At 44.0% G+C, this 107,619-nt stretch overlaps 4 protein-coding genes, 2 long non-coding RNA genes, 7 other non-coding genes and 2 pseudogenes across 17 annotated transcripts; 8 read left to right on the top strand and 7 right to left on the bottom strand.

Annotated features, from left to right (window-relative positions):
• Window positions 1-2,048: 2,048 nt before the first annotated feature.
• On the top strand, window positions 2,049-3,722 carry LOC143442561 (T-cell-specific guanine nucleotide triphosphate-binding protein 2-like). Its single transcript, XM_076935270.1, has one exon. It carries the CDS (start codon window positions 2,049-2,051, stop codon window positions 3,720-3,722), a length of 1,674 nt encoding a protein of 557 aa, XP_076791385.1.
• Window positions 3,723-17,881: 14,159 nt separating this feature from the next.
• Window positions 17,882-28,067, bottom strand: LOC143442818 (uncharacterized). The gene is made up of 2 exons (XR_013111318.1): window positions 27,425-28,067; window positions 17,882-18,953 (listed from the first exon to the last, which is right to left on the bottom strand). It is a non-coding gene; the product is annotated as an uncharacterized LOC143442818 (long non-coding RNA).
• On the top strand, window positions 22,049-22,525 carry LOC117709865 (small nuclear ribonucleoprotein G pseudogene; annotated as a pseudogene).
• On the top strand, window positions 26,926-36,117 carry LOC143442817 (T-cell-specific guanine nucleotide triphosphate-binding protein 2-like). Its single transcript, XM_076936990.1, is given in 3 exon segments — window positions 26,926-27,378; window positions 34,704-35,985; window positions 35,988-36,117. Coding segments are annotated over 2 exon segments (1,389 nt in total). The 5' UTR covers window positions 26,926-27,378; window positions 34,704-34,725; the 3' UTR covers window position 36,117.
• A 4,298-nt stretch (window positions 36,118-40,415) lies between these two features.
• Window positions 40,416-45,841, top strand: LOC143442816 (T-cell-specific guanine nucleotide triphosphate-binding protein 2-like; annotated as a pseudogene).
• A 1,239-nt stretch (window positions 45,842-47,080) lies between these two features.
• Window positions 47,081-60,308, bottom strand: LOC143442819 (uncharacterized). The gene is made up of 5 exons (XR_013111319.1): window positions 60,211-60,308; window positions 57,845-58,036; window positions 50,774-50,843; window positions 49,912-50,364; window positions 47,081-48,593 (listed from the first exon to the last, which is right to left on the bottom strand). It is a non-coding gene; the product is annotated as an uncharacterized LOC143442819 (long non-coding RNA).
• A 3,282-nt stretch (window positions 60,309-63,590) lies between these two features.
• Window positions 63,591-70,405, top strand: LOC117712022 (immunity-related GTPase family M protein 1). 3 transcript variants are annotated; one of them, XM_034508016.2, is made up of 4 exons: window positions 63,591-63,949; window positions 65,380-65,810; window positions 66,797-67,022; window positions 68,867-70,405. In XM_034508016.2, the coding sequence occupies exons 3-4, from the start codon at window positions 66,996-66,998 to the stop codon at window positions 70,073-70,075; spliced, it is 1,236 nt and encodes a 411-aa protein (XP_034363907.1). In that variant the 5' UTR covers window positions 63,591-63,949; window positions 65,380-65,810; window positions 66,797-66,995; the 3' UTR covers window positions 70,076-70,405. The 3 variants fall into 3 exon arrangements, with proteins under 3 accessions (XP_034363907.1, XP_034363906.1, XP_034363908.1); XM_034508015.2 differs by lacking the exon at window positions 65,380-65,810; XM_034508017.2 differs by lacking the exons at window positions 65,380-65,810; window positions 66,797-67,022 and having other exon boundaries at window positions 63,595-63,949.
• Window positions 70,406-77,099: 6,694 nt separating this feature from the next.
• Trnal-aag (transfer RNA leucine (anticodon AAG)) lies at window positions 77,100-77,181 on the top strand. The gene has a single exon. It is a non-coding gene; the product is annotated as a tRNA-Leu (tRNA).
• A 287-nt stretch (window positions 77,182-77,468) lies between these two features.
• Trnav-aac (transfer RNA valine (anticodon AAC)) lies at window positions 77,469-77,541 on the bottom strand. The gene has a single exon. It is a non-coding gene; the product is annotated as a tRNA-Val (tRNA).
• A 287-nt stretch (window positions 77,542-77,828) lies between these two features.
• Trnap-ugg (transfer RNA proline (anticodon UGG)) lies at window positions 77,829-77,900 on the bottom strand. Its single transcript has one exon. It is a non-coding gene; the product is annotated as a tRNA-Pro (tRNA).
• Window positions 77,901-80,428: 2,528 nt separating this feature from the next.
• Trnat-ugu (transfer RNA threonine (anticodon UGU)) lies at window positions 80,429-80,501 on the bottom strand. The gene has a single exon. It is a non-coding gene; the product is annotated as a tRNA-Thr (tRNA).
• Window positions 80,502-83,017: 2,516 nt separating this feature from the next.
• Trim7 (tripartite motif containing 7) lies at window positions 83,018-97,593 on the bottom strand. Of its 3 annotated transcripts, XR_013111320.1 has the most exons (8): window positions 96,777-97,593; window positions 95,963-96,058; window positions 90,138-90,368; window positions 88,357-88,379; window positions 87,757-87,872; window positions 87,288-87,323; window positions 85,899-86,117; window positions 84,479-84,608 (listed from the first exon to the last, which is right to left on the bottom strand). XR_013111320.1 is itself a non-coding variant. In XM_034506313.2 (7 exons), the coding sequence occupies exons 1-7, from the start codon at window positions 97,293-97,295 to the stop codon at window positions 84,097-84,099; spliced, it is 1,533 nt and encodes a 510-aa protein (XP_034362204.1). In that variant the 5' UTR covers window positions 97,296-97,592; the 3' UTR covers window positions 83,018-84,096. The 3 variants fall into 3 exon arrangements, 2 of the variants coding, with proteins under 2 accessions (XP_034362204.1, XP_076793106.1); XM_034506313.2 differs by lacking the exon at window positions 85,899-86,117 and having other exon boundaries at window positions 83,018-84,608; window positions 96,777-97,592; XM_076936991.1 differs by lacking the exons at window positions 85,899-86,117; window positions 87,288-87,323 and having other exon boundaries at window positions 83,018-84,608; window positions 96,777-97,592.
• Window positions 97,594-99,910: 2,317 nt separating this feature from the next.
• On the top strand, window positions 99,911-99,982 carry Trnaa-ugc (transfer RNA alanine (anticodon UGC)). The gene has a single exon. It is a non-coding gene; the product is annotated as a tRNA-Ala (tRNA).
• Window positions 99,983-100,461: 479 nt separating this feature from the next.
• On the top strand, window positions 100,462-100,534 carry Trnak-cuu (transfer RNA lysine (anticodon CUU)). Its single transcript has one exon. It is a non-coding gene; the product is annotated as a tRNA-Lys (tRNA).
• Window positions 100,535-106,771: 6,237 nt separating this feature from the next.
• Window positions 106,772-106,844, bottom strand: Trnav-aac (transfer RNA valine (anticodon AAC)). The gene has a single exon. It is a non-coding gene; the product is annotated as a tRNA-Val (tRNA).
• Between the last annotated feature and the right edge of the window lie 775 nt (window positions 106,845-107,619).

Consider the following 107,619-nt stretch of genomic DNA (forward strand, 5'->3'; position numbering starts at 1 on the left):
GGATTTCTTTCTAAATCTTACATTTGTGAATTTCTCATGCAAATCTTATGTTTTCATTTTAATTTCACTCATCAGTATTTTCTTGGATCTTATTGAGGTTTATTATATTTCATTACATTTTTAGTGCAAGTACAAAATGGTGAGTATCACTATGGCATTTTGATACATGTGTGTCATTATACACTGTCATTCATTCTGATCTGTTCTCATTCTGTCATTTACCTACTGCCCTCTGCCATGCTCCCCCATATCTACTGAGTTCCCATTTATCCTCAAGAGTCCCTACTTCATGTTCTTGTCACATATTCTGTTGTTCATCAGATACATTTCCTCCTTCGACATTTCTCGAATCTCATCTGACTGAGATTTTTTCATTATTTATGAAGTATTTGACAGGAAGTTAATCTACTACAATTTCTTTAAAATCTTTTAAATATGCATTCATACATTTATTTTTATGTATATAAGTCTTCATATACACTCAAAACAGAGAATCACATCTCATTACAGATGGTTGTGAGCCACCATATGATTGCTGGGAATTGAACTCTGGTCCTCTGGAAGATCAGCCAGTCCTCTCAACTGCTGAGCCATCACTTCAGCTGTCTCCCAAATCCTTTATTAGAAACTTATGATCCTTTGTGCTCATTGTTGCCTTAGCTATTTAAATAGTTACAGTGTTCTGTGTAGCAATTTGTTCTACTCAATGGAAATATCTACCATTTATATAGGATGTCTTTATTAAGAAAATTCTCCAGAGAAATGTGTCTTAGGAGGTTGGGTTTTAATGTAATATTAGGTTGGTTTGCATCTGGCCATCATACTGTAGATGCCCTATCACTGTTCTACTGGCATCTATTAATTTTTATCTCAGTCTATTCTATGTCAGAATTGTTGAGAACCATTGTATTAGATACTCACAAAAGACTGGGACTCGCATACACTGCAAGCAAATGTGACAAAACATGTAGGGTATAAACAATGCATTGTAAGTGAATTTAAGTTCATTTCTGTAGCTACAATTACAAGTAGTTCCTAAATATTGCTTCTACTAGTAAATCAATTCTTGGCATCCCAGCACCAGAGAGGCAGAAATGGGTACAATTCAGGAACACATACTATGTGTGCTGCATGCACACATGCATGCAGCATCCCATAGGAATTCTCAAGTAATTACCCTGGGAGTTGTGATATTCTAATATATTATGGCTACTGGCAGCAGGATATATAATGATGACTGGCTGACTCAAGAATAGAATTCTGTGTATCTGAAACTTCTATATTGAAATCTTCAAAAACACTTTATTAACACCAGAGAATCAGATTTAAGTGAAGCCAATCTCTCAGGTCTCCCTGCATTTGCCGCATTCCAACTCTAATTCCAAAGTCCTCTGTGTGCCTGAAACACCAAAAGAGAAGGATATGGTTGTGATTTATACCCCTGATCCAAAAGTTCTGATATTTTTAGTATCAGTAAGGATAAACTTTCTTGTCATAATATGACTACATATAGTTACATCCAACTTCCTACAAAGGACATAATTTCAATCTTTTTTAAGCCTAAAAAGAAGTCAATTACACAGATATAGTAATGTATCGAACCCTATGGTGGACATGTCAAGAATCTTTTCTACACCCCATCTCATGCCCCTTCACCTTAAATTCACAGACTACACAGGAGAAACTAGAATGGCTGTGCTAAGGGACCAGAGGTCATGAGGCCTAGGAAGCAATGCCTTAAGCACTCAAAAAAAGACAGGGAGCCTTTCCATGAGATATGTTGTTTGAGGTTTTCATATATTGATCTATGCCCTTAAGGATTTTACAACCTATGGGTATTAATTGTAATAGAGGTAAACAGAATGAAAAGACAACTTAAAATAAGAAGTAAGCACTGGTGTAGGAAACCATATGGAATAAGTTGGTCATCAATGGGAAAACAAATAGGAGGGAAACCACAGAAGGTAAAGCCTGATTGAGGTCACATGACATGCAGAGCAGAGATGGAGCCAGCAGCCAGGAGCAGAAAGAAAGATTTTCTGCTTCTGATGGGATCAGCAGCTGAGGTCCCTCTGTACCATAAGAACAAACTCCTAGGTCTTACCTCCTGTGCTAATGATTACAGTATCTCTCTTTTCTTCTCCATTCAGCATCCTCGACTGCACACAGATACATGGACTCAATCCTCTAGCTGCCAGTCTCCTCTAACTGCTCAAATTTTGGCTTTCACCTTTGAAAACTTTTTTAAGAACTTCAAGAAGGAAAGCAAACTCCTCTCTGAGGAAACCATCACTTTGATTGAATCCCATCTGGAGGATAAGAACCTTCAGGGGGCACTGTCTGAAATTAGTCATGCTCTCAGAAACATTGACAAAGCACCACTGAACATTGCTGTGACTGGAGAAACAGGAACTGGAAAATCCAGCTTTATCAATGCCCTGAGGGGAGTGAGGGATGAAGAAGAAGGGGCAGCCTCCACTGGGGTGGTAGAGACAACCATGAAGAGAACTCCATACCCACACCCAAAGCTTCCCAATGTGACAATATGGGACCTGCCTGGCATTGGCACCACTAACTTCAAACCACAAAACTACCTAACAGAAATGAAGTTTGGTGAGTATGACTTCTTCATTATAGTCTCGGCTACACGCTTCAAAGAACTTGATGCACATCTGGCCAAAGCCATTGAAAAGATGAACACAAAGTTCTACTTTGTCCGAACCAAGATAGATCAAGATGTCAGTAATGAACAGAGAAGTAAACCAAAGTCTTTCAATAGAGACAGTGTCTTAAAGAAAATTAGAGATGACTGTTCAGAGAACCTTCAGAAGGTTCTCTCCAGTCAGCCTCCAGTCTTCCTAGTCTCTAACTGTGATGTGTCTGACTTTGACTTCCCAAAGCTGGAAACCACCCTACTGAGCGAGCTCCCAGCCCACAAGCGCCACATCTTCATGATGTCCTTGCACAGTGTTACTGAGACTGCCATTGACCGGAAGAGGGATTTTCTCAGACAGAAGATCTGGCTGGAGGCCCTGAAGGCTGGAGTACTGGCCACCATTCCACTTGGGGGCTTCATCAGAGATGAAATACAGAAGTTGGAGGAGACCTTGAATCTCTACAGGTCTTACTTTGGGCTGGATGAAGCCTCACTGGTAAATATTGCCAAGGATTTTCACATGTCTGTGAGTGAAATCAAGGCAGAACTTAAGTGTCTCCATTTGTTAACAAAGGACAAAGACATGTCCTTCAAAGAAAAACTGTTGAAATATATTGAATCTATTTCCTGTGTTACTGGAGGACCACTTGCCTCAGGCCTTTACTTTAGAAAGACTTACTATTGGAAAAGTCTTTTTATTGTTACTGTGGCAAGTGATGCCAAGTCTCTCCTTAATAAGGAACAGTTTTTATCACGGAAGCGAAGATCGTGCATGCCTATCATTGAAGACCCCCATACTCGGGAGACCCTTCCTCAAGCCTCCGGAATCGCGACCACCCAAAGATCACAAGAAACCATACCTGGATGCAATCAGCAGAGGTTTATTAGGGAAAGAGCTGGCAGCCATCGGTCTGACCAGGTACTCGCGCTGGAGTCAAGGTCCGACCCCCTCGGCCAGTCCTTGGAGGGTTTTAAAGGGAAAAACCACAAACCAGGGGAGTGGGATGGGGTTGTTAAAGATACAAAACATGAAAACAGTGGAACAATTCAGAGGTATTCACTCTAAATGATTAGTGTCATGTGGAAATCGCCCTGCATTCTTCTCAAAAATGTGGTTTTTACCATGCCATTGTGCCCTATCCGGCCATTTCAGATTGCTATCTTTACTTTTTCCGGCTATAGGGCTAGGGCCCCACCTAGGTGGTAGCATCTTTATCTGTAATCAGGAATGCCTTCCTGCCTTGGGCGAGGCTTGAGGAATGTAATCCAGCAAGTGTCCTTCACCTGGAATGTGAAGGCCTGAAATCTTATTTTCAGTTCTGTAAGGCAAAAAATCTACACATATTTCATAAAATGGCCTTTCTAATTTTTCACTCTACATTCCTCACTTTTTCCGATTTGGCTATGTTTTTAATCATAAAAACTCAATTATTAATAAGTCTATTCTCACCCCACTTTTTCCGATTAGGATCTTTAGAAAAGTTTAAACTCCAGTGTCATCATAATTACCATTTTCTTGACCCAAAGTCTTATATTGGTGGCGCAACACAAAAAGCTGAACAGCATTTATCCTTTCTCTAACAAAAGTTACTAATCTATTTTAAATGTAGGGGCCTATGGTTAAGAGCAAAAGTAAAATCACAAGGGGTCCAGCAAGGGAGGATTGAACCAACTCTCGAATCAACGTTGCTGTGCCTCTCTATCTTGTCTCTGGTCTAACTTTTTTCTGAATTTACTCTCTGGTCACTCTTGAATGGTCTACATAATAGTAACATTTTTTCTTAGAGCAGCACACAGACTTTCTCCTTTAAGAAACAGCAAGTCTAGTAACAACTTAACTTTGTTACTGACTGTTCTAGGGCTCTCAAATCCACATCAGTGGCAGCTCTCAGCTGATGAAAGTAATGAGGTGTCTGTATCAATGTAGTTACACCTGTCTCTATACCTATGGCCACTCCTAGTCACAATGTAACAGCTAGAGTCAAGGAAAATAGGCTGTCTGCAGAATCATCTAGGGTGTATCTCAAACTCAGTTCAAGAGTACCTGCAGGATCTAGCTGGACAAGTACACAATAATCTTTGTTTTTATCAAAGATAGCAGTGGAAACACATGGTGTTAACCCGGAGCTGTAAGTCTACCATTTATCAATTTTAGGCACTAGGTATCTGTTAGCAGGGGTTCTTGGGCTCTATTCTATTGACTAGGGGTTTCAAAACATTTCCTTTTCTTTGTAGCACACTTTCAAAGTTGTCTTCTGACTTTTCCACATTTTGTGGCACATAGCTGTCTACATATATATAAAACCACATATATAATAAAGAGAAATTGCAAAAGGAACAAATCTATATAACTCTAGATTCACATTTCAACTTCAATCTTGTAATCACAAGCTGTCATTTAACCTTGGGTGTACACACACTAAGTCCCACTCTCCAAGGCAGCATTTTCCCTGTGCCTCTGGGGTGGTCTCAGGAGTCAAGGCCTGCTGCTTCTTTAGCCTTGTAGAATAGCAGAAGACCTGGAGCCAAAGAGTAGGGGGTTGTTCAGGCATCTGGATCTTCTCCAGTTGACATCAGTCACCGGTGGTGATGGTGAACTTCAAGGAGGTCGGATGGTCCACAGCACCAGGAACAGTCTTTTAGTAGCCTGAAAAATCATTTCTCACACAAAATGGGCATTCTGGGTATGGAGCAAGAACAAGGGACACTCTAGCCAGCGCCAGTTCCCAAGGGTAGTTTAATTTTAGGGTCCTGTATATTCTCTCTACCTGTCCTGAGCTTCGGAGACAATATAAACAGTGGATCTTCAACTCCTGACTTACCTTAAAACTGCTCTTTGATCTAATTACCGAGGACACTTGAAACCTCGGGAAGGTCCCTATTCTAGGCTGTTTTCTCCTAGATATTTCTTATCTACTCTAAGTCTTATTATTTCTCTGGCTTAGAACCTAAGGTCCCTTATACGCTTTAAGTCTCTTAGCTGCTTGGTTGCACTCATATCTTAAGAGTCCATCTGTGTATTTAGCCTGGTAAATCCTTTGCTTTCTGGGGAGTATAGTTCTCCCTTCTTGTGTGCGCCATTGTCTATTTTAGGCCCCAAACCTGGAAGGGCTCCTGTATCAAGCCACTTGATCTGTCCGGTTATTGCCTCAGGCTGGAGTCTCCTCCCTTTTTGGTATCCTGGGCAACAAATATTTACAGCTTCCGGTTTCATCAGGGTTTCCTCTCTTGGCATATAGCCTTGCAGGCATGGACTGTGGCAAAAGCATACCTGTTGTCCATGCAGATGTTGGCTTTCTTGTCAGCCCCAAGTTCCAAGGTTGTTCTCTGCACCGATGATCTCAGGGGTGGGGAGTCAGTCCAGATGACATTTGTGTCCACCACAGTAGTGCTGGCTTGCCTCTGACCAGCATGGAGAAAACTGCTCCCGTCTGTAAAGCACGTTACCTCGGCTCCCGGATGGAGTCAGTAGGAGGAGCCTTTCCTCTACCCGTGAGTTCTTGTCAGTTAGTTGCAACCTGTCTGGATCCCAATCCTGGGGAGTAAGTCTCAACCCGACAGAGGGTAGGAACAGTCTAGGATGACCATAAATGAATGGGATACCCAGCCCATCTCTTAGTCCACCATTTTCGGGTAGTCCATAAATATATTTTGGCCCATTGGCCTGGAGGAGGACCCTGTCTATCTCTTCACTCAGAGCTAATATCTTCACCATCTGGGATGTTTTTCAAGGCCTGGGATTTCTTGGCCGTGGCTTCTATTTGTTAGGCCCCTCTTGGACCCTGAAGCTGGCTCCTTTACTTTCGATGCACACACTGGTCTTTTTCAAAGAGTTTTATCTCTCTTTGATTGGAGTCCCTTTTTTCTGCTTTCTGTAAATTCTTTCCTGTCACCTTTCTCTTTCTTCACCTCTCTCTAGTCTCCTCTATTCCTCTCTATTCCTGTGGACTCACAGCAACTGATCTCTATTCTTCTTCTCTACTCTTTTCTTCTAGACTTACACTAAACCTTCTCTATTCCTCTTCTCTATTCCTTTCTTTTAAATCTTCTCTCACTTGCTATTACCATCAATCATTTTAATATGTAGTATACTTCCTAAATCTTTCAATGACTTATCTTGTAGTCTCTGTAGCCTCTGGAGCCTTGTCTACACTGACAGAATGTCTCTATGAGCTAGTCTAGAAAGGCTGTGGCTAACTTATCTGATCTCTGCTTAACCTCATGTGTCCTGATCAAACTTAGTGGGGTCTCATATAATCTTCTCTCTCAAGACCTATCAGCGGAATCTGGCGTGGGCCTCTGGGTGTCCCTTACCTTCTGTCACATGGAGGTCTCAGTCAAATCTGCTCCAAATTGACCTGCTGCTGACCACGGCCTGATCAATTGACGGGGTCCCCAATCTGAAGACCAGAACCTGCAAAGGTCTTGTGAAAGCAAAGCTTTTACCTTATTTATTGCTTTGAACTCTGTGTAGACTGATGCATTTGTGAGGCTGCATGACTGCTGTTCACATCACACTAGAAACCACAACCTAATTCAGTCTGTAAACCTTGTCCACAGGTGTAATGTGAGCTCACCTCTGAAGCTCTAAGAAAGAAACCAAATCAGAATGAATAGCCTTATCTGTAGCATTTCACAGCAAGGATTATTAAGATGTTGAAGGTTCATACAGCTATTAACAATTTTTAAAAGGCAACTTGAGTTACATTTGACACTTATTTGAATTTAACTTTTAACAAAATAGAAACTTTGGTCATACTTCTATAAAAACCTTTTAAAGAGTTATTTCTGATTACAACAAGAACAATAAAGTAAACATTTTTATGTCTAACGTAAGAGCACAAGTCTTCACCACTTCTTTAATTTTATCTTGTCAGAACTCTCATCTTTGAACCAAATCTTAATGAAAATCTCATACAAATCATGAAATTGTCTCAAACAGTAATGGCTAAAAAATTTATCAAAACTGAAGGAGATATATATATATATATATATATATTCCTGACTCATATATATATATTTCTGACTCATATATATATATTTCTGACTCAGGGCAGCCTATAACTTTTAAGCTGTAATTTTAGAAAAAAGCACTCCTTTACTTATAAAACTGGGAAAAATCATTATCAACTTCCTTATTACAGAAGCTAAAAAACTGCTGGCCCCCTTTTTTTTTCTACTTTCTGCTGGTGCCCTTCTCCTAGCCACAGAGCAGGGCGAATTATCAGTTTTTCTTGTGTAAATCAAGACTGCCTCACAAGTAAGTTTTAAACTAAATTAAGTAAGCAGTTTTAACCAGTTCTTGTCTCTCTTTTTTTTTAAAAAAATAATTGACTCTCAGGTGAACAATCTTGCTGCGGCTGTTTGTCTAGCTGTCCTGGCTCCACTGCCAGGTTTTTTTCTTTTTTCTTTTATCACCTGGGTTCTCATCTATCTTCATAGGCGGCAGGTGGAAAACTGCCATTTGTTGCACTAGTGACCTCAAGGTACCCAGTACAGCCAGAAATACCAAACTAGGTAGCTGTTGCACGCTGTTGCTGTGCTGGGGAACCACGAGTTGTAGCCCGCCAAGTGCGGGCTGGGTGAAGGCACCCTCCATGTGCTGTTACCTGAAGCATACCCTACATGCGGTAGGCGGGCTGTAGGAGCACGAACCGAGGTAGCTGCCCCTTATTAAAGGACCTGCCCGCCTTTCTGCAATTGTATTCTTGTACCGGCGGCTTCATTTCTCTCTCTGCCGGCAATCATGTTACCTATTTTTAACTCAAGATGTTTAACACAGTAGATTAACAGCTAACACACAGATGATTTGCCAAGAAAAGACACACACATATAAAAAAACAACACAAATAACTCACCCCTCTCACGTGTAGTACATAAAACACAGCTCACCCCTGCCACGGGTGGCACAAATAACACTTAACTACATTTGGTCACGACCCCAGATGGAGAAGGATTCCACGTCTTCTCCCAAGTAGGAGCGCTCAGTCTCTTGAAACCTGACAGTCAGATCCCCTGACCTTCTGGAAGGCCTCTCGCCTTCCAAGTAAGACTCCAATAACCAGACAACGCGGTCAGTCTTCACAGATTCAGATTTAACAGATTCAGACAACTTGGTCAGCCTATGCTGGACCAAGTCTAACAGATTTCTAACATACCAGCAATGAACAACCCAAAAATAGACACACTGCCATGAGAGCACAACTACCACGGTGGCCATTTCTGACCTTTTCTCTCTAGTTTTCATTGTTAACACACAAAAAGACTAACAAAAAAACCCGTCTCAATCGCCAGTGCCAGCCAAGAGGGATTCCACATCCTCTCCGGCACCTAGATGCAAACCTGTGCCAGCCTAGAGGGATTCCACGTCCTCCCCGGCACCTAGATGAACCCCCAAACGTCTCTGGGGGTGCAGCAGCTAGTGACTCTCCAGCACGTCTGCTAATCACTCATTTGTCTCCTCCCGAAACAAAAATGGTTTACTGCCCCTCACGAGACAGAAACAGCTGCTAGTCCAAACCGAAGTGCACTTTTCAGAAACCAAATAATTCAGACAGACGGGCACAAACAACTTAGAAACCAAATAACTTAAACAAACCTAGACAAAACAGCACACGATTTAGGCAACCCTAGCACACGAGAAATCAGACGATTTAGGCAAACCCGCACATGAAAAACCAGAAATCAGTACATGAAAAACCAGGCAATTTATACAAAAGGTCACACAACAACCAGACAGAAAAAACCGCGGTGTCCCTTTACCTCCCAGCGTGGTTCTTGGATTAAGGTGGTCGCATATCCTGGACGAGCCCCCAAATGAAGACCCCCATACTCGGGAGACCCTTCCTCAAGCCTCCGGAATCGCGACCACCCAAAGATCACAAGAAACCATACCTGGATGCAATCAGCAGAGGTTTATTAGGGAAAGAGCTGGCAGCCAGCGGTCTGACCAGGTACTCGCGCTGGAGTCAAGGTCCGACCCCCTCGGCCAGTCCTTGGAGGGTTTTAAAGGGAAAAACCACAAACCAGGGGAGTGGGATGGGGTTGTTAAAGATACAAAACATGAAAACAGTGGAACAATTCAGAGGTATTCACTCTAAATGATTAGTGTCATGTGGAAATCGCCCTGCATTCTTCTCAAAAATGTGGTTTTTACCATGCCATTGTGCCCTATCCGGCCATTTCAGATTGCTATCTTTACTTTTTCCGGCTATAGGGCTAGGGCCCCACCTAGGTGGTAGCATCTTTATCTGTAATCAGGAATGCCTTCCTGCCTTGGGCGAGGCTTGAGGAATGTAATCCAGCAAGTGTCCTTCACCTGGAATGTGAAGGCCTGAAATCTTATTTTCAGTTCTGTAAGGCAAAAAATCTACACATATTTCATAAAATGGCCTTTCTAATTTTTCACTCTACATCATAAATTCTTGAAAACATGAATAGAGCTGTGAGGTACTAACCTTTGGACTGGCTTCTGGCACTGACTTAAAGCTACTTTTAAGCAGCAAACATTTTCTGGAAAAGACCAAAGAATCCATGCCTTTCAGAGACAGAATATCACTGAAATGAGTGGAAAAAGAAGCTTCCACATTATAAGGACTGTCTTCCATTAAATCGTCATTATGAGAATATATGGTTGTATACATATGAAATGCAATATCTTTTTCTAATTAACCTTGGATCATTTGTCCCACGGAGATTCTTTAAGCAGTGCTACACTCTCCTAAGATGAAGAAGTTAGACTGTGTAACCATTTGTGCTTTTCTATGTCTGCCTCAGTTCCAGAATAATGACACAGAGGTTCATTTTTTATGCATTAATGCCTATACCTTAGCTAAGCTTGTTCTTCAACTAAGTTATAACTAAGTTAACCTGTTTATACTGTTCTCTGTCTGAGACGAGGCTGGTTGCCTCTTCTAAGTTTCATACACTCAACTTCCTCCATAACTTGGTGGAGATCTCTTCAGCCTGACTTTCCCAGAGTTGTTTCTTTCTCTCTCTCTGTCTCTCTCTCTCTTTCTGTCTCTCTCTCTTTCTGTCTCTCTGTCTCTCTCTGTCTCTCTCTGTCTCTCTCTCTCTCTCTCTCTCTCTCTCTCTTTCTCTCTCTCTCCAAGTTCTCCCACCTGTTTTCTCGTTTTCTCATGCCTTTCTGTGGGCCATTCAGCTTTTTGTTGACACATGATTTTTTGACATAGTGCAAGAGAGATTATTGCTACAATCCTGTACTGAATTTCTTTTAGGGTTCAGGAAGTACAGGGACTGGATCCCAGCACACATCTCCACATGAGGTGGTGTCTCCTTACACATGGTAGCCACACAGCAGATGGAATGATCACCATTTTCCATGCACCCTGAAGGAAGGGCTGGATAATGGATGGGAAAGTAGCCACACCTGGAGTTCCATGCAGACACAGATATTTTATTCTATATCCTTCAGCAGTCAACAAAATGAGTTTGGAACTTGGGTTGTACTTAACATGGGCTCTAATTAAACTGTCATTTCTTGTGGTATGGTAAAGGCTCAACAACATCTTAAAATCTAGCCTCCTGCTGAACACCAGGTGATAACACAACAGCCTATGGTCACTCCCTCAACCTCATTCTCCTTTCTCTTCCTCTTTCTTCTCTTGATATTTCTCCTGCTTTTCTTCTTCTTCATCCTCATTCTTCTCTCCTCTTCTGTCTTTACTTCTCCTCCTGCTTCTGTCTTTCATTTGCCCACTCAGTTATGAGACTTGCAAACACAGAATCTAGAGAGAACCCTTGCAGCCTGGAAAAATTTGGAAGACTTGGTATTTCACCTTCTGTCCACACAGCAAGAATTCCCTCTTCTCTCTTCCCTAAGGAATGACAGGGGTTTTGTTGTTGTTGTTGCTGGGTTTTGTTGTTATTATTGTGTTGGGTTTCTTTTATCTCTAAGAAATTCAATTGGTAAAACAGGGGCATTTGCAGTAGAAGAGGTCATCTGACATATTCAAAGCCTCCTGCTGTAGAGAGATTCTCTTATGCAATGCATAAAAACATCACCTGTTAATAAAATGCTGTTGGTCTAAGATCATAAGGCAAGAAGTAATAAACTAGAGTTTGAGTAAAAAATAACGGAATTCTGGGAGAAAGAGAGCAACTGGAAGATTTTTGTCATAACACTGAGGAAGACAAATGCATGAAACTGGGCATAGGTAATTAGCTACATGGCAGGACTGATAACAGAATAAGTGGGAAAATTAAGTTATGAGCTAGCTGAGGAACAATCCTAAGATTTTGGCCTAAGCATTTATTCATATTTAGTTAAGTCTCAGTCATTATTTCTAAAAATAAACAGGCCAGGTGGGAAAGCTTACATTTTCATTTGGCCCACTGAATGTCTGGCAAGAACTCCTTGAATAGCCACTCCACCCACCATGGTACAACAAGGCCAGCTGCAGGGAAGAAGGGAAGACCTCCAGAGAGGCTGTTTGAATGTAGCACTTTTAATAAGCCCTGGCTGTGTAGAAAAAACAGCTCTTTAACTGTAGCCTCAGTGCATAAAGCTGGACTCAGCTTCCTATCCAAGCAAGAGGCTCCCTCCCTAAAAGGGCATGCAAGGAAGGCTTGTGAGTTAACCCAGCTTGTGGAGCTGCTCTCCCAGGACAAAAGCCTACCTGAGAGGGCTCATGTTAGCCAGACACCTGTGACCTGATGACCCAACACCTGTGGGACTAACAACTTCCCTAAGTTGGAGAATGGTCTAGATCCAGTAAGGCAACTTCCAGTTACTTGTAGAAAGCAGAAACACCTATTCTCTGAGAGAGGAAAGACAAGCACAGGCTAGTATCAGTACAGGGAGAAGCTAGACAGATGGAGAGCAGGATTTCTGATTTCTGATAAGGAAAAAAAAAAAAAAAAAAAAAAAAAAAAAAAAAAAAAAAAAAAAAAAAAAAACCTGTTTCAAGTTTCCCCTAATAAGTAGAGCAGGGGCTTCTATTCTCGGCCATTGGATCCCTACCTTCCCTCTAAGTCCAGTGCCTGGTTGGGCTTTGGGAGGGGAAATTTGTAAGGGTGGGATGGGAAAGAGAAGAGGGAAGGTGTGGGAGAGGATGTAAATTGAATAAAACATAAATGCATTACAATGTTTGTAGTTACACTTTAGGGATTAAGGAGAGAGATTGAATGTAAAACATCATAAATAGGTGATATAAATAGTTTGAGTTTGAATAAATGAAGTCTGAAAAGAGAGAATTTTAAAAATGAAACAAAGAAGCCTTATGCAAATAGAAAAAGAATCTAGATAAAATTAAATACAGAAAAAGATATTAACTTTAGAAAATGTTAAGAGCAATACTAAAAGCAATTCCCCCAGAGAAAAGAATGTAGAGAAAATTAAATACAAAAATTAAGTTTAGAAACCCTTCAGAGAGAAATAAATGAATACACATAGAAGAAAACGTCTCCCAAATTAAGGGAAAATGTTTCTAGAGAAATGAGAGAGAAAACATGAGATTGAGTCTGAAAAAGAGAGAGAGAGAGAGAAAGAGAAATACAATAGAATCTTTTTTAAATGAAGATAGGAAAAATAAAGATGCTGAAGTCTCCAGAGAAAGGAGAGACAAAGAAAAATTCGCCCATGAAAAAAAAGAAAAATGCGGCAGAGTCTTCAAAAGAAAGGAACAAGAGAGAAAAGTAAAATAGGATCTTCAGGAAAAGGAAAGAGAAATACAGAAAAAATGAAGTCTCCAAAGGAAGGGGAAAATTAGAGAGATTTTTTTTTTTTTAATTCCATGATAAGAATGGAATGTTCTACAGAAGAGAACATTGTGGTCCCCATATAGTTTTGCTTTGACTGTCAACAAAAAAAAAAAAAAAACAAAACAAAACCTTATATATTCAATAAAAACTATAATTTTATATATGCTCTTTAACAACCATCAAAATAAAATACACTTAGATATAAAAAAAAGACTAAAAGATTACAAGCCATAGAACAGAGGTTGGAGGATTCTAATAATCAAAATAAAGAATCTTCAAAAGAATTCAATCTGGAACCTACAATAACAACACAAAAGTAGTTCCAGATAAAAAAAACTCCACAAAAGCTTAAAGATTAAAATGGCAACCAACCAATAGGGATACAGTATTCTGAATTAAGCATCCTTATTCTATGTAATGATGCTACCCCAGAATAATGTCAAACAGTAGCATAATATCTGTTCCAATTTATAGAATTTAAAAATCTAAAATATGGACATATGTTGATAGACCATACTATTGATAAATAATCAGATTTTCAATGGATTTCTTCTGAAAAGGATGATTCTGAGATCATAAATTTATTAGAAATGAATGTTGGGGACCTCGCTGACAAATGTTGGAACCCGCACTACCAAACGCTTGGGGGCCAAAATGTTAGAGCCCGAACTGCTACAAGCTTGGGGGCTAAATTGTCCTGGCTCATACTGCTGCTCTGGATGGACTTGAAGAATGGAGACCAGACAGTGTATAATTCAGTCCCATTTATTTTCATGTCTCTCTCTCCTCCAGTCTGTCTTCTTCTTTCTTTCCAAGTCCCAAGTTACTTTCTTCTGTCTGCCTCTCACTTTTTATAAGTCTCACTTCTTAAGTCATGCCTTTAAGTCATGCCTTTAAGTCTTATCTTTAAGTCACACCTTTAAGTCTCACACATTCAAGGGGAAATCCTGGGTATATAAAACAAGATGTTGCCAGGCAGTGGTGACACATGCCTTTAATTCCAGCACTTGGGAGGCAGAGGCAGGTGGATTTCTGAGTTGGAGGCCAGCCTGGTCTACAGAGTGAGTTCCAGGACAGCCAGGCTACACAGAGAAACCCTGTCTTGAAAAACCAAAAAAATAAAATAAAATAAAATAAAATAAAATAAAATAAAATAAAACAAGATGTTATCAGAGTGTGCTCAGCTGTTGTAGGCTGTTGAAAACAAGTCTCTTGTCAGGGTATATGGCTCTAGATGGCTACAAGGATGATAGCCACCTTCTGTCGGCTCCCCACAGATGAAGGCATTCTTCGAGATTCCATTACAGATTGAAGGTGAAAATGCTTCAACAAAAGTATCCATTAGAATAGTGTGAGGAATGATAGCTTTCAAGTGGTCATGGGTTTTTAAATCTTGTTGGGCAGTGTTGATCCGTGTGTGTGTGTGTGTGTGTGTGTATGTGTATGTGTGTGTGTGTGTGTGTGTGTGTGTGTCGTGGCTCAGTCAGCTGAAACGGGGCTTCGAGTGGCAGAAGCACGAGCAGGAAGCAGGAAATTTGACTGAGCTCCTCTCACACTGTGCTGGGTGGGTGCTTCGGGGCCCTACCCAGGTGTTGGGGAGAACTCAGTCTGAAGGTTCCACAAGGGGGGACAGAGCTCTAGAGTAGACCCAGAGACTGGTGTCTCCATTTGGGGCCCCCAGACTCCGTTGGGGGGCCTCGGATGAACAGAGACTGTGGGCGTGCAGGCCCGAGACCAGCCCACAGCCAAGAGAAATGAGAAAGGAGAGGGAAGCCCTGGACTGCACCCCACAGAAAAGGGGTTGGCTACTCACTTGACTGAAGCTGCTCAGCTAGCTTGCTTAAAGAAGTGGGCCTCCACGGCTGGAACGCAGAGAGGTCCTCAGGTAATTGCAATGGCTGTGGCTACAGCAGCTCATTAAAGGCCCTCTCCATATTTCCCTACAGCAGCCCCCAGAAGACATGTGGAAGTCCATGATTTTTACAGGCTTTATTTCCATGACAAATGGTAGTTGAATCTGGATGCATGCCTCCCCCCCCCCCCCCTTAGGTCAGGGCTGACCTGACTTAAATAGGGAGAGAGGAGGGAAGGTAAGGAATATGTAATTGGCCACGCCCTCTGGCCTTCAGGTATCTCATTAATATGGAAACCTCTTGAGGCTGAGACCTGTAGTCATGCCCTCTACCTGTGGAGGGGCTGGTAGGAGTGTTGCCCTACATGACTAAATGGCAAAAATCAAATGGAGGTCTATGCCATGTGTCAGGAGCCTGGATTCTGGGAGCAAGGCAGAATAGATGCCTGCCCCTCACAGGCATGGACACCTGTTAGGTCTCAGTGCTATTTCCAGCCAGTGCTTCTACCAAAACCAAGCCATCCTATCACAGTCTCATAATTTTCTCTCTTTTGTTTTATAAAAGGGGGGTGTAACTGTGTCATCTATAGTGAAAATTTTGGATGAGGAAGTCAAAAGAAAACATTGGGCAGGCTGGAGGGGTAGCACAATTAAATCACAGGGTAAGGGGAGTTGAGGGTGGAGGTTGGGAAGGCAAGGGATCGTTGAACCAATTAAATACAGGTTGGACAGCTTGAGGGTAATAACATCTGATTAATCTAGATAGACATTATGTTTTCCTTACTAACATATAACTTGTAGCTATTTGACTTTGTCAAGAAAGTACATCTGTAACTAGAAGGTCTGGATCTGTCTGTAGGACTCAGTGTGCATCTCTGGGTTTTGGCATGTGTCTCTGGAGTCTTCAGTCAGATGATGTCTGGAAGAAGGCAGCTTGGTATCCCAGGCAGGTTTCCAGGAGATGGCATTGTCTCCACCAGACTTGTGGGAGCACCTATAGGATAATTACAACAGGGAAACAGGACATCTGGCAGGGGATTCTGCAAAGGGTGGGTAGCCTACATATTAAGCTACTCTAGAGCAAGCACATTGTGGTCTGTCGTTAAGATCCTAGAAAAGCAAAGGTATGTGAGGAAATTTGGTCTTAGAAGATACCTTTGACTCTGTTTGGATGGCTGAGGAAGAAAACATGTTATTATGTATCTGGGATAGGCAGCAACAGTTTGTCTGTAAAAGGAAACTAGTTGTTAATTAAGGACTAAAAAATGGTGATCAGCATAGTTGATTTGACCTTTGGAAATAGATTAGATGACTTTTGAAACTTAAAGAAATCTCAAAAGGTTGAAAAAAATGTTGGACAAATAATATGAATGTTAGGAGGAAAGGAAACGTTTAAACAAAAAGTGAAAAAAATTTCTGTTGAAAAGCACGAACATTGTTGCAGGTATTTCTGTTAGGAGAAAAAAACATTTAAATAAAAAACAAAAAAAATTCAGTTGAAAAGCACAAACATTGTTGTAGGTATTCCTGTTGGGGAGAAAAGGCATTAAAAACTTGAGTTAAATGTCTCAGGTATGCTTCTTTGTTGTCTTGGCAGGTTTAGAAGCAGTGAGGGAGGGGCCACCTTTTATGTGGTGTCTGGGTGCTCTAGCAGAGTATTCCCCATTTGTTTTTCTTAGAAATCCTAAATGTAGAGAAGAATCAAAAAGGCCAACCTTGAAGAAAAGTTCAAAGCAAGAAACATAGGGGCTTGATAGGAGAGTCAGAGTCAGAAAAAGTGAGATTCTGTGTAAAAGACTGAGCCATGGGAGAGAGATCCGTGGAAGCTGGATTGAAGCCGGCAACTCTTGGGAGAAGCTGGCAGATGGACCACAGTTTCTCCAAGCTTGCTAAACTAAGTGGCTGTAATTGGCCACAAATGACAGAGGGGGAGGGGAGAAGCCTACACTAGCAGTGTGAAAGACTGACCCCCTGGGGGAGAAACTCCAGGAACTAGAGTTTGGAGCCAGTGTTCCTGAGAGAGGGAGACAACAATCTCAGCCTCCAGAAGGAGTCCCTTACTGTAGAACAGTGGGATGGGAAGACTGGAGGCTAGGGAGCCACTGCCATCTTGCCCTTGAGCTGGAGAACATGTGGAGGAGAGGGAGAGACAGAGAGGGAAAAAAAAAAGAGTTAAAGCAGAGAAGCTGACCAGGAACACATGGAGAGAGAAAGAGAGGGGAGGGGAGACAGAGAGAGGCCTGCCTTGTCTTGTGAACTAGGCTGGACTTACTCACGGTTCCATGGAGAGGTTCCCACACACACCACCACCCCCAATGGGTGCCAGTGGGGGAGGGGTTCATTTGGAGCTATGTCCACATCCTCTACCACCTGCAAGGAAAGATAGCTCGAACGTGGGCATGGGTTCTTGAATCTTGTTGAGGGGTGTTGACCCCCACATGTCTGCCACAGCTCAGTTGGAGATTCCTTTACAGACTGAAAGTAAAAATACTTCACCAAATGCATCCATTAGAATACAATAATTTTTTAGACATTATGACATAAAACATGTCCCAAGCATAACTTAAAATCCCACAAGACAAACAATTATAGAGAGATCTGACAAGACTTTCAAGAAAATGCTCATAGAACAAAAGGGAAAATATAAGATCTACAAATACAGATTGAATAATACTTTATTGACTTTAAATGTTTAAATGTCAATGAGACAGATAAAACAGCTCTGAAAATACACTGGATTTTGGAAGGGACTTGTAGGCTTAGATTTTTTAAAACCTATTTTAATAAAGGTCCCTAAATGCTTCACCCTTCCTTATAGCCCGCTGAACAAAGTAGGGGAGGAAGTTGGTTAATAGGACAAGGAAGTGGTGAAACTGTTTAGAAGTAGTTCTTTGAGGTGATTCCAATCTTCATTGTCAGCAGTTGAGTCCACTAGCAAAACACCAACATGAATCAGCAGCGGCAATCTAGTCCATGATCAGTAGTAATGGCTGGATCCAGAAGAAACCATGAGGCTCCCACACCTACACTGTGTCCTGAAGATGAATGTGAGCATGTGGAGAAATGTGCCTTCCCACACTCCTAAAATACACACCCCGACTCTGTGTAGGAAACACTCACTGCCCAACGTTAGCTCATGTAGGCCGCCGAACCGACTCAGCAGGCCAAGGTGGCACACCAGCTGATCCAAGATGGCACCTGCCTCGGCCTCTGGTAATAACTACCAGTGCACTGCGCATGCACAACTCAGTTTGGCTCCAACCCCTCCCGAACGGGGTATGCTAATAAGGTACCACATTCTGACCAATCACCCCCTCCCGGGCGGGGTATGCTAATGTGGTATGCTAATGAGGTACTGCAATTTTGACCAATCGCGCACCTCCATGCGCTTTTCCCTGCCCAGGGCTAAGGGTATATAAGCAGCCTGTTCTGGGCATTCAAGGTCTCCTCCTGAAAACTAAAAGAGCGTTTCTACAATAAAGGCTGTTGAGAAGGATCCGGTTGTTGTTCGTGTTTTCGTTGCTGGTCGAGCGGGGCGCGACAAGCTCAGACTTTAATCTGGTTCTGTGTGCTTCAGTACTTCACAGAGGAAAGCTGTTGCTGACATCTTGCAGAAAGAAGGTGTCAGCAGATGGCATGGGCTGTGAAGGGAAGCTAGCCAGCCCAAGGTGGCAAACATGGCTCTGACAGGCCTTGCCCTTCTCCTCCATTACCTCTGCCTTTCTAAAAAACAAACAAACAAACAAACAAACAAAACCCATTACATTCCTACAGCTAGCCACCAAGGTCTATCCTGTTTATTTGACCACTTCCTCTTCCTAAGGTCACCTACCAATGCCTAGTTATCAAAGAATTGACATCCAGCAATCACTAACCCCTTTTGGCTCCCCTAATTAAATTAAAATTAAAAAATTAAATTAAATTAAAATGCCCAAATAAAATTAAACACCTCATTCTAACACAGGCTTTACCTGTTTGCCTTTATAAACTGCCATTTGCCTATGAGCCACACGTGCCTCCTCTCTATGCAGAGGTAGACATTTGTGCCCCTCAGGGACAAACAACCTTTCCCCTTCTCCCTTGTCCCCTTCCCCTCCTCCCTCCATCTAGTCTCCTGTGTCTGTCTTTTATTCCCTGCCCTTTGACCCTCTGGGACAAACTAATCTCATTTGTGCTGAGAACTTGGTCTTAGGAGTTCTGAGCCAATGTCCTTTCATTCTGTCCTTGATGAAGTCTGTCTCTGAGGATGGGAGGCCCCTGGTCCTAGTTACAGGTAAGTGCATTACAAGTACACATCACTGACCACTGATAACAATATGCTTCTGCCTCCTCAGACTGTGACATCTTCCTAATACCTCCACCTCCTGACCATGGTTTATTTAGTCCATTGACAAGTTAAAATGGCTGGGGAAGCAAACCCTGTGGGAAAGGGGTGATGTCTCAAGGCTGTCTCTCTGACATTCTGGAGACAAAGTCATCCCTTCCCCCAGCACACACATCCTTTCACATTCTTAGTCTTGTCTAAGCCCTGAACATAACTCCTCCTTGGATCCATTGCAAATCTCATAATACAATTCTAGGAGCTGAAGAACTGGGGTACAGCAGCTGACTTCATCACACCCACAGTACTGAGTCTTGTTTCTGTGCTAACATATCTCTAGACAAGGAGTGGAGAGGAGAGCAGCCACCTTTGCCTCTGAATAGCTACCAGGGAAGCTTATACTTTAGAGCCTTGATGTCACAGTGAGTTGAGATCAGGAAAGAGGGAGTCAGGGTCACACAGGAGAACAGAGTCTGTGAAAAAACCAAATCTGCTCACCTTAGAGCAGGCCACCCCCATTTCGATAAAAAGAACAACAGGGTCTGTTCTTTACTTACAAAGGATATCCTGGGAGAAGATCGTCCTAGGACCCACAATGGTACAAGGCACCATTCATGGTGCATATGTGTGTGTGGGTGTGTTTCCATGTGTGTGTTCCTGTGTATTTGCACAGGGGTCAGTCTGCATGCATGTGTGCTTGTGTGTAACTGATGACCCAATACTTGTAGCTACACACCAGCCTCTACAGTTAACAGTCAGGTATGAAGACCATGAGTTCAGCAGGTTCTTAGGCCATGGAAATGCTGTGGTAAATGACTAATGATCATATCCCTGTGAGGACAAGAGTGTTGAGCACAGGACTGAAAGGACAACTCAGAGACAATCCTCACATACTACAGAACCCAAGAAAGTAAAGGGAGAACCACCTGCCATGTGCATTATGCAATGGTGAAATGTCTTTCCACAGTGAATCCATCATTAACCAGGAAAACCGAAGGCTTACTTTAAACAGGATAGCTTGGAAGAGTTTCAGCTCTGTAGCTACAAACAGCCAGTAACTGTGTGAAGGTCTGTGCTTGCAGCCAACCTCATTGTAAACAATAGGTGACTGCAGACTCTTCCAATTGGCCCAGACACGTTTGGAAAACAAAGTATGAGAAGTGTCACAGAGACCTAAGATCAGCGAGTTTGTAAACATTGGGATGTCTTTTGTGTATGTGTGTGCAATTTGTGTGGGTGTGGAAAGATATATTTGGTCTTTGGTGGCTATAACCTGGAATACATATTAAATATATTGAGTGGCTCTTACTCATTTCACTACACTGTTAAAGGACAGTCACTGTCGGCCCCTTCACATGAGAAACTATGAGCACAAGCCAGGAGACAGCCCAGGTCCAGCTCTGGGTACGGATTACTGCCAGTTGTGCACAGGACTTACTGAGTGGGAGGTGAGCAAACCAAGCCCTGGCCAGGGAGCACTGGCTGCCCCTCCTCCCATCAAGCCTCAAGTCAGGATTGTTCCAGGTTCAGCAAATAAATGCAGCTGCCCAATGAAGTAAGAACAGTCCAGGGCAGGGCATCTGCATGCATGGGTAAGGCTTGGGAACCAATGCTCAGAGCTGAGAGAAAAGGAAAAAGTCAGCTCTGCTGGGGATTTGTGAGCTAGAGATGATGGAAGTCTCAGGGGAGGCCGGAGGTCTAAATGAGAAAATCCAAAGTAAGCACTGACAGTTCTTAAAGATGGAACAGAAATGTCTGAACACACAGACACACACATGCACGCACACACACACAAATACATGTCCAGCCCTCACTCTCTTCTCCAATCTTCCTTCTACACACAGTTCCAGAAATCTTAAAGGTTCACCACATATTGCAATCCAGTTTCTCCTCTGTCTGTCCATTAATTCCTCCAGCCAGCAGTGAGCTCTGCAGAGCCAGGCATAAATCACCCCTCCCACTTCCTGTTTATCCTCCTAAGAGCAGGAAATGGTACAGATCTTTCAAAATCCTGCTTCTGAAAGCCAGGAGAAGCTTAGAGTGGCAAACTGTCACTGCCTTCTACTTAACATGTCACAGTGGAGAATTAGGAAAGATGTGTGTCATTTTAGTGTATCAACCTCAATAATTTATGACATAATGTAAATACTTAACGGATAATTTTACCACAATTGATTGTAAAACAAAGTAAGAAAGAGAAGAAGTGTCCAGAGTCATTGCTCAGTACACAACGTTGTCACAATTACAACTCTGCTAGGTAGAGGATGCTGGGGCCTTAGGCCACCCTCACCCCTTGATAGATGAACTGGGAAAAGTCAGACAAGGGGACCTCAGGGAAAGTGTTTGCATTCTTTCTAAACTCCACCCCCACAGTTACCTGACATCAGCCAGGTTTGCTCCTCCCCACAGTTACCTGGCAACTGCCAGGTAGGCCTGGCCCACGATAAAAGGGGCTTCTTGGACCACTCACTTGTGCTGAGCCCGCTAAGGAGTTGCCATGAGCAAAGCCCACCCTCCGGAACTGAAGAAGTTTATGGACAAGAAGTTATCATTGAAGTTAAATGGTAAGCCGGGCAGTGGTGGCACATGCCTTTAATCCCAGCACTTGGGAGGCAGAGGCAAGTGGATTTCTGAGTTCGAGGCCAGCCTGGTCTACAAAGTGAGTTCCAGGACAGCCAAGGCTACACAGAAAAACCCTGTCTCAAAAAACAAAACAAAACAAAAAAGACGGTGGCAGGCATGTCCAAGGAACACTTCGGGGCTTTGATCCCTTTATGAACCTTGTGATTTATGAGTGTGTGGAAATGGCAACAAGTGGGAAGCAGAACAACATTGGCATGGTGGTCATCCGAGGAAACAGCATCATCATGTTAGAAGCCTTGGAAAGAGTCTAACCAGTGTCCGGCAGTGTGTCCACATCCCTCCCCAAGGACCTGTTTGATTGTGATGTAGAATTAGGTCATGTACATTTTCATATGAAACTTTTTGCTAAATAAACTTTTGTGATACTCAGGAAAAAAAGGGGGGCTACTTGCCCCTCCTCCATCTTTTGCTCTCTCTCCCTCTTGTTCCCTTGGGCTCTTCCCTTCCCCTCTCCACTTCCTCTTTCCATTCCCTTTTCTCCATGTGCTCATGGCAGGCCTCTACTTCTCTGCTCTCTCTCTCTGCCTCTCTCTGCCTCTCTCTGCCTCTACTACCCTCTTAACTCCCTCCTCATGCTCTCAATAAACTCTATTCTATATCCTCCTGAGACTGGTCCCTCGGGGGGGAGGGGGATGCCTCAGCGTGAGCCCAATGACACATCACCTTCCCCCATTCCTCACCACACACCCATAGAACATATTATATCTCTTTATCTTTTTGTAAACACATTAGAAAGTAGAACTGAACAAAAAGCAGCCTGGGTTCTGGGCAACAGAGAAATCTGAAGACATTCCCTAGATATCTGGAAATATGTGGACCATGTTGGTGCAGGACATGACAGGTTTTCAGGAACAGAAGATGGTACAAAGGAAAAGGTTTGCCAGTGAAGTGGCAATGGGCCTGGGACAATGGTATAAATTGTGTCCAAAGACAAGTGAGTGTAAAGGGACAAATTTTATCCTGGGTGGTCACAACACACATGTTTGATCACCTCAGATAGGGAGCCCACCACAGACCAAGGTACAAATACCACCAAAGTCCAACTTGTTGAGCCAGTGGGTTTGATTGGGATTTCTAACAGAAGCAGGAAATACTCAAAGACAGCTGCATCACCAAGGCCCACCCCTACATGAGTGACAGCTAAGGAAAGCTGGGAACCTGGAGCAGCTCAGCAGGTCAGAGAGTGTCTTTACAAGTGGTTCTGGTCTAACCCTCTCCCAGACATCTCGCTGGCTTTCTGCTTCTCACAGGAAGCTGGTCTGGATGCAGAGTCTTCTGTGCAGCTCAGCTTCTCTAGTGTGAGAGGGACTCTCAGCTTTTATTGCTTACCCTGGCAGGGAAGGTTCTAGTTAAAGTAGTCAGTTTCAGTACTTCTGGTTCTGTCTGCCCATGCCTTGGACCTCATTCTGTGTGTGTATGTGTGTGTGTGTGTGTGTGTGTGTGTGTGTGTGTCCTCTGTCTCTGTCTCTGTGTGTGTGTGTGTCTCTCTAGCGCTCTCTCTCTCTCTCCCAACCTTTTCCTCTTTACCACCTTCCTAGTAAGATCCTGCCAGTACAGCTGCCCTGAACCTCTGAGAGCACCATGGGTCATCTTCCCAGTCCCATGCACTGTATTTACTACTGGTCTTGTAAAACCCAAACGGAGGGGACCTCACAACCTCGTGGAGAACTGCAGGTGCACCCCAAATCACTCAGGAGAAACACGGCTTGATGCAACAGCAAGAGGTTTACTCAAAAACTAGCATGCTAGGGCGTCTTTCCTACCCCTACACAGGAGTTAAGGAAATCAACCCCAAGCAACGAGTTCTTACAGCTTATAAAGGAAGAATCTAGTCCAGATTACCTTACATTGGTTTTCAAAACATCAGAAATCCATAGAATTGACATGACAAACATTTCTGTATTAATGTTCATTTTTATTAGAGACCTGTCTGCTCCTGACAGCTTCCTATATTGAATTCTAAGAAGAAATTGAGCATCCTTGGAGTTACTCCAGTTGTGGTGAGACAGCCACTAGGCAAGAATTGCCTCTTTCCTTCTACAGACAAATTACTGTCCAGGAAAGGACACACTTGCAGAATAGTCGACTGATTATATCTGCCTAGACAGAGTAATCAGCCCTTAATAATTCTACAGCACTAAGGTCTGTCAGATGATCCTGGGCCAGAAGTCGGAAGAACAGATGCTCTAACGTTTTGAAGTAGAATGAGTGTCCAGGTATTCAGAGGTCTCTATAAATTGGCTAAGTTTTAGAAGCTATGCTTTGTGCTTCCCACAATTATAGTTAACTCAGTCATTCTGGATTTCTGACGGGGTTGAAAACTTATAGCCTCATAGCCAATCCTGGCTATTTACTTTGAGAGAAAAGATTTGAGTGGATGGTCTTCAGCTGACATTCATCCTAAAGCCAGGTTCAGAACTAAATGTTTTAGTTAGGATAGACAACAGAGGTGCTGGTTAGTCAACAAAAGGATGGACTGGGTATTAGGACTATCTTGTACCTCACTGGTAAAAATTGGCATAATTATGCTGTAATTGTATTTTGAGAGAAAAGTTTCATTTTAATAGGAAGGGTGATATGTAGGAGGAGCTAAGGTGGGAGGAGTACTGAGAGGAAGAGATGGAGTAAGAAGAGGAGAAGAAGGAGAGGAGAAGCTAGGTGATGAAAGAGAGAAAGAGGGGGGAGACAGGGAGGCAGATGTTCATGTATCTCCACCAGTTAAGAGGACAGTGTTATATCTAGGTTGGGTAGTGGGTTACACCTCTGATTGAACAATACCAAACTTATAAAGCCTATGATTAACATTTTTTTAAAAAATGTATAAATGCAAAAAGGAAAAGGGGGCATGGGATAGGGGTTTTCTAAGGGGGTGATGGGGAAAGGGGATGGTATCTGAAGTGTAAATAAAATATCTAATAAAAATAAATAAATAAATAAAGGAAGGAAGGAAGGAAGGAAGGAAGGAAGAATCTACAAACCAGGTGGAGTTAGGGAAGAGGGGGAAGGGAAGTACAGATGTGTTTGATCACAAATGTTTAAGATGGATGGCGAGTCACTTTATAATTGGCTATTTCTGACCAATTACACTATATCTATCATGAGCTCCAGTTCAAAGCAGGTCAGGCTTATCTCAGGCCTATAGCATCTTGACACCATTTGTCACAGTGTTGTTAGTTAGAGCCATCTGTTCGAGTCGTCAGCTAATATCCTGGAACTGAGGCGCCACAGTGTTTGACTAACTGATTTTTTATGTCTCTGCTTTAAGGATAGGGTTCAGGGGGTCAACTTAAATTTTTCTATCTTTCAGTCTCTGATCCCACCCAAAAGTCCTCTCTCTAGTAAAATGACTCCAAGGTAGCATTAAACTGGAAGCCACACTCACCAACCCCACTCCTGACTACACCAGGCACAAACTTCTTAGCCACAGAGTCACCGACTGTAGGGACAGGAGGCTAATCCAGTGCTTTTTTTTTTTTTTTTTTTTTTTTGTGAACTATGGGTCTGTGGTCATTTAGATAGTCACTAGTCTGACTGGAGTTTTGGTTTTAATAAATTAAGGTATTTTATTAGGAAGGAGACTGACCCAGCCCAAACCAGAGAGAATTCTCCAGGTAAGGTTACAGATGTTGTTAGCCAAAGAATTATAGAGGAGAAAAACCACAGTTATTATTTGAGAATCAAATTAAACTGCCGGGCAGTGGTGGCGCACGCCTTTAATCCCAGCACTTGGGAGGCAGAGGCAGGCGGATTTCTGAGTTCGAGGCCAGCCTGGTCTACCGAGTGAGTTCCAGGACAGCCAAGGCTATACAGAGAAACCCTGTCTCAAAAAAAAAAAAAAAAAAAAAGAGAGAATCAAATTAACTCTAATCCTATCTGGGTGTGGGCAAGCCTTGATTCTGTAACGGACCTCCAGCAGGGCCTCAGCCATCCAAGCAAGCAATTCACACAACAGCAGCGCTTGGCAGTCAGCTTGTTTATTTGTGACCTTGTAAGATTATCTGGGAGCAGTGAAGCATTGTTGAACAATTAGCAATTTTTAAAGGTAGCTCAACTGCACCAGGAAATAGTCAATCCCGCCAGCTGACAGTGTACATTCAAAGCAGAAGCAATGTCCTCATGGCTTATACAAGCTAAAAATAATTTTGGTTTTACAAAATCTAGCACAAAAAAACTTAACACATTAATCATAATATGTTCACAGTCACCATGGGTTTTTCTATGAGTGACCAGGGAGAAACATAATCAATTGGTAAAGTAATTACCTTTCAACGAGAAAAGTTATGACTTAGATACACAGAATCCACATAACAGACAGGCATAGTAGAGTGAATTTGTAATTCCAGCACTGAGGAAGGAGGGAAGCAGATCCCTGAAGCTCGCTGTCAGCCACCCGTGCCTAATTGGTAAAGTCCAGGCCAGTGAGAGTGTCTGTCTCAAAATAAGAAGACTGATAATCTGAGAAACAACAGCATCTACACACACATGTCCACTTACACATACAGAGAGAGAGAAAGACAGAGAGAGAAAGAGAGATACAGAGAGAGAGAGTGGAAACAGAGAGACAGAGAGATGAAAGAAAGAATGTCAACAGAATAAGCACAGGGCAGGATTACAGGAAGTGTCTACAATCATTGAACCATGGGCTCACTGAATCTGAAAGTCAGTACTGCCCAGGAATAGATGACATCGTCTGAAAACAGGGTCTTGAGGTAGGGGTGCAAAATGGTCAGTGGAGGGAGGAGCCCTGACACTGGACTAGGCCAGTGTACCCACTAAGCTCTCAGGAAGCCCTGGAGTTGGCCACTTCAGCAGAGCTCCACCTCCCTCTCTGTGGAAGGATGTGAAACCATTTCAGTTGAATATGTAAGCCAGACAGGGAGGTCTCAGAATAGAAACCAAAACCAACCCTCGGTGCAGTCCCTCCCTTCAGGAGCAAGGCAGGTAGGATTCAGATCTAGAAACTACAGAACCAAGAGCAAAGACTGTGTGGACCGAGATCTGGAAGGAAATCTGAAAACATCCTGTTCTTCTCTCCAGACCACCGAGACACCAACACTCGCCATCCCATCTGTTTTCCTGAATGTCCCAGCTCAGAGGAGTCCATAGAGAGCTACCCCAGTGACCTTGCTCCCAGAGAAGAGGTGACATCACAGGAGGGCCACTGGCATCACTACTTGGGAGGAGGTAAGTGAAGGGTTCTAAGTGCAGCTTGAGCAGAAACCCTACTTACTTGTGACATCAGGGGTAGTCTCCTGGGACCAGGGCAGAGGAACCTCCAGTTATGGCTTATTTCACTCAGGGGTTGTTCACAGAGAGGCCCTTCTCTGTCTTCTGCACCACAGAGCAGCACCACCCACCAGCCAGGCAGCAACAAACTCCCTAACACCCACACAACCTGAGTCTGTTGCTTGTCTGATTTTAGCTTGAAGAAAGAGGGCAGCTTGTGTGACCAGATTCTTCAGAGTTGATGCAAGAACCTGTTTCCCATAGAGATTTGTTGTAGCTTTTTGTTGTTATATTTTGTTTTAGTTTTAGTTGAGATTGGATCACACTGTGTGCCTCTCTGGCTGATCTAGAACCTGTAAATCAGGCTGGCCTCAAACTCAAGAAGATCCAGCTACCTCTGCTGCTCTGCCTCCTAGGGCTGAGATTAAAGGCCTACACAACAACACCCAACTATACTGGAACTACTTCATTAACCCCTTAAGGATAAAATCCTATCGAGTTCACCACTGCTATTTCCTCTCTAGAAGGAAACTATTAGAAGCCGTTATCAATGTAACCAGCACTAACAATACCTTGACTGTTTGGCAGGGTTCAGGAACGTTCATAATCATCAAATCGTGGGGAGTAGCCCACTACTGGGGCTAGGATTTCGATTGAATAGTCTTTGGCTTCTGGGAGCAGCTTCATCCACCCACTCAGAATATCTCTGTTCAAACTTTGTTTGGTTTTTTATAAACTTGAAAGGAAGCATATTTCCTTACTGCTTGTTTAACAGCCAGTCCTGTGCCGCAGCTCTCTGGCTGTCCCCTCTGTTCAAACTTCTCAGTTCCCATTATTCCACCGTCCACTTGTATATCCCATATGTGCTACTATCTATCTGCCCCAAAGCTATTTTTTAACCCCTCTTATGGGCCCCCTTCCAGTTTCCTGGCCTCTGCAAACACTCCCTGCTACATAAATGTACATACTTAAAAATGGGAAGCTGAAATCCACATATGAGAGAGAACATCAGGTTTGCCTTTGTGACTGGTGACCTCACTTAACATTTAGTAGCTCTGCCAGTGTGTCTGAATGTTATACACTTCCATTGATATTGTGCATGAATCCAGTTCCATTGTGTCTCTGTGGCACATTCTCATTATCCACTTATCATCTGGGCTGATTGCATTTCCCAGCTATTGTCACTAGAGCAGTGATGAACATGATGTTCCAGGGTCTCTGTGCTAAGATATAGAGTCCTTCAGGGCTACACTCAGGAATGGTGTCACTGATTCCATAATGGCTGTGCTTGCTTACAACCCCACAGCAGCAAATAAGGATTCCTCTTCCCCTTCATCCACACCAGCATCTGTTGCCATGTTCTCTCTTAATGAAAGCCTCTCTGACTCAGGTGAGATAAAATCCCAAAGTAGCTACAATTCACATGTTTTAATGGCTGAGATGCTGAACATGTTTAAAAAATATTTATTGGCCATTTGTGTTTCTTCTGAGAACTCTGTTCAGTTACACACCCGTATTTTGATGGAGCTATTTGTTTTCTTATTGATCTTGGTTTTTGTTTAAAGTTCTATGCATATTTTGAATATTAATCTTCTGTTGAATGAATTACTAACAAGGATTCCCTCCCATCTGGCAATCTGTCTTTTTACTGTTTCCTTTGCTGTACAGAAACTTTTCATTTCCATGAGCCCCTGCTTGTAGTCATGGCCTCATTTCCTGAGCAGCTGGAACCCTACTGGGAAAGCCCCTACCTACCCCTACTTCTTAAAGTGTTTTTCTTCCCAGAGTTTTGAACTCCATTTCTAAAGGAAAGTCCTTTCTCAATAAGATCCTTTGAAAGAAAATTAGAGGAGGTGGAGGAGGAAAGAAAGAAACAAAAAACAAACAAAGGAAGTGGGTGGTTGCAGGCTTGTGGGTTTATATCTGTATTGTCTGCGCTCCCCTGCTTTTTTAACGTGTCTGGGTATCCAACAACACCATGTGCTTTTGTTCCTGTCCTTCTGAAGCAGAGCTTGAAACCAAGTACAGTGATGTCATCAGTATTTTCCCTGCCTCAGGCTTGCTTTGTTTGTCTGAGATCTTTGATGCTTACAACTAAATTTTAAGATTTTCTTTCTAATTCTGTGAATGATGGCATTAGAATACTGATAGGAAATGCACTGAATCTGTAGATTAATTTTTTTAAGCCAGCCATTTTTATGACACGAATTCTGCTAATCCTTTGGCATGAGTAGTTGTTTTTTTTTTTTTCAGTGTCTTCTAATTTTTTTTTAAGCTTTTAAAGCTTTCATTACAGAGGGCTTTTTCCTCCTTGGTTATTCTAATTCCAGGATTGTTATTAGGGAGAAGGTGCTGGATAATAGTGTAAGTGAGATTGATTTCGTTTTTTCTTTAGCATGATTGTCATTGGTATACATGAAGGCAAGCAAGATTTTTATGTTAATTTTGCATTCTGTCAGTTTGCTGAGATGATTCTAAGAGATCTCTGAGGAAGACATTAGGTCCTCTTATGGCGAAACCTTATATTATCTTTGACTCTTACATTTTCTATGTGTATATTATTTTTCCCCCTTGGGTCTTAGTGTTCTAGCTTAGACTTTTAGTACTGAACTGAATAAAGAGTGGATAATACATGGATACCCTTGTCTTCTTCCTGTGATCAGTGCATTTGCTCGGGGATATTCTCATTTGGCACAACATTGGCTATGTTTGCCACATACAGCCTTTATTATGTTGAGATGTATTCTCTCCTTTCCCAATTTCTTCAGGACCTTATCGTGAAGGGTATGTTTGATTTTGTCAAATCCATGGACTCTTAGGAGAATTGTCCCCAGCCTGAGCTTAAGTCCTCCCTCTGAGTGCCTCTTGCACACCGTTTCCTAAAATCTACCTGATTCTCCTGTGGCCAACATGAACTTATAAACCAAGTCTGGCTGAACATTGAATATCTTCCTATTTTCCTATAAGAATACCATCATACACCATCCAGCCATGATGGGGCTTGACCTGCTCTATAGAAGAGTCACATGTTCCCATTTGGGATGCCCAGAACACAGATACAGCTCTGTGTTACTAGAATCAAGAGGAGAAGACAGGAGACCTGTCATCTGCAGATATTCTGAAGACTGTCTCTATCATGAAGATCCATGACTGCTGGCCATCCATCTTATCTTTCTCTCAACTAGGATGATATGGGTAAAATATTCTCATTTCTGCATAGTTTAGGGCAAGGTTCTCCATAGGAACAGAAATGCTAGCAAGAATCTATATGCATTAAAGAATCTATATACATTTAATAGAGTGGCTAACCACCTGTGATCTGGCTAGTCTAACAGTAGACGTCTCCTCTAGGAAAGACAAAGAACCCAGTCCATGAGCCTGAATGTCACAGCTGGCCTTCAGTGTACATGGGAAACCGTAAGAAGTGGGCTCTAATGCCAGCGAAGGAATGCCTCAGCAGCAGAATGGATAAACTTGCCCGAGCAAATGAGAGCAAGCAGACAAAGAGGAAAAATCTCCTTCTTTCATGTCCTTTTCTCTGGGCTGCCAGCAGAAGATGTATTCCAGATTTAGGGTAGATTTTCCAACCTCAAGTGACCCAATGTAGAAAAATGTCTCACAGGTGTGCCTAGCTACTTAGGTTTCAGTTCATTCCAGATGGAGTCAAGTTGAGCACAAAGATGAGACATCACTTGGGGTATATTAAAAGACAAATCAACAACACCTACTTATGTTGGGGTCCAGGAGTTTCCCCATAAACCACACTGCAACAAGTTTTGGTCAGCCAGGGATAGTTTATTGAGAATTTGCCCGAGGATTTATCAGTCAGTGCCACAGACAAGACTTGGGAGCCGACTAACACCATGCCAGATTCACACAGAGCCTTGAAGCCTGTAATCCACAAATCTCTGTGTCAAGTTATTGCCACCAATCTGTATTTAGGTATATGAAACGTCCTAAATATGAATTTATGTATTTAGGATGTTTCATATGTATTTATGTAAGAAGATGTATTTATAACATGCTTATCCTGTCCTCATTGGCTGGCTTATCCAACCTGGCAGGATTGACTTGCCTAGCATTCATGTCCCAACTTGCCAACCAGGGTGTCAGTCACCAATGCACATGGCTGCAAGTAGGATGTCAATTCCCAGGGAGGTCTCGGCTCCAAGCTTATTGTGACTAAGTATATAAAGCAGGTCTAATCGGCCACTGTTAGGATTGGTTTCCAAGAACAATAAATCCTCCAGCATACAGACTGTGGGTGAACACTTAACTCAGGCATGAAAAAGTTCCTAGTAACAGCACAAGACAGTTTCTTTGTAACAGTCATAACAGCATTTGAGAAAGTTTGCTTATAATAGCATAAAATGAATGGCTAGACAGGCAGTAGATACCCAGGCTGAAGCAACTTAGTATTTTTCACTACCTAGTCTTCCAGCAGCTGTATACCATTAGGAAAGATGACACCAAAAGATTTTGGAAGGTGTATGTTTTGTTTTGTTTTTTGTTTTGGTTTTCCAAGACAAGGTTCCCTGTATAACATCCCTGGATGTTCTTGAACTCCCTTTGTAGTCCAGGCTGACCTTGATCTCATCTGCCTGCCTCTGCCTCTGCCTCTGTAGGCCGTGGTCTCGGGGCACACACACATACACTGTTGTAAGACTAGCTTCAGCCTGTGAAAGACAACATGTGGTATTTGTTTTTCTAAGGTCCAGATTATTTTCTCTGAACAACTTCCCGATACACTAATTTTTTTCTGAAAGTGTCATGGTTTCATTTTTCTTTACAACTGAATAGAGCCTTACTGTATATATGTACCACAAGTTCTTTTTCTATTCATTTGTATATAAATATCTGCACTGAACTGATTTCATAGTGACCATCAACACAGCAGCTATAACAGTGGATGTGCTTGCATCTGTGTGGTCTGTTGACTAACAGTCCTTCAGGTTGAAGTGAGTAGTGTACCTGGGACAGTGATCAATTTCTGAAGGAACTGCACCTACTTCTAACAATGAATATGTTTTTCTCTTCAACATTTGTTGTTATTGTTGTTGTTAGTTTCTTGGTAATACCATTCTGATTTAATTGCCCTTTCTCTGACAGTTCAGGATATCAAGTAAATTTTCAAATATGTTTTAGCCATATCATTTAGTCTCTTGATGGCTGTCTCTACAGCTCATTAGCTCACTAACTGACTGAATGATTTAGGTTTTTACTATTTCAACAATTTTTACATTGTTAAAACCTTGCCTCCAGTTCCCACATCACTTCTGTAGTCTCTTCTGCATTACAATAAGCCTTGGAGGTGGTGATTTATGTATCACATTCATGGCTGAGCATTCAAAAGTCACTTCTGCTCAATTCCTTGACCATTATAAGTTAATGTAAAGTTATTCTTACTCGCTATACACAGCCGCTTCTATCACCAAAGTTAACAGCCATACCAATTCATGGATACAAACATACATAAATATGTAGATGCCAAATTGATAAATATATTATGCTTATTACACAAAACAACAGTAGCAGCTTTCCCACTACAGACTACGACCACCACATCCACATGGTCTTCATTGCAAAGCAAAGGGTTTTCTGCACCAAAGAGGGAAAAGACTTTGGTAGATATCAAAGTCACAGGAAACCCAAGAAGGATAGATCAAGAGTCTCCCACATCCTTAAGACTCCTCCTTCTGGAGTAACAAAAATACTCAAGGGAGCAAATATGGAAACAAAACATGGGACAGAAACTGAAGGAGGGGCCATCTGGAGACCATTCCACCTGGTTATCCATCCCATGTACAGTCACCTAAGCTAGACACTGATGTGGATGGCTGGAAGTACATGCTGACAAGAACCTGATATAGCTGTCTCCTTAGAGGTCTGTCAGAGACTGACACATTCAGGGGACAATGCTCACAGCTAACCACTGATATGATCAAGGGTTTCCCAATGGAGAAGTCAGAGAGAAGACTAAAGGAGCAGAAAGGGTTTATGACCCCATGCGGAGAGCAACAATACCAACCAACCAGAGCTCCCCAGGGTCTAAAGCACCAGCCTGGGAGCACATAGGGAGGGACCCATGACTCCAGCTGTATATGTAGGGGAGTGTGGCCTTGTTGGGCATAGGTGGGAGAGGAGATTCTTGGTCCCATGAAGGACAAACACCGAGTGGGGGGAAATGTAAGGGTGGGGAGATGGGAGTGGATGGGTAGGTGAGGGCACAGCTTCATAGAAGCATGAGGAGGGAGTATAGGATAGGAGGTTTCTGGGTGGTGGGGGGAAGTGGGGTTAGGGGATAAAATCTGAAATGTAAATATAATACCCAATAAAAAAAAGAAGAAGCAAAAAAAAAAAAAAAAAAAAAAAAAAGACTACTCCTTCTGACCATGAGATGAGCTCTCCAATTGAATTTACTACCATTCATGTCAGTTATTAAAGTAAAACTCAAAACATAAAAGTCAATGTGCATGTCATAATATGACCTTATTTGGAGAGACTGACAGAGCTTTGAACATGGTTCATTTCTTTTCCAGACAAAATCTTGGTATCATAGCTCAGGCTATGCTCAAACTTCTGATCTGTAGTGGGAGATATTTAAATCTCCAAATCCAAACTTGACCAGTCAATGAAAACACAACTCAGCAATTATGAATATATTCTGTAAGCCTAGATTGGGCAGATACCCCTACACTACTCTGATCCCCAGCTATGAGACCCTTATAACTTGAGGGTTTTCCAGACCCTGCATTTGTCTTTCTACCTCCTGCTTCCCAGTCATCCTCTCCTTCATTGTCTTCCTCTTCCATTGTCTTCCTCCAGTCCTTCCCTGCTCTCTTCCACCAACCTTTATTGCTCCCCTTCCAGCCTTTATTTTACAAATTAAGATTGGCAGAAGGTTCACTAGAATTCACCTATGTAATGACTCACACCTCCTCTGCAGCCCTTCACAGGAAAAAGGAATTATCAAAATACAAAGCCAGGGCTAGCCACAACGTTGATCCATTGCACAACCTCCCTTAATGCTGCTAATACAGGCTTGAATTTGATCTTGAAGAACTAAAAACACTGTAAAGAAGAAAATAATCAAAGGTTAAGGAGTGTGAGTCAAACCAAAATATAAAGCTAAACCCAGGAATAAGTGCTGTTCAGTCCTGTACATTTGATTGAAGGGAAGGAAGTCCCTATTTCTAATGTGGGGCTTATGGTGGACCCTGCTCTCCCATTGGTTGTTCTTGTGGAACTAATTTGTTGACCTTCCTGGTTCTTTCCTCCCTTAGGTACCATCGACATTTCCCAGGGATGGGTCAGACTTCCTCTTCTACACACCCTCCAAAGGAGGATCCTGATTTGACCTCCAGCTTTGACACAAACCTTCAGAATTTCAAGATGAGAACCAAAATCCTGTCTCAGGAATTGATTGCCTTCATTGAATCATCCCTAGAGGAAGGAAACCTTCGAGAAACGGTTTCTGTAATTAGGAATGCTCTGAGTGACATGGAGAAAGCCCCACTAAACATTGCAATGATAGGGGAAACTGGGGCTGGTAAGTCCAGTCTTATCAATGCTCTACAGGGAGTAGGGGCTGATGAAGAAGGTGCAGCTGCTCCCACTGGAGTGGTATGTACAACCACTGAGAGAACACCGTACACATATACAAAGTTTCCCAGTGTGACACTATGGGACCTGCCTGGCATTGGATCTCCTGCCTTCCAACTACAGGATTATCTGAATAAAATCAAGTTTGAGGAGTATGACTTCTTCATTATTGTCTCTTCTGGACGCTTTAAACATAATGATGCAGAGCTTGCCAAAGCCATTGTGCAAATGAAGAGGAGTTTCTATTTTGTTCGAAGCCAAACAGATATTGATCTAATGGTTGTAAGACAGAGTAATCCTAGGAGATTCAATAAAGAGAACACATTAAACAAGATTAGAAATACCGTTTCAAGTATACTTAAGGAGGTTACCAACCAGGAGCCTCCAGTCTTCTTAGTCTCCAACTTTGATGTGTCTGACCTTGACTTCCCAAAGCTGGAAACCACCCTTCTGAGAGAGCTCCCAGCCTACAAACGACACATGTTCATGATCACTTTGTCAATTGTTACGGATTCCACCATAAACCGGAAGAGGGATATGCTGAAACAAAAGATCTTGAAGGAATCCAGAATGCCAAGGGCTACCATACCATTCAGGGGACTGACCCCAAATGACCTAGAGATGTTGGAACAGACTTTGAATGACTATAGATCTTCCTTTGGCCTGGATGAGGCATCACTGGAAAACATCGCTGAGGATTTGAACGTGACACTGGAGGAACTCAAGGCAAACATTAAGTCTCCACATTTGTTCTCAGATGAGCCTGGTACATCCTTAACAGATAAACTATTGAACTATGTTAGACATTCTTCCTTTTCAAAGGTTTTCCACTTGCAAAATTATTTCATTGACACTGTTGCAAGCGATGTTAAAATTATCCTCAGTAAAGAAGAGCTTTTGACAGAGAAGGTGAGCTCATTCTACTCTAAAGCCTCGCTATGTTGGGAGGAATTCCTGGGAAAATTAGTGTTTCTAGAGTTGTTCCAGAAATCACCTTTCTATTTCACTTTGTTGAAATGTTTCAAAGTGACTCTGACAAATTTTGTCATATCCATTTTCTGCACCTGTTGACATGCTGGGGTCTCTCTGGTTGATACTGTTACATGATGCATTCCTAAGGCTTTTTGTTGTAAATCATCTCATTACTGTGGTGTTTACTTGCTTCGTAGTTAAGAAGTATTTCAGTTAGATGGAATGCTACTTGTCAGTTTGCTTTTGATTCCTATGCTTTGTGGACCCCATGTGGGAAAATCTGATGAAGTTGATCATACCCATTTCCCTTTGAGAGCTTCAAGGTTTCCATCTTATATTAAGCTCTTTGGCCCACTCAGGGTTGGTTTACATATAGGGTGAAGTGTGAGAGTCAAGGATTAGTCTTGCTTGATGTCCAGTTTGCCCAGTTCCATTCTTCAAACCATGTGCCCTTTGTGCACTGTGAGTACTGGAAGCCTTGCTGACCCATAACTTGCTGATCCATAACTGTGCAGTCTGTTGGCTGCACAGTTATGGATATATTTCTAGGTTGTTCTTTCTGTCAGAATGTAGGTCTATGGACCTGTCTTCATGCAACTATTGAGCTGTTTTTGTCACCGTGGCTCTGTGCTATGCCTTGAAATCAGGTATTACAGTGAATGCTAGCCTGATGGTTTTGATAAATATTGTTTTGGCTATTTGCAGTCTTCTGTATTCCCATGTGAGTTTTCTGATTACACAGTTCAGTTCTATTCTAAATGGCATTGATATTTTAGTTGAGATTGCACTGAGTCTGTAGATCATTTTGTGGACACATTGACAGCATTAAGGTTTATAAACTATAAACATGGGAAACTTAGCATATTTTGTTATCTTTTTTGAGATTTATTTCATCTCTGCTTTGAAGCATCTCACTTTCTTGGTTATTTATTGAAACTTGATTGCTTCCTTCCTTGCTTGATTTCTACCTTCCTTTCTTCCTACCTTCTTACTCTGCCTTCTTATCTGGTATGTGTGTGTTGTGTCTATTGTAAATGAACTTTTAAGGTTTCTTTAAAATCTTACATGTCTGAATTTCTCAAGCACATCTTATGTTTTCATTTTAATTTCATTCATCAGTGTTTTCTTGGATCTCATTGAGATTTATTCTATTTCATTACATTTTAGATGCACTTATGACACAGTGAGTTTCATTATGGCATTTCTATACATGTATGCCATTATACATTATCATTCATTGTTATCTTCTCTTATTCATTTACCTACTGCCCTTTGCCATGCCTCCCCTTATCTAACTAGTTCCCTTTTACCCTCAAAATTTCCTTCTTCATGTTCTTGTCATACATGCTCTGTTGCTCATCAGATACACTTCCTCCTTCAATGTTTCTTGTCTCTCATGTGATTGAGATTTTTTTTCATTATTTATGAAGTATTTGACAGGAATTTAATCTACTTTAATTTCTTGAGAATCTTTTTTAAAATATTCATTTATACATTTATTTTTATGTATATAAGTCTTCACATATACTCAGAACAGAGAATCAGATCTCATTACAGATGGTTGTGAGCCACCATATAGTTGCTGGAAATTGAACTCTGGATCTCTGGAAGAATAGCCAGTCCTGTCAACTGCTGAGCCATCACTTTAGCTGTCTCTAGAATCCTTTATTAGAGACTTATGATCCTTTGTGCTCATTGTTGCCTTGGCTATTTAAATAGTTACAGTGTTCTGTGTAACAATTTGTGCTTCTCAATGGAAATATCTATCACTCATATAGGAGGTCCTTATTAAGAATGTTCTCCAGAAAAATGTGTCTTAGGAAATTGGGTTGTTACATAATGTTAGGTATATTTCCAGCTTGCTATCACAGTGGAGATGCCATATTGCTACTCTGGTGGCCTCTAGTGAGTTTTATCTCAGTCTATTCCATGTCAGAATTCTTGAGAACCATTCTTTCTGATGGTCACACAAGACTGGGGCTCACATATACTGCAAGCAACTGTGACATAAATAGAAGAATATAAACAATGCATTGTACATGAATTTAAACTCATTTCTGTAGCCACAATCACCAGGAGTTCCTAAATGTTGTTTTTATTTGTAAATCAATGTGGATTGATGTCTACATGTAGGTAAGGGCAATCACAAGATAATGTGAGAGCCTGTGATTGGCAGGGGAAAGGGAAGGCCAGCAGAGATTTTTAAATATGAGAAAAAAGAGGACAGAGAGGAGAAAGAAGGAATATGGAGGAAGAGAAAGAGAATCCAGGTTCCACATGGCTTTAAATAGCCACAGGTAACTCTGAATATCTTATAAGTGATGGATAATTACAGAACAATTTGTCTTATGTAGGTGGGCAATTTATAACAATATCAATTGGCTCTGAGTTCACTGTGTGGGCATTTTGTGGGGTGAGAATTTATTGATATAAATCTGACTTATAAGATACAAGCCTCTAGAGTTTTGATTTTACCAGGTTACTGGGATTTGGGACCACTTACCAAAGAGGGTGGATGGCTGGGAATCTGAGCAGAATCTGCAACAAGGGAACCATGAGATAGGCAGTCACTACAAAGGGATACAGTGGGGTTGCCAGGCTCAAGTAGCCAGTGATAGTGCAGGATGATGCATCTTTGAAATATTTCCTGCAACACCCAAACGTGGCATCCCTGCACAAGAGAGGCAGAGATGGGTAGACCTCTGGAATTCATACCATATACATGTGCACCTGCACACATGAAAGCAGCTTCACATCTGAATTCTCAAATAATTACCCTGGGAGTTTTGATATTTTAATATATTATTGCTAGTGACAGTAAGATCTATAATAATGCCCTCCTTTCTCTTACCTTTATTGGTGACATGGCCTCCAACAAGATTATTTGCTGACTCAAGAATAGAATTCCATATACCTGAAGCTTCTGTATTGAAATCTTCACAGCACATTATTAACACCAGAGTATCAAAGCTAAGTGAAGCCAATCTCTCATGACTTCTTGCATTTACCCTGTTTTCGAACTCTAATTCCAAAAGTCTTGTGTGTCTCTGAAATGCCAAAAGAAAAGGCAATGGTTGTGATTTATACCCCTCATCCCAAAGTTCTGGTATGTTTAGTATCTGGATTGATAAACTTTGATCTACAGTCATAGCTATCATGAAGTCTGGTTTTACACAATTAATGAAATATACATAGTTTTAATGTCCTTCTAAGATTATAATAAAATAGGAGTATTAGACAAAAAGTTGATGTGACCTAAAGTCCAAAATACATAATATATGGACATATATGTAATATGTAGATTCCTAAAGAAAACACATCTGAGCTTTATCTTGCTTCTTTGTCCTTAAGAATTTATGCTTTTTGAAGGAGAACTTTGATGGAAATACTTTTTTATTCAGTTTCCTTAACTTTTGAAAAAGTCATTTTCTTTTATTAGTGGCTTCTTTAACATCTCTTCTCATATTCCTTTCTTCCTTCCTGACTTTCCTCTGTATCCAATTTGGTATTTTCATTTTTATGGGTTGTTTCCTTGAGCTTTGTGGACTGAACAGTAGGAAACACAGACAAACGGGGAATATCTTAGGAAACTGCTTACAATGAGATGTTCCCTTACCTCCCCTGCTGAGAAATAAGAAATAACAATGGATACATACCTTCTTCAAATAAATCTTTTTAACATTTAATTTTGAAGTTTCAAACAAGCACACATTGTATGTTATGAATTCACCCGCGGGTCTTTGGTTCCCCAGACAAATTCTCTTCCACTTTCATGTCATATCTACAACATAACTTATGTATCTATATAGAATCTAAACTCTGTGAATGAGAAAATATATTTGTCTTTCTGAGACTGGCTTTATTGTCTTAATATGACTACCTACAGGTACATCCAATTTCCTACAAAAGACATAATTACAATATTCTTTATGGATAAAAAGATATCGAGTACACATATAGAGTAATGTATCCAACCCTCTGGTGGACATGTCAAGAATATTTTCTGCTCCCCATCTCATGCCCCTTCACCCTAAATTCACAGACTACACAGAAGAAACTAGAGTGGCTATGCTAAGAGACCAGAGGTCATGAGGCCTAGGAAGCAATGACCTAAGCACTCAAAAAAGACAGGAATCCTTTCCATGAGATATGTTGCTTGAGTTTTTCATATCTTGATCTATGCCCTTAAAATTTTTACAGCCTATGGGTATTAATTGTAATGGGAGTAAACACAATGAAAACACACCTTAAAATAAGAAGTAAACAGTGATGTAGGAAACCACATGGAATAAGTTGATCATAAATGAGACAACAAAAGAGGCAGGAAACCACAAAAGGTAAAGCCTGATTGAGGTCACATGACATGCAGAGCAGAAATAGAGCCAGCAGCCCGGAGCAAAAAGGAAGATTTCCTGCTTATAATGGTATCAGCAGCTGAGGTCCCTCTTTAATATAAGAACAAACTCCTAGCCCTTGCCCTGCTGTACTAATAAATACACTGTCTCTCTTTTCTTCCCTTTCAGCAACATCCATGGTACACAGCTACATGCAAGCCTTCCTCTTGCAGCCCCTCTCCTCTAACTACTCAAATTTTGGCATACAGTTTTGAAAATTTTTTTAAGAATTTCAAGAAGGAAAGCAAAATTATCTCTGAAGAAACCATCACTTTGATTGAATCCCATCTGGAGGATAAGAACCTTCAGGGGGCACTGTCTGAAATTAGTCATGCTCTGAGAAACATTGACAATGCCCCACTGAACATTGCTGTGACTGGAGAAACAGGAACTGGAAAATCCAGCTTTATAAATGCCCTGAGGGGAGTGAGGGAAGAAGAAGAAGGAGCAGCCCCCACTGGGGTGGTAGAGACAACCATGAAGAGAACTCCATACCAACACCCAAAGCTTCCCAATGTGACAATATGGGACCTACCTGGCATTGGGTCCACTAACTTCCCACCACAAAACTACATAACAGAAATAAAGTTTGGTGAGTATGACTTCTTCATTATCATTTCCGCTACACGCTTCAAAGAACTTGATGCACATCTGGCCAAAGCCATTGAAAAGATGAACACAAAGTTCTACTTTGTGCGAACCAAGATAGATCAAGATGTCAGTAATGAACAGAGAAGTAAACCAAAGTCTTTCAATAGAGACAGTGTCTTAAAGAAAATTAGAGATGACTGTTCAGAGAACCTTCAGAAGGTTCTCTCCAGTCAGCCTCCAGTCTTCCTAGTCTCTAACTGTGATGTGTCTGACTTTGACTTCCCAAAGCTGGAAACCACCCTACTGAGCGAACTCCCAGCCCACAAGCGCCACATCTTCATGATGTCCTTGCACAGTGTTACTGAGACTGCCATTGACCGGAAGAGGGATTTTCTCAGACAGAAGATCTGGCTGGAGGCCCTGAAGGCTGGAGTACTGGCCACCATTCCACTTGGGGGCTTCATCAGAGATGAAATACAGAAGTTGGAGGAGACCTTGAATCTCTACAGGTCTTACTTTGGGCTGGATGAAGCCTCACTAGAAAATATTGCCAAGGATTTCAATGTGTCTATGAATGAAATCAAGGTACACCTTAAATCTCTCCATTTGTTAACAAAGGACAAAGACATGTCCTTCAAAGAAAAACTGTTGAAATATATTGAATGTATTTCCTATGTTATTGGGGGACCACTTGCCTCAGGCCTTTACTTTAGAAAGACTTACTATTGGAAAAGTCTCTTTATTGATACTGTGGCAAGTGATGCCAAGTCTCTCCTTAATAAGGAACAGTTTTTATCAGAGAAGCCAGGATCCTGCATGTCAGACTTCCCTGAATACTGGGAAACAGGAATGGAGCTATAAGGTACTAACCTTCAGACTGACTTCAGGCACTGACTTAAAGTCTACTTTTAAGCAGCAAACATTTCCTGGGAAAGAACAGAGGATTCATATCTTTCAGAGACAGAATATCACAGTGACAAGTGGAAAAAGAGTCGTCCACACTATAAGAACTCTCTTCCATTAAAGTATCATTATGAGACTATATGGCTGTATACATATCAATTGCAATATCTTTGTCTAATTAATGTTGGATCATTTGTCCCACAGAGATTCCCCAAGCAATGTCACACTCTCCTAAGATGAAGAAGTTAGACTGTGTAACCATTTGTGCTTTTCTATGTCTGCCTCAGTTCCAGAATAATGACACAGAGGTTCATTTATTTATGCATTAATGCCTATACCTTAGCTAAGATTGTTCTCCAACTATCTTATAACTAAATTAATCTGTTTATAGTGTTCTTTGTCTGAGACAAGGCTGGTTGCCTCTTCTCAGTTTCATACATTCAACTTCCTCCACAACTTGGTGGTGAATCTCTTTAGCTTGACCATTTCCCAGAGTTTCTCTCTCTCTCTCTCTCTCTCTCTCTCTCTCTCTCTCTCTCTCTCTCTCTCTCTCTCTCTGACTTGTCCCACTTATTTTCTCCTGCCTTACTGTGGGCCATTCAGCTCTTTGTTGACAGATGATGCTTTGATGTAGTACACATGAAATTATTACTACAATCCTGTCTTGAATTTTTGGGGAGGTTCAGGAAATACAGGGGGCTGGTTCTCAGCACACATCTCCACATGAGGTGGTATCTCCTTAGACATGGTAGCCAGCCAGCAGATGGGATGATGACCATTATCCATGCTCCCTCCAGAAAGAGCTGGGTAATCTATGAATAAGTAAACACACCTGGAGTTCCATGCAGACTCAGACATTTTATTCCATATCCTTCAGCAGTCAACAGGATGAACTTGGGTTGTAGGTAAAATGGACTCTAATTAAATTGTCATTTCTTGTTGTATGGTAAAGGCTCAACAACATCTCATTGGCCCACTCAGTTGTAAGACTTGGCAAACACAGTATCTACAGGGCAGCCTTGCAGCCTGAAAATGTTTGGAAGATTTAATATTACAGCTTTGTCCAAATAGCAAGAATTCTCTTTCCTCTCTTTCCTAGGGTTTGTCAAAAGTTTTGTTGGTTTTTTTTTTTTTTAATTTATCTCTAAGGTCTTCAATTAGTTAGACAGTGACATTTACAGTAGAGGAGGTCATCTGATATATTAAAAGCCTCCTGCTTTAAAATTTAATCTCATCTGAAAATTACTTTGGAGGTTGGAGGAGATGCCTCAGCAGTTAAGAGCACTAACTGTTCTTCTAGAGAAATCTGAGTTCAATTTCCAGTACTGCTATGGCAGCTCACAACTGGCTATAATGTCTGTTTCAGTAGCCTTCAAACCTCACAGAGACATACATGCAGGCAAAACACCATTGCTCATAAAATAAAGATAAATAAATTGTTTTAAGATGAACTTTAAAAATATTACTTTCATAATCACATATCCACTAGTACTTGGTAAATACTTAGACAAGACACTGTGTAAAATTAATTTCCTCAAGCCCCAAAACTATCCTTATCCACTTTATACCAGCGTGTATGTACATATACATCAAATACATACATACAGTTGCATAGTTATCTCTTCAGTTGTACTTATCTGTGAGATACCAGGTGGCTTTACTCAGATAAATAACAAATAGTTATCAAATCTCAAGAGATGGCTTAGCAGTAAGAGCACTGGCTGAAAAAAAAAAAAAAAAAAAAAAAAAGAGCACTGGCTGCTCTTCCAGAGGATCTGTACTCAATTCCCAACAACCACATTACAACTCATAATTTCCTGTAACTCCAGTCCCAAAGGATCCGACACTCTCTCACAGATGTACATGCAGGCAAAATACCAATACACATTAAATAAAAATAAAATATTTTTTTTAAAAATCTGGGGAGTCAGACTTCCATATTCTTTTTTAAGATTTATTTTTTAAAATTTTATTTGTTTGTTTTATATAAGTACAGACACACCAGAAGAGTGGGCATCAAATTCCTCTGCAGATATTTTTGAGCCACTATGTAGTTGCTGGGAATTGAACTCAGGACCTCTGAAAGAGCACCCAGTGCTCTTAACCTCTGAGCCATCTTTCCAGCCTGACTTCCATATTCTTAAGCATATCAAAATTACTGTGATTAACTGATAACAATTGATCAAATTAATGGGTGCATATATACAGTGAACAATTCAGGGTATGTTTGCCATTTCCTATCATTTCCTAGTCTTTGACACATCTGAGCATCTCTGTTTTGCTTATTCATAAAGATCATAATAGGTTACTTTAAACAAAAATCTCTGTGCTTCCCCCAGACAGAGTTATTAAATTAACAGGCTGGCAAGCCAAGAATGGGTAAGATTCATCACAGAGCCTTACCAACCTAAGACAGAAGTGCATTGATTTTGATAATGCATATTCCATGATGGGTAAGGAAGGCATTCTTGTCAGAACAGCCTAAGACAGGCTCAGTCTTGTTGATGAAATTAAAAAGGGAGAGAGGAGGAGAGCCTTTGGGGCTTCTTGGCAAGAATCTAACATGGGCCAAGAACAAAGAAATAAACTGCTTAGCAGGAATATGACACTGGCCAAGGACAAATAAGTAGGCTTCAGGCAGGAATCTAACATTAGGCTAGAACAAAGAAGTAATTTCAGGCAGGTATCTAAATATTAGGCTAGAACACAGAAGTAATTTCAGACAGGAACCTAAATTTTATGCTAGAACCAGGAAGTAGGCTTCAGACATGAAAATGACTTTGAGCTAGGACAGGGAAGTTGGCTCAGATATTTTGGTCATCCTGATAAGACCTTAGAAACAGTGATCACAGGAGTATTCACATAATTGGGTTTATTGCCTTGCTTTTTCTTTGACTGTTTGTGTTTATTGTCTTGCTTGTCCCTTGACTATTTGCATCTATTGTATTGCTAATCCCTCAACCTAGAACTGACCTTAATACTTGCATGTAATTAAATGGTATAAAAGCAAAAAAGAGGAGGTTGGATAGGATAGGGGGTTCTAGGGAGGGAAATGGGGAAAGGGGACAACATCTGAAATGTAAATAAATAACATATCCAATTTTAAAAAAAAAAAAAAGAATCTCTGTGCTGTACTGCAGCACAGTAGAACCTGCTCCTTCCCTTTAACCCTTTTGTGGCCTCTTATCCAAACTCTCTTTGCTTCTTTATTCCCCTTTCTAGCTTCTAGAAATCACTATTCTACACAGGAATCAACCACTAAACATGAGTGGTATTAATAAGTAACCTCTTCTGTTCTAATTCATTATCCTTAATGATGCCATCTACACAGCAGTCTACTCTTGGTGACCATTTACCTACCTGTCTGTCATGTAAAAAACCTCAGGTCTCCATCTCAGCCCAGCCTTTAATCTATTTCTGTGGTTTTCAACACTAATAGTCACAGTGGAAATTACCTACCTGTCTGTCATGTAAAAAACCTCAAGTCTCCATCTCAGCCCAGCCTTTAATCTATTTCTGTGGTTTTCAACACTAATAGTCACAGTGGAAAGCCATTACTACCATGCATGCACCATGGGAGGCTGTCAGCAAAGAAGTCTGTCTCTGAGGATGGGACATGTTCATGGGAAATGTTTCAACACATTGCAAGCATGTGTGTGGTGGCTTATATTGATTTTCAACTTGACAGGACTTAGAGACACCTTGAAGACAAATCTCCAGGCATGTCTGTGAGGAATTATCTTGATTAAGTTAATTAAGATGAAAGACCCACCATAAATGTGGGTGGCACCATCCCCTAGGTTGGATCCCTGGACTGCATAAAATGGGGAAAACAAGCTGAGCACCAGTGGTCATCTCTCCCTGCTCCCCAACTGCAGATGCGATGTGACCAGCTGCCTTCCTGACAAATGTACTGCAGCCTTGAACTGTGAGCCAAAATAAACTCTTTCTGTCTTAAATTGTTTTTCCAGGGTATTTTATCACAGCAGCAGGAAACATATCTAGTATAAGTACCAGCTTGGCAGGATGGTGGTGGCACAAACCTTCAATCCCAGCACTCAGGAGGCAGAGGCAGGTGGATCTCTAAGTTCTTCATAACTAGCCTGGTCTACAGAGCGAGCTCCAGGACAACCAGAGCTACACAAAGAAACCCTGTCTCTAAAAGCCAAGGGGTAAGGGACCAGGGGAATAACTGCCTACTGATCGTCCAATTCAATGTGTGGTGCATTGTAAAATTCTAGACTATTTATGCTGTTTGAACACCTGCGTCAGTACAGATAGTGTGGAGGGGAGGGCAGAGATACCACTGTCCTGTTTCTGATTGTCTAGGGGCACACACTCACCCCTTCTCCCTTGCACTCTGTCAAAGCCGTAGTCAACTCCTGTCTGAACCCTAATCGCAAATTACTCCTTGGTTTCTCTATGGGAGTCAATATATAGTTCTAGAAGGTAAAAAAAAAAAAAAAAAAAAAAAAAAAAATGAATGCAGGTTTCATCTTAACTACAGCTCTGAGTCATGATTTTGGGACAAAGTATCATAAATTACCTCTGAAAGTGACTCAAAGTGTAAAGAGAACAGAGAGGGAGAGGAGAGACCTCCTTTGCCCCTTGGACAGCAGATGACCAAGACAGCCTGCTCCCTCAGAGCCTCATGGGGCCTCTAGCTCTGTGTTTTGGTGAGACAAGCTAGGCATGGGTGAGTTTGAGAGAAACCAAATCCATTTAACTTGGATTGAAGACTTCTCTACTGTCTGAGGGAGACACTGGGACGCTTTCTACAAAGGAAATGAGGAGCTGCTTCATCATTCTTACCCAGCCAAGTATTCAAGACTCTGTGTGTGCCCGCATGTGTTCACATGCATGTATCTGCATTTACATGGGTATGTGAATATCTATGTGCATGCATGGCGTGTATGTGCTTAAGTGTGAGAGATGACCAGAGATTGCAGCCACTCACAAGCCTGTGTCTAACACCCAGGAGTGCATAAGCATAAGTCCTGCCTGCAGTTTCTTGGAACATCAAAATCCTGTAGCAAATGACAAATGATTAAAACTATACAAGGAAATCACAGGTTGGACCCATGGGAGGGGTGGGAAAAGCAACAGGAAGACAGTCCCCATGGACATTCCAGAGCCAGATAACAGAGTGATACCTGAACCAAACATTTTTAATTAATTGATTAATTTATGTATTCATTTTACATTCCAATATCAGACCCCTTCTCCTTCCAGGACCTCCCTCTCCCAGCTTCTCCCCCATTTGCCCTCCTCTTCTCCTCTGAGAAGGGGGAGCACCCTATGTATCTCACACACACAGACACACACAGACACACACACACACAAACATTAGTCACTACAGGACTAAGTGCATCTTTTCCCAGTGAGACCAGACAAAATGGCTCAGTTAGGGGAACTGGATCCACAGGTGTGGGGAAAACAAAAAAATTCACGGGGGGGAGGGTGGGAGTCCGGCGGCGGGCTTCCCACACCAGTGGAGGATCCCGCATTCACGCAGCCACTGGGAGTTGTCGGCTGCAGTTCAAGGTTCCAAAGGCTGGGAACCTGGCGGCAGCAGGCCCAGGAGACACGTGGAGTACGGTTTTCCAAAGCTTTTATTGTTCATGGTGTGGTGAGTGGGTGTAGATGGTGAGCGCTCCCCCCCAAAAGCCAGGCTCCCCTGGCTTTATAGGGAGGGGGAAAAGGGGAGGAAATAACTTAATTAGCTATGCCTCCCAGCCTTTAGATAACTCATTAATATTTTAGTCTCTGGAGGTGGAGACTTGCTAATCACGCCCTCTACCTGTGTGCTATGTGACTGAAGATCATAGGTTAAATGGAGTTACCTCGTCCAAGGCCCAACATCCCACTCTCTTTTCTTTCATAAAAAGAGGGGTGACTCTGTGTCATCTGTAGTCTGCAAGGTTAATGAGAGATGTGGACCACGTGGAGTAGTCTGGAATCCGGGCGCATGGGGAGATAACTGCCGTCCCTGACAGGCAAAGTCCTTTTTAGGTCCCTGGCTACCTCAAACCCAGCGCTCTACCAGGGAGACCAAACCGTCTCTTTATGGCCCAAATCTCACTCCTTTTAGTGAAAATTTTGGATGAGGTAGTCAAAAGAAAACACTATGTAGGCCAGAGGGTGTAGCATAACTAAGTCAAGGGTAATGGGAATTGAGGGTAGGGTTTGGAAGGCAGGGAATCATTGAAACAATTAAACACAGGTTGTACAGCTTGAGGTTAATGACATCTGATTAATCTAAATAGACATTATGTTTTTCTCACTAACATGTAACTTTAGCTATGTGATTTTGACAAAAGAGTTCATCTGCAGCTGGAAGGTCTGGATCTGTCTTCTGTAGTGTGCGTCTCTGGGTTTTGGCGTGCATCTCTGGATCTCAGCATGTCTCAGGGGTCTTCAGTCAGATGAGGTGGCTGGAAGAAGGCAGCTTGGCAGGTTCCAGGAGGTGGGGTTGTCTCTGGATCTCAAAGTGTCTCTGGAGTCTGCAGTCAGATGAGGTGGCTGGGAGAAAGCAGCTTGACATCTCAGACAGGTTCCAGAGGATGGCGTGGACTCTGTTGGATCTGTGGGTATACTGTAGGATAATCACAGCAGGGAAGCAGCATCTCTGGCAGGGAGATGTCTGTAAAGGCTGGATGTTGAGCATTAAGTTGTTTGGGAACAAGCACATCATGGTCTATCGTTAAGATCCTGGAAAGGCAAAAGTGTTTGAGGAAATTTTAGTCTTGGAAGGTATCTTTGAGTCTGTTTTTGGATGGCTGAGGGAGAAAAACAATGTTAATTACGTATCTGGAATTGGCAGCAACAGTTTGTCTGTAAAAGAAATTAGTTGTTAATTAAGACTCAAGAAATGGTGGTCAGCAACATGTTAACTTAACCTGTGGAAGTAAATTAGATGGCTTTTGAACCTTGAAGAAATCATAAAGGTTGAGAAAAAAAATGTTGGACATATATCACGAGTGTTAGAGAGAAAAGGCAGCATTAAAACAAAAAAATAATAAAATTTTTGGTTGAAAAGCACAAGCATTGTTGTTTTAGGTGTTCCTGTTAGGGAGAAAAAGAAATGTTTAAAATTTTTGGTTGAAAAACAGGAACATTTGTTGTTGTAGGTCCTCCTATTGGGGAGAAGGAGCAGTAATGGGGGGCTTAGAAGCAGTGGGGGGAGGGGCCTTGCTCTGCCATGTGGCACCTGGGTGCTCTGGCAGAGAGGTTCTGTATTCCCCCTTTGTTTTTCTTAGAAATCTTAAATGTAGAGAAGAAGAAAACGGCTAACTTTGAAGAAGAGTTTAAAGCAAGAAGCATTGGGGCTTGATAGGAGAGCTAAGAGTCAGAAAGAGTGAGAGTCTGTGTCTATGGGAAAGACACGTGGAGGTTGGATTGGAGCCAGGCAGCTTTTGAGAGAAATTGGTAGGCAGCATGGGGGCAAAGGGTGCAGGCAGGATTTTAGATCCGCTGCTTCAGGCAAGCTGGCTGAGCTAAGTAGCTTTAGCCAGATGCAAATGACTGAGGGGGAGGGAAGCATAGGCTGGCTAAGGAGCACAGGGCTGGGTAGCAAGCAGGGTCTCACCCTGTTGCTTCAGGCAAGCAAGCTAAGCCAAATAGCTGTGGCCTGTTGCATATGATGGGGGATGGGGGAAGACACTACCTGGCAGGCTGTTAGGGACTAGAGTTTGGAGCTGGTGATCTAGAGAGAGAGAGAGAGAGAGAGAGGAGATGGTCTCAGCCGCGAGAAGGAGTCTCTCAACCAAGGAAAACAGTCTTAGAAAAAGGGTTACAGCAGGCACTGTGGCTTGAAGGACAGTTGTTAGTTGTGAAGGAGCCCCCTCTGTGGAGTTGGGGGGATGGGAAGAGTGGGGGGGCTAGGAAGTCGCAGCCATCTTGCCCTTGAGCTGGAGAATATGTGGGGAGAGAGACCTAGTCCTTTTGTATTAGGCAGGAGTTAGACTATAGCTAAGAATCAGAGAGAGAGAAAGAGGGGGTAGGGTGGACAGAGAGAGATGTTACTCACGGTTTTTGTAGGCACCAGCAGGGAGCGCTTGTGGAGCTGGCTCTGCACACATTGTCCACCACCTGTGGGAAACAATGTAGGTCCGTGCATGGGTGCACAAGCCTGGATCTCTGTTGTGTCTCTGGTCTGCGCCCTCCTTTGTCAGGGGTGGGTGTCTCAGGAAGACTGGGTCTACTGCAGAGGAGCAGAGGCTAAGCAGGCGCGCTCACACTGTACCAAAGGAGACTGTGGGGGCACATGGCGACAGGTCCATGCACTGAGATTGGCCTCCATCTGGGGTCTCTCGGGACGACGCCTACAGGATGGAGGCAGGGAATGCGCAGGCACCCACTGAGAGAGAACCAGGAGAGCCCTGGTACCACGCCTTGCAGGAAGTATACTTGTTTAGCAGACGACTCAGCCAGGATGGTTCTTGTAGACACGTGGGTGTTAGTGCCCCACTTTGGGCACCAGCTGTAGGGGAAAAAAAAAAAAAAAAACTCACGGGGAGGTCTGCGGGCAGCAGGGACAAAGTCCCAAGGGCCTGCAGATCCCACATGCACACAACCGGCACAGGCTGGCTGGCGGCTGCCTCGGGGAGGTTCAGAGTTCCAAAGGCTGGGAACACGTGGAGTCCGGTTTTCCAAAGCTTTTATTGTTCATGGTGTGGTGAGTGGGTGTAGATGGCATATGCTCCCCCCCAAAAGCTAGGCTCCCCTGGCTTTATAGGGAGGGGGAAAAGGGGAGGAAATAACTTAATTAGCTATGCCTCCCAGCCTTTAGATAACTCATTAATATTTTAGTCTCTGGAGGTGGAGACTTGCTAATCACAACCTCTACCTGTGTGCTATGTGACTGAAGATCGTAGGTTAAATGGAGTTACCTCGTCCAAGGCCGAACACACAGGCAGGCAACAGATTCAGGAACAGCACCTGCTCCAGTTGTTGGGGGACCTGCATGAAAACCAAACTGTTCATCTGGCACATATGTGCTGGGGGCCTAGGTCCAGTCCACATTTGCTCTTTGGTTGGTGGTTCAGTCTCTGGGAACCCCCAAGGGTCCAGGTTAGTTGACTCTGTTGGTCTTCCTGTGGAGTCCTTATCCTCTTTGGGTTCCTCAATCCTTCCCCTGACTCTTCCACAAGACTTCCCAAGCTCCATTTAATGTTTGACTGTGGGTCGCTGCACCTGTTTTGGTCAGCTGTTGGATGGAGCCTCGCAGAGGACAGTTATGCTAGGATTCTGTCTGCAATCATAATCATTAATAGTGTCATGGACTGGTGCTTGCCCATGAGATGGGTCTCACCCACAGTGCCTGCATGGACTCCAGTGTTTACCAGGTGCATAGCACTTCCCTCAGTCCAGGTCACTGGTTGTCCATTCCCTCTGTCTCTGCTCTATCTTTGTCCCTGCTCATCTTGTAGGCAGGACACATGTTAAGTCGAAGGTTTTGTGGGTGGGTTGCTGTCCTTATCTGTCCATGGAGAGTCTTATCTGGCTACTAAAAGTGGCCACTTCAGGATCCATATCCTCCTTTGCTAGGAGTTTCAGCTAGATTTACCCCAGTAGACACATTCAAGCATCCCCACATCTCAGGTCTCTGTCATGACCTAGAAATGCCTCCTTACCACAAATCTCCATCCTCTCTCCCTGCTCTCCCTACACTTGATCTCCCCCCACCCCTTCCCAACCCCCATTCCCTCTTCCACCCAGTTCCTTCCCTCCATCTACTTCTGATATCTATTTTATGTCCCCTTCTAAGAAAGAGTCAGCCAGCCTCCCTTGGGCTTTCCTTGTTCTTTGGCTTCTTTGTGTCTGTGGATTGTAGCATAATGATCCTGTGCTTTATGGCTAATGTCCACTTATGAGTGAGTACACACCATGTGTGTCCTCTGGGGTCCAGGTTACCTCACTCTGAATAGCTATGTGATTTCTTTTTCACCTTTATGTCTATTTAGTGAATTAATGATTAGATGGAACAATCATACTTTCAAAGCAGAGTATCAGAAATTAGAAGCTCCAGTTCTGTGTGCCTCTTCCCCTCCTCTTCCTCCTCCTTCTTTCCCCTCCTCTCCTCTTCTTCCTATTCTTCCTCTTCCCCCTCTTCATCCTTCTTCTCTCTCTCCTTCTCCTGTTCCTCCATCTCTGGCTCCAGACTTCCTAGAACCTCAGAACTTCACACCTTACCCCTTCCTTTACTGAGAATCATTTGGGGATCTTTCCCTAGGGCCTTACCTAAGCTCTAGCTACTTCTTTAGGGAGAGAGAGGGGAGCACTTCCGGAGGACTGGTGGCATCTAACCACAGTCACTTCTGTAGCAGGTAAGTGAAAGACTTCTGTTACTTTTCTTATCAGTTTCTCTGATAAAGGTGACTTAAAAACAAGGGACTACTTTTGTTTATGGTTTAGAATTGTCTGTCTTAGTCACTGTTCTAGTGCACTGATAAAACACCATAACCAAGGCAACTTGAAAAAGAAAACATTTGAGCCAGGTGGTGCAGGTCTCTAAGTTTGAGATCAGCCCTATTTGTAGAGTGAGTTCCAGCACAGCCAGGTCTATACAGAGAACCCCTGTCTGAGAAGGGGGGATGGAGGGAGAGACAGACAGGAAGGAAGGAAAAAAGGAAGGAAGAGAGGAAGGAAGGAGAAAGGAAAGAAGGAAAGAAGGAGAAAAGAAAACACTTGACATTTGATTAGGGGCTTATATCCACAAGCACAAGACAGGGAGAACTAACCAGAAATGTCATGGGCTTTTGAAACCTCAAAGCCTGCCCCCAGTGACCAGTGATACACCTCTCCAACAAGACCATAACTTCTAAATCTACCCACATATCCCCCCAACTGGAGAGCAAGTTTTTCAAACCTATGAGCCTACGGGAACCATTCTCATTCAAACCACCACATAGCCCATGGCAGCACCAAGGTATAAAAGCAGGAGCATAGGACAGTTGGTCACATTGCATCTGCCACCAGGAAACAGAGAGGAATAAATGGTGAGGCATTCATTCCATTCATGCCCTCAGCCCAGGAAATGATACCACCCACATTCAGGATGGTTCTTCCTACCACCACTAAACTGCCCTAGAAATGCAACCACATATACAACCAGAAGTTTTCTCTATATAACCTAATCCAGTAAAATGACAATTAAGATTAACTATTACAATCCTGTTTGTTGTGTAACATGAACTCCTGGACAGGAGAGCTGGAGAGCTGGTTTATTCCACTCAGGGAGTTCGCAGCAGGGCCTCTGTCTTAGTTTGGATTTGGTTATTGTGAAGAGACACCATGACCAAGGCAACTCTTATAAAGGACATTTAAGTGGGGCTGGATCAGTTTCAGAGGTTCAGTACATTATCATCGTGGCAGGAAGCATGGCAGCGTCTAGGCAAACCTGGTGTTCTAGAAGAAGCTGAATGATCTACATATTGATCCAAAGACAGACAGAAGGAGAACTGCTTCTGCAGGAAGATAGCTCTTTTCTGCACTGGGCAGTTGGGGGAAGTTCCCTGTTGTTTCTTGATTGGGTCAATAAAGACAGCAGAAGCTAATTGCTAGGCGAAGGATAAGGCAGGATTCCCAGGCTGGACAGGAAGAGAAGGGGGCACAGACAAGACTGGTAATTTGGACCAGGATGTGGAGTGGATAGAAGTAGCAGACATGTATCTCTTGGGGACGGATAGTTTGTAGCCTCCACAGGCAACTGTGGAGGCTAAGGAGACTGGGACAAGAAATTCTCCTCCAGGCCATTGAGTAATCTGACTAGTTTTAAAATATAAAGGCTGCCTGGTGTTTTCCATTTGGGATGATTCAGGTAGGTAAGCGAGAGGGCGCAGCTGCAGGGCGGTCATTGGTGGTAGGCAGAGCCAGCCACCAGGGTAGCTGCGGGAACTGAATAGATGGCAGGCAGACGGCTGTTGACCTCAGAGCCTCGCCGGAGTTTAAAAATTATATGCAACAGGGTAGAGCTTGAGCATAAGAGAACTCAAAACCTACCTACACGGTGACACACTTCCTCCAACAAGGCCACACCTATTCCAACAAGGCCACACCTCCTAATAGTGCCATTTCCCATGAGCCAAGCATATTCAAACCACCACAGCCTCCCTCTGCTGATCTTCTTTTTTAAACATGTATTTAGTTCTACTTGTATGTATGAGTGTTTTGCCTGCATGTATGTAAGTGCACCATATGTATGCCTGGTGTGCAGATAGCTTTAGATTCTCTAGGATGGAAGTTAAAGATAGTTGTGCTGGGAATTGAACCTGAATCCTCTGCAAGAGTAACAAGTTCTCTTAACCTCTGTATTAACTCTCCACTCTTGTGATTGTCGGCTGTCCCAAATACCATGCAATTTTTTCTGCTTAACCTCACCCAACACAGTAGTAAGGGACAACACACCTTCCTTTTTTTTTTTTTTTTCGAGACAGGGTTTCTCTGTGTAGTCCTGGCTGTCCTGGAACTCACTCTGTAGACCAGGCTGGCCTCGAACTCAGAAATCTACCTGCCTCTGCCTCCCAAGTGCTGGGATTAAAGGCGTGCGCCACCACCGCCCGGCTTTTCTAGGTCTTCTGATAGGGCTCAAGTTTGAGGAGAAAGGAAGCAGAATGTACACAGTCTTTACTGTAACATGTTGCGCACGCCCTCGAAAAAGGACATGAGAGACAGTATTCGGGTAGTTACTGCAAAACGAGGCTTTACTCTGTATTAGCAAACGTGAAAGACTTGGAAGGACTTGGAAGGACGCGGAAGGGCTGAAAACAGGAAGAGGCCTAGCTTAAATACACCCTAGAGTGACGTATTCACTTCTGATTGGCTGTTCGCTCACCACCCAGTATTACGCCAGTGACTTTGGCTGCCTTTCTGCCTTTGCAGCTGCGCAGATAATTGTTTACTACTGGGAAGACACGAGGGCAGCGCCATCTTGGAATGGCGCACATATAACCACTGACCACGGCTTCCTACAGTAACACCCTTTTTTTCTTTACAGAGTTAAATGTTCAGTGTCAGAACCACCCACAGACAATATCTTGGTTACCATGAAAGTGTTGAGGACTCATGAGCCCCTCCACCTACACCATCCATAGAATAGGAATCTCAGGATGGGACTGAACTATGTATGGCATTGTCTGTTTGACTTAGCTTGAGTATTTTATCTGCATTGAGAATGCCAACTGACATTTGACTTTGTCAAAGGACAAAGTCAGTCCTTTGAGCATTGTGGCAACACAGTGAACGATTTTCTTTCTTTTTCTTTTTTTTTTTTTAAATGTGTGTGTGAGTACACCATTGCTCTCTTCAGACACACCAGAAGAGGGCATCCAATCCCATTACAGATGGTTGTGAGCCACCATGTGGTTGCTGGGAATTGAACTCAGGACCTCTGGAAAAGCAGTCAATGCTCTTAACCACTCAGCCATCTCTCCAGCCCCAGTGGACGCTTTTCAAATTCTCTTTTCACCAACTTCCTAGCACATGCCTTGTGCACTGCTGACATTGTTTTTTTTTTTTATTTTTATTTATTTTTTATTGGATATTTTATTTACATTTCAGATGCCATCCCCTTTCCCCATTTCTCCCTCCCTAGAAAACCCCTATCCCATGCCCCCTTCTCCTTTTTGCTTTTATTCAATTTTTTAAATGTTAATCAAAGGCTTTATAAGTTTGGTAATGCTCAATATCAATCAGAAGTGTAACCTAATACCCAACCTAGATATACCAACTATCTTTGACTGGCGGAGACACGTGAACATCCGCCTCCTTGTTTCTCTTTCTCTCTCTCTCTCTCTCTCTCTCTCTCTCTCTCTCTCTCTTTCTCTCTCTCTCTCTCTGTCTTCCTCTCTCTCTCTCACTTTCTCTCATCACCTAGCTCCTCCTCTCCTTTCCTCCTCTTCCTCTCCTTACTCCTCCCACCTTAGCTCCTCCTACCTATCACCCTTCCTGTTAAAATAAAACTTTTCTCTCAAAATACAATTAGGGCATAACTGTACCAATTTGTGTCAGTAAGATACAAGATAGACCTAATACCCAGTCCATCATTTTGTTGACTAACCAGAACCTTTGTCATCTCTCCTAACTAAAAGACTTAGTTCTGAACCTGGTTTTTTTTCTTGGCTTTAGAATGAGCTGACATTGTTGATCATGAGCTTTCTGGATTAAATAAATCAACACACTAGTTTTAGCTCACTGTTTCCACCTGCTGGACAAATGGGGACTAAAACAAGGAATTTGGTCTATACCAGCGTGTATTCAAATTTTTAAATTCATAACTACCAGGCTAGTTCCTATATTCTAAATTCCTTTGAGTCAAGATCAGCAAGGCATGGCTACATAGAACGACACATAGAAAGTGCTCCAGGGACTCGTAGTCACTATATTACACAAGCTACTAATTTTATTTGGTGAAATATAAATGGGCTTTTGAAAGATTTATTTATTGTTTTTATTTATGTATATGTATGTGTGTATCATATACATGCAAGTGCCTGAGGATTCCAGAGAGCTTTGAATCCCCCAGACCTGGAGTTACGGGGATCTGTAAGTCACTTGATACAGGTGCTAGGAACTAAACCCTGGTTATTTGCAATAGCAGCAAGTGTTCTTAACCATTGAGCCATTTCTCCAGCCCATAAATAGATAGTCTATCTAGAATAGAATATCTTTAATGCAATTCAATGGAACATGGAAGAACAGGCCAGAGTACATGGTTGAGTGGTGAACTCTTTTTTTCCAGGTGTGTTCACATGGATCTTTCCTGTGTGAGATGGATTTCTTGCTGTTGCTATGCCTCGTATGACTGTAATGCTGCCTACAGAATCCTGTCACTTCCACATCCTAGAACACACATCCCCTCCCACTGTCATATATCCCCAGCTATCAGTGTGCAGGCCTCACTGACTCCTTCCTATAAAATCCTCTGTTGTGCCTTAGTATATGGAGCTCTTGATAGGTCTCCCCACTCTTATCTCCTATCTTGAGTTCTAATAGCTTCAAGGAAGGGGTATTCGAGGGTAGATAGGTGCAGCAAACTCATAGACACATGCGCTGTTAAGTGAGTGGTAGTCAGTATTGCTAAAAATGTTATAGGCTACAAGCCTTAGATTTTTCTTCCCTGTTGAGTGAAATTGGTTTAGTTAATTGTTTCTCTTATTTAATTTAGTATCTATATTGGACCCACATTCAAAAAAAAAAAAAAATTGTCCCGGGAAGTTCAAACTATACAGGGTGCCATTTCCGACCCATGTCATTAGAGATAATTCCCCAGAGTCTGTAGCATATCGATGTTGACCTTGTTGGTGCTCAGATATGTTGTATGCCCATTAGTCACTAGAGGTGGGCACAAGCGTTCTTAATTATGGATCACACAGATAAAAATTCAAACACTCAAACCACTAACTCTACTGTTCCTATTGTCTTGTAGAAAATACTAGATGAGGTACTGATCAATTGAGGTATTGACAGTCACTAGGTGGCACTGTGTTGGCTTTAAATAGAAATTACTCAGACACACAGATTTAATCAGAAATGGTGAGGTTTCGTCATAGATTACACCCAGAGGGAAGCAAGCATGATAACCTGTTGAAAGGATGTGAACGGAGTGAAAAATAAATTTCAACCTAGTTTGTACCACATTGACTACCATGTTTAATAACATGAGATAGTGTACCTTTTTTCTAATAAGAAAAGTATGCTCGTGAAAATTTTGACCAGTAGGGGCTAGAGAGATGGTTCTGCAGTTAAGATCAAGTGCTGCTCTTCCAGAAGGCACAAGTTCAGTTCCTAATGCATCAGGCAGCTCACAACTGCCTGTAACTCCAGCTCCAGGGGAATCCACCACCCTCTTCTGGCCTCTGCATACTGCAGTTGCATGTACGTATAGGGGGAATGATGTGAAACACTGCCTTCTGAACACGACGTAGCTTTTGTAGTCAAGAACCCACAGCAGTCATAGCTACCTGCAGGAGATGTGCACCAGACTGGGAGCTTCGACATTCCATCAGGGATAGGAAGACTTATAAGGCCCCAGTCGTCCTCAGGGACTGTTGTGGTAAGATAGTTGCTGGTGGAGGAGAAGTCATGTTCTCAGTGGTGTAAGCACTGGTATGTTGTTCTTGCTCAAATAAGTAGCTTCCGCCTATGCAAACAACCTTTTAAAAATTGGAGTGGATCACATATAAAAAAACATGAAAGTAGGAGCAGGGGCTTACATAAAAGAAGTTTATTGGGAGAGGGAAGGGGATAAGAAAGGAAAATGAAGGAATATGGTTAAAATACATTGTGTGTGTGTGTGTGTGTGTGTGTGTGTGTGTGTGTGTACACATGCATGTGTATGTATGAATATGTATAAATGTGTATTTATGTATGTGTGTGAGAGAATAAATCAACTTAAAATAATTTTTGGATTGGAATTGGAGGATAAAGTGGAGAAGAGGAGGGAAGAGAGGAACAAGGAAGGAATACTGGAGAGACCATTAAAAGACTGGGCCTTTATAACCATCCTTATCTACGAGGCAATATTAGCTCTAGAGGAAATGGAAAAGGAACCACAGTGACACCTACAGGCTACTTAGGGAAAGAAGGGTTTTTTTTCCCATGTGTTCTTTTGTGAAAGTTTTTTGAGACTTCCGTATATGAGTACTCCATTACACCATTTTCTTTTTTTTTTTTTTCATTTACACAATTTTCTTACCTCCCTTCCCCCTTCCAATTTCTCCCACATCCCTCCACTTTCGCTAAAATTCCTCTTCTTTAATTTGTACTGTTATACACACATACCCTAAAAACCCTGCCGAATCCAGTTAGTGTTGCTTGTAGGGATAAGTGTTTAGGGTTGACCACTTTCACTTGGGACTCCATCAGGAGTCTCATCCCTCAGAAGACTGATTCCCACGAGAGAGAAATTTTTTATCTGAAATATTCGAGCCAGGGCAGAGTGAGTACAATGTTAGAAAACCAAAATATTGCATGTGAAAATATCCCACTTTCTATGCCTTCAGAGAATGGAAGGGCAGTTAGTTTGCATATGCAAAATGTTCTGTGAAGGTAGTAAGACATGAAATGACAAAAGCAGAGACATTCACACACACACACACACATACACACACACACACACACACACACACACACACACACGTGATTTGGAAAGAAGACTGCTCCATCAAAATTGAATTATGCCGTGCAGGACTGAGAGAAACCTCCTCCTCCGAGTGAGGTCAGGGTGCTGAGACACCTCACATGTTTTGCAGCACAGACTTTCCATGTCCAGATGCAGGCCACAGCCCAGAGAGGGCAGCTGCAGAAGAGATAAAATGCTTACAGAACCACAGCTGTAAGCTACTTGGTTTCCTTGTATGGGTCAAAGTGCAATTCTAGATACTGAAGAACTGAGGTGTGTCTCCATGATAGCTGGAATCCTACACATGACAGCTCAGGGGGATAAGTCACCTCTGTGGGTACTTTGTTAGAAGAAGAAAGGAAAGGAAGGACTGCGTGCACCCCTATCTCTGTGGAAGCAGAGACCGGGAAAGCCCTTTCTGTCAGAATCCACTCCATGCTGCAGCAGACAGGCTTCTGTGAGTGAGTTGGAGTCACATATAGGAACAAGGTCCAGGAGAAGCCACGTGCTGAGCTTGAAGCTAAGACACCTACAGAAATACTAAGGCTCTTTTTTTAGTCGCAAAGAAAATGGCAGATGATTTCATTATCCTAGCACAGTAGTGAGTACAAGACTCTGTAGGCTCTGTGACCCCAAGCGTGTGAGTACAAGACTCTGTAGGCTCTGTGACCCCAAGCGTGTGTGTGTGTGTGTGTGTGTGTGTGTGTGTAGAAGTATGCACGTCTATCTGTACATGTGCATGCCTCCATATGCTATAGGTGTGAGATCCTGATTGACAGGTCACACTGGTTCTCCAGAGTGAATCATCATGAATCTTTCTGTAAAGTGTAACATGGTGTGGTGACTAATGAACTGAGCCAGGATATCATTGTTGAACAAAGGGGTGGAAAGGAAAGTCTCCACACTTCAGTATCAGAGAAAGTACACAGAGAAATGCCTGTACTGTATTTTTGTAGTTGTTGACTCTTCCCTTTCTTTCTATGGTGAATGAATGATTAACCAGAGTAAGAGCCTACTAATACAGGATCTTGATTAACTCAGATGTTAAGAGTCTGTGCTGGTCTTAATGGTTCATGCCTTTAGTTCCAGCACTCAGGAGGCAAATGCACGTAAACTCTGTAAGTTCAAGGCCAGCCTTGTCTACACTGAGAGTTCTAGGCCAATGAGATTCTATGTGTCTTAGGTATTTAATTAGGGCTGGCTTACATGTTCAGAGGTTCAGTCTATTATCATCAAGGCAGGAAGCATGGCAGCATCCAGGCAGGCATGATTCTGGAGGAGCTGAGAGTTTTACATCTTGTTCTGAAAGCAAACAGGAGAAGACTGGCTTTCAGGCAACTAGGAGTAAGGTCTCTCAAAGCCCATTCCCACAGTGACACACTTCCTCCAACAAGGTCACAACTCCTGATAGTGCCACTCCCTAGGCCAAGCATACTGAAACCATCACACTATGTCAAAAATATTTTTTTAAACAAGCACTTTCTATTCTTGCAAAGGACCCCACGTTCAGGTTCCAGCACCCACGTGGTGCTTACTACAGTTAGGACAGTTAGGGGATCTGGCCTCTTTTGGCCTCTGCAGGCACCAGGCACACACACACACACACACACAATGTGCATATACTCAAAAGCAAAACATTCATATACATAAAATAAAAATAAATTAATCTGTTTTTTAAAAATGTCAGAATCTTGCCAGGTAGTAGTGGTGTACACTGTTAATTCCAACACTTGGGAGTCAGGGGCAGGCAGATCTCTGAGTTTGAGGCCAACTAGGTTTACAGAGTAAGTTCCAGGACAGCCAAGGCTGTACAGAGAGAGGCTATCTCAAACCCCTTACACACACACACACACAAAAAAAAAATTAGAATCCAAACCAGACCTTCTCACACCCATGTTTCTGTCCACCCTTGTGGTTGTATACAGGGAAGCCCAGCCTACCAGAGTCCAAGCTATCAGGGGCTATCAGCAGCATATCCCATATGAGGGTATCAGGGGCTATCAGCAGCATATCCCATATGAGGCTATCAGGGGCTATCAGCAGCATACCCCATATGAGGGTATCAGGGGCTATCAACAGCATATCCCATATGAGGGTATCAGGGGCTATCAGCAGCATATCCCATATGAGGGTATCAGGGGCTATCAGCAGCATATCCCATATGAGGGATACATATTAATTAAATGACATCCTCCTATCATTTCCTATAGTTCCCTAAGGTCACACGTTCCTTCCCCAAAATGTACGACACCCCTTACACTCCTGCCATCCAGGAAGCAGAAGGCCTCATACAGGTGTGTGCTACTAACCATTCAACAGTCATGTGACAGGGGACTTCCCCCTTCCCCTGAACCTATTAAAAGGGACCCTCTACTCTGCCTTGAGGGCCTGAACTTTCCTCAGAGCCTCCACCATACTGTCTTTTTATGATGCTAATAATTCTTCTAGCAATCTTTCCCCAAAAGGACACACACATACACACATACACACATGCACACATGCACACATGCACACATGCACACATGCACACATGCACACATGCACACATACACACATACACACATGCACAGGCACACACACAGTGAAGAAGACTGAATTTGAGATGATTGAACTCCCACATTCCTAGCATAGCAAAGTAATTAAAATGTGTACCTTCTTTTTTTTGTTTATACTGGGGTTTTTTTGTTTTGGTTTGGTTTTTTCTTCCAAAAGTCCCACTACAAAGCCCAAGCTGGCCTGGAACTCACTATTATACCACAAAGTATTCTTCATATCAAGCTCCCCCCACACACACACACACACACACCTCAACTGATAAGATTATGCATGTGTCCCTGTGAGTCAGTTCACACTCACAGCTTCTAACCGGGCAACTGCCTAAACCTAGCCCTCAGCCTTGCCTCCATCAGGGAAGCCTAACCCCAGACTCCCACCCAAAGATTCTCCACAACTAATATTTTTAAGGACAGACAACCTGTGTTCTGATTATCCACTGTACACACGACATCCAGCCATTACAATGTTCTGCCTTGTGGAATCTTTACCTGACACCCAATTATAACAAACCTTGCTGTGCCCGGCCTCAGTTCCTCCTCAGGAGCAAGAGCCTGGGAGGACTGACTCTGAGAGCAAGGAAGACACTGCCCCTGGAGCAACGAAATTTCCTGAGTTGAAATACTGGCTCACTGAGACAGGAAGTTCCAGAAACTCTCTTCCTGACCTTCCTGTACTGTCTTCAGACCTGTTCCTGTTTGTTCTTATCGAAATCACATAAAGAAAGCAGGACATATAGATTGTCGAGTCTCTAAAGACAGAGATCGAAATTAGCCAGAGATTTGCAGCAGCCTGGTTTCTCCTCAGGCTTTGAGGAGAAGCTGAGGGCTTAGAGGGATGAAACGAGAACAATAGATCCTGGCTTTCACTCAAACCCTCCAGTTTATTAAACAACAGGAATGTGGCTGGGCGGTGGTGGCACACGCCTTTAATCCCAGCACTTGGGAGGCAGAGGCAGGCGGATTTCTGAGTTCGAGGCCAGCCTGGTCTACAGAGTGAGTTCCAGGACAGCCAGGGCTACTCAGAGAGACCCTGTCTCGAAAAACCAAAAAAAAAAAAAAAAAAAAAAAAAAAAAAAAAAAAAAAAACCAACAGGAATGTGAAGGCAGCTCACACGTGTTCTTATTCCCAGCAACTCAGTCTTTTCCAGTAAGGAGAAAGAGAAAGCCACCAGCACCAGTAGAGGATCACATTACTGGTCAGTTGGAGGGGTGACAGAGGGCTCCTTGTGACCAGAGGATCGCGTTGCCCAAACCTCTGGGCAATACTGAGCCTGTAATAGGCAGGAGCTGTGTTCCGGCCCCTGGAAAGTGCCTGTGTGAGCAGCCTCATTCCTCATGGCCCAATCTGTCTCCCTCCCGCAGTGAGTGTGGAACAGGCTCAGCTCTGCCCCTCTTTACTGTGCAGTAAGAACTCACCAGTAGGTACTGAAGAGCAGCAAAGAGAATAACAGCCACCCAATGCTCTGAAAGCAACTTGGCTACCTCCCGGATCTAAAGAAAATGAACTATGCTCACCCTCCGCTCAGACCCTCTTCCCACTCAAACACTAGCAAGAACAGGAGCCTGATTCTTCACTCCCTGGTGCTCTGACATTCTCCTTTATAAAGACAGTGAGGTGAGGGTAATCAAGTGAGCCAGTAAGCCGGGAAAACAGTCATACAGAATAAGGTCTCAGTGCAAGCCTCCAAGCACCTGAGGGGCCTGAGTTTGCTGGGTCTTTAAGGTTAACATTGCCCGGGGCCAGCACCTCCAGAGGCAATGTCCATGTAAAACAGTAGCAGGTTCAGACACTGGATGCTCTGATGCTGGGCTGGCTTTTAAGGTCCCTAAACAGACACAACTCCCACTCTAATGGCCCCAACCCCCACTTACACACACACACACACACACACACACACACACACACACACACACCTCAATCCCTCTTCCTGACCCCTGTTGAACTCGGGTCAGCACAGCAGGACCGTGCTCCTATTTAAAGAATAAATAGCCCTCCAGCCTAATCCTGAAAACTAGCCTGTTTCAAGGAATAGAAACCGAAACCAACTCTCAAGTGGAGTCCCCTCCCCTCTGGGCCCTGGCAAGTAGATCTCGGATCCAGAAACTGCAGGGTAAAAAGCAAAGTCTGCTTCAAGACCAGAGGCAGAAAGAAAATCCACGCGATCAGACCTCGGCTTGGTTCAGCTCCTCTCAGAAGGACTCTAGACCTCTGCTTCTTGTCTCTAAACATCCGGGCCTGGATTCTAGTGCTGGATCTCTCCTTAGAGAACTTCTGCCGGCGGACAGCAACGTTTTTGTTTGTTTGTTTGTTTGTTTTTCTAGAAAGGAAGGGGTGACGGTCCAGGAAAGCCACTAACATCGAATCACACATAATAACTCCTCTTGATCAGGTAAGTCTCTTAAATGTAGCTTGGCCACCCCCAATCTTCCTTCCTCATAATATGAAAGGTAAAACCGTGAAAGCAGGTCATGAGACCTAGGGTTCTGGCTTCTTTTGCTCAGGCGGTGGCCACAGCAGAGCCTCTGTCTTCAGTACCAATACTCAGATCTATGTAAACCACCAGCCTGGAGGCAAATGCCTACCTCACCTGCATATTCCTGACCTTGTGCTTTGTGGGTCTTCTCTCTCTCTCTCTCTCTCTCTCTCTCTCTCTCTCTCTCTCTCTCTGTTGTTTTCTTTCTTTCTTTCTTTCTTTCTTTCTTTCTTTCTTTCTTTCTTTCTTTCTTTCTTTCTTTCTTTCTTTCTTATTTTTCAAGACAGGGTTTCTCTGTGTAGCCCTGGCTGTCCTGGAACTCACTTTGTAGACCAGGCTGGCCTCAAACTCAGAAATCCGCCTGCCTCTGCCTCTGCCTCCCAAGTGCTGAGATTAAAGGCGTATGCCACCATTGCCTGCTTGTGGGTCTTCTAATGGTGGCTAAATTTGAAGGAGGACAAAGAAAGAGGACAAAGTGTGCCAACCCATATTCTCTTGGAATCTAAGATAGTACCTCTTCATAGCTCCACACAATAAACGCCCAGGATTAGAATGGACCACAGGCAATATCTAGGACACTTGAAAAAAATTTGGGGGGAGGGGGTGTGTTTCTTATCTGAACCACCCATGGGATAGGAATCTCAGGGTGAGTTTTGAGTATAAGGTATCTTAATGATCTTTTTGTCTGACTCCATTAAAATGTTTTATTTGCATTGGGGAAAGTGGCTCTGTTTAAGGATCCACCTCGTTCACTAATCTGTAAATTTATAGTTAATGAGGTGGGAGCTTTTCAAATACCATCTTCCCAGAGCATGTGGGTTCAGTACTGTCTCCATTCACCATGGGGAAGTTTATCACACCTCCCAAAGATAAATAAGCATCGTGACTTTTCTCTCACTCTTTCCTAATAGTGATCAAACAAGGAATAAATGAGGGTTTTAGCACAAGAATAGCGGTTCACAAAAATCCTTAATTTTTGGTTCACTACTAGTGTAGTCTGGTTTCCATGAGTCTTTCTGAGGGAGATTTATAATAGGTGTGTGATACACAAACTACACATACATACACACACACACACACAAATCCCCTTGTAAATTTGACATCAGGTAAGCCATGAAATTTATTTAGTGCATTATAATAAGCATGTTTTCAAGTTAATTAATTGAAATAGAAAATAGTAAAACTAGGCTCGATGAACTTAGATGGAATAAAGTAGCAGCAGGGGATTGTGTGGTCTCTGCCACCTTTCATGCAGCTATGGGCAAGTGTGCGAGCATGCTCTCCGCTCTGTGTGTCTGTTGGGAGACTCGAAAGATACTCCTCACGGGTCTGATTCTCTTTCCCAGATCAACAGCCACAAGGATCTATATTCTTCTTTGGGGATCTTCAACCCTGTTGAAGAGGAGAGGTGAAATAGGAATATAATCTGGCCATGAGCCCCAAGAAAAGAAAGTAGAAGGCCCTTGTAAATACTGGGTCAGTGTTCTGAGCCACAGTATCCCAAGGCTGTCCACACCAGCATTCCCGTGTGGCTCCTGGAAGACCCTGAAGCTTCACACAGTTATCCATGCCCTTTCCCGATCTGCTTGTAATATATGGACTTCAGCAACCCTCCTGAGAGTTACTGGCTCCTGTGTGCAGCTGTGACCTGCACCATCTCCGACAGGGTCCAGTGCCGGGTGCTCGGGTGTGCAGGCAGATGGAAAGTCTCCATCTCCAGTCACAGTTACATAAATAGTTCTGAGAAAAGCATGATTTGCTCTCATCTTCTACTCTGGTGAGTAAAGCAGACACAGAGCTAGACCCTGGCCAATGACAGGCAAGGAGGAGGGGGGAGAATTGCCTTGAGGACAAGACACTACTCAGTGTCACACAGTTTCTCTCCTCTGTCCCCCATCTCTGCACACCATTACAGAATGTTCTCTCCTCCTGAAGTTTGTGTAGCTTCATTCCCCTGGCTTCCAGCCAGCTTAGCCTCAGACTATACCAGCCCACTCTGATGCCTTTACACCCAGCTTAGAACCCCTGACACTCTGAAGCAGAAAGTATAACCCTGGCTGTTCCATAGCATCTCCAGTCTCACAAAAGAGCTGCTGGAGGAAGACCCTGAATTGTTTCTATATCACAGGCTTGGCGGGCTTTCAGCCTCTATAAAGACATGATATGTGAGGGCAACCTTTCCCATATCGTCCCTCTCACTGAATTCTGGAAATCTTTGCAGTCATTTGATAAAGCATTTTGGTCTATTGATGAGTTTAACTCTAAACCAAGTTCTGTATGGTTGGAGAAGCTGGGGGTATCTCCTTTATCATTGCAATTCAGTTACATGGTGCATATAAAAGAGGACAGAAAAATTGGTCTCCAAAATTATGAAATGTGTGTCCGTATAAAGGGTGACAGTTGGTGACAGTGAGTCGATCGAGGTTCCCAAACAAAACCCCTCAGCATGCATCAAGTCCTCTGTTAAGTAAGATTGTCTTCGCCGTACAGACAAAAACATGGAGTCACGTTGCAGGGATCAACCTTTGACTTTCTTACATACTCTGTGTATAATTCAGGACTGGTTCTTAGACATAGTGTTGTAGTCCTGTAGTCTCAGCACTAAGGAGTCTGAGATAGGAAGATCGTAAGTTTCAGGTTAGCTTGGGCTACAAAGGAAGACCCTGTATAAAAAAAAAAAAAAAAAAAAAAAAAGACTAATTATTCATATGTCTCTATTTCTTTGCCCGAAATCAACAATAATGAATACTACTTATCTAATAGGGTTTGAGGAGTATTAAGTGAGATAAGGCATTCGAAGGAACCAACTCAGATTCACAGACACAGGACCTTCTCGCTGTGTACTTAAAGTCTAAGAGTGGAGGAAGAACCCGAGGAACAGCTTCCTCGGAGACCTTAATAAAACCAGAGAGCCTCACCAGGGAGCTGAAAGGTCCACAGACAGCGTCACACGGATCTTGTCATGAAACCATCACACAAGTCCTGCGAGGTGGGTAACATGACTTTCTGGTGCTTGAGGCAGAGAACGAGTTCCAAGAGTAGGTCCATGTGACAAAGAGCTGAGCTCCTCAAACATGGAATGGCCTCGTGACCACTGTCCTCTGTAGAGGATGAGTACAAGTCCCGAGACCGGAGAGCAAGGTGCTATTGCAGAAAAGGTATAAGTGAAAGGGGTACCCAGGGGGCTGGAGAGATGGCTTAGTAGGTAAGAGCACTGGCTGCTCTTCCAGAGGTCCTGAGTTCAATTCCCAGCAACCACATGGTGGCTCAGAACCATCTGTAGTGGGATCTGATACCCTCTTCTGGTTGTCTGAAGACAGACAGTGTACTCATATACATAACATATTTAAAAAGAAAGGGGTACCCAAGGCTTGACCATCTATGTTCTACAGATATACAAATGGGTATTCTAGGGAAACCTCCTCCCTCAGTGTGAGGACAAAACAAGTCTGCAGATGTTCCACTGGGCACTCCCAATGGGACAGAAAGACTCTATTGGCAAAAGAAAAGGGATTTAATTTTAATATTTATTGGTGTGTGTGTGTGTGTGTGTGTGTGTGTGTGTGTGTACGTACATATGCTCAAGCACACACATGAGGCATGGGTTAGAGGCTAGCTTTCAAGAATCTGTCCTCTCTCCCCCATGTGGGTTCCTGGGGTTGAATTCAGGTCATCAGTTTCAGCAGCAAGTGCCCTTAGCTACTGAGCCATCTCACTAGCCCCGAGTTATAAAATGTTTTTACTTGTATTCAAGCACAAGAAGAAAGATGAAGTTGAAGAGAGGGTACCATAATAATCACTCATGATAGGGGGACTTTTCAAGTCCATCAGTAAGGAGCAGTTTGTGTGTTGTGACCTTATGTAGAATCCACTTGGTTGACCAGGCGGTATTGGTGCATCCCTTTAATCTCAGAAGGCAGAGGCAGTTGGATCTTTGAGTTCAAGGCCAGCCTGGTCTACAGAGTGAGTTCCAGGGCTACACAGAGAAACCCTGTCTTGAAAAATAAGAAAGAAAGAAAAGAAAGAAAGAAAAGAGAGAGAGAGAGAGAGAGAGAGAGAGAGAGAGAGAGAGAGAGAGAGAGAGAGAGAGAGAGAGAGACAGAAGGAGGGAAGGAAGGAAGACCCACTTGGTGATTCCCCAACCCAATTCTCTTCTCAGCCCTGCCCTACTCCCACAAATGCTATAGTTTCATTGCAAGGAATCAGCCAACAAGTAAAATCTACTTTCATACATCAACTTATGCACCCCTAATAACAATAACACTACCAACAGTAATGTACAGAAATGTACAAATAGAAGTACTGACCAAAGAATCAGTGGTAAGCCATTTAGAAATGCTCTTAATTTATTTCTTGAAGCTTGTGGGAGATGAGCATTTACTAGGGGGAAAAAAAAAGTGTTCCCAAATAAAAATATCACTTAAAAGAGGAAAGGACAGAGTGTGTGCTTTTTAGAAAAGAATAATTAAATTATACTTAAGGCTTGCAGGCCCTCCCTCACCAGCATGTGGCTTAGTAAGGAGAGCTGGCTGTTAGTGCTGTCAGTTGTTGATCCTGTCTGCTCATTTAGATTGACATGGGGGCCTGTGTGATCTGTGTAACAACTGCTGTCCTGCTTCTGGAGTAGAGCCCTTCACACAACAGCTGCCCAACCATCCTCAGGAGTGTTCCTCCATGATGTGCAGCTGTTGCCTGAATGATTCTGTTTGTAAACGAAGCATCTTTGCGACTTCTCTGGCTGTATGTCTGAACCCCTGGGGCTGTTCTGTAAAAAGCCTGTCAAATCGTATACCATTCTGTGTCTAACACCCCAAACCTTCTACTCCTATACAGGCTGCTCCACTACTCCCCAAGATGGCAGAGACCCACTATGCTCCACTGAGTGCATCCTTCCCCTTTGTCACATCATACCAAACAGGCTGCAACAGTTTACCTGAGATCAGCAGGAGCACGGAAAGAGCTTTAAGAGAAGGAAAACTACTGGAACTGGTCTATGGAATCAAGGAGACTGTGGCAACATTGTCCCAGACTGCAGTAAGCATCTTTGTGACTGGGGACTCAGGCAATGGCATGTCATCTTTCATCAATGCGCTTCGAATCATTGGCCATGAGGAAGATGCCTCAGCTCCCACTGGGGTGGTGAGGACCACCCAGACACGGGCTGAGTACTCTTCATCCCACTTTCCCAATGTGGTACTGTGGGACCTGCCTGGCTTGGGGGCCACAGCCCAAACCATAGAGGACTACATGGAAGAGATGAATTTCAGCACCTGTGACTTATTCATCATCATCGTCTCTGAGCAGTTCAGCTCAAATCATGTGAAGCTGGCCAAGGTCATCCAGAGCATGGGAAAGAGGTTCTATATCGTCTGGACCAAGCTGGACAGGGACCTCAGCACGAGTGTCCTATCAGAGGTCCGGCTCCTACAGAATATCCGGGAGAATATCCATGAGAATCTCCAGAAGGAGAGAGTGAAGGACCCCCCCATATTCCTGGTATCCAATCTAGACCCTTTACTACATGACTTCCCGAAGCTCAGGGACACACTTTATAAAGACCTTTTCAACATCAGGTGCTGTGGACCCTTAAAGACCCTTTATGGCATTTATGAGAAGATCATTGGTGATAAAGTAGCTGTCTGGAAGCAGAGAATAGGCAGCGAGTGCTTGAAGAATTCTCTCGGTGTCAGAGATGACGACGACATGGAGGAGTGTCTGAAAATGTACCGATTGATATTTGGTATACATGATGAATCACTTCAGCAGGTAGCCCAGAGCATGGGGACAGTAGTCATGGAGTACAAGGCCAACATGAAGTCCCAAAACTTCTCCACTCTCCGCAAAGAGGACTGGAGACTGTGGATAATGACCTGTTCGATTATGAATGCATTCTTCCGTTTGTTTAAATTTCTCCCGTGCATATGCAGCTGTTTCAGACGCTTGAGACATAAACTCATGCTTCTCTTAGTTTCCCAGGACACCAAGAACATCCTGAAGAAAATCCTGAGTGACTCCGCAAATCCCTCCGCAAATCTAGTGTAAGGGTGGCCTGGTTCCCTTCTTCTCACATGGAAGCCAGATTACCTTAGGATCCTCTTCCCTAGAGATCTATTTCTCCACTAGAAATCAAGAGATATAATAACGTTTCCTGTGAGGGTTTTAGATTCTTTGAGAAGAGTTAAAGTCACTCATTTCCCCTGCCTCCATTCTAATGCATTGTTCCACTGAGGGACCGGAGACAAGTAGTGATTAAAAATCATCGATTGTGATTCTTAGATTTGGAATATAGAAATTTTGCTTTCTGCTATTAAGTGTGATGTATGTCTAAATCAATTTTCCCCTGAAACAATAAAGTCGGTTCCTCCTCATTAATGCCTTTGCATTATCTCCCTTCTTCCTTTCCCTAGATACCCCTGTGAAGGACTCAATTGGTTCAGAGGAACACTTACGTCACGTTTGGCAGCAGCAGAAGATTGTGGTAGCAAGTGTTTTCTGGATTCTTGTTAGTACTAGGGACAGAACTCCAGACAGTGTTCCTAAAGCAAGGTGGTAACTGTTCACACATTCAACTGCCAGGTCCCAAACAAACAGTGTCTTAAGAGGGAACTCAGGTTTCCATGAGTGACTGTCAGAGCAAGAGAGTAATGGCATCAGCGGACTTCGTGCTAGACCATTTGAGGAGAATTTGCTTAGGATATCTCTTCCAAGTGTGTGATAAGGGCTCAAAAAGATTGCCAGGAGAGAGTGCCGACCTTTGAGCCAACACAGTGAAGACTGACATTCGCAAGGCATCAAAAGGCAGTCAGATAACTGAGGTTGGGCGATACGAAGGGGAGTGAGGCTTATAACTCCTCGTTCTTGGATCTAGATAGATGCATCTGTAGGTAGGGCATTTGCTGCTCTTCCAGGGGATCTGAGATCTGTTCCCGGCACCCACAGCACGTGACTCACAACTACCTGTAATTCCAGAGAATCCAGTGTTATCTTCTGGCCTCTGTGGGTATCCACACTTAGGTGGTGTACACTCACACAGATACATACACACAAATAAAACTGCATACTGAAGGCGGGTATGGTGGCACATGCCTCAATCCCAGCACTCAGGAGGTGGAGCCAGGTAGATCTCTATGAGTTTGAAGCCAGCCTGGACCACAGTGAGTTCCAGGACAGTCAGGACTGTTATACAGAGAAACCCTGTCTCAGAAAACACACACACACACACACACACACACACACACACACCACACACACACACACATTGAAATGTTCCCACAGTGAAAAACCAGTTAGAGTGAGCTGTGGGGTTAGTATCTGATGAGTGCCTCATCCTGGGTAGGATTGGAATGGCAGATACAGGATCACATGTGGAAAAAGGATGTAAGGCAGCTTTAAAGACCTGCCTCTCCCTTTTTATAACAACCAACTCTTATGAGGAAGTAATTCAATGTAAAAGAACACCATTAGTCTCTTCTAAAAACAATAGCCTGGGACATCTTTACTTTCCACCAGGCACCCCTCTTAAAGATTCCCCCATTTCCATCCTCCACAATGAGGCCCATCCTTCAACCAGGAGAAGTAAACCATACCTACCCCAGAGCAGGACAACAGAGTGGTAAATTATTGGCTCTTGGCAAGAATAACCAGCTCTATGAAAGCTGCAGCTCGCCAGGCGGTGGTGGCACAGGTGGTGGCGCACGCCTTTAATCCCAGCACTTGGGAGGCAGAGGCAAGCGGATTTCTGAGTTCGAGGCCTGGTCTACAGAGTGAGTTCCAGGACAGCCTGGGCTATACAGAGAAACCCTGTCTCGAAAAAACAAAAAAAAAGAAAGAAAGAAAGAAAGCTGCAGCTGCAGCTGAGGTAAAGGGAAGTCACGTGGTCCCAGGTACCTAGAAGGAAGAGTAGGAAGACCCAAAACCCTGTCCTTGTTGCCCTCTCTCTTCTATCCCTGTCCTTGATGCCCACTGGCCAAAATCAATAGCCTCTCTCTGGACTGGAGTGGACTCTTTGACATTGTAACATGACATCATGACATCATGATCATGACATCATGATCTGCAAATAGGCTTCACTCACAACTATCTTGGGATGCAGACAGACAGCCCAGGGGCTGCTGCGCGGGTCATGCACACGCACAGTGACTAGATGCTTTAGCTAAATGGATCACTATTAGGAACTGTTTAGGTGGTTGCTGGGACCCCAGGACCTCTAGATGAGCAGTTAGAGCTCGCTCCTAACCGCTGAGCCGTCTCTCCAAGACTCTTCCTTTTCCTTTTATCCAACATATGCATATATACATCATTTCCTCTGTAAAAGTCGTTCGAGAGGGATAACCCAGACTGAACGAGCTAAGAACTTGGAAAAGAGAGAGCCAAGTGCGGGGGGGGGGGGGGGGGGGGGGGGGGGTGCGGGGGGACCAGAAGTACGGACAATTGTAACTTTAATACACAAGGTTTTCTGATGTCAAATACAGGCAAAAGCAGATTGTGGAATTCCTGATCAGGTCATTGAGTTCAGAGAGGAAATGCTTCTGGGACCAGAGCACAGTAAACACAGAGGCCTGGAGGAGGAAGAAAAGGCTTGGTCCTCTGTTAGAAGCCAAGGCGGACAATAGGGGGCGTGGCCAGAGAGCAGCAAGGCACCGAGGAAGCCCCCAGTCTTGTTTCTTAGCCAGATGTGGAATCATCAAAAGGTTTTAATTAAAAACAAGGGAAGCACCAGGTTCACTCTGCTATAGAAAAAAATACTCCTTTTTGTTCACCTTGGCCTAGTCCAATCGTTTAAAACAAAATTGTCCCACAAAAATCCAGTCTGTTAAATCTAGACTGTAGGAAACAACGGAACAATCACGCTTGTCCTTAATTTTCAAGAAAATAATTAAACTATTAGTTATTTTTTTTCTTTTACTCACTTTTTTCTGTTTGCTTGCTTGTTTCATTTTTTTGAGATGGGGTTCTCACTATGTAGATTGGCCTGTCCTGAAACCTCACATGTAGACTACTAGACTAACCCCAAATTCACAGAGATCTACCTGCCTCTGCCTCCCTGGTGCTGGCATTGAAGGCATGTGTAACTACGCCTGGCCCGTTAGTTACTCTTCTACCGCTGGAACAAAACACCTCTGCCTCCAGCTTGTAACTTTATTTTGTTATTTATTTAATTTATTTATTTTGAGACAGAGTCTTTCTACTTAGTCCTGGCTGTCCCAGAATTCACTATGTAGACCAGGCTGGACTCAGACTCACAGAAATACACTGGCCTCTATCTCCTGAGTGCCGGGATTAAAGGCATGTGCCACCACACTCAGTGTAAGCTTTTTTTTTTTTTTAAACATTATTTGTATAGATCAGGAATGAAAAGTGCCTTACATAGCACAGTTTATTTGCATCTTAACATCCCTTTATGCACAGTTGTGCATGTTGAATGAGAATGGCCCCATTCATATATTTGAATCCTTGGTCCCAGTTCACAGAACTGTTTGGGAAAGGTTTGGGGTTTTGGCCTTGTTGGAGTAGGTGTGTGGGGGGGGGGGGGGGGGGGAGAGCAAGCTTTGAGGTTTCCAAAGCCTAAGCCTTCCTAGTTAGCTCTGTCTCCTGCTTGAGGATCAGTATAGTGGTTTAAGTATGCTTGGCCTAAGAGGTGGCACTATCAGGAGGTGTGGCCTTGTTGGAGGAAGTGTGTCATTGTGGGGGTGGGCTTTGGGACTCTTCCTAGCTCCTTGTGAGACAGTCTGCTCCTGGCTTCCTTTGAGTGAAGATGTAGAACTCTCAGCTCCTCCAGCATCATGCCTGTGTGGATGCTGCCATGCTTCCTGCATTGATGATAGTGGACTGAATCTCAGAACCTGTAAGCCAGCTCCAATTTAACATTGTCCTTTATAAGAGTTGCCTTGGGCTGGGCAGTGGTGGCGCACGCCTTTAATCCCAGCACTCCGGAAGCAGAGGCAGGCAGATTTCTGAGTTTAAGGCCAGCCTGGTCTACAGAGTGAGTTCCAGAACATCCAGGGCTCCACAGAGAAACCCTGTCTCAAAACAAACAAACAAATAAAAAAAAACTTACAATGGAACTTTGTCAGTAAAGTCCTCATATGTTTATCTGCTAAGGACTCAATTGTGTGAATTCTTACAACGAAGAAGATAATTTTGTAATTTAATATTTAAAGTTTTTCCTACATATACAATCATAATGGCTGTGTATATTTATGGGTTATGACACATGTGTGTAGTTAGTAACAATTAACTCATATTCTATATACGCATTACTTCAAATTGTGTTAGATGTTAGACCTCAGATCCTCTAACTGCTCCACTGTCTCCTAGAGATCAGGCTTCACACTCCTGAAGTCTCTTTTCCAGGACAGAACTGATAAAAATGCTGGACTGTGGCCTTGAAGTCTTCCATCCTGCAGTATCTGCAGGAGGTCCTACCTAGTGCCTGCTTCCATGTACCTGGGCACATAGGCTAAGCCAGGCTTGTTTGCAAGCCTGGCTGTCAGCCTGAACCAGGTCAGCCTCACACAGAATCCACGTACACTATGCCTCTTTGGTGTATTCTCACTGCAATAGCTAACATAAAATAAGTATTTTCTTAACAAGTCAATAACTAACTGATTCATCTTGATCCCAGCACCTAGAACAGGACCTGAACCATCACTGATGCCCTGTTAACACTGACAGGAGAGTACCAAGTTTAAAGCTTAGTGAGAATGTCCTGGTACTCTGAGAAGATCCGAAAGTCAGGATGTACAGAGCTCAAAGTTCTATGCACAGCTTCTCTCCCCCTCAAACACTCTGTCAAGGCTTAGTCCACAACTCCATTGAGATTATATCCCAAGACAACTTACTCTTCTGTCTTGAATGAATATCGATTTCTTCTCAAGGGGCCTTTATCATAACTTGGGCATTAGATGCCAAGAAAAAGGGGAGAGAGCTATTGTTTATTTCTTAGAGGCGATTAAGAGAAATCTGCACAGCAGATGAAGACATTGCAATTACCAACTATTGACACTAGATGGCGCCAATAGCCTAACACTAGGGAGTTTTGGTCCATTTGAATTACAAATACCTTTGAAGGAGTTTAAATTGTTTGTTTGTTTGTTTGTTTGTTTGTTTGTTTGTATTTTAAGAAATCTGTCTTGCTATTTAGCTAATGCTGATCCCAAACTCTTAGGCTTAGGCAATCCTCCTGCCTCAACCTCCCAAGTAATTTGGACTACCATGAATGTGATCATGCCTGTTAAGAACTAGAATTTTGTAGGACCGGCAGAATTTGGTAAAAACTACCAGCAGGGACCAACTTTGAATATGACTGAAGAGCTTTGGGGTCATGGCATGACTGTTACATCTACATAACAGATGTGTTTGTGTAAAATGTGATTGTCTGTGTCTTATGAAAATGCACCATGAGGTAGGAATTTATCACAATTCCATCTTCAAAAAACAAAGATAGAAACTTTAAGCAACCTGTGGGTCACAACATTGGATCCCAAAGACTATCAGAAAATACAGATTTCGTAGCATTACGATTCATAACAGCAGCAAAATTTCGGTGATGAAATAGCAATGAAAATAATTTTATGGTTGGGGTGAGGGGTCACCACAACATGAGGGACTGTATTAAAGGGTCGCAGCACTAGAAAGGTTGAGAACCATTGGTCTGAGGCAACAAGAGAAGAGGGAAAACGTATGTCCCTGCTTTGAAGGAGCACACGTCTCCTCAGGGCGGTAGATGGTGAGATCGGGCCCTCACCTGTGGTCCCTGGGAACTCCTAGCTCTAGCACCCGCCTGAGTGGCCGTTCTGTTTAACTTCAGTGAGTTCTGCACTTTGACCATGTATTCCTTTGAGTTTGGTTAGTGGGCATAATGCGGCTCTTCCAGATCGCCGGAAGTGTTTGTGGGACTCCCGGCAAGAGCCCGTGACAAACCTGGCTAATGTCGTAACCTAGATAGGGTTACCCAGTAGGCACGTGGGTTAGACAGCTGACACTATTTTCTGAATGAGAGAGCATGTGGAGGAGCTGGCTGGGACACAGAGACATCATAATTTCAAGGGTAAAGCGTTTGGACCTCGGAAGAGAGCCGTGGAATAGATCAGTAAGTGTCTCAGCTTCAGGGTGTCAAAGATAGCGTGAATGGGCCTGTCATGGCGGTTCCCTTCACAGTGGGGAAGCGTGCATCTGAAGAGAAACGAATAAGGAAAATGTGGCTTTCTTTGTGGGAATGGGCGTAAGTGGGTTCGTTTTGTTAAGTTTGACTCAGCCATTCCAATGAAATTTAGAAAAATTCAGTAAACTAAAAATCTAAGCCTAGCGGTAGTAGCTACCTGGAGATAAAGGAGTTCGAGGCCAGCCTGGTTTATAGTGTGTGCGTTCCAGAACAACCTGGGCTACACAGAGGAAGCCTTGAAAACCCTAGATAGATAGATAGATAGATAAATAGATAGATAGATAGATAGATAGATAGATAGATAGATAGATAGATAGATAGAGTTTCCGGATTTTTTTTTCTATAAGTTTTCCTAAATCTTGCTGTTTTGAAAAAACTGACATTTCATTAATCCGGGGGGGAAAGTGCAGTGTACAAACAAGCGAGTTTTGACAAAAATCCTTTCAAGACTGGTGCCTCCTGCTATAGAAAGCTTGTCCATGGTCGATATGATCCTATGCATGAGTGTCACAGAAAGAAAGCAAAAGTCAGGAATTTTTTTTTTAAATATGAAAATGTGGGATTTGCTCTTTCTTTAAAAAAAAATAATTATAAAAGCAGCACACAGACGCGATCTTTAAAACACGAGAGAACGAGTAGGCTTCCTCCGTGCCCAAAGCCATTCGCTAAAGGGGAACAAGGCGATACATTTTTGAGTGCCTTCCTTCAGAAAGACAGATCTTGGTATATGTGCTTGTCGAATGAATCCTTTCCTAGCGCGGGTGAAGCACATTTCCGTGGTGGGCGGCTCTGCCAGCCCAACCGCAGACCGCACAATTTCGCAGTGCATTTAGATTCGCTGCACCTGAGCCCCCGAGGATGTATATGGACCGAGTGGAATCAAAGTAAAGCTGTGTTCATCGAGGTAGCGTGGCCGAGCGGTCTAAGGCGCTGGATTAAGGCTCCAGTCTCTTCGGGGGCGTGGGTTCGAATCCCACCGCTGCCAATAGTTTTTAAGCGACATATTTGCCGCCCACCCTGGACTTACTGAGACTCTGGAATTCCGACTGACGGTAGGTGGCGCACTGTACCAGCCCATTTGAAATAGACTGTAGGCCGTTGCTGTTGGGAACAGCAAGATAGGTGTTAGGATTCAAGTGGACTGAAGTATGGAAAAACTGTTTTATTTTCTAAGACCACGAGTCTTTATAACAAGACAATACTCACGAGAGAAGAAGGAGCGATTCTCGCTCAGTTTTTTAAAAGTAAAGAAAAAAAAAAAAACACAAGCCTTGTTTCCGCCCGGTTTCGAACCGGGGACCTTTCGCGTGTTAGGCGAACGTGATAACCACTACACTACGGAAACACACGGTTGAGGGGCGCTCTGCAATTCTATTATTCTTAGAAATATGTCCTTTGCAATTCGACTCTTGTCAGCAATTGGTCTACAAACTTCACACACTGTAATTATATTTGTGGCGGGATATTTTATGCATGAACACGAGCATCTACCCGAGATTATGCGCTCAAAATCTTAGCCAAGACCGTGAATCTCTGGTTATCTCATATCTTTCCGTTCCAGTTTCTTCTAGATGCCCAGCGCTTCCGGAAATCTTGGTTGAGAGCCCCTAACCAAAACCAAGTAAAACACTTGGGCTCGTCCGGGATTTGAACCCGGGACCTCTCGCACCCAAAGCGAGAATCATACCCCTAGACCAACGAGCCAGCTGACAGATAGGGCTAAAACAATTCATAATTGTTCTGCATACAAACCATTTTACCAACTCAAACAGTTTTTAGTAGTTACAATAGAATGCTCAAGATTTGACAGTCTCCTAAATATATTCATAACAGTCTGACTTTGTATCTATTCCCAGATTCAGCTATAGCTAATTCTGTACAGCGTAAATGCCCAGATCCCCTTGACCTGTTTCAGAACTCCTGGATCGGGAGTTGGGAGGCAGGAGCATTCCTTCACTGCAGAGCCTGGGCACCCTCTCTGACGCAAGCCTAACTGAGGCTCAGCGGTGGCCAGGCCCCGAAATCTCTAGAAGAACGCAAAGCTTGGAGGATGACAGGCTAGATGGGTGGTGAACGGAGAGAGGCAAGTCTAAACGTGGTAGTTCCTTTAGGTTGGGGATCCCGGGAAAAGGGTAAGGTTCCTTCTTTATCACTTTATGGAAACACAAAAAGCAATGCAAAGAGAAATGCTTTGTTTGCAAAAGAAGCCATAAAAATGTCCTCTCGCGGTGAATCTGACCGCAGTAGTTGACTCTGGGGTTCTTAGCATTGGCCAGCTTCTCCTGGGATTGAGGCTCTAGCATGCTGGGAAGCGTTCCCTCCTCCCACGCAACCGACCTAGCCTCACCTAACCGGCTTTGATTGCTCTGGTTCATTTCACTGCAGGAGAATGATTCGGGGTCCCTGTCGTTTAAATTCGCAATCATTCACTCAAGAGCTGAGGCTCGGGTTGAGTTTTCTGTCAATATCAACAGCTGTTGTCAAACAGCGTCGACACTGATTCCCACTCCATCCTCCACTCTCCGCACTCACCGCGTTCACCCCCAGCCTTCACCCGCTAGAGATTTTCTCTGCTCTAGTTGACTGGATGTAGATTGCGTTTTCGAATCCTGAAAAGCCCACTCGGGGCCTTTCTGAGGTCCCCATTCGTCTGGAGAATATGTACGAACCAGGAAAGCAACGTTATCCCCAGACACCTGAAACTCCTGGGTTGTCTAGCTGTTTCCTCCGAATACAGAGCCATTCCATGCCAGGAGGCTGGTAAGTTAGAAAGCTAGCGAAATTTATTAAGACTCAGGACATTTATAAAAGGCTCTGAAAGCCCAACGAGGTTCAAGAAGCACAAAGCCTCTCTCCCTAAGGCTATAAAGACTGGAATTGGTTGCTGGGGTAGAAGAGACTCTGGTGGGGCTGCTTTCAAGTACAGTAGGGCGCTCCTGGGAGGTAACCTTCGTGGGTCACTCACTGTCCGTGCTGGGGTGGGTTTTTCAGAGATGCAGCTGCTTTTGAATCATCTATGTTCCCGCAAATAACCTTCCACTCCCAGTCCTGGAAGTAATCCCCATAAACTGATAGATTCGCTGTGTTCGTTAGGGTTACTATTTACTGCGAAGAAACACCATGACCAAAAACCAAGTTGGGAAGGAAAGGATTTATTCGGTTTACACTTCCACAGCACTGTTCATCGTTGAAGGAAGACAGGAACTCAAACAGGGCAGGAACCTGCAGGCAGGAGCTGAGGCATAAGCCATGAAGTAGTGTTGCTTACCGTCTTGCTCCGGTAGTTTGCTCAGCCCGCTTTCTTATAGAACCAAGGACCACCAGCCCAGGGATGGCCCCACCCACAATGAGCTAGACCCTTCCCAACCAGTAACTAATTAGGAAAAGGTCTTACGGCCGGATCTTATGAAGGCATTTTCTCAGTTAAGGTTCAGATCACTCTAGTTTGTGTGTCAAGCTGGCACAAGACTACGCAGCACATTTACCAAGCTAGACATAAATAGAATCTTTTATTTGGTCTTTCATTGTGCCCTATCTGGAATATATGTGTGTTTGTTCATATCACCCCACGGAAATTTCTTCAGAAGCCTAGCCCCTAGTCCTTGCACGACAACCACACTGAATTCAACAGTTTACCCTCGTTCTGTACACTTTACTTTTGCTAATTAATTTAATTAGTCATGGATTTTTTTTTCCTCTTAAAAGATTAGGTGAAAGTGACAAAGTTAGTCGTTGGGCCAGATGTTAGGAAAGTGAGCGCCTACTTGCATTTCTTTTCTTTAATTCCACACGGAGGTGACAGAGATCTACAGTCCGGCGACACGCCATCCCGGCAAGCAACGAGAGCCGCAGACGCAGTGCCCAGCGGTACCGGAGACGCGGGTGCTGGCCTAGTGGCAAAGGGGTGCGTTGGTGCAGAGCTCTCCGTCCGGAAAGGGGAAGTGGGTTCGAGCTATAAAAGTGCGTGACAGCCAGCGGAGCGGGGCGACATGGGTTGGGGGGGGGGGGGGGGGAGAGAGTGACCTCAATGAGCGCGTACAGAGGACAACAGCGAAGAAATAGCACTGGGCGCAGGAACATGATGGGGAAGTTTGCAGTGGGTCTGACTTCAAGGGCGCAGGAATTCAGCTCTGGGTTGAGGCTTCATAAGCAAAAGGATACAGAAACGCGATTTTCAATATTTTCCTCTTCAAGTTCTGCATTTGACTGTAATGGTGAAAAAGTAACCACTCAGGCCCCAGCGAGATTTGAACTCGCGACCCCTGGTTTACAAGACCAGTGCTCTAACCCCTGAGCTATGGAGCCGGTCATGAAAGATGCTCCTCTGCATGAGAAGTTAACAGGATCATCATCACTGCGCAGCCGCAGAACCTAACACCAAGCTGAAAATAAATGATAAAATCTATTCTTAGTCTATCAACCAAGTAGCGGCAGCAGCCAACAGAATTACACTATACATAGGGACAGATAAAACAGAAGGGCCGCGAATATTCGGAAAAAGTCTTTTGAGAAACAGGCCTGTGTTGTACCTGCTGTGGGTGCGAGGAGACTGTCCCTCCAGTGGCAGTAGCTATGGAGAGTGTCCTGATCTGTCAGAGTTGCGAGAGGCAATCTTGTAATCAAGGCTTGTAATCAAGGTCAAAGTGCAGGTAATGCACACGGGAGGGGGTCGATGAGCCTGTCCTTTGGGCTGTCAAGTCAGAGGTGTTGAGGTGGTACCTGAGATGGGCTGGTGGTGACAACAGCGGTCGGGCTCTTCAGAGGTGCTCAGTAGAGAGCAGGGCAGAGACCCAGAGTCTCCTGGTCCCACCATACTCACAGGCAAATCTGAAAAGGACAACCATCTCTTATGGTACATCTTAATGCCAACAGTGAGCTAGTTTGTCAGGGCCCCTAAGAACTCCCTGAGGGGAGGACAGAGAAGATGACGGCCTAGAGGAAGACAGGAGTCCTAATCTGGAAAAGAATGAAAAGCAGTGGCAGCAGTTCATAGCACTCAGCCTGGTGGCTAGCCTGCCCTAAGGTTTCTGTAAGGCTGGATGATGGGAGTCGCTAGTCGTACAACCCAGAGGCAGATCCCGGGGTGCCCATCATTTGAGTGCTGGAATTCTGTGACGATAAGGGGCAGAGTCCTGGATTTCTGGGGGATAGGCCAGTTATTCTCAGAGATCCAATAATGCTAGGGATCTCATGATACCCAGAAGATGAGAGGTGGGTGCGCACAGTCTCAGGTGAGCATGGGCAGCTAAGTCACTAGGTTGTCCTGTAGCCAAGTGATTGTCACAGTAACTGTTGTGGAATTATAGCTATTATACAGAGGTGTATAATTACTCTACAAATACGACCCTCTGACAGACACAGTCACGAATACAGACAGCTGCCCACCCTTCTCAGTCCCAGCCTCAGGTACACAGGACACCTAGACCCAACAACCCACTTTTTTTGACATGTAATATTGTGTCACTCCAAGCATAGTTAATAAATGATGCAAAGGGAATCAATGACCATCAAAAAGCCATGCAAGCTGAGTGTGGTTGGCACACACCTTTAATCCCAGGGGCAGAAGCAGGAGGATTTCTGAGTCCAAGGCTAGTCTGGCCTACATAGACAGTTCCAGGCCAGCCAAAGATACAGAGTGAGACTTTATCTTTTAAAAACACGGTATATGGAATTACCAAAATCTGTTCCCAGAACCTAATCACTTAAACTGGACTCCAGTGTTGTGGCATCTGAATGCAAAGACTTAGACTCAATTCAAATTTAGATTAAATGAGTTTATTCTCACTACTAGCAGAAGGCAGCTTTAGAATCAAACAGCATGCTATGCCAGAGGGAGCTAAAGGAAATGTTTATAAAGGTGGATGCCAAGGTGCGTGTCATAGTTATCTGTGGAATTCATAGCTGGGCAAGAAAATTGTTTTTCTCCCCTCGGTTGTTTTTCTTGCCTGTTGTATAGTAATGAAAATACCACTTACCCCAGTCCCATGGCAATGATCAAGTTTATAAAAGCAGAAACACCATTATCTCATTCTTATCTCACCTGCAGACCCCTAGGATCTCAGAGCATTCCAGGGCAAAGGTCAGTGGCCCTTAAGAGATGCCTGAGGGGGCATGGGATAGGGGTTTTCTAAGGGGGGGGGGGAATGGGGAAACGGGATGGTATCTGAAGTGTAAATGAAAGATCTAATTAAAAAAAAAAAAAAAAAGAGATGCCTGATACCATATTAAGTTTCTTTAGCCATCACAGGGGAGTTGTATGTAAATTATTACACAGATTTGAGCACTCTAGGGGAAGTGTCACTAATTGACTGGGTCAGAGCAGACAATAACACAGTGCCCTCAGGTTAAGGCTGGCTGTCATGTCCCCACACCAGAATAAACTCTTATTCCCTTTGAAGTGAAAGCTGTGGATTTTTTTTTTCCAGTATGTTGGTCTGTATGAATGTATTAGACATATATACATGCAGACTCTGAGGTTTGCATACAGTGACCAAAAGAGGTCATCATATCCCTTGAAGCTGGAGACCTGAGTATTTACAAGGCATGCTGCCAGTTACATGGGTGCTAGGATCTGAACTCTGGTCCTCACGATTTCACCGTAAGTAAGAAACTGTGTTTTGTGTGGATGTCTGTTTCCATCCGCCAACCCCTATACAGCTTCTCATAAATGCCCTCTCTGTAACCGTCATCCCAAATCTGAGACACAAGCACACAAGCTTACACACCTTAAATACACAATATTTGGGATTATTCTAGCAGAAACCAATACTCAAACATATCCTCCTGCAGTCAATCCACAGAGTCAAGAATGAGTCCAGACACCCCTAGAAATGTGCTTTTAATCTATATTTCCACCTCGTCTCCCACTTCCAAGCAGAGAACTAAGCAGGGAACAGCCCACTCCTGCCCTTCTTTGTCCAGCTTTGTAAATGCTATGGAACAATAGCCAGTCAAGAGGCTAAGGAGGTTGGCCTGCCTCTCCAGGGCAGATGTCCAGCAATCCTTGCCACCAGGATATTCTGGTGTTTGCATAGATATAGAAAGTTCCAGAAGGGGTTTGTCAAGACTGGGCTTGTGCTGTGTGCAGCTCTACACTGGTGCTAGCTGCATCTGTAAACTCCTAAGTATCAACTTGTGTTTCACAGTTCCAAAACCTCTGATTTCCTTACTCGAAGGAAAATGTGAGGCTTGAGGCATCTGTGACCACACATTGGCAGTCAGTGCGGTAAAGGGTGCATATAAAGAGTTCTGGAGAACAGCGGTGTGCTCCTATGTGTATACTGCAGTTCTGGCCTCTTCCGTAGGTCATGAGTCTCCGTTCAGATCCCAGCCAGACTGGCCTCTAATTGGGAAGCCACAATGCTCCTCCCTGAATAAACAACCCAGCCAGGCCAGCTGGATCCGGAGGACTCAATGACCTCTCCAGGCAGAGCAGAGCCTGCAGCTGTCGCAAATGTAAAGTAATACATGATGGGCCCAAAGGCCAAACCACACCCTTCCCAAGGGTACCAGTCTTTGACATTGTTCTGTGTAAACAGGGACCCTTCAGAATCAAGGCAGTAAGTAAGCCCTTGTGATAGGAAGCACCCTTGCTTAAAGCTGGGCTTTTATGCCAGTGAGCGACCCCTCTCCTGTGGAGTTCAGACGCAATTTGCAGGAACATTACGGGAGCCAGCAGGCGCCAAGGGTCCAAGGCATCTCTTCGCTGTGCCATTAGTTACCCTTTGCGCCTCTTTGCTCAGTCGGTTTTCAGTGCCTATGTTGTGCTGTGTGACAGCCTTCTTGGGCAGCTGAAGTAGGAGTGTGAAGGAAGGTCCAAGATAAAGTATCTCGGTCTCACGGAGGAGAGTTCACCTGTGCCCTGTCCCCCCACCCCCACCCGCCCCCAGGACAGAGCTCTTCAAGGCCAGATTCTCAAGTAGGTGCCAGTAGAGCAAACAGAGAAAAGGGGGAACACCCGCTCCTGGAAGTTGACGCGGAAGGTGTAGAGGTGGCGCATGTCCTCCACTGCATAGAAGGACACAGCTCCCACCTCAAGGTCCAGCGCCACCCTCACCCGCGACAGTTGCCCACAGTTGAGCTGCGTCCTCTCAGGGCTGGTCACCGCCCAGTATTGCCCATTGTTGAGTTGCATTGCCCAGACGCCCTCCTCGGGGGTGAAGGGCGTGAGACCCTTGCGACGCACGCTCTCGCGGGCCACACCGAAGGCCCAGCCGTCCTTGGAACCCACTTCCACCTCCCAGTGATGTCGCCCAGAGGAGAAACCACAGGACGCCAGAACGCGGGTGTTGGTATCGAAGCGACGAGGATGGTTAGGCAAGTCCTGGGCGCGCTGTCCTAGACGTACGCTCTTTAGATCCAGGGACAAGATGAGTCGGGGGTTGGCCGTGTCCGGGTCCAAAGTGAGTTCCACTGAGGAGAGAGAAAAAGGATGTCTCCACACGCATTGCTGCCTCTACACGCGGGGTACATTCCCTTCCCGTCACCTGTCAACCCTCCTCCCTCCACATCAGACACTTATTTAAATTTAAGAAACACAGTGGGCCTGATTTGGATCTCAATCTGAGCAGGTCAGTAAATCTGATTTCAAGGATAATTGAGGAGCCTGGACATGAAGAAAGCCTGAGCTTAGGTCTCAGAACAGAAGAATCAGGAGTTCAAGGCTAGCCTCAGTTACATAACCAGCCTGAGGCCAGGGAGGGTTACAAGAGTCTCTTTCTCAAAACAAAGACAAGTGGGGGAAAATTGAAAATTAGATTCAAAATCGGGCGGTGGAGGCACACGCCTTTAATCCCAGCACTTGGGAGGCAGAGGCAGGCAGATTTCTGAGTTTGAGGCCAGCCTGGTCTACAGAGTGAGTTCCAGGACAGTCAGGGCTACACAGAGAAACCCTGTCTCAAAAAGAAAAAAGAAAAGAAAATTAGATTCAAGAAGGTACCATTACTTTCTCCACGTGTGATGGTTCTTTTTTTTTTTTTTTTTTAAAGTCTGTCTCTTGTCTGGTGTGGGTGTCTACCCTATATTCTCAGATCCTGGGATGGAGAGGCAGGGGGGTGTCTGTGAACTGGGAGCAAGTCTGGTGTGCGCTTCCAAGTCAGTTGCCAGCCAGCCAGGACTATATAGTGAGAACTGCCTTAAAAAAATAAAAAGCTGTCTCCTTAGAGATAACATATTCTAAAATATTTGAAGAAATACAGCATCTTTTTTTGTTGTTATAAAACTGGACACAATGCCTGTGAAAAATATTCACCAATGGACAGTTGAAGACATATTACATGAACTTGTGCAGCGTGCATTAGGCTTTTCTTTCTCCTTTCGAGTATGTTTGAAAACTGTCAAAATAAAAAGCTACAAAGTACACTGAGCTGTAAACACTATTGTAGGACTTTTTCCAGGCCCCCTGTAGTGATTTGGATGAGAATGGCTCCCGTAGGCTCAGATATTTGAATGTTTAGTCATCAGAGAATAGAATTGTTTGGGAAGGAGTAGGGAGGTGTGCCTTGGTGGAGGTGTGTCACTGGGATTGAGCTTTGAAGTTTCAAAAGTCCAAATCAGGCCCAGGCCCAGAATCAATCAACCGTGTGTGTGTGTGTGTGTGTGTGTGTGTGTGTGTCTGCTGCCTGAGGATCGTAGTGTAAAACTCTCTGCCATTGCTATAGCACCATGCCTGTCTGTTTTCAACCATGATGACCATGAACTAACCTTCTGATCAGTAAGCCAGCCCCCACTTCAATGTTTTCCTTTATAAGAGTTGCCTTGGTCATGTTGTCTCTTCACAATAGATGATAGCAACAGGACAGTGACTATGTCACTCTGGAATACCACACAGATCAAGGCAGGTGAACAACCCTTGCCCCTTTGTTACTTTCTCCCCAGCTCTGTGAGACAGGCAGTGAATGATCGGCAGCAGATAAGAGAGATCTGGAGAGAAAAGTGTAATTTCAGCTACAGGAGCCAGGAAGGCCTCACTGGAAGGGTATGTCAGAGCAAAGATCTAAAGGAGGTGTGGAAGCCAGCTTTATGACAGGAAAATCTGACCCTGGCTGAGAGATGGCCAGTGCAGTGCAAAGGCCCTGAAGTTCATGGTGGTTGGAGCATCCTAGAAGCAGCAAGGAGGGTGTGTGGCTACATAAGTCAGGACCTCATATGCAATGAAGTTAAATCCACTGGGCCTTGAAGGCCACTGAGGGCTGAGGGTGTACTGAGTGAAAGGGGCCATTACTGGGTCCTACGAAGAAGGTAAACCCTGGGCCCTTGCTTCCTTTCCTTCAGTGTTGGATCATACACCTCAGATCTCCCTTTGTTTCCACTGTCCCCTGTAATGACCAAAGGTTTAAAAAAAAATAGCTTAGTCGGGATCCCTTAGTCCTACACCCCAGGTTGCACCTGATAACCAGAACTCAATGACATCACTCACCCTAGATAACCAGACACAGTCCATGACGCCCACTGGACAGTATATAAGCTGAGACCTAAGAGCAATGTTCTGCGCTGAACATCTGGAGAGACCCCACCTTGATCTGCTCTTGAGTCTCCTCCAGGACCTGACCCTCAAATCGAGACTTCTGTTAGAAGCTGGACCTGACTTTCAGCTAAGATATGTCTTACAGGTGAGCAGCCTTGTGGAGGTAGGCTGAAGACAGTAGTTAGGATTTTAGAGTGTGAACATTATGTGATGACTCTCAGCATAATAAAATATAGCTTTTGTTATATTAACTATGTGTAGTGTAGCTACCTTCTTGTTCATGACACACACCCCCTCAATCCCATACACAACCCCCAACCCCCTTCATCTGTTTAGATGTGGAGATAAAAGTAGGTTTATGCAGGAAACAGAGATTTTTCTGCCCTAAGCAACCTAAGGCCAACTCATTCTTGCTGCAGACCACCCTCTGCTTATGAGCCAAAGGGTCCTACTGCCACCTAAGGGGTCAAAGATATCAAACATGGATTAGGATGGCAGAGTAACAGTCACTGAGGTGGCCAGGCAAAGGGTTAACCATTTGTAAAGTCCTGAGGAAACACCTCTGGCAGGGAGCAGGCTCCCTACGTGGTCAGCCTTGTACTCACAGTGGTGATCACCGTTCCTACCTTTTTCTTCTTTCTCCAGCTCTCCCTGGAGATCCTCTACAGAGAGACAAAGCAGAGCAAACACGCACAGCATGGGAGACTGCCTGACGGGGAAACCTCCTCTTCTCCAACACTTATAACTTGTCTGACTCCAGATACTCCAGAGGCTGAGTTACATGCATAAAGCCAAGACAGGAACAAAGGGAGGAGGGACCCCCAAGTGTCCTAGCTCCCCCTCTCCCTCTATTGTCTAGAACTGGTCTGACCTGACCCCACCCTGCTTAGCCTTCTTCCTGCCCCCCAGTATTCGTCTACAGTATTCCTATGCTACCCTATAGGAAGCAGGATGCCCAATCTGGCTTTGCTGTGCTTCAACTCCTGTTTCCTCATCTCGGTTCAAGAAAGGCATAGCCTTAGGTGCCATGAACTACCAGGAGCACATCCCACTCCACCCAGCACTACACCGCCCAGCCCACACCCAGGGCTCTACCTTTGAACTTCTTCAGCAATCCTTTTAAGACGAAACTCTTGAGGGAAACATTCCACACTTTATTCTTCATCTCAGATGAGACTGTGGTTGGCTTGGAGGCAGGCATGCTGCTGCACCTGCAGGACAAGACCCTAGAGGAAGTCCCTAGAACACCATCCCACTCCTACTGGCCTATGATACTTAGGGTTGTGCTATAGCTTAGATATATATATAATCCTAAAGACCCATGTCAATCCTAAAGGCTTGATTACCAGCTTGTGTCCCTATTAAAAGATATTACAACCTTTAGGAGGTGGGGCTTGTAGTAGGGAGTTTACATGATTGAAGAATTGCCTTTGAAGAGAGTATCACCCAGCAGACAATCTTATTCACTCCCCTCCACCCATCTTTCCAGTTGCTTCCAGTAAGAGGAAACAGAAAATCCAACTTTACACAGGGATTCCCACAGCTAGGTAGGTGGACCATTGTCTCAAAAGGTACCCAGGTAAGGAAGTAGCCGTTGGGGGTCAGGAGGAGAGAGATGATGTTAGGATAAAAAGAGAAAGCTTGAGGGGAGAGCAAAGCAATGTGGAAAGACCTAGGAACTGTGACGTCACTCACTTGCTTAGCGTGCTTTTGAACTCCTGGAAGAAAACATGGAAGAAAATCAAATCAGCATCATATAACCTCCATTCACCTTGGAGAAAACCTGAGTGCCCCTTACCTGACAGAAAATAAGCCATGCATGCCCCACTAAACAAAGGTGCCAGTGGTTTCCAGCTGTGGCTGGCCACTGGATGTTACCACAGTTATAGCACCCTTCAGGGCCCCCTCCCTCACAGATATGCAAAGCCTTTATTGTAAAATCCTCCCTGGGGCCATCTAACAAGAGCCAGTTATCTAACAAGACCCACCCAGTGTTTATACTGGGTTACCAGTCCAGACAAGTTACAATGTCTTGTTGGGTTTTGTTTGGTTTGTTGGTTTTGTTTGAAACAGACTCTCAGGTCTCAGACTGGTCTCAAATTTCATATCAGAGGGTGGTCTTGAACTTCTGATACTCCTACTCCCACTTCCCAAGGGCTGGGATCCGAAAGTGCACACCAGCACACTGGGCAGCCCCCTCCATGTCTTTTCTGTCTCCTATGCTTGACTTTTTTGTGGTTTGTGAAATTTCTCTAAATATGCTGGTGGCCTTTTGTTGTTGTTTGTTCTGGTTTTTGCTTGTTTTTCTTGTGACAGGGTCTCACTATGGAGCTCTGGCTGTTTCTGGAGCTCACTATTTACACCAGGCTCATCTCAAACTCACAGAGCTCTGCCTGCCCCTACTTCCCAAGCACTGGGATTAAAGGCATGTGCTACTATACTTGGTCTGGTGACTTTTTTTTTTTTAATTAATTCTTTATAAAAGTGTTCATGTGTATGGGTGTTTTGCCTGCATGTGTATGTCTGTACACCATGTCGGCCCATGGAGACCAGAAGAGGGTGTCAGGTCCCATGAAGCTGGAGTTACAAGTTGAAAGGCTCTATAGGCCAGAGCATGACAAACATGGCCCTAGGAGGTCTTGCCCTTCCCCATTCCCTCTCCCTTGTAAACCACAGATTGCAGCCCTAAAGCTAGCCACCAAAGTCTAGACCCTTATTGGCCACTTCCTCCTCCTAAAGCCAACCACCAAGGTTCAACTATCAAAGTTTTGGAACCCAACAATCAAAAGTTCCCTTTTGGCTGCCCCAATTAACATGTCCAATCAAACCAAACTCACTCATCCTAATGAGGGGTTCCCCCTTTCCCTTTATAAACTGCCATTTGTCTAAGGCCCTGTCTCCTCTCTATCCAGAGGCAGTCATTTGTCCCTGGGGCAAATATTCAGTCTCCTTCTTCCTTGTTCCTGTCCCCTTCTCCCTCATCCCCTGTCTCCTGTCTTTGTCTCTCAGTCCCTGCCTCTTGACCCTCTGGGACAAATACACCTCCTTTGTGCTGAGAACTTGGTCTTGGTGTGTCCCGTGCAGACAGTGGTCCTTTCCAGGTGCTGAGCCACCATGTCGGTATTGGGGATCAATCAGTCAGTGCTCTTAACTGTTGTGACATCTCTCCAGCCCCAGCTATTTTTTTTTTTCAATAAAATAGAATATCATAAAGCAAGTTAAAGTGAATTTCAGGTAGCTTTGTAAGAATTGTTTTCAGAGACTTTGTTTTCAAGTGTTTGTATACTAGAATAACATAAAATAAGCTATAATGGCTTATAATCATGAAAATTTATCCTATCCTGTCTATCCTTCCAATCCCAGGAGATTCAGCACCCCTTCCTCCACTCCCCTTTCTCCCAGGGTCTGGTTGCTCTCCAGCAGCCTTTCCTAATGCCTAGGGCAAATGCCTCAAGGCTCTGATGAGCCAGCGTCACCTGGAGGAAGTCTAAGTCCGGCTTCTGGGCTGTCTCCTGGATCTGGCTGCTGAGTTTGGACAGCTGAGTGATCTCACCCTCCAGCTGGGCCAGGTTCTCATTCTGCTTCTGTGTCACTTCCCGGGACAGCACCTCCAGTCGGCTTAGAAGCCGACCCTCCTGCTCCACCAGGAAGGCCCGCAGTGCCTGGAACTCTGCCCCTACCTTCTCTTTCTCTGCTGCCATCTGCTTCTGTCTCGGGAAGAGGAGAAGTTGGCACACGGCTTAGAGGGGAAGGCACTTCGACATGACATTAAGATAGGACTTTGAGGAGATATCCTCCAGGGCAGGGGTGCTTCCCAGTGAGACACACCCACACATACATACTGTACATCAACTAAAATAGAACCTCAACACATGCTGCTCTCTCCCCTGCCACAGATGTCCTCTGGCATCTCTTAAGACCTGGACTTTACTACCTTCGGGCATCTTCAGCTCCCCACCACTACCTCAAGCTGCAATTTCCTTTTGTAAAACATGAGAGAGATAAATTAGTACCTGCAGGGTACTAATTAATTAATTCATCATGAGGATTAAATCGAAGGTTGTCTTTTCTTTTCCTATATATTTATTTAGTCACCTTTCACCCTATTTTTTTTTATTTTGTTTTAGAGATGAGATTTCACGGTGTAGTCTTGGCTGGTCTGGAGGTCTCTATGTAGACCAGGATAGCCTGCCTCTGCTTCTTCAGTGCTGGGACTAAAGGTATGCATTCCTGTGCCTGGTCCATCCTTGTTTTGTTTTGTGGTATGGGTTTCTCTGTGTAGGCCTGACTGTTCTGAAACTCTCTCTGTAGAACAGCCAGCCTGGCCTTGCACTCACAGATCTGCTTGCCTCTGCCTCCCGAGTGCTGGGATTAAATGCAAGCGTAACTGAACCCACATTTCCACTCTCTCATTCTCTTTTTAAGGTGCTATTTTGGCTTCAATTCTGCTGGAAATGTGGCACAGCCATTTCCATTGGACACGGTGACAGTCATGAAGCCAGCACAGCAGTTTGAAACAGTTCCAGCAAAACTGAGCCCAGTGCTCTAATCGCAGTCACTCTGTCTCTCAGTTTGGGGGTTTGGTCTCTGCACGCATTGCATTCTTGGGGATTTTCTGCATTATGATTCATTTAATGTCTTTTCCCAAGAAATTTATATCTGAGTCTTTTTAAGGAAAGTTCTAAGCATAATTTTAACTGGCCACTATTTGAAAGTCTTCCTTATGTCCTGGAAATCATTAAACACAGATATGCACATAGCTAGAAACTTTTTTTTATAAGTCCATTTATTACTCCTGGAATCTTCTTGGGGTATCCACCCCCTAAGCAAACTCAAACAGTATAGTTGGTACAAGGTAAACAGAAACCATTGACAAACTCAGGCCAGGAGAATAGGTTACAATCGGAGGCCTCTTTTTATAACACGTTTAGAACTCTCTGAAAATAATAAAGATAGGAGATCATACATGGTACAGCCATGGAAGAATTGAACTCAGTAAACAAGGTAGATTGAGTACAATAAACTTCCCCTGCTTTATAGCGTAGATAATGAAACAATATAGTAAAAACTATTAATATTTGCTACTCAGAAAAAGACCTGTCCAGACATTTTCTGTTCGTCTGGAGTGTTTTTAAAACTGTAAACACTGCCAGCCTGAAAGCAGACCATTGTATAATAAACGTGTTTGCTTTGGAGGAGACGTTCGTTAGACTCTTTAAGTTGAAGTTATAGGGCTGATAATAAAAAATAAAATCTGATCCCAGCACTTGGGAGGCAGAGGCAGGCAGATTTCTGAGTTCGAAGCCAGCCTGGTCTACAGAGTGAGTGCCAGGACAGTCAGGGCTACACAGAGAAACCCTGTCTTGAAAAACCAAATAAAAAATAAAAAAAAATAATAATAAAATCTGTCCTGTTTGTCCTTTCTAATTGTGACTGAACTTGTAACACCACACATGTAATGAAAAAACAAAACACATAATCTGTGCTTCTCGGATAATCATATGTCTGTCTCTGTGAAACCTGTATAAATAAAGAGGCTCCAGATTACTAGTTATTCAGAGCTGCAGAAGCAGTCTGATTGCCAGTCAGTCTGCGCTTCGAGAGTCCCCTGACCCCTGCACCTGACTCATTTCTCCTTTGCTCCTTATTTCCTCTCCTGAGACACCCTGCCTACAAGCAGAAACGCAGACTTAACATGCAAGAACTCTGGAGGTGCAGGGGGAGAAGAAGAACGCTTCCTGTTAGCTGAGGAGCAGCACAGCCTCTCAGCACTGAGTGTATGCGCTGTGCAAACTCGACGTTCTGTTCTTTGCATTATCGGATGCAGGGCTTTTCACGTCTAGATGCACTCCTTTACTTAGTTTATACAGACACACTCACTTGTGTAGCAAAACTCCAATATAATAAACGAGGACTCTTATGGCTGTCAACAAGTAAGAACCTTGTCCTCATAGGGCAAGCTCAATTATGGAAGCTCCTCTCCCAGCTATTACAGAGGAAGGAAAATGGGAAGAAGAGGAGCTTGTAGAAAAAGTGAAATCAGGAGCCCTGGGCTCGGATCCTGAGTCCCCAGGCTGCCTGAGATATACCTGCCCCCTTTCCATAATCAGGCATTGAGTGGCAGCAGCTGCAGCAAGGAACACTTTAGCTCACTCGCCCTGACCCAAGGAGGTGAGCACATTCCTTATTCCATTTTAGGGTGAGGAAACCCATCCTTGTAATGGTTAAGCTACGATTCTAAGGCAAGGGTGGTCTGAATTTAAAGTCTGTATTTCTGCTAACTATATGGCATTGACTCCCAAGGGAACAACAACCAAAGCAAAAGTGTTTCTTAAAACAGCCCTCTGTCTGCGCCTGAGGGCGAATCCCTATAATTATAGCACTCAGGAGAACGGGGCTCTGCAAGCACAGGGTCAGCCTAGACTACATGGCAAGTTCCAGGCCAACCTGAGCTACATAATGAGACTCAGTTGGGTACAGGCATAGCAACAATAATAGTTAAAATAATAGTTCCTCAAAATATAATGCCTGTTCCCAACCACAAAAAATAACACAAAACAAAATCCAGATGAATCTGTTGGACTAAAAAGCTTATATTCTGTGTCAGTTGACAGTGATGGAACACGTAGGGAAAGTCCCTAATCCCCGAATTCTGATTGGTGGGAATTTTAACTGTAACTTGGCATGGGTACTTGCAGGTTTTATGCTTATAAACTCAGCTGTAGCCCTTACTCCGAGTTGCCAGGAAAGCTAAGGCCTTGTCTGGCATCCCTGATAGAGCAGTGACCCGGCTTGTGTGGTGTGAATGATAAGAGATTCTGCTGTTTCACCAGCCCATTGGTGTATTCTCTCTCCTGTCTCCTGGCATGCAACAGACACAGTGTAACAACACCACCTTTAAAAACCGGAGGGGGCACGGTGGGGAGGAAGGGAATAAGGGAGTGGAAACTCTAGGAACATATTCCCTCTGTCTTGCCGCAGGATGCCCTCCATCTTGTTTTGGTTCAGTAAGAAAGCTTTCATGAAGTGGGGAGTGGCTACGAGCACTATCCTTTTAGGCTTTCCAGCCTCTAGGATTGTAAGCTAGATAACTGTTCATTGTTGTTGTCTATATAGTCCTGGCTGTCCGGGAATTCACTATGAAGACAAACCAAGCAAGCAGGCCTCAAACTCATGAATAACCTTCTGCTTCTGTCTCCTAAGCACTGGAATTAAACGGTGAGCTACCATACCCAGCTAATCTCTAACTCTATTTTTTCTTTTTGTTTTTTGGTTTCTTTGTACAGCCTTGACTCTCTGTCCAGGCTGGCCTCGAACTCACAGAGATCTGCTTGCCTCTGCTTAGGCCACCACCACCAGGCCTGTATTCCTTAAAAAGCACACAATTGATGATACTGTGTGACTAACAGACTAACAAAACCTGTAAACAGACGTATCCCAATCTTGCTGTTGTCGACACTTGGGGCCAAATAATTCCTGGCTCTGGGGGGCTTCCTTCTGCATTCTGGGATATCTAACATCTAAGTCCCCTGCCACTAAATGCCAGTGGCACTCACAGTGCTGACAAATAAAAAAAACTTCGAGATGTTATTGGATGACCTCTGGGGTAAGGGCATTTTTCAGGTGAAAGTACTCTCCCCTTCCTACCCACCTTCTTCTAGCCCACATGGTATGTACAATTATAAAACCCTGTTCAGTATAGCAACAGAGGTAGGCTCACCTATTGCTGTATGGTAAGCAAGATATGGGGCATGTGACTCAGAGCACTGACTTGGCTGTGAAGGCCCTGGTTTGGATAGGGTAAGGGAAAGAGCAGAGATGGGAGGTGCTAAACAATGTCCTGAGGAAGAGGGTCAGAGACTTCGAAGTTGCCCAGACCATAGACAATGTCCTTTTCGTCACGGATGCAAACCAAAAAAACTATGTACTTCTTCCTTTCCCTAGCAGAGGTGGAACAAAGGTCTGGATGGGTGAACTCTGCTTTGGGAAATGAAAGGTCAGATGTGAAAGTCTGGGATGGCCAATGGATACAGATATGACAGCAGTTAAGGGTAAGGGGAGGGCCAGGCATGGTGACATGAAGCTTCAATCCAGCACTGAGGAGGCAGAAGCAGATGACTCTCTGTAGGTTTGAGGCTAGACTAGTCTATGTAGCAAGTTCCAGGGTAACCAGGGCTATATAGAGAGACCTTGTCTCAAACAAAACAGAACAACAACAACAAAAAACACAAAGAGCCCAGAGAGGAACCTGTGTAACTGAGCTCCATAGTCTTCCCTTCCTAACCTAAAGAATAGGAGTTTGGGCTGGTGAGATATCTCAACAGGTAAAGATGTTTGGCTCATAAGCCTGGCAACCCCAGTTCAATCCCTAGAATTCACCTCAAGGTGGAGGACAGGGACTGACACAAAGTTGCCCTCTGACCTTTATACACACAGACTGTAGCACATGCACCCAATTATAGAAACACAAATAAATAGATAGGTAAACAGATTAAAAAAAACCAACAACAACAACATAAGAGGGTCCTCCAGGCCTTCCCTCTAATTCCCAGCTTCATAAACAAATGGCTTTTTGTTAAATGGTTCTAACGGCAACTCACTCTTTCAGCATCCTTTATTGAGCTAACTAAGAACTGGATTTGTGAGGTAGAAAATGACAGTGACTCGTGTTTGTCCATATTAAGCAAAACAAGTCCCCAAGCCATAGTCCTGTCAGGCACAGCTCTGATCCCTCAGTACCAGCATTTTCTCTCTGTGCTGTTTTGGCTGGCCTGCTGCCCTGGAACTCAATCAGAAGACCAGGCTGGCCTCGAACTCACAGAGATCTGCCTGCCTCGCCTCCAGTGTGCTGGGAGTAAAGACATGCACCACCACTGGCCAGCCAGAAACATCTAATTTTAAAACTAAAGCTCAGAAAACGAAATGTTGCCTCTCCCCCGCCGCTGTTTTTTTTTCTGATGTGTGGTTCCTTATCGTATTCACGTTCGTACTTAATATGACATGTTTCTGTGAAGAAATACTAATGCACTCAATTACAAGATGCTGCTACAAGTCCTAACTGGTTTGTTACGAATGACTGTGCACCCTAAAGATGATTTGAGCAGCTCTAGTTTATATTATAAATTATATAGTCAACCATCATAATGTATATCATATTGTCTTTCTGAAATCCACCCTACAGTTTCAACACACACACACACACACACACACACACACACACACACACACACACACACACACACACACACACACTGCCCTGGGCATCCACAACCCTATCTATGCCTCTCACACTTGGACTCACTAGAAGTTCCTTGCTCTCCGTCTCTTCTGTTGACCTGAACGCTTCATAGTCTTCCAGTACTTTCTTCAAGGCCCTTAGCCTGGAATCCAGCAGCTCCTGCGGTATGAAGGAAGACACCGTGGTCAGAGAATTCTGGATACCCTCTCGTGTACCTTCCTAGAACCATCCAGGAGAAAGCCAAGATTCTGCTCTCAGGAGCAGGAGACCGGATAGATATTCTCTGGGTGTGGGGTGAACATAGCATTGCAGACTAAGCCTATAGGTGCAGAGCAAACGCCGGGGAACGCCAAAGGCCCGTGAGTCTCACTTCCTCGACGGCATCAACCACATGGTCTGCGCTGAGAATCTAGACTCCCACATTGGTTCAGTCCACTTTTTCTTCAGCTCTCCTCCCCTCGTGTAGGAGGGCTGGAGCACAACAGGACAGCAAAGACTGGGGGCTGCACATGCCTCTTGTGCGGCTGCCGGGCGAGGGACAAAGGGGAGATGCCCAGAGCTTCATAGCTCTTTAGACAGACCACCTAACCCAGGACGCCGCGCTGTGTTCCTCTTTAAACTTTTAAAACTTTGTGTAGTGCCACGCCCCTGGGAACGCAGTAGGATGTGTGGGCGTGACAGAGACTTTCTCCTGGGCAGAGTTACAACAGCGGCTGGGAACAGACAAGGAAAAAAATAAATAAATAAAAAATCAAGTCCCTGGGGCCGTCTCCCAGGCCGCCAAGCACCGATCTCTGAGGGACAAGGGGAGATGAGGGGAAACCACAGTTTAGGAAGAGAAAAAGGAGACCAGGGCTCCGTGACATCCTGCACCCACCTTCGCCTCCTGCACCGCCTCCTCCAGGGGCAGCACGGCGTGCGAACGGTGCTCGCGGGCGCGGTCGCACACCACGCAAATGGCGCGGCCGTCGTCTTGGCAATAGAGCTTAAGTTGCTCTCCGTGTTGCGAACACCGCGCAGCCGCCGCCCGGGCAGCCACCGCTGAGGTCCCGCGCTCCCCGGGGACGGTGGAGGGCAGGCTGAAGCGCCGAAGGAGCGAGGCCACCGCGGCCAGCTGTCGATTGGGTCGCAGCTGGCTGGGGCGCGCGGGCTCGCGGCACTGAGGACAGGGCAGTGGGCAGGGCAGAGTGCGGGTCGCCGTGCCCGTCCCAACTCCGGGACGCTCCCAGCAGCGCGTGATGCAGGCGCGGCAGAAGCTGTGGCCGCACTCGACCGACACCGGTTCCCGGAAAAACTCTAGGCAGATGGAGCACGTCGCCTCGCCTTGGAGCTCTGCCGCCAGCGCCAGCGCCTCGGCTCCTGCGTTCGGTCCGGTCCGCGGCCCCACAGTCGCCATGCGTGTCCTTGGTACCTCCGAGTCTTGTGGCTCTGGGGAGGACCCTGGATGCTACCGTCCAAGCTGGGCTGGGCTCAGAGAACCCACTGGGCGAGGAGGGGCGGGACCGGCAGCGGGCAAGCTGAGACCTGAGCCGAGGGTGCACCCAGCTGGGAATTGAGGCAGGTGGTGCCCTTTCTCTGGGTTCCCAAAGCCACCACCCTAGCCTGCGAGCTCCCTTTTGTCGCCCCCCCTTACACTGCCTCTCTAGGCCGCCCAGTATGGCCCAGTCAGCAGCAGGGAACTGTTTGGGACAGGTGAGCGTGTAAAGCCAGTTGGGCTCCACTCCCAGTGGCCGACCTAGGCTGACCCTGCACTACAGGGGCAAAGGCCTGGCTCCCTGGGCACGGTGTCTGGTTCCCCGCATACCGACTCATCCTGGCACCGTGCTGAGCTAAACTTAGGGTCTGGAATTTGGCTCTACCTCCTCACCCCAAGTGTGGCCTTTTGTCCACTTTTGTAACTACATCTCTTACGGTTTTTCTCCCTTTAATTTTCAACAAGTAATACTGCCATTTTTCTCATTTCATTCAGTATCGTTCCACACCTACCCCGAACCCCTCTGTCTCTCCCCAGCTGGTGTAGAGCTGAGTTCCACGGACCGTTTTTTTTTTTTTTTTTTTTTTTTTTAAAGTAGTTTCTCTATTGTTTCTTTCTGGAGGCCACTAGGGTCAAGCTTCTTCCTCTGCCTCTCTCAGAACCTCTCTTGCCAATGTCACCATCCACTTGCCCAATTCTAACCCAAAGTTGCAGACCTCACCTCTCCGGTGTGTCTGTCCTTCCTCACAGCATCTTCTCGCCACTCAAGATGCTGCTAACAATCTCCTTTCTCCCCAGTCTAGGGCCTTCTGCCACAGGTTCCACTTTTTTGATTTTAGAGAACCCTTTCAGAGCCGATGTCCCCATAGTGTCCATCAGAGCCCTCTGCTCAAACCCCACCAGTGGCTGCTAACTCTCCGGAAAGAAATTGAAGTCCTCATTATAACTCAAGGCTCCCCCTGCTCTTTGTGCCCAGCTCCTATACTCACATCTCCCTGTCCTCATTCCCTGTGACTTTTGGAGTTGACTACAATGCAACCCTGTGGGTCTTCTTGATATCCTTATGTGTCACAAAGACCCTTGTGTAATGGCTCTTGCTTGATTCTCCTCCTCCACCATGGCGCGTTTTAAATTTTCTGCAAACTCAGCTACAATTAATTATTTTGAAGATAAGGAACGTTAAGTCAAGTTGAAGAAACAAGTGAATTCCTGGACTAAAGAATGCCACCAGTTTCAGACACAGGGCAGCAGGTGGTGAGCTAAGGCCCTTCTGGTTCACCAAGAACTCAGAGTAATGACATCAAGGACCTTCAGTGATGTGTTATTTGCTGGGCCTGGTGGCACAGACTTGTAATCACATGTAATCACAGCATTAAAGGGCACAGGATCAGGAGTTCAAAGTCATTCCTTGTCATGGCCATCCCCATCCCATGGCCACTTGAAGGTCAGCTTGTGTTCTATGAAACCCGGCTTCCAAAAAAAAAAAGGTTATTTCAGTGGACCTGTGGACTATAGCTTTCAGCTCACTTATACCTTTGCAGTTTTTTTTTTTTTAAAAAAAACTTGATTACTCTTTCTATTCAAATCTCTCATCCATATATGATATGCAATCCAATGTAGCAAAGACCTTTTCAGTATACAGCAAAGCAACTGACTCATGGGGACACCATATTGAAGCAGTTTGATTAGTTTATGGTTGACCTGCAATTGTCACCCGGACACAAACAACTCTTTCCCAGCCTTGGATTCCAGCAAGCCAGTCCCTGGGCTCATCCTGCTGATATGTCTTCTTGCCCAAATCTGTACAGTGTGATACCCGACTCCTCCAGGTCTCCTCTCAAATGCTACTTTATCCATGAAGCCTACAGACCATCACACACAGATTTTGTAACAGGGCCCCAGACTTAGTAGGCCCTGAGATCTTAGCACAACTAACTCCATGATGGAAGTACCATTCAGACTGTAACACTCAGCATGTAGACAGAACCACCTGCCAAAACTAAACGAAGGCCTAATCCATCAAAGTCTACATAGTTCTGAGAAAGTCTCTAAATGTACTAACCTTGCTTCTATAGTTCTGCTTCTGGCTAACTGGCCTTGTTAACTGAACTATGTCAACCCAGAACATGGCTTTTGTGTTTAAAAGCTCACCCTGTGAAAGGCTCGGGGCTACACTGGGATCCTGTACACCCACCCACCTCTTATGCACTTTCCCCATTTAGAGCAACTAACTTCATTATTTCGTTTAAACATTTTATATTTTACTACGTTATCTTGCATTTAAAACAAAAAGCAAACCTGTCTTTCTTTTGGGGTCACGGTTCTATTTTGTCATAAATGCCTGATGAGTCTCTTCCAATTTTTCCATCCTCTTCCGAGATCTGTCTGCCCTCGGATACCTAGGGGATGACCGACTTTCTTAGTGAGGATCGGCCAATGACTGGTTATGATTTTCAAAAAACCAGACCCAATCCTCAGTTAGGAACCGTGTACTATGCAATCTCTAAAGTACTTCTGAGACAAGCGGTAAAGTGAGTGGGGATGTAGCTCAGTGGTAGAGCGCATGCTTTGCATGTATGAGGCCCCGGGTTCGATCCCCGGCATCTCCAGATGGGGGTTACTTTTTTTGTCTTTGCTTATTAGTTTCTGGTTTTGTCCTTCTAAATTTACAAACAGCGTGTAGCCAACAATTTTGAACGCCCCCGCCCCCAAAAGGGTTGAGCCGGCACGGTTTATTAGGAAAAAAGAGCTTCGCTTCTCCCAGCTCGGAATTACTTGCGACCAAATTTTCGGGGAAGCAATCAATCAGTGAGATCTTAAGGCGCGTGTATTTCCTTCTCAGCTCTGTGAGTTCGCGGTAGAAGAAGCGTGGGAAAAACACATATAAAAGCTTATTAACGATATCCCTGGTGTTGGTAGAAAAAAGTAAACAGAAAATGGAAGTAAGTGGGACGATCAGGCATTGACGGCTGAATCTTACGTTTCTGAGTGTTTGTAGTTCTATCAAATTCTAGTTACAACCCCAAATTTAAGACAGACTTCTTTTTCAAACATAGGGATGGAAAAATAAACTCTCCTCCTGTGCAGCGCCCGGCTAGCTCAGTCGGTAGAGCATGAGACTCTTAATCTCAGGGTCGTGGGTTCGAGCCCCACGTTGGGCGCGTAGAGTTATTTTTAAACCACGACAAAAACAGCACAGCAGTGTGCATTCCGAATCATACCTTCGAAGACTATCCCTGCAAAGTACAAGTAAACTTAAAAAGAAAAGTAATGACGGACACTTTCCAAGTTGAAATGCTTCTTCTAGGGTAGCAGTTTTATTGTGGAAAAATATATTTGGTATTTATCATCTTAAAAAATATTTTCTTTTTAAAAATCAAACCCTGGGCCTTGCGTGCGGTATGCAAGAACTCTACCACTGAGTTATACCTCCAATCCCTATTTTAAGCATGCTAACTGTACAGTTCTGTAGAATTAAGTACATTCACAGTGCTGTGCGGCTTTCACTATCATTCTCTAGGCAAGCGGAGTCTCCTCCCCCTCCCCCTCTCCCTCCCCCCTCCTCCGCCTCTTTTTTTTTTTTTTTTTTTTTTTTATTTTTTATTTTTTATTTTTTATTTTTTATTTTTCTAGATAGAGTTTCTCTGTGTAGCCCTGGCTGTCCTGGAACTCGCTCTGTAGACCAGGCTGGCCTACGAACTCAGAGATCCGCCTGCCGGCGTGCACCACAATGCCTGGCCCACTGACCTCTCCATTGACCTCTTTTCATCTGTCCGGACAAAGCTGTTTATCAAACACTAACCCTACAACTATCTTTACTCGACACATGAAAACTCCATTCTACTGTCTTTGTTGATTCTACTATTTTTCCTGGAACCATCTAATTCCATCAAGTGCACGGTTGTGTGTGCAGTGTGTGTGTGTGTGTGTGTTGTGTGTAGGGATCCGTTTAAGGCAGTCCCATGTCGCCTGCGCTAGCCTATACCTTATGTAGTCAAGGTGACTTTGGACTTCTGACTCTACTGAGTCCATCTCCCAAGGGCTGAGGTTACAGGACAGCACTATGCGACCAGCTGCATTTCTACCTTTTAACAGTCTTATGCCACAGAACAGACCATCTTCTAGGTTCATGTTGTATGTAGTGTTTATTAAATTTTCTGTCCGTTAAGGTCAAATAACATTCCATTATACACTACAGTTTCTTGATTCATCCGTCTATTTGACTTATTTGAATTCCTTACACTTTTTGTCTGGGGGGGGGGGACTGGGGAAGAATTATCAATTTAGAAATGGGAAGGTTACCCATTTCTACAAAATTACAATTACACAAAAACCCTGACTTGGCAAATCTCGAATTAATCCCACAGTTGCACAGATGCAAAGGCATAAAAATAATAGTGACTGCAAGCCTTGTAAAGACTGATGGCAATGAAAGCGTGTGGAAATGCTTTGTGGAATTATGCTTCCCTACCGTAGAGTATCACACGGTTACCACAGCAACTATCCACTTGGACGGTTTTTGTTTAAAAGCTTTACTGGGGGGCCAGGAGAGGTGGCTGGCTCAGTGATTAAAAACACTTGTGCTTACAGAAAATCTGAGTTTGGACCAACATAGTGTCTGCCAACCATTAATCCCAGCAGTTGGGAGGTAGATGCAGGTGGGTCTCTGTGAGTTTGAGGCCAGCCTGATCTATACAGTTAGACCCTGGGGGGTAGGGGGGGGAGGAGCATGCCAAACAAACAAACAAAAGCTCAAAAATGGTCCTCAGTACCCACATTCCAACAGCTCACAACCATCTCTAGTTGGAATTCTAGGGGATTCGATGCCCTCTTATGACCTCCAAGAATACCAGGCACACATGTAGTCAACATACATAAATGCAGGCAGTCATACATATACAATGAAAACAAAATCTTTAAAAACAGCCTCGTTGGGTTGGATATAGAAAATTATCACCAGATTTTGCATATTTGTGGCTATTATCTAACTAGTCTAAAATTACTCTCATGTTTTTTTTTTTTTTTTTTTTTTTTTCAGCCATCACTGATTCGTTGTTTCATTTTGTTTTGTTTAACTTGAGGGAATCGTTCTCCCGGGGTTGCATTGGGACTTGAGAGGTGACTCAACGATTCTCAAGTGCTCATTTTACTTCTGCATTGCTGTGTCACATCCATGTAAGGGTACAAGCCTCCCAGACACAAGATCAGTGTCAGTCACCTGCCACTGTTCTGAGGAGTGTGTGAAGTAGACAAGGAAGACGCTAAAATGTCAGCATCAACAACCTAATTCTACAGGAGTCACTGGGACAGGGACAGTAGCCCAAAGATGGTCCAGAAGAACGAAAAAAACAAAACAAAAAAAAGAACCCAATCCTCCACTGTGTATCAGGAAAAGCAAGTCGGATTAAAATCACTGGGTATTCTGGGAAACTCTTCTCATTTACCACTGCTGCTGCTGATAATCTCCAAAGGGCGGAGTTCATAAATGGGGAAAAAGTACCTACCTTCTTTGTGAATATTTGTGATCTTCAATTTCTGATAGTTGATATTAACACCCAGTTGTCTTAAAACTTTGAAATTCTACCTACAAATATTATTGATTTTCTCTAAAGTTACTGTAGCAATTTCTGAAACAGGGACAATCTGTTTGGCAGGTGCTTCTGTTAATTACAGCTGTCAAATGGCCTTATCCGGAACATCTAAGAAGCAGTGATATTCCTTTCCACATTTCAAGTTGCAGTTATGAGGTTTGCATTTCCTCCTCCTCCTCTTCTTCCTCCTCCTCTTCCACTTTTTTCTTTTTGAGACAAGTTCTTTCTCTGTTGTCCTGGAGCTATGTAGAACAGGCTGACCTCAAACACAGAGATCTTCCTGCCTCTGCCTCCCAAGGGCTGGGATTAAAGACTGAGCAACCACTCCTGGCCTCCACTCTAAATTTTCAATTGAAAAGTTTGTCCATTGGTAGCACATGCCTTTAATCCCAGCCCTTGGGAGGCAGAGGCAGGTGGTCCAGTACACAAGGCTACTACAGAAAAACCCTGTATTAAAAGAAAGAAAGAAAGAAAGAAAGAAAGAAAGAAAGAAAGAAAGAAAGAAAGAAAGAAAGAGATTAACAGCATTGAAAAGAGAAAATGATGACTTTTGAGTGTCGATTAAAAATTTATGTAGATAGTTTTGTAGAGAGTTTATTGAGGTTTATTTTAAAAACAAAACAAAATAAAAACCCCCTAGTGAAATAAGCTAATCATCAGATTCTTTGAGTTCAAGACCAGTCTGGACAACGTAGTGAGACCTAGTCTTAAACATGGAGAGCAGGAGAGATGGCTCAGTGGTTAAGAGCACTGGATGAGGACCTGAGTTTGTTCCCTATCACTCACACAAAGGGCTTGCAGCCATCTGATGCCCTCTCCTGGACTCCTCACTGTCACTTGTCGCATGCATGTGGTGCACTTGCATGCATATAGGCAAACATTCATAGATGTAAAATAAAATAAATCTTTAAAAAGCAAATATAAACAACCCCGCCCCCAACACACACAGGGGTGTGTGTGCGCCTGTGTGCATAAATGGATAGTGAGGCAACCGAACCTGTGATTGTGTAGCAAGGTGTGTTTGTAATCTTTTCTAGTCCTTTGAGATGAACAGAGAGACTCACAAATGCTGGAGAAGCACTCTTCTGCTTCATTAGCCCCGCAAGTTGTCATTAAATAGACCGTCCCAGGTGATTTGGGGTCCTTTCCACTGTTTCCCCAGGGACATTCCAAGTGGCGATGCTGCGTAGGGAATCTTCAGCTCCACACACCGCCTAGATGTTTTTGTTTTGCTTTGCTTGGTTTTGTTTGGTTTGCTTTTTGAAACAGAGTTTCCTTGTGGAGCCCTGGCTGTCCCGGAAAGCAGTTGCTTTGTAGATCTGGTTGACCTGGAACTCAGGGATCTGCCTGTCTCTGCTCCTGAGTGCTGAGATTAAAGGTGTGCACCACCACAGGTGTGTTTATGGTTTTTTTGCACTTTAGTGAAAACACAGAAAAACTCAACCTCCTTAAACAGTACCTTACAACAGAGGACTGTTTTACAGGGAAGCCAAAGCGTGACTGCCTGGCAGCAAGGGTGCATTCAGATTACCAGGGCTGAAAAGACAGAGGGCCAGTGTGATAGAGTGCCAGCTGATATAAGCTGCTACGATTTAAACAGCAAAAAAAAAAAAAAAAAAAAAAAAAAAAAAAAAAACCAGTTTTTGTTTGTTTGTTTTTTCAATTTTTTAAATTCACTTTACATCCCGAGCACATCCCGGTCCTCTCTTCTCAGCCTCGCCCTTACAAATCCACACCCCCATTGCCTCCTCCTCCCCTTCTCTAAAGAGAAGAGGATCCGGCCCCACCCCCAGCCCCTTAGGTACCACTCCACCCTGGGACATCTAGTTCCAGCAGGACTCTGCACATCCTTTCCTACTGAGGCCCAACCAGGCAGTCCAGGTAGGAGAAAGGGGATCAATATGTTGACAGGAGGGCTTTGAATCTGTAGTGACATCCCTCCTGCTGAGATTATAGGCATGCTCCATGCACGACCAGCCAGAAAGATTAGCTGTTTGTTGATTAAAAGGAGAGAAACGTGTTATTGTCCTGTTGGAGACCCTCTCTGTCTCTTGAGAGTCCTTTCTCACTTTTCTTCTATAATCCTAAACTCACTCTGCTAAAAAAAAAAAAAAAAGAAAAGAAAAGAAAAGAAAGAAAAAGAAAAAGAAAAAAAGAAAAGAGTGTAAGAAGGTTCATTAGTATTGTCATTTAAAAGACAAAAGACTCAAAAGCGACAGCTACCTGTTAGTGCTGTTAGGCATCCCAGCCGATTGATGGTGTTACTGTTTATTTCCTACCTATCAACTTAGTTCCTGTCTCCACATGGAAGATCACTGAAAGCTGCCTTATGATGTTAGTTAGCTGCGGCATCAATTGAATCCAACTGGGTAAGATTGATAAAGGGGTGAGGGATGGGATCCTGAGGTCCCAAAGTTCCAGCATTGGCTAAACAGGTCAGCTGGAACTTTGGGATCTCAGAGGGAGAGCTGAGGATATCCTGGCAGTCCAGAGCCTGGGGTAAGAAGATGGAGAGACACACTTCTAATAAGCCTAAAATAAAAAAGGAAAAATGGTGTAAGCAAAGATAAACGAGTTTAGGATCTTTTTAATCTTTGCTTTCTCTGTTTTTTAAAGCCTATTCTAGATCTTGAATTTAGTGATCTGTAGTTTCTGGGACAGAGCAGCGACCGAGCAATGAGCACCTTGTTGGTGTAGTTTGGGAGAAAGTGCGCTAATGCTGATGGCCCGAGCCGTTTTGCCACCACTGGGCTGATTTGGACCATGCAGTGTCTGAACTTCGGATGCGTGGATCTTTAAAGAGGACGCTGCTGATTACTTCGGTAGATGTTTTGTATGACTTTCAAATGTGACAGTACTGCCGGGAGACAAATGGTCTAGCGCACGAGTTTGGTGTGTGAAGACATTGTGGGAGCAGGCTGCGCTGGGGGTTCACTCAACTCAGGCGACCCCCTGTCGAGATATCTGGATGGGGGATAGGACGCACGCTGGCTGCGTGGTTGATTTTCCTCCTGGCTGCGGAGCCCTCCTCTCAACTCACCTGTCCCCAACTGCAGGTAAGGATGACCAAAATGGGAGAGGCTGAAGCCAGGGTAGTTTCCAAACCTGAGAGGACAGTAGGAGGTAGCAAGGGAGACGCCACTAGGGCACCGTGGACCAGAGGCGAGTGTGACCAAACTGGTTCATTCTACTGTTGTTCCCTAGCCAGCAATCGCTACTCAGTACACTTCTCAGTAATGGTGTCGCAGTACTCCTCTTGTTCATTTCTTTATCGATTTCTTTGCCCTTTTCCCCCTCCTTCCGCGCCGTGGCTGATTCAGCGCGTTGCGGTAAACCGGAAGGACACTGCGTCCTGCTTGCTGGATGGAAAAGTTCCTCCGAGGGAGCCGCGATCCACTGTGTGGGTGTGTTAACACTGAGGCCACCTCTCCTGTGAGCATCTTCCTCCCTGGACTTCCAACACACATTTCCAAACAAACCGCCGCTTTGGCAATGTGCTTCCTTTTGTATATGCACGGCGTACCTATCGCGCTGGATCGGCTAGGACTCCAAGTTCCTTGAGTACAACAAAGTCTAATGACAAAAAAACTACCTCCTGCATACTGAGACCTAGGCCTGGGGTTGGGAGTAAACTAATAAGATGAAAGTGGATCAATCTCTCTCTCTCTCCCTCCCTTCCTCCCTTCCCTCCCTCCCTCCTTCCCTTCTTCCCTCCTTCCTTCTCCCCCTCTCTGTTTCTCCAACAATAAATACATGAAATTTAAAACATTCACTCATTAATAGAAAGAAAAAAAAAAGCCATGCACTTGTTTCCGCCCGGTTTCGAACCGGGGACCTTTCGCGTGTTAGGCGAACGTGATAACCACTACACTACGGAAACTCATGCCTGCCCAACTTCCAATCACTAAGTGATATAGTATTATTGAGGCATGACATCAGTTTTAGAGGTTCTGGGTGAAAGAACAACAATGACAGTAGATCTGGCAGCCGGCAAAGTAAATGTGACTTCAACGGATGACCGACTGACTATATCTGTGCTTTTTTTATTCCGAGGAAGAAAGCTGGAAGATTTAAATGTCCTCGTAATCCGGGCTCAATTGACAGTAATATAGAGGGCGGGAGGGAAGAAGGACTCTAATGTCACAAGAGAAATCATTTTTATGCATGCTTTCAGAAATTACTGTATAAAAACTTACTAAGATAAAGACAAAATTGAAAGTTGTAAACATCAGCTTTCAAGCTGATCTTTATGCAAAGCTGAAGGTGTTACCAAAATTTAAAACTTCAACGGAGGACTTTTAAAATAAAGATAAATCTCATCAAACTTAGCATTCATCATAGAATTGAGATGCAGGTTAACATATGTTAAATGTTATATCTGGATCTACATTTTGCAAAGGTGACAATAGTATTCATTGGCTAATGTTGGTTAAAACCAGAATATGATTTTTGGTCACTCAAAGTGCATTCCTGAATACCGAGCCAGGATTTGGAAGGCTCTTGATGGGTCTGTGACTCCGAATCCTCTCTCTACCATAACATGGAGCAGTTGGGCTAGCCTGAGGCTCTGGTTGAGGTCAACAAAGGCCTCCAGGTGACTAACTAGGGATGCCTTGCCTCCCCTTACCAGACAGCTCTCAGAGTTTAAGCCTTCC

This window comes from Arvicanthis niloticus, chromosome 6 (genome assembly GCF_011762505.2).
Source record: "Arvicanthis niloticus isolate mArvNil1 chromosome 6, mArvNil1.pat.X, whole genome shotgun sequence".
NCBI classification, from domain to species: Eukaryota; Metazoa; Chordata; class Mammalia; order Rodentia; family Muridae; genus Arvicanthis; species Arvicanthis niloticus.

Excerpts from the sequence above, each read along its gene's own strand:
- LOC143442561 (XM_076935270.1), top strand. The coding sequence starts at position 2,049 with ATGGGATCAGCAGCTGAGGTCCCTCTGTACCATAAGAACAAACTCCTA.
- LOC117712022 (XM_034508016.2), top strand. The coding sequence starts at position 66,996 with ATGAAACCATCACACAAGTCCTGCGAG. Across the intron at positions 67,023-68,866 it reads CATCACACAAGTCCTGCGAG|GCTGCTCCACTACTCCCCAA; the intron begins GTGGGTAACATG and ends ACTCCTATACAG.
- Trim7 (XM_034506313.2), bottom strand. The coding sequence starts at position 97,295 with ATGGCGACTGTGGGGCCGCGGACCGGACCGAACGCAGGAGCCGAGGCG. Across the intron at positions 90,369-95,962 it reads CGGAGAGCAAGGAACTTCTA|AAGCAGATGGCAGCAGAGAA; the intron begins GTGAGTCCAAGT and ends TTCCCGAGACAG. Across the intron at positions 87,324-87,756 it reads ATTGCTGAAGAAGTTCAAAG|AGGATCTCCAGGGAGAGCTG; the intron begins GTAGAGCCCTGG and ends GTCTCTCTGTAG.